The following is a 144,179-nucleotide window of genomic DNA, read 5'->3' on the forward strand; positions in this document are numbered from 1 at the left end:
GCGTGTGTCGTCCTACATCCACAGAGTGGGATTGAGAGTCTGTGGCATCCGAGAACACTTCACTAATCCATACAAGAGGTTGAGAGGGTAGACGCTGAGATGAGAGTACAGGGGAGGGATGAGTGTGCAGCACAGATTAGAAGAATGTAAATCTGTGGAGGCCCACTCTTGAACCCCTAAAAGAGAGAAATGAGAGAGGTAGAGATTATTTTGAGATGGTTGACATCTAATTGCCTTGTGCGTACTTGTTGCGGTTTTGCCTGTAAGGTCAGTCAATCAGGGATATGAGAAGTGCACTAGACAAAAGCATTTAGGAATCAATTATCTTATGGTTTGTTTATTGTGATACCTATTGGAGTAGTCGCTACAATAATTTGAAATAAACAGTACTAAGCACTATTAATTTTTTCACCTGTTTTATGAGACCATCATAACACAGATCTTCCACAACCCATTTGATGTATGGGATCTACCAGAACAGAGCATTGCTTTTAGGCCAGTAGAGTGACACAGCATTACTGCTCATTATTGAAGTGGTACTCAGGGGCAGTTACAATAGATAGTGTTAGTGCAAAGAGTAGATTGTAGATAGATAATTGCAGATTAATATGAGTGTCTATAGAGGAGGCTGGGGGAGAGAGAGAACAGAGAGAGAGAGAGAGAGAGACTGAAAGAGGCAGAGATGAGGAATGACAAAGAGTATAGCAGTAAATGAGAGATGGAGAGTGAAGAGGGGAGCGAGAAAATTGAAAGAGAGAGAGAGAGAGAGAGAGAGAGGGGACAGATAGAGAGAGAGAGAGAGAGGGGACAGATAGAGAGAGAGAGAGAGAGAGAGAGAGAGAGAGAGAGAGAGAGGACAGAGCCTCCCCCATGGTCCCTGCATCGACCAGTAATCCCTGAGTGCAGCATATGGACTCTAAAGCACAGAGACAGAGCGGGAGACACAGATACACTTAGGACTTAAAAATATGATTCATTTCTTTTTCCTCTAATCCCTGGCAAACACGCTGGCCACCGGGCTGTTCTGTAACTACTGTAATCATCCTCCAGTCGGCGGCCTGCAAGACCAGTCCAATTTCTTCTTAATCGATTCCTAATCCCTCCTCTCAACCACACACACAAACACACACACACACACACACACACACACACACACACACACACACACACACACACACACACACACACACACACACACACACACACATCACCAACACCCTTCATCATTCCCTGCATGGAAATCACATTTTCCAATTCAGTCTGTCTGAGGTATAGTTTGCAGAAATTAATGGTTTAATTTAAGATTTGAGCTGGGGACCCATTTTCTTGTGAGAACAGAACCACAGTCTCAGCTTCTCAGGCCTTTATCTGGAAAAGATTAAAGCATGGTATGACTTTCTTGGGGAGCAATTGGGTGTGCAGACTTTTGTTTCAGCTCTTCAGCAATAACACAACTGACTCAACTCATGATGGTTTAGACTGAGAAGCATAATTATATAAATTATTGAATAAGGTCTCTTATTGAACAGCATGTTAGGATTTACGTTAACAGAAAAAGCCAATCAAAGGATATTGTATCCCACACGTTGTTTTAAATCCAGGCTGAAATGACGATTAATAAATATGCTTGCGAATCAACATACTCTTGTAATTATTTTAATATTATTCGACTTACCACTTTTTATATAGTGCTACTCCTCCAACACATTTGATGCAGACAGGTCTAATTTAAAGGTGTAAGTACAGTACGCTTGGTTGAGCTCTAGAGAGGTAACAAGATCAGTATTATGGTTTTACTGGATCAACACTTGACTGAGAACCTTGGCATACACACTTCTCATTGCACCAGCTTAAAGTTTAACACCTAGTTATCATTGAAAGTAAAAGTCTTTGTTAGGGTCTAGGGATTAATGTTAATGTCTCGGATTGAGATTGTCTGGATTAGAGTTTATGAGAGAAATCAGATTTTGGCATACAGTCTTCTTTGGGTTAAAGTTTGAGCAGAACTGAGGAGGGGGCTTAATATATTTAGGTTGGATTCTCTCACTCACAATAGGGGCAGCAGTCTGGTCACAGGACCAGTAGGTGAACGTGAACTGTGTCTCTGTCCTCACTGTTCCATGTCCCCCACATCATCTCCTAGTCTCCCTATCTCCATGTTCCCTTCTTCCACCTCTCCTTGCAGTTTGTTATTTTTACTGACCTAATTTAGAGAATGTTCCCAATCCTCTTAGTGTCTTGCCCCCTCAGCGCTTCGCTAAGTGAATTAGTCAGGATTACTGTCTCCCTCTCTTCCTCCTCCTCTTCCTCCTCCTTCTATCTCTCTTTCTTTCTTCTCTGCACTAGCATCTCTCCATCTTTTTTTTCCTCTCTATCTCTATGTCCATCTTTCTATCAACAATTCTCTCTGCTTCCGGGATTGGGATTATCGTCATTCTCTGTCCAAATGATGAATTGGTTCCAACATTACCCATGATTACAGCTGTCTTATTTATTGCATCCTGGGGAAAAGTATATATTTTAGTTACATTTTGACCTGTTGCAAATTAGTAAAAAGAGAACTAAACAGAATATAGGAATGAGGGAGGAGTAAAAAGAAAATAAACAAAATTCTGTGGAATATTGGAATTAAATGAAAGTGCACTTCTCACCCAAAAATCTAGTGGTTTTTGTGTGTTTTTTTGTTGGTGTTATAATCTAGTCATAAAGTCAGATTACCAATTCATAACCAGGTTAAGACATCTTTTTCATGACCGCCTTAATGCGTCTGTGAAAGACATCATATTTTGGTTGTAATTTGGTTATCTGACCTCCGTACGAGATGCTGGTCATGACTCAGTCATGATTAAGACCACAATACAACCAGATTAAGAGACATTTGCATATATCCCATGAGCCTTTTTTGTGCAGCTCAGTTAGTGCCACCATTAGTATAATTGTTGTTTCATGTGTTTGGTTACTACAAAATATAAAAAAAATGTACATCTTGGAATTATGACATGAAAGCTGAAGATGCCATGGTCACTCCATAACCAGTACGTAACCATCAAGTTATAAGGTAGCTAAAACAGAACATAATTATTATTATTATTTTTTTTAAAAAGATGTCTAAAAAATCATCCTTCAATATTATTAAATTATTTGGGATTCATTGTATTAAATACCAGAAAGTAGCAATTGTTACTAAGCAGTTACCTAAGATTAAAGATAAATTCAAGTAAATACCAGAAGGTGCCAATTGTTTCTGAGTAAGATCATAGTAAATGCCAGATAAATATTTGTGGTAAGAGGACTGTAAAATAAATTTCCTCAGTTTCATCAACAGTATTCAGGTAAACCCTTAGTCTCCATGAATAGAGACTCCCTCATGCGTGGCTGCTGGGCCTTGTCTTGCCAGGGTGTGTGTCAGCCTATACCACACTGTGACAACCTATGACAGCCTGTAATCTGTGGAGTCTGGATCAAAAAGATTCACTGGGTCACACAAGGCCCTAGTCAGTTTACGATCTCTACCTCACCTAAATAAGGGCTCTTCAACAGGGCTGCTGGGTGTGCTTTTGTTCCAGCCCAGCACTAACATACACATATTTAGACCAATAAGAATCCTAACCCTAATTCTTCACATAAACATGACAAAAACCCAGACTGAGTGATCACAACACTTGTTATGCTTTACGTACAATAGTAATTCATGTAACATTGTATTGTAAAGTGTTACCATCCAATTTCTATGCAACTGTCTTTTTGAGATGGGGAATGATACGGTTCTGAACCTCTGAATGTTGTTCTAGATCAGAGGCTGCTGCTGCTATAAACTGACTGTTGATATAGACGGGTGGGAGCTGTTATGAACTGACTGTTGATATAGACGGGTGGGAACTGTTATGATCCGACTGTTGATATAGACGGGTGGGAGCTGTTATGAACTGACTGTTGATATAGACGGGTGGGAGCTGTTATGAACTGACTGTTGATATAGACGGGTGGGAGCTGTTATGAACTGACTGTTGATATAGACGGGTGGGAGCTGTTATGAACTGACTGTTGATATAGACGGGTGGGAGCTGTTATGATCCGACTGGTGTTACGGTAGCTGTAGCCTTTATGTCATCAATAGTCAACAACAACCACATCTCCAGGCATAAGCTTCAGGGAGAAAGGGAAAGAGACAGAGAGAGAGATGGAGGGATGAGAAGAGTGGGGTGAAAGGGAGACAAAACAAAACATGAGGAGGTGAGGGAGCATATGGCAGGGTAACATATCTATATAAGAATAAACAAGAGAGTAGTAAACAGAATGACAATAACAACATATAAAGAGAGAAATAGAAATACAGATGAGGAGTGAAAAAATGTAGAGAAAACAATCACTATTAACCATTCCGTAGTGTTACCCACTTACATCAGAAGAAGAACATTATACCAACACTCTCTTTGGTTCAGTTATTATCTATTGCTTAATAAATGATTGTAGCAAACATATTACTGTACTCTAATAAAGCCCCACTTTATGTCCACTCAAAAACTGCATTTAAACAAATACTCTACATTCAGAAATGGCACTCAAGACCCTTGCTTTGTTCAATCCCCTGCATCTTACTCTCTCTTAGTTCACTCCCCTCTGCCTCTCTTTCTTTCACTAATGCTTTCTCTCTCCTCTCTCTCTGTGTCTATGTCTCTCTATCTGTGTCCCCCATCCCACCCGCCATTACATTCAGTAATTCCAGCGCCCTCTTGCACAGCGTCCTAATCCAGCGCTGACCTCAATCCAGTGATGTAATGGGTCATGTGATGTGGGAAAGGAGAACAGGAGAGGTAAAGTGGGGAAACATGCCTTAATCTGGGCTGCCCGGACGGGGTGACCAATCAGAATTGGAAAGGGGGAGAAAAAGGGGAAGGGCTGGGACAGGGACGTTTCTATTACGATTCAAAATATCAGAGGAGACCCTTTTGAAACAACAAGTCAACATGTTTATTCATGATGACTCTTGCAATTACAGACCCAATGTGTCTGTCTTTGTTACCAATAACAAAGAGAACCAGCCTCATGGTTACACTTAGATACTGTACAGTATGTGTATACTTATTCAGAACCAAGGCCTACTGTCCATTTATACACAGCTAGAGAACAGGAAAGACTCATTAAACACATTTGAAAATGATCTTTACTTGCCATTGATATTTATTGCAATATAATTAACTAAACGTCCTATTTTATTGTATTGTATTGTATTGTATTGTATTGTATTGTATTGTATTGTATTGTATTGTATTGTACTGTACTGTAAGTAGCCTTGTGCCCCAGAACACATGAGTGAGCCCATAGGGCAGGAGCCTATCTCCTGTTTCTGTAGTATGAGACAGCTTGATGTACAAGTGCACGCCCTGGACAGGACATTAGTCTGTTGCAGAGCCTTACTGTACTGTATTATATTGTTTGTTATCTGTCAGAGTGCTTTTCTAGGTTATTAAAACAGCTGCCAGTAGGGGGAGTCCTATAGTGCAGTCTGTGACAGTGAGGTGGGCAGAAAGCATAGGACAGGGCAGCTCTGTACATGCTGCAGCTGAAAACTATTTTCTCCTGGTTCCCTCTTGCCACTCGTAGCACTGTGACCTGAGAAGCACATGGCTTGAGAGGCATAGAGAGGGACTTAAACAACGGATTCATCATTCTGTTACAGTACCCACATACCAACATCTTAAAGATGCATCTGTAACTTTGTTTCCTGTGTGGCCAGCATAAGCAAGCCATGCTCACACGCACAGGCACAGGCACAGGCACAGGCACAGGCACAGGCACAGGCACAGGCACAGGCACAGGCACAGGCACAGGCACACACACATACATGGTTAAACCTGTTGCTGGCAAAAACCTGTAGGCATTTACTCTGACCCCAGAAGCGTCTACACCAGGGATACCTGCTGTGTATATGGACTGTACTACACTATACTGTAGTTCACTCTAGTGTATCCTGGGTGCTGAGACATAGGGAATAATGAATGCAGTATAATGCTTAGTATCACTTATGTGGGCGTGCTTCCCAACGTGGTGTGTTGTGGGGCAGGTTGTGGTCGTGGCTGAACAAGGTTAATCCCCCCCCCCCCACAACCCATCTCTTTGTGCACTATGCTGTACTAATCTCTCTGCCTCTCTGTGCTGCACTAATCTGACCAACCCCCCCCCCCCCCCCCCCCCCCCACCACAACTACATAGCCCCCCTTCCCCCAGTCTCTGGCACTGCCCTATTAATCTCTACCATCCCTGCTCTCTCTCTCTACCCCCCCTCCCTCTCTGTTCAGTCCTTCCCTGAGCCCTTCTGGTATAGTGGGGACAGTGCAGCACTGCTCTGTGCTAATCTGGGGTCTGTCTGTCAGCACTTTGAGCAGCAGACAGACGGATTGGCTGTAATCCCCAGAGTGGCACAGATGGAGCGGCACTACGCAGACCTTGGGGAAGGTGAACACAAACACTGCGGCCTGTTCAGACGCACTACACACACACACACACACACACACACACTCACATAGATAAACATACACACAAACACACTGATGCACACAGACCCACACCCAGACACACACACACACACCCAGACACACACACACACACACACACAGGGATAAACACACACACACACACACAGATAAACACGCACACTATTGCACAACAACTACTCAAAGAGACACACATAGACATGAGACCACTCACATACTAGTTCAACAGAGGCAAACACAATATCACCAAACACACACGCACACAAGCCAAGCATCCAAACACACTATCCACTGAGTCTCACAATACTTGAAGTACAACATAAAGACAAACTGCATCACTCACTCTTTGCTGGACGTCATCTATGTAAAATTAAACAAGCCTATATACAGTGCCCTGCGTAGGTAATGGCTCTATACTCAAAAAGTTTGGATTTGAAATCAAGCAATTACTATAAGGTTAAAGTAGAGATTTCCAGCTTTTATTTGATGGTATTTGTGTACATATTGGTTTCACCATTAATACACAGTCCCCCTATTTCAAGGCACCAAAAGTAATGGGACAATTGGCTTGACAGGGGTTTTCTAGTTAGTCAGGTGGTTTCGTCACATCATTTATGCAGGCATAAGACAGCTGTCAATGACTAGTATTGATTCTAGGCTTTGCATTTGCCTTTGGAGTCTGCTATTGATGTCTGTCAACATGAGGACCAAAGAGGTGTCAATGAAAGTCAAGGAATCCGTTATTAGGCTGAAAAATCTGAAAATCTGAAAAGCTAAAACCTTGCCAAAATCAACAGTTTGGAACATCATTAAAAAGATAAAAAGCACTGGTGAGCTCAGCAATTGCAAATGGGCTGGTAGGCCAAGGAAGACTGAGGACACTCTCCAGGAGGTAGGTGTAAATGTGTCAAAGACTACCATCCACAGAATACGTCACCAGCCGAACTACCGAGGCTTCACTGCCTATGGCGTTATTTTTGTGCCAAAATTCTGTGCACGGGAAAGGGATATTTTTAGTGCATAAAGAGATGTTTTGCACACGCATAAACTTAATTTCACAAAGAAATGTATCGTCGTGCAAATAATTATTAATTTTAAGCAAAGGAAAATCTATTTTGTACTCTATAAAGGTTTATTTGCATGTCTGCTAAAGTCCATATATGCACGTACAACGCCTGACCTGCTCGCTCCACATCCTTGCTCTGTGCGCTCTTAAAGCTTTGCCTCTGCGCTCGCTCAAAAACATAAGAACAGCTTTAGATTTGGGCCAAAATTTCTGGACCAATGACGATTGGAGAATGTTCCTGATGAAAACGTGGGAATTTCAATGACCAAGATGTCAGACTCTAATCCACAGCGCCCAGTAAGTTATACTTTTGTAATCGTTTAGCTATTAAGATTATGGTGTTCATATCTTCCTATGGCTGTTGTTTTTGACCATTTTGATCCTCTGTACTGGACATTTAGTTTACATGCATCTCCTTTTACTCTTTTGAGCTACTATATCAATTGTATTGTAAAGAGGACATCCTGGGCTTTCCAGTGATATGTCATGTGATAGGCTGGGATTCTGGGAACCGCCTCTTCCTTTTCCTCCAAAATGCCCGGCATATCAGCAAGCACATTTTATGGAAAGAGGAGAGGTAAGTCAAATATTGTTTATCTGTAGTTTGTTTTGCTATGATAATCATATATGTTCTTGTTTATTAACATGTCAGGAATGATATATTTAGTTCTGATAGCAGTTAAATTATTTGTGTTTTGAAATAATAGCCCTATTATGAATGTCAATTATAGTGGACATCAAGACCATCTTAATGTACTTAATGAGTCAACATTGTTGGAGGAGACAGAACTGAAGCAGAGAGAATTCTTTACCAGATAGTTGAGGGAGATTCAGAGTTGGAGCTGTCAGATGATGAGAGAGATGAGGATGAGTTTGAACATGGGATAGAAGAAGATGGTGAACAAGAAGAGGAAGACGATGCAGGAAGCTCAGATAAGCAGACAGATACAGACACAGAGACAGACAGTGATGAGCAGGAAAGACGTCATCCTCTGTCGGCCAGTAGTAGCACGTATGTTTTATTTAGTTCAAGGATAATATATTCAGTTCCAGTAATTAGTCACAATTGATATTCATAATAACAAAATACACTAAATTATATTTTTTACGGTAAATAGGTGATTCCATGTAATGTAACACCAATAATGCAGACATATTGCTATGTATTAGTGATATTTATCAGTGATCCTTGAGGTTTGAAGATTTGTCATGAAATATATGTATACAGATTTGTGTAGATTTGTATTATTCCCTTTCATTTATTGGTGTTTTTTCCTTCATGATAGATTCACACCTGTGCTACCTGGGCTTCCTGACTGTCAAGATGACTCTACAACCCGTGCAAACTGGAGTCCAATTCAGTACTTTTCCCAGTACATTGACAACAAAGTCTTTGAAGATTTGGCAGCATTCACAAATCAAAGAGAGCTGCAAACTAGAGGAGTGTCTCTGAATACTAATCCGCAAGAAATTAAGATTTTCTTTGGTATATCAGTCCACATGGCCTGCCTTGGCTATCCCAGAATTAAAATGTTTTGGGCCAAAAAAACAAAAGTGCCAGTTATAAGCAGCAAAATGGCAAGAGATAGGTTCTTCAAGCTGAGAAGCTCACTTAAGATTGTTGATCCCTTTCACAGGCCGCTGTCCAGTCAGACAATATGTTCCAGGCAAGCCAAACCCTACTGGCCTAAAGGTCTTTGTCCTTGCTTCTCCAAATGGTCTGATGCTGGATTTTGAACTGTACCAAGGGAAGAATACATTCAGTGGCCAAAGATTGGGCGTTGGAGCAGCAGCAGTCCTACGCATGGTTAAATCTGTTCCCACAGGAAGTCACCTATTCTTCAACCGATACTTCACAACAATCGATCTCATGGATGCATTGCTGGCAAAGGGCCTTCCAACAACTGGAACCATAATGAAGAACCGAGTCCCAAAGCCGTGCCAGCTGCCAGGAGACAAGCAATTGTGAAAAGAGGGGAGAAGAGCATCAGTGTCGGTGGTCAGAAAGAGTCCTGAGCTGGCAATCACAAAATGGTTCGACAACAAACCAGTGCTGATGGCTTCCACTGTACATGGTAAAGATATCTGCACCAGATGGTCCAAAATGTAAAAAGTCCATGTCCAGGTGAGAAGACCAGCAGTGATCAGACAGGTGACCAGGTGAGAAGACCAGCAGTGATCAGACAGTACAATGACAACATGGGTGGCGTGGATCTATGTGACCGCATGCTGAGCTTTTATCGCAAACAGGACCAAGAAATGGACGTCGCGTGTGATTACTCACTTCTTTGATGTTGCCATCACAAACTCCTGGATCCAGTACAAGTCTGACAGCAAAGGGCTTAACCGACCAGCGAAGAACACCCAACAGTACCTGGACTTCAAATTGCACCTGGCCGAAGAGCTGTTGGATAGGCCAGAACTTGACGACAGCAGTGAAGACAGTGAAGAAGAGTATGAGCCACCAACCAAAATGAGGATCACACAACCAGAGCCATCTGTGCGCAGACTAGGAGCCACGCACATGCCAGAGATGGTGGATATCAAGCATGCAGAAAGATGCAGAAATAAGGGCTGGAAAAGCAAGACGTACATGAGGTGTACCAAATGCAAGATGTTTCTCTGCATTACCAAAAAGAGAAAATGCTTCCAGGATTATCACCGCTAAAAATTAAACATGCAAAAGAAGAATTGAATAGCAATGAAGAAAAAAAAACAGAAGAATGACAAATAACTAAATCACAATAAAAATAAATATATCTGTTTACTTTAGTTCTACAGTTCACTGTTCAAACACACTCAAAGTTCGAGGTACGGACACAGACACAAACACAACGACAATGCGTTCAGTTTTAATAGAAGATATACTACCGTCCTTGCAACCAACAAGCAAGTGAAACAATCCAGAATGATAAATAATTTTGTTTTTTAATCAAGTTGAATGTATTCTTGGTTTAATATCACTCTACAGCCATAATCTGTTAAATGTTTTATCTTCTAAGTTTGGCTGTCTTTTCACACTTAAATGGTCCTGTGGTCCACTACAGTGGACATTGTGTCAAATTAAAAATAAAAATAAATTTGAAAAAGACTAAATTGTAAGATGTTTTTTTTAACCCTAAATAAATAGGAAATCACACAAAAAAGAAATTGGAAGACACTTTTTTTCCTTGGTTCCCAGGAGGATATTTAGCCAGTGATTTGTTTACAGAGTCGCGTAACATTAAGAGCTAGCTAGATGGCTAACGGAGGCTCTGACCAGTTATGATGTCTAACTATAGCTAGCAATTTGAATTTGTAAATGTGTGCTTAAGTTAACTTGTTTAAATTGATTTAGGGGCATGGTGCAGCTGAGTCAGCAGCCAGGAACCTGGTGCCATTGCTGCTCGGTACCATGAGCACAAACAGTACATCAAGGCAGACTGAGACTGCCAGGCAGCAAGGCAACCGTGCAGCAAGACAGACTGATGCCGAGACTGAGAGACTAGGGCCAAGTCACGTTACTGTGCAGCAGGAGATCATGCTTCATGCTTACTCATTCATTCATATAGTTTCATTTGAGGTTTGTTTTATATGTTGTAGCATTTAGATATATGATCAGACTAGACATAGGTCTGAAACTTAACTGTTTTAGAAAATGTATGCATGATATTTAGATTTCTTCATGCAACGGTTTCTTATTATTAACCGATTTTTTAATCCACAGATCTTTTCCAGGATATTACAGGTCAAATTGCAAGTGTGGCAAAAACAGATGTTTAACTGCCACAAAACAATGTCTTAAGACAACCCTTCTTAATTTTTATCTGCTGGCAAAAAATACAACCAGGATACCTTTGCCAACAGGTCTGGGAAGATCTGGGACAGATCCTGTGGATAGAGAGGAATTGATTAAGGTGGTATGGAACAGAAGGAGGTCTTTGGAGATGGATTGGAGAAAGAGGGAAGGGATAGGATCGAGGGGGCAGGTGGTTGTCCACTTGGATGTGACCAGTTTTAGAACATCATCAGGGGAGAGGGGGGAAAAATCTGATAAACCAGAGACCGGGTGTAGCGCAGTAGGTTTGGGAGGAGAGGTAGCAGTGTTGGTGAGAAGTAGAGGGAAAGAGCTGCTAATGTCATCAACCTTCTTTTCAAAGTAGGTCACAAAGTCATCCGCAGACAGGGAGGAGGGAGGAGGGGGAGGAGGTGGGTTGAGGAGTGGGGAAAATGTGGAGAACAGTTTCCTTGGGTCAGAGGCAGAGGATTGAATTTTGGAATGGTAGTAAGCATCCAAGTACATAATCTACAATTACACCATGTGACATTTTACATCTCCTTTCAGCTATTGTAATCAATGTGTTTGACCCTATGCAGACTTTGAGGTCTCCACACAATGAAATATTAAGCTCTAATTAAGAATTCATGAATTTTAGCCAACCTACATTTAGCTGTTCTAATTTACCAACTACATTAACAAGTACAAATCAATTACCTTTCTTGAGTAGCCAACCACTCCACCAAAGACAACAATATTGTAGGAAAAAAAACAACAACATATAGTTTCCGTGTTTTTGGCCACGCAACTGCTCCTACACTGTTTAAGCTGGACACACCATTCAAACTTTAAATTGCTTTTTTTTTTAAACAGAATTTTAATATTGGCTATCATTTTGTAACTACAGGTGTTTAAGTTTTATCATTGTTGTGTCACTGTTGGAATGTTAAGAATTTGACCTTATCAGTTTGTGTATCAACGTGGACCAAGGAAAGGGGGCCTTGCACAGAAAAGCTCCTCCACACAACACATCCTAACTGCATGAGCCATGAAAAGATCCCTGATGCATCAACCCAATGCTGGATGTCATAATTCTAAACCACTGAACGCGTAGACCCATTGAAGCCAACTGTCCCCAAACCATGCGATACCCAGCGTTTGGCATATCAGTCTTGAAAGTCAAAATCACATTGTCACGCTCTTGGTCAGTCATTGTGCTGTATGATCCTCTCACAGACAAATCAAATTCTTGCATCCTTATGTAAACTGTCCTTCTAGAAACACCAAGGCATTTGGCAATGCAAGAGACAGACAGATGTGTGTCTAGTAAAGTTTTTTTCTCTCTATCACAATTTTGGGCAACCAGCACCTGGACCAACTTCTCCAGTTCTGCAATAGTCATAGAGCTGGCCTCAATCTCAGAACTGACCAGATGATTTAGGTTTCGTAGTCGTTCTATAATCTCTGGAGGAATGTCTATTTGTTCAGATCATGAGATCATCAAATGGCGTTTCTCCATTATACAGTATGGTAAGGCATGGGACGGGATAGGACGGCACGCATTTGTACCCTACCTGTAGCGTACTGCCTACTAGCGTTTCTCCATCTAAAAAACAGCACGGGTACTGCGGCCTAGTACGGGTCAGATCGTTACGGATTGATAGTGGAGAAATAAAAAAACATGCGAAAGCACAGATTCCGGTATGGTACGGCACGGTACTGGAAAAATGGCATAACCCTAACCCTAACCCTAACCTAAACCCTAACCCTAAGATCATGGCGGCTCAGGAACTCCAAGTAATCCAGGTTCAGTGGTTGCTGGTTTATGGCAGATTGTAGTTCTGTCATAAGTCTCTCCATAAACTGCTGTCTCAGCATATCCTGTTGGAAAGATAAGATCAAATTAAGTTCCCAAACAAAAAAGCACACTAATGGTTAAATATGTCTAAAGACTGTGCTGGCAATATTCTAGGTAGTGGAGAGATTTAATTAAATATCATTAGTGGACAACAGTATATGTGATGTGGATGTTAGTAGCTAAATGTAGGCTAATATTTAGATGGCCTGCTAGTAGTTACTATTTGCCATCTCGTACACACAATTACCATCCCATCACAGCCTAAGTATGCTTTAAAATGAGATGTTGTGCATTCTGTCCAAGTAAATCATATCTTAAATGTACAAAAGGATGTCACAGATGATACATGGCTACCATGTATAACAGAGCCATGCCAATCCCTGGCCATACCTTGATAGCTAGCGAGCAAGCTAGGTTAATTATGTACTACACACCAAAAAATGGATTTCATAAAGTTCATTTAAAGTAGCCTAGTTATGTAATCAAGGATTAATTACTCACACGTGGCTGTAGTGTGTTGTGTTGATGTGGCCGTTCAGACGACATTGTAGCTTGCTGACAGTTATCCGCTTCTTCTTCCTGTTCAAATTACTAGCTACGTTAGTTAGCTATAGTACAAATTCAAATTAGTATCTAGACATATTACTGGTCAGACAATGAGCCATAAATAAGAACACATTTTAATTTAAATTGCTATATGCTACTTAGACATGTCATCATAACTGGCCAGATACCGTAAATGAGCCTCAGTTTGCAAGCTAACGTTATCTAGCTAAATTAGCTATGCCTAGCTTTTAACGTTGTAAAATCAGCTAGCTAACTTGCTATTAACGTTACCCGACTCGGTAAAAAAAATAACTGGCTAAATACATGGTCAAAAACAACAGCCATAGGAAGATATGAACACCATAATCTTAATAGCTAAACGATTACAAAAGTATAACTTACTGGGCGCTGTGGATTAGAGTCTGACATCTTGGTCATTGAAATTCCCACGTTTTCATCAGGAACATTCTCCAATCGTCATTGGTCCAGAAATGTTGGCCCAAATCTAAAGCTGTTCTTATGTTTTTGAGCGAGCGCAGAGGCAAAGCTTTGAGAGCGCACAGAGCAAGGATGTGGAGCGAGCAGGTCAGGCGTTGTACGTGCATATATGGACTTTAGCAGACATGCAAATAAACCTTTATAGAGTACAAAATAGATTTTCCTTTGCTTAAAATTAATAATTATTTGACGACACATTTATTTGCGAAATTAAGTTTATGCGTGTGCAAAACATCTCTTTGTGCGCTCAAAATATCCCTTCACGCGCACGGAATTTTGGCACAAAAATAACGCCATAAGAAACATCTTGTCTGCTCGAGTACAAGCAAATTCTTCCAAATTCATTGGATGGCACTTCATCATACAGCAAGACAATGATCACAAACATATTGCCAAAGCAATTACAGAGTTTTTTAGGCCAAAAAAGGACATCTATATTAAAAATAGAGTAACTAACATGGAGAAACACACCTGAACAAAATATGTACCCAGAAATGGGACTATTCATCAAAAGGGAAGATATCTATATTATAGAACTTCATATATTTAACAACAAATAAACTTCAGTTCTTCGGCACACATTATAAAACATGTAACCACATCATTGGCAGGCAATAAAAAATACCCCTGTGGCCACTATTACTACATGTAATGTACTACACACCAACAACAGCATGTAGCAACATCGCCATCCCCTGGTTATCTGGGGCACTGTGAGATAGATATCTACCTAACTGCTATTACTCCTCTTAACTGATCTACTGTCCCAGTTAAGAGAAGTAATATCAACACAGTGGTGTTCAGAAGACAAGAGAGGGCAAAAAGGAGAGAGCAAGGTCAGAAGAGTTAATGTCCAGGTTGACATTTTGTGTGCAAGTTTGGATATTGGATATTGGAAAACAGATATGAAGTATGCATGTCTGTAATGTGTGTCCTTTTTTTGATACATTAAACAGATCAACTGAGTAAATTAAACAAATGTAAAAGGGGAAATCTGTAATTGGTACATCAATGTTGGGACTTTTAAATTAATTATATATTGCCATTGATCCTTGAAGAATATAACTTGTCTCATGAGCTTAGTTCAACTGTCTTACCCCATCAGAAACCACAATTGTAAACAACCACTGTCTCGCTTCAAACCATGGTTGAAACTATAATGTTGATCTCATGGATGGTCATTCCTTTTTGTTGTTTGAATTACAGATAGCACCTTTAAAGTGGAACTTAAACTCAAAATTGCAGAAAATGCAGAAATCCCTGAAAGTGCTTTTAAGTTGTATAGTACATGTTTGTATCAGGAGAAAAGAAGGCTGATTGGTGTTGCTTGGTTTGAGGTGTTTTATTCTGAATGACTGTTTCTCTGACAGAGTATGGGTGACATGGACTATGCCCTCTGGACAACCACATTTAAACCAAGAGTGCTGGCCATAAACTAGGGGGTTCAAATGGGATACAAGCAGTAGACATGATGGATGACACATTCAATACAACCACACCAATATAACAATTAAGGAGAACATTCTGGCTGTATCCTAAAAGCTTTGAAAGAACTTTCAAAAATGGAAATTACCATGGTATTGTCTAAGGCTGGACCTGTCTGATGGTTTACTGCATGTGGATACCAGCCCTGAGTCAAATACATTATGTCAAAAACCAGTCCTTGAAAATTATTTGAAGTGCCCTTTGATTTAGCTTGGAGTTTGCAGTTTTGGGACTAGTCCATTGGTTCTATAGTACCAGGCAAACTAAATCAAGCACCTCTCAAGTTATTGAAAGTATCTGAAATTCTGTATTTGACCCAGGACTGATGGTGCTCCTCTACTCCCTCTCTGCGATAGCTACCAAGTGAGCGTCGATTTCTGTCTCAGAGAGGTTCCTGTAAGGAGAGAGGAAGAGAGGGTGAGAAAGTTTTAGAGAGAGAGAGAGAGAGAGAGAGAGAGAGAGAGAGAGAGAGAGAGAGAGAAACAAAGAAAGATGTTCTCTGGCAATTTGACAATTACCATATCCATAGAAACACATAGAGTACACACTGTTGGGACTATCCAAATCCATTGTGACCGGTAAGCAAAATAAATTGTATCTAATAGTATCTGAATTAAAACAAACTCTATTTTGACCCAGGTCAGGACAAAAGTACCTGAACTTGGGGTTCTCTCTGGTGACCACACCCACTTCCAGCTCACTGGCCTTGAAGTCCATAGACAAAATGGAGGACAGGCAAGAGATGGCCAACTACAGGAGGAGAGAGAGGTAGAGAGAGTCCATTTTGATTATTACTAAAGTGCCATATAAATCCAATCATTATCATCATCATCATTATCATCATCATGAATAATCATCCCCATACCTCTACAGCCTTGTCATAGTGCAACTCTGGCCTTTTCTTCAGCTTCTTCTCCAGGTAGCTGTTAGCCTCTGTCTGCTTAGCCCCCACAGCCGTAGCCTTGAAGCCACAGTAGTAGCCCGCAGGATCACACTTATACAGTACAGGAGGACCCTGGTGGGGATCCATGGCAATGAGGATCATACCTAAAGCAATGGGACAGAGAGGATTATTGAGGAATAGTCCTCAGGGCAGGACTATACTGCGTTATTACTGCACTGTTAAAATAAAGTGTTGCGAAACCCAAGAACTGGTGGCAACTAAGCTGCCACCAATTGAAAGCGTTCAAAACCTTTCTTTTGCTGGTGTTTGCAGACCATACATAAAGTGCTGAAATACATTTTTGTGAAGGTTTTGAGACATGTTTTAGGATGTATGAAACACTCATGAGAAGTTTTGAAACATGACATGGTGTGTTGCAACATTAATAAATCAAGCTTTATGAAGCACATCTAAGAGATTCAAAACTCTAATCTAGAGGTGTTTGAGCACCCATACCCATGGTGTTTCGACATGTGCAGAATTGTAATGCCTCTTTTTTTGGAGCTCCAAGACACTCTTCCCAAACACACGTAATGATATGTTGATACACTCCACATCGGGAGTCCCCTCTACTAGGGGATTTTAATATCTATCAGGATTCCCTTCTCTGATAGGTTGAGATTATAAACTCCTCATAGGAAGTACCTAAAGTTCCACTCACCTTACTTATTTTTTTTTTTAAATGAAAGATACATTACAGAAGTTTAATTGCAAATTGTTTACCTCAAATTTTATGTGAGTTTTGAGTGTATGGTTATCATATTCCTATCATGAAATGTTGATACATTTTTTTTTTTACTATACAATGAATAGTTTTAGGGCTACAAACTCAAAAATAAGCTTATGCTCATGGACATTGGGAGGTGTGCCCTAATAAGAACATTTCTGGGCATTATTTATGAGTATTTATAGGACCCCTTTTGGCTGAAGAGCACCACCAGGGGCAAAGTCCTCCATAGTGTAACTTTAAGATACTACAGGTACATTATAATATGTTAGCAGTTAAAAAATGGAAGCAGTACATAAAGAGACAATGGGGTTAAACCAACGCTGCCAAGGAGCAATATCAGTTTTAAGACATCAGTACTAACCCACAGCGCCACAATCCAGCTCACATTATTGTACAGTACCTGTGTGTCATGATAAACAGTATTTATCTTGCATCATGAACAATCAAATGTATTTTCTTTTTTTCTACTTGAAATTTAGTAAAACTATTATTTGAAAAAAATGTATATCTGTAGTAGTGGATAGGGTGGTTGCCTGAAGAAATAATTATCAGTGTTCAAGCCCTATTTTTGAAGATTGTTTTACTTTAATTTAATCTTTATTTCTTTATGATGCAAATATTATGATGCTATACATCATAGACTGTCACTTAAGGTATTTGATTGTAGCCTATGAATGACACAGCTTGTTCTTAAATCAAACCTTTGATGTAGAGATTGTGGAACATCAAAACACTAAAACAAGCAACATCCAAACACTAAAGCAAGGTTTGTTTCAATGTTTGTTTTAGTATTTTGTTTCCAACCTTGTTTTAGTGTTGGGATGTGCCAAAGTCTCTCTACACCAACATTCTGATTTCGGTGTACTGTAATGGTGCGTTCAATCACATTCAGTGTATCATAACACTTATATTGGGTTTACATTCAAAAACCATTAAGACATCAGATTTTAGCTGAGGTACACTATTTTTTTCATGGTTTCACAACACAATATGAATGTTTTGAGTCACTTTCTTCTAACCGTGTGGACATATCCACGGAGGGAGTGGGATAGGAGAGACAAGTTTGCCCCACTTCTTGCGATACCTTCCCCCGATAGGCCAAATGGCCATAGTGAACTCTTACTTTGAAGATGATTGAAATCTTTGGGAATGTTTGAATACTGAGTGTAATTTGACAGTAACTGATAAGATAAGGTATTGGTCTTGCCTTACATCAGCCCTGATTTGAATGATGAATGATAGGTGGGTATAAAACAGGGAGCAGTTATTTCTTTTTGTCTTGCTGTTGTGGATCCAGCTGTGGTCTGTGAGTATGCAGGCCGTGTGCTCTGTTCTCTCTCTCTCTCTCTCTCTCTCTCTCTCTGCTCTTTCTCTCATTTACCATGAGGGTAGAATGTAACATTTCTTTATGATGTAAAGATTCTTTTACAATGTTATTAAAGCCTTATTTAATTTATTCTCACTTGACCATTCTTGCTCTAGTGAACCCAAACTGAACAATTCTTGACACATAGTGTTAATTAAATGAAATTAAGATGATTAATATTAACATATGCTTTGTTTGTAACAGTTCAGAGCCAAACTTCCTTGCCAATCCTTCTTATTGTAACTGCCTACCTATAAGGCTCAATAGGTTCTCAAAATGGTTCAAAATAGAACCATGTATGGTGCCATTTATGAATCATGGTATAGAACCTTTTTTATGTCTAAAGAACCATAAGGAACCTTCAAGGGTTGTATTTTGTGAATATTTTATTTTTGAACTAGTGGAAGTAGTAGCCTCGCTTCAGAAAGGGACATTTCACATTGGCAGACCACAACATATCTCTAAGATGAAAACTATAAGACACTTCAGAGGTGAATGGTCATGACAGTGTGAGTTATTAGAAGTGGAGGGCTGGCCTGATAGACCTGCACACACTTCACGCCAATGGGTGCCGGACGACCTACCCCCAACAAAACACATGCATGAACATGAGCACAGATGTAATACAGTGAGAATCAACCAAGAACCAACATCACAGGTGCATTGGTTAGTGAGATAACGCAACACAAATAATGGAAATTCACAACTGTGCACAATTCCCTAGCAATAGGAGGGAGCAGTTTAATTCTGGGGAATTGTGAATTTTGGATCTTTAGGTTGTAATATCTTACTAACTAATGTTCCTGTGATGTTGGTTCTTGTTTGATTCTATTACATCTGTGCTCATATTCATGTGACAACTTTAAACAGGTGCATTCCGTAGAATGAGATACAGTGCATTCGAAAAGTATTCAGAACCCTTAACTTTTTCCACATTTTATTATGTTACAGCCTTATTCTAAAATGGATTCAATAAAAAATGTTCCCTCATCAATCTACACACAATACCCCATAATGACAAAGCCAAAACAGGTTTTTAGAAATGTTTGCTAATTTATTAAAAATAAAAAACTGAAATCACATTTACATAAGTATTCAGATCCTTTACTCAGTACTTTGTTGAAGCACCTTTGACAGTGATTACAGCCTCAAGTCTTCTAGTATGACGCTACAAGCTTGGCACATCTGTATTTAGGGAGCTTCTCTCATTCTTCTCTGCAGATCCTTTCAAGCTCTGTCAGCTTGGATGAGGAGCATTGGTGCACAGCTATTTTCAGGTCTCTCCAGAGATGTTGGATCGGGTTCAAGTCCGGGCTCTGGCTGGGCCACTCAAGGACATTCAGAGACTTGTCCCGAAGCCACTCCTGAGTTGTCTTGGATGTGTACTTAAGGTTGTTGTCTTGTTGGAAGGTGAACCTTCGCCCCAGTCTGAGATCCTGAGCACTCTGGAGCAGGTTTTCATCAAGGATCTCTCTGTACTTTGCTCTGTTCATCTTTCCCTCGATTCTGACTAGTCTCCCAGTCCCTGCCACTGAAAAACACAGCATGATGCTGCCACCACCATGCTTCACTGTAGGGATGGTCCTCTGTGGCTCAGTTGGTAGAGCATGGCACTAACAATGCTTAGGTTGTGGGTTTGATTCTATTTGCAAGCAATGGTTAGCCCCCAAACCCTTGCACGATCACTCCGCTCTTCCACCTTGGGTGCCCGCCTGGCACCGCCACCTCTACGTGGATGCAGCGGCCGTGCCACTCGGTCATGGCTTTTCACTGTCCTGGCGCTCGGTGGTGGAATGAGCTTCCTCCCACTGTCAAGACTGCAGAGTCACTACCGATCTTCCACCGTAGATTGAAAACCCATCTCTTCAGGCTACATTTTAACAGTCCTTCCTAAGACCTCAATTGAATTTAATACAGGTGGACTCCAATCAAGTCGTAGAAACATCTCAAGGATGATCAATGGAAACAGGATGCACCTGAGCTCAATTTCGCGTAACTGTAAATGTGAAATTTCAGTTTTCTATTTTTAATTAATTAGCAAACATTTCTAAAAACCTGTTTTGGCTTGTCATTATAGGATATTGTGTGTCGATTAATGAGGGAAAAAAAATAATTTAATCCATTTTAGTATAAGGCTGTAACATAACAAAATGTGGAAAAAGTTGAAGGGTCTGAATACTTTCTGAATGCACTGCAGGTAAAAAGGTTTAAAAAAGCACCTCTTCAATGAAAGGGTTCTATTAATGACTTTGTCACACCTCAATGGTGTTATAAGAGTGTACAGTAGAGGAGGACAGAGGAAAAGAAAGCAACTCACAGCAGCCAAGAGGTCTCATCTCGGCATTCTGTGTATAGACCTGTGAGATGTCCGCCATTCTCCGACACAACATGTCCGCAGTGATGTCATAGCCAAACTTGTACTTCCACTCGCCAGCCTCCATTCGTGCCCTGTGGACCTGGGATCGGCTGTCCGCTGCAGAGGAAACAGAGGGTAAACAATAAACAATCCTGTGTGTGTGTGTGTGTGTGTGTGTGTGTGTGTGTGTGTGTGTGTGTGTGTGTGTGTATGTGTTATGTGACGCTGAAAGCAGGAATACAAACCATTGTTTCCGGTCATCACACAGCCAATGCGTGGGGTAAGCTTGTACATGTTGGTCAGAGTGGATGAGTCCAACAGCTTGTCCTGTGTGTTTATATTGACAGGGTCACATCACCACTAAACAAAAATAAATATGAAAGAGCTCATTCATACCTTGGACCACATCACAGCCATGCTATGATCCCCATAACGCTCATCCTTTATATTGCTTTTATGTCCATTGAGTTGATTCCCTAAGGCTAAGGTAATGTAATCTTTTTTTGTAAAAGATACAACAAATCAGTTGTGTGTGCCTTGTCAGCAAAATGCTTTTAAAACCCTACCTCTCTGTCATGCGTCATTACAAGTACATTATTTGTGACTGACAGGGACTCTTTCCCTTGTCTGATGATGAAAAACATTGAGCTTCATTTTGAGAAGGGGGGTGAACCAAAGACAACCAAGACAGAAGCCAGAAGCAGCAATTCCTGATGCATTGACCAAATCTCTGTTAATGTTATCATATGTCAAGACCAGCTCCCATATTAAGCCAGTAGCCTATAATAGAACTGCAAAAAGTCATTGTCGACATATTTAGCCAGCTGAAAACAGGGAAATATCAGTAACTTTGGTGACTCTTACTGGCACTTTCTTCTGTGTGACCACCACAGCGCTGTCCGTCCCCCGGATCCCGACTGACGTCAGCCCACTCTGAGCTATGGCTTTGAAGGCATACTCTACGGGACAACAAATAAGTAAATCATAGCCATATTCAAACCGCACATGGAAAACTCTGGAGGCTGAACACATGTAGACCCTATGGCTAGCCTTTGTTATTTTGGACTATTTATTATCATGATCGTTATTATTATGGGTTATCATGGAAAACGGTATGAAACACTGGATTGTCTTCAGCTGAAATAAAAGCACATTTAATTACCAAATAGGCATGTTGTCACTTATTTCATCTGTCGGACAATGAAACCTATGAATAAACCTATAATGATTTCCGATTATTTTACATATTGAAAACAACATTCCATGTGCTGAGTAAGTTTCATGACTGACATTCAAAACACCTTATGAAAGTCTAAGTAGAGTAATTATAATACAAACCACTATTTTACATCCCTGATATGTTCTCTTTTTTGTGATACAATATTTTTCAAGGATGCCAACGTGATGTGAAATACATCATCATGTATGTAGGCCTACACACCGCAATAATGATATTACACTTAGGCCCACTGCACATATTCATCAGATAGTTTAACCTAAACATTTCAATTCAACAATAGAATGACTTGATTAAAGTTGCACAATTTCAAATAAAACTGGAGGATTAAGGACATAAAGTCTTACCGACTTGATAGAGGCGGCCTTCCGGAGAGAAGATTGTAATGTGTCGGTCGAAACCTGCGTTCGTTCCACGGGACATTGCTGAGCGTCAAAAACTATCCTGACCTGGTGTGAATTTAGGTAAATTACCAGTTTTTTGTAGGCTACAACAATCGTCTTTATCGTTGCAGCAAAAAGTAGACAAGACAATTGAGAGACGACGATGAATAAGGAAATGGGGAACTTGGTGAATGGTGAACTTCCCAGTGCTTTTTACTTTCTCTTTCTTTTTTCAATGAACCATGTGATGGCTAGCTGTTGATCGCAATAAGGAATTTAAATGAATATATAAACGAGAAAAAAATAAAATAATCATAATAATCATAATAATAATAAAATAATCGAAAACTATGTCAACACATATCGTTTATTATGTCAGAGCTGTAGGTTTTAATTAATGTGATGATATTTAGAGTGAAAGGCTCTCTGTCCGTCCCTCTTTCTCTCTCTCTCCCTCCCTCCCTCCCTCCACCCTACCCCCCCTCTCTCTTTCTCTCTCTCTCTTTCTCTCTCTCTCTCTCTCTCTCTCTCTCTCTCTCTCTCTCTCTCTCTCTCTCTCTCTCTCTCTCTCTCTAGAGTAGTTCATATCCCCCTCTGACTGTCCAAATGTCTGGGCGCAGGGTGGGCTTCTGTCTGAGCGATAAGAAACGGAGAAGAATGAATCTGGTTGCCTTTTCTGAGCTCTGTGCGTAAGTTGCAACCTTACTGTGTACTTTATTCCTAATACAGTGTGACTGTTGGGCACATGCATGCACACTCATCAGAACGATCAGTAATTACTGTAACTATTCAATCCCTAGGAGCCATGGTGTTGAGGTGGTTGAGGTAAGTTTATTTTCAAGCAGTAGTAATGTGTTAATACTAATTGAGCTGTGTTTAGACTGGCATTCGAAGTGATGGGTGCAATTAAATCATTATGTGTGTGTTTGCATGTGTGTGTGTTTGCACTTTGCAAAAAACCTCATCAGTGGCACTACTGTACACAAAGTAGCCTGAATATCAGTTACCTTTTCCTCTGCTCTAAGTACTTTTTTCTTGACATGTTTTATTTCAATATTCCATCAACTCAGCATCTGATGTCACAGTGTCAGTTGCACATGTCTGACATCCCAGTCATTTCTGTCACTGCCACCTGCAGTCACCTGTGTTGTTCTGTCAAAACAAGACAGCTAATAATAACATGGGGCTTTGGTCCTAGAAGTGCTCATTGCATTACATTTGAATGTCAGTACTCTCTACTGTTCCAGATAGATCTCAGTCAGCCATTGGCGTCTCAAGGACCCTTTGATATCATTGTGCACAAGCTCTCTGATGTCATTGTCGAAGCCGAGCATGACAGCCAATCACAGCAGCTTCTCACCAACTTCGAAGTATGTGATTAACAAAGTGTATGTGTTAGTAACAGAGCGATATTGCCACTGCTTGTGTGTGTATGTGTGTGTGTGTGTGTGTGTGTGTGTGTGTGTGTGTGTGAGAGAGAGAGAGAGAGAGAGAGAGAGAGAGAGAGAGTATATAGTGTATATAGAGCTCTGGTTTGTGTGTTTCAGAGCTATGTGTCTGCACATCCCCGTATGGTTCTTCTGGACCCCCTCCCAGCTATGACCCAGCTACTGGATCGTTTTGCCTCCTATCGCATCATGAACAAGCTTAACAATTCCCTTAGAGGTAGCTTTGTTATTCCCTTCCTCAAAACCAAGCTCTCATTCTCTCCCCAGACCATGGTTGATATAGTATTTTTCTTTCAATAACTTAAGTCCGACACTTGACGGACTAATCCATTGGTTCAATAATTACTCGAAGCAAGCTAAATCAAGTGCACCTGAAGCAGTTGAAAGACAATTAATACTGTGTGTTGACCCCAGTCTACCCTCCCCCACCCCTCCTGTAGACTGGTGCATCTGCAGCCCGCCCTACCTGGAGATCAGCACCAGTGACCTGTCAGCCATCCAGGGGGCAGTAGAGAGCAGGGGCCTCAGCTTCCCTCTGAGTCAGTGAGACACTGAATAATGTGCTATTATTTGATATGTTCTATGAATAGGGCGGCTGTTAGCAGGCGTTATAGCAGTGTATCCCAATCCATATCTAGGGGACCCACAGGGTGTGCACATTTTTGTTCCAGCTAGGCACTTACATGCCTGATTTAACTAATCAAAGGCTTTATTTGTTGAAATATGTGTGTTGTTGCCATTCCCCAGTAATCAATTGTAGGGTACTTCCTCTTTGTCATAAAGAGGAATTTAATCAGCTAATTTAATAAATCAAATGCACCTTCTATTGGTTGCTATGGGTATGCTATGGGTATTCAGTCTAAACTGTCATGTCTGACAGTCTTTATTAAAGTCTTTTATTCTGCCATTTATGATACAAATTAATGGAAAATGACTTACACTTGGGTGATGATATCTTTAACTGACACTGCCAAAATATGATTTGATTAGATGGAAATCACAATTTTGACTGGGTTGGGCCTTAAGGTTGCATTTTACTTTGCTCTTTTCCATCCACTCACCTTTATTCCTCTTGCTCCACAGTCTGTAAAACTAGGGTGGCTCATGGATCGCGCTCCCATGAGGTGAGAGGACGTCAGTATACCTAATTACCATTTCTCCCTCTTTCCCCAAGAGTGCATTCTTATTCACTTCTCCTCAGGGACTCAATGGCATTGGATTTGTGTCTCAAACCAGTTGTTTCTTATTCAGTTCATAAGGCAGAGTGAAATTGCACATTTAGGGCAGGAGGAGGGAAAACAGAATTGGGTGTTTGGTGTGTGTTTCTCAGCATTCCTATTCCCTCTCTTTCTATACTGTAGCTCAAGTTCATCTGTTGTGTTTTTTTTTGTATAGTTGGTGCACAATGTCCCTGTGTTTGTGGCTCTATATAAAGTGACACTGCTCTTTATGAAGATGTCTTTGGTTTTCACTTAGTCGTCCATCGCTCTGTCCCGTTTGGCCATTAGTGATTAGTCAATCAATCAATCAATCAATCAATCAATCAATCAATCAATCAATAAGATTGGATTTCTTTTATACAGAACAGATGCTTTATACAGAACAGATGCAGTGACCCAAACACCTAAACCTTCAAGCAGTAGTTTTGCATCCCTGCTCTCTCTCCGTAGATGTCTCTGATCTTCAGTGCATCTGGACTGTTTGACGCACAGCCCCCCTGTGTACTACAGAGTTTCGTCAACCATGGTGCAGTGCTGCACAAGGTGTTTGTGGTGGGAGAAGCCCACTTCACTGTGGAGAGACCCTCGCTGAAGAACTTCCCCTCAGGGCCTTGTGGTAAGTTGTTGTGGACACACCCTCATCTCCTCTCTAGTCTAGGGCAAGACAGGAAATTAGTTTTACCCACTAAAAATCAGTCGCAAACTGCTCCAATAGAGAGAAGCATCTTCACCCCCTCTCCCCTGGTTGCTCTCTTTCATCAAGACATTGATACTGTAGAAGGTTTTTGCTGTTGGTGTTATTTCAGGTGCATTCTTGCTTTCCCGATATGCCAGATGGGAAGAGCTTGCACTTTTAAGACTATTCCCAGAAAAGCTAAATCCAGCACACTAAGTGAAATACTATTTGACCCAGGTCTGATTCCTGTTTGTATATCATGTACCTGTTGCAGTCAGAGTTCTTCCTGATGTCTGTGGTGTTTTGTGTGACTCCAGACAGGGAGACAATCTTCTTCAACAGCCATGAGGTGTCAAAGCCAGAGTCCTGCTCCCACCTGACTGCGGTTAGTATAGTCCAATCATGTCAATGTTATCATGGTGTTTCCACTCTGATACTTAATTCAGCTCAATCGGACATTAATTCACTGAGAGGAATTTCTAACTGATACAGTGTACTATGCCCTGCACTAAGCACAGTAATACCGACAGTAATATAAAGGGTGACCCAATGCTGCTCCCCAGTTGGATGAGAAGATGCCCTGGCTGCCACCGCCCAGTGCTGAAGCTATGATGGCGCTTGTGAGGGAGCTGAGAGCAGAGCTGGGCATGGCTCTGTTTGGGGTTGACGTCATCGTAAATATCCACACACACACCCTCACCATCATAGACATCAACATCTTTCCAGGTCAGTGGTTATTTTGTCTCCATCCATACAGTACTTACAATACAGTACTTACTAAGTTTGCTTCTGTCTTTTTCTCATCTCCACTTGCTTTCTCTCTTTTTAACAGTATGTCTTACTGTCTCACTCTTTTTCCTATCTAATATCAACCATCCCTCTTGTTATTCCCCAGGCTACGAGGGAGTGCCCCAGTTCTTGTCCTCACTCCTCAGTCATATCGAGTCAGTGTTGGCAACCTGACAGGTGACATGTTACCCTGCCCCCTCAGTCCCCCAGGCAGCAACTTACCCTGCTCCCTCAGTCCCCCAGGCAGCAACTTACCCTGCTCCCTCAGTCCCCCAGGCAGCAACTTACCCTGCTCCCTCAGTCCCCCAGGCAGCAACTTACCCTGCTCCCTCAGTCCCCCAGGCAGCAACTTACCCTGCCCCCTCAGCCCCCCAGGCAGCAACTTACCCTGCTCCCTCAGTCCCCCAGGCAGCAACTTACCCTGCCCCCTCAGCCCTCTAGGCAGAATCAACAGCAAATCTCCTTGCAGTTGAATACATGTTGGAATTTCTTCCATATAAACATGCACTGTAGTCAATTAAAGTAATGAATTATTCAAGAGCTTACTAAAAACAGACAGACAGGGATTGAGTAGTATCGTACACCGTGCTGTTATTGATTGACAGGCAGCATTGAAGAGACACCAGGCACAAGTATAGGACTCTGATTGGCCAGTATAAATGTTGTTGTCCCTTCATTTGTCACACCTTGAAGGTCCTGTTATAATATCCCCCCTTTGACATTTTATCCAACCCCTTGCTGGTTAATATATGTATGTAAATATATGAAAATGTTTGAATGTTGTAAAGTTATACATTCTTCGGTAAAGTAAACACTAGTGAGGACCTATCTCCTTACATAGTGCAGATAAGTGTTTAAATGGGTAAATACACTACCTCTGTTACCAGTGTTCACATCTTCCCTAAATCAGTCTTAGATAGAAAAACTGTGATTATACTTAAAACTGCATTTTTATATTAAAATACATAATTCTGACGCATACATAATACATACTTGCCAATTATTGAGAAGCTAGGTAATAACAGGGGATATGAACGAAAGGGATGACAGAGCAGAATGCTGGACCCGGGAGGCAAACCTGGGACCTCTGAAGGGAGAGTACATATGTGTATTTGACAGTAGTGTTAAAGCTAAGCCTAGACGCCAATACAGTAGCAACTTCCTTATTTACAAGTAGAAATAACATTAACTCTTTTCAAATTAAAAAGTTTCAGAACAGTCTTCATTATTATCATTAACAAATACAATAAATGGCTTAGTATCTTCTCCTCTCTCACTCTTGTCTTCCATGGCTGGTTAAGAATAGAGTGCAAAGCTGGGTGAAAACCTAGGGTGCCACAGCAGTAAGGTGTAACAACCTGTAGAAACTACATAAACATGCCAAACTGACTCTTTTGTCACAAACCTAGGAACAGCCCCTGCTTGTCTTATTACTAGGACCCACAGCTCTGGACCCTAGTTATAGCAAAGTTATAGCCTAGTTCCTAGCTGTAGGCTATTACAAGAGCCAGAAGTTTTTCATTTTAAGGAAAACCTCCTGGCCCTTCTTGTTATCATTGACCAGTGTTAAAGTTTGCATGGCCACAACCCCTTTCTGTGTGTCACCCCAGTTTTCATTTAACAGTCTGATATTAACAGTGCATGAGCCAGATACACAATCCTCACATTTTGATGAACATATGGAAATAATACAAATAAAAAATGTCATAATATCAGCAATACATTCCTTGCAGTAACAGTCTCAATAACAAGTAACAGGTTACACACTTTAGTAACAATAACATATTTTTGATTATTGCACAATAATACCCTTTTTCCCACCTGGAAATATCTTATATCATCATGGGATGTATTGTATGGTTTACTGCATTAAAAAGAGCAAAAGGGGCAAAACAAATGATCTCTATATTGCACACAAGATTCTATTTCTGTCACCATGGCAAGCACATTTTTCTAAAATTAAATCAATGAAAATGCTTTGGATCCAAATTAATTAATGTTATATATTGGAATCAGACCTGGGTAATAATAATGTAAAATACTTTCAAACTGAGCTGCGCTTGGTTTGCCTGGTGCAATGGAATAGTCCCAAAAGTGCAAACTCCAAGTTATCAAGCACACCTCAATACAAGCACGAAAGGTTGTTTCAGGAATTGAACAATGGTATTAAACCCAGATCTGATTGGTGTCATTTGTTCCCCTTGAACACTTAAACTGTAAAGCCTGACATCTGAGTCTGACATATGAAGAGCTTTTTATCTCTGAACATAGGAAGAAGGGTTAGAAGAGTGCATATGTATTCCAAAAAGCTATATATCCATTTGCAGTTTGTTTTGACGGTACATTTATAATACCAAATCTACATAATCAAGATTGATCACAGCTTCAAGAATATATTTTTTATGTAAGCAAAGAATAGCTATTGCTTTCAAATGTATAAAGGGTTTTTATGTCATGACAGCAATCATGACAGCAAGAGAAAGTTAATTTTTTTTAATGGTGGATATAGCGTTTTGCAACAAAACTCTTCATATACTCTATGTCTGTGCCAAATTGCAATTACAGGAACATATATCCCATGAAAAACAGAAGGATTACACCATGAGTGTTTGTGCATAGTGTGTGTGTATGTGTGTGTGTGTGTGTGTGTGTGTGTGTGTGTGTGTGTTTAGGGTCAGTGTGGACCTTATCCCCTTCGTAGCTCCCGAAGCTCTGCAGCCACTCTGCGCAGTTCTGCCTCAATCTCCAGAAGTTCCTGTAAACAGTTCAGATACAGTAATGACTGTGTGTGACGCACACACACACACACACACACACACACACACACACACACACACACACACGCACGCACGCACGCACACCTCCAACTATTATCACATCCCCAGTTGAAACCTCACCCACTTACCTCTCCTTCGTCCTCCTCAGCATCATCTTCCTCATTGTCCTCATCCTCCTCTTCATCGTCATCCTCCTCGTCCGCATTCTCCCCTTCCCTGTACCTCTCCCTCTTAAACTGATGGGTTGCCTCATCACTTGCTTTCTCTAACACTCTCTTCTGCTCCTTCACTTCCCCCTCCTCCTTCTTATTTCCTCCCTCCCTTCTCCCCTTCTCCAATTCGTTTCTACTTTCTCCATCATTCTCGCTCTCTCTCTCCACTTTCCCCTCGTCTCCAGGGTTCTCTCTCTTCCTCTCCTCCTCGTCCTCCTCCTCCTCCTCTTGCACACGTTTCATCTTTTTGAGGAGCTCTTCCAGTTCCTCTTCTTTTTCCTCTCTCTCTTTTTCCTTCTCTTGTGTCTTCATGCTGTCCTGTTCCTCCAGGAGTTCCTTGAGCTCCCGCTCCACTTTTTCTTTCTCCACCAGCAGCTCTACCTCGTTCTTCTTCCTCTCCTCGCTGCGCTTCCTCTCCAAGTCCTCAAGCATCTCTAGCCGCTCCCTCTCTCCCTTTTTCTCATTTTCTTCGTCCTCCTTTTTCCTGTCCTCCTCTGCCGTGGACCCTTGCTGGAGCTCTCTTTCCTTTGCAGACTCATACCTTTTCTTCTTCAGCTCCTTGAGAAGTTCCTCCAACTCCCTGTCATTCTTTTCCTCCTTCCCTTTCTTCCTGATCTCCTCTGCGAGGAGCTCTTCTAGCTCTTTGGCACGCTCCTCCTCATCCCCCATTTTGCTCTCCTCCTCCTCCAGTCTGGGCTCCTCCATCATTGTTCTCTCCGTCTCCACCTTCTCATCCTCTTTTCCCTGTATCTTGCCGTCTGTTTTTATGACCTTCGTCTCTTCCTGCTCCTCATTTCTCACCTCTCTATTGCTCTCTCCATCGGCCTGGTTAATCTCGTATCGTTCTTTCTCCCTCTCATAATCTCTCTGTCTTTCTCTCTCTGCAAGAGTGAAATGGAAGTTGTTAGTCAGTATTGACTGTCTTTAGGGCAAGCATATAACTAAATGATGCTTGAGTCCAGCACTAAAACACCTGATTAAAAAAATCAAGTAATTTCATTTAAATCGAGTCATTGAGAGAATTTGAGATGATTTGTGCATGGAATTTCAAACAAGCTAAATTAGTGTCCATTGACTTCCATTAGTTTCTGGTTAAAAATGCTATCAATTAGTGGTTAGTGGCAGTGCCCAGATAAACACACCCAAGGTGTTGATTAAAGTGTGGCATTGTCTATAGACTCATTTCAGGGTAAGGAACCAAATATGTAAGCGCTATAAAAATACATTTGATTGATTGATTAATTAACTGATTAATTAATTGAACACATTAACATTGGACTGACCTTCCTGAGCCAGCTCCTGTAGTTCCCTCAGAAGCCCTTGGTGTCTCTGTAGTGCATCCAGTGTCTCATCTATACAATACAAAACAACATTGAACAACATGGACATTGAATACATGACATTGAGTACATACAGTACAGGGCATGACTGACTATGTTTTCTGTCGGCAGCAATATAAGACATGTCACCTGTTAGCCGTCTGTCGCAGCCAAGTTGTGGCCCACCTCCATTACTCTGTAGAGAGTCCTGAACACAGTCAGCCACCTGAGGGCACACACACACAATTGGTTAGCAGCAGAAACATTCTCAAAAAACATATGATAATAATGATATGACAAATGCCCTCTTGCTGACCTTGGCATCTTGTAGAGATGAGGATACAGGCAGGCATCCCACTAGAATAGAAGGACAGAGAGAGAGAGAGAGAGAAAATACATCTGTATATTGTGTGTTTCAACAGAAACAACACATACTTCTACCTACATTGAATAGATGAATGCTTCAAAGGTGAGCCTGATAATTGTTTAACTGTAATTGTCAGTGATTTAATTTAAATGTGGGTGGATCTATTTCCTTATTGAGCACAACAGAGTCACATGTCAGGTGGCACAGGAAAGGAGCTTAAACTCTCTCCTCCCGTCCAGGAAATCTCCATGGCATTAGTTTGTGTGTGTGTGTGGGGGGGGGGGGGGGGGGGGACTGCCAAATCAGTCACTGAATCCCTGCCTATACCTCATTAAAACCCTTCCTTCTGTATCAACACATAACCAGACCACTGGTGCACATTGCATGCACAGATGCATTAGTTGTCAATAACAGGGGGTCATTAGGCCTATAGTGGCATATGAGAGCAGCAGAATGTTGAAGGCAGTGTCAGTGGGCTGTGCTTTTTCCTAAGCTGGGACAATGCGGCCCTAAATCTGCAATCCCATGTTTATTGGCTTGGCCGTCCTCTCATCACCCTTTGTGTGCACATGCATAGCAAGTTGACAGGACAACTCCATAGGCTATGCATACTCGGGCCTATACTTATACCATAAAGAATAAATGTACAAAATATAACTTACCTGCACAACACACATATTTTCCTGCATACACAACACGTAGCCTTTTAAGATACCACATATTTTGACCAAAACAATTTCTTTTCAGCCTGTTAATTCAGAAAATATGAAGAATGGGCCACCAACAAAAATATAAACAATTGGAGCATAGCATACACTGGATTGATATGCCATATATGTAGTGCTCAAGGAATTACATAACACGATTTTAAAACATTATATAATGTTTCTGCTATAAAACCTAGGTAAACGTGGTGTATTATGTACCCCGTGAATGGTGTGACAGAAGCGCATGTGCGCAGTCTCGATCACCTGTGCTGGGTCACATAATTCGCAAACGATTAGTTTGGGTGTTGTATTTTTAGACATGTCAGCTGTCAGCATAGGCCTACTCTATTTTTCAAAAGCGTCTCAAGCTTTTTCCTATTGTGAAAATAATAATCCATTAAACCAGAAAATGTGTATCCTGCCGAGCCGCCTGCCTGCATACGCACAATTCTGTAGTGACCGACCGGAGGGAGAGCCCAAACAAGACTAAATTTTTTTCCACACAATCTTTTCCTATGGCTGTTTTATTTCGGCTAGCCTACTGATGAAACATGGCATATCAAATGAACATAATCATTTTAACTATAACCAAACACAATGTGGCATGAAGAGCTACAGAGTTTATACCGATATCTCATATTGAATACGCTCATATTTATCAGTGATTTCATCATCACAGCGTCCCAATTTTGTTTCCGATTTTCAACCTTACCTCCAACGAAGGTCCAAAGCAACACCGTCAAAATTAAAACCCCCATAGGATCTGAGGAAATAACCTTGGAATATAACGGTCTGAACCTTATTATCACGTCGAGCGAGGACCGGGTCGGAGCAGGCGACAAAACGTGAGCGTGCTCCTGCAACGGCTCAGAGCTATGTGATGCAGAACAGACCGGATGATGCTCCGTCTAGGCGTCAAAAATAACGCTCTGAGTCAACGAGAGGATTGCCCCCTCCACATTGAATCGGCGCTATAATAGACAATGCCAGTTACCTATTACTCAGCTATACTCAATACAGTAACCTACTAACGGCTGCCTGTTGCCCTGTCTGTGTCTGAGAGAGAGAGAAAGAGAGAAATAGAAAGAGAGAGAAGTTGGTCTGTTGTTCTTTTTGTTGCCACAATCACCTATGGCAGATTAATAACACATCTATTATTGATGCCACCTGACAGTTGGTAATTCATGCGCGCGCGCGCACACACACACACACACACACACACACACACACACACACACACACACAGAGAGAGACACAGACACACACACACACAGTCTCCAACAGTCTGGGGGTACATTTTTATTTTCTCTTATGTAAACTTGACTTATCCAGGAAGTCCCATTGAGGTCAAAATACCTAAGGGAGACCTGGCTAAAAAGGCAGCACAAGCTCAAAGAGACAATATAAATATAGCTACAATGAAATGTGTTCCTTGTGAAGAGACAGACGTATGCACCAAATTTCAGAATTCTTGGTCATACAGGGTGAGGATGAGGGTGATGGCGTTTCCAAATGTGCATTGTAAATAACAGGGTATTGCACCATCTTGTGGCCAGATAGCATGAGAATGTGTAACCTACTTGAGATGGTAAACTCACTCCTCAAGTTCAAATACGCCCACCCGCGCTGTCGTATTATATTAGCTTTTCGACGGCATCACTGGTTAACATCGGGTATTTGATGAAACGGTCGGAGGTCGACGCGGTCGGAGCAGATCGAACTGCAAAGTTACTGTTTGCGACAACTTCACGTCTGCTTTATGACTGTTATAGTTTCTTGTGACCAGAGAATTTACTTATATTGTGGTATAACAGACAACTTGAAGACTTGACTTTAGATACAATCTAATAATATTTACTTAAGGAGCATCACAAATTCACAACAAGACTTGTTACAAGCCAAAAACAAGAACACCTCAATACATCAGAGTATAATTACTTCTAATTTCGCTGTAAAGGCAGCCTCGATTGGAGCGACTCTACAAATCTACGTTATTTTGTTGTTATTTGTTACCTATTGCGTGCAGAACGTCTCTGCTAGCATTTTCTATGACCGACAAACACTCCTGGAGTTTAGAACAATCACCACTCAACGCAACGTTGTCCCTCCGTTACTGGACCCCGCTGTACTGTTTGTTTACCCGCTCGGGTTCTGAGAGGAGAGTGACTAGAGCAGGGATTCTGGTAAGACTAAGACACCGAGTGAACCGTCCCCCCTCCCGTGTATACTCATCGCCAATGTTCAGTCCCTGGACAACAAACTGAATTAACTAAGAAGAAGGATTACTTTCCAGCGGGATATTAAAACATGCAGTGCCCTCATCTTTACCGAGACCTGGCTTACTCCAGCGGTTTCCAACACCGCCATTGTTATAGATGGCTACTCGCTACATCGGCAGGACAGGACTTTGGACTCCGGTATGGAGAAGGGAGGCGGTGTATGGTTTATGATTAATAACAACTGGTGCACGGACATTGAGACTTTGTCTACCTTCTGTTCCGCCGACCTGGAATACTTGATAATAAAATGCAGACCCTTCTACCTGCCACGAGAATTCGAATTAACGGGCAGGAAACGGTACAGCCTGACGCAGCTTTTTTGTGACAGGGTGCTTCAATTAGGCTAAACTGTCTAATCTCCTACCTAGCTATCAACAACACATCTCATCCCCCACGCGTGGCAGTAACATTTCTGACCATTGTTATACTCCTTGCCGTTATAGTTACAGAACGCAGATTCGCCCTGCCTTTGGCAAATCTGACCACGCTTCTGTTCTGCTCCTGCCGACCTACAGAGGCTTAAGCAAGCGTCACTAGTGTCGCGTGTTGCGCAGTGCTGGAGTGTGCTAACTGAGGACACGCTTCAGGGATGTTTTGATTGTGTGGATTGGAATGATTTCAAAACCTCACAACATCAACGTTTTCACTGACTCTGTCAATGGGTTCATCAAGCATTGTATAGGGAACATTGTTCCTACTGTCACGGTATGGTCATTTACCCACCAAAAACCATAGATCAACGGTGACATCTGTGCCTTGCTGAAAGCATGGACCCCCACATTCAACTTCGGGGACTCAAATGTCTACAAGAAGTCCAGATCCAACCTCTGAAAAGCCATCAGAGGTGTTCGCCAATTTACAGGTGCACCATTGAGAGCATCCTGTCTGTCTGCATCACTGCCTGGTATGGCAGCTGTACTGCTCATGACCGTAAAGCCCTGCAGAGAGTGGTGAAAAGGCCCAGTCCATCACGGGCCGTGAGCTCCCTGCCGTCCACACCATCTACTCTGAGAGACTTCACAGTGGAAAGCCAGGAAGATCATCAAGGACCATCCCAGTCACACCCTGTTCCCTCTGCTTCTATCGGGCAGATGGTACCGAAGCATCCAGTACTGGACCAACAGGTTTCAGAATAGCTTCTACCCTCAGGCCATTAGACTGTTGAACTGACACCCCCCCTCCTGCTCAGTGACATTGCACTCTGAACTCCACACTTTACTACCTTTACTGCTGCTACTACAATTCTGTACATTTTATTTTATATTTACTGTATTGAATGTTATTACTGTTGATGTTTATATTTGATCTATTATCCTTGTTACATTCTATTGTTGATGATGGTTGATGTTGTAGAGCTGCTCTGCCTCCGTTGCATTGTATACTTCAATGTAATGACAAATAAACAAGACTTGATTTGACTTGACCTCACAGCTTGCGAATGGAATATGGTCACACACTAGGTCTTTTGGATGCCATTTCCTGCAAACACTGATTTAATTTTACTGATGACTGTATGTGCCGTTTTGTCTTTCATGTTCAATACCTCTGGGTATTTTGACATGTAGTCTACAATGAGGAGGTTGGTCATTTTGAAGAGCTGAAAGTGGCAGCTGACATTAATTATTGTCCTGTCACCTGAAAGCATAACTCTGTTTCTTACTGTGACTGTGTGTCTGATTACTTCCTGTAACCGTAGTATGTCGTCTTTCAATGTTGCCTCTCTGAGCTGCTCTAGCACTTCAGCTCTCAGGGCGTCTGTGAGCTCCATGGCATAGATTACCTTCTCAATGTTGAGGTCATCTATCTCTGTGTGTTGATCCTGTATGATAGCTTGAGACAGTGTGTCAGCGAAAAGCATCTATTTTCCAGGTGTGTAGCCCACATTGAGATCATACCGCTGCAGCTGTAGGAGCATTCTCTGAAGTCTGGATTTCACCAGTGGCTTTCTCAGAATACTCTCAAGAGGCTTTTTATCTGACTGTACATTAAATTTCACACCATATACATACTTTTGGAACTTCTTTACAGAGAACACTATGGCTAAGAGCTCCTTCTTTATTTGGGCATAGATCTGTTCTGTCCGTGTCAGTGCTCTTGACACGTAGGCTATTGGGCGATACTCTTGTAGGAGACATGCTCCTAGCCCATTTTTAGAAGCGTCGGCCTGTATGACGAGCTGTTTTTTGGATCGAAGAACATGGGCACAGGTGCATTTATCAGGGCTGCTTTAAGTTTCCTCATGCTCATGTTGCCATTGCTGCGCAGCACTCTCAGTGGTGCTTTTAGTGATGCTTCACCAGGGATATACTGGACCAGGCATCTTGTCATGCCTAGCAGTCATTGTAGTGCTGCCTAGTCAGCAGGTGGCGGCATTTCTGTAACTGCTTGGATCGTTCCTTCATCTGTCTTCACTCCTTCTGGTGTGATCACATGACCCATGAACTTGACAGTGCTCACCTTCTATTGTATCTTCTCCTTGTTGAATTTTATGTTGACCTCTTTTGCTCTGGCCATCACCTTCTGCAGTATCTCTGCATGGTCCTGCTCTGTAGTGGCAGCGATTATCATGTCTTCAGCAATAATATGCACATCTTCAACATCACTGAATGTCTCACAGTTGCGCTGCTGGAAAACTTTGCTGGCTGACTTGATACCAAAAGGTAGGCGCTTCAACCTGTATCAGTAATGGCATTTTCCTACAGCCATGTATGATAGGTCTTACCTCTGGGTTCACATGGATGTGGTGCTCTCCAGGAAACATCCCCAGACCCTGAGGGGTGTTGAGCTACCAGTTCTTCTTTTGTAGCTGGAGACTTTACACTTAGTGATTCAACTCTCATTGCCAGTTTTATCTTCTCACACGCTTCTCTTCCTATGATAGGTGTTAATGAGTGCTTGGTTATGTAGAACGGTAGACTGACCTTAGTTTTGGCTGTCCAACACTGCAGTGTGGCTATGCTTTCTGTCTTCAGTCTCGTTACTCCATAAGGTACCAGTATTGTGTTTGTGGGCTACATTTGTGTTTTACCTTGCAGTGTCTTGAATGTTTCCAGTGGCAGGACGTTGGCCTCGGCACCTGTATCCAACTTGAACTTCAGTTACATTGTCAACGTTCATCTCTGTGTACCAGGATGTGTCTTCATTAGTGACTAGCAGGTCTACATTCACTGTCCCAATGAACAATGTGTCTATATCAGGATTTATGTCATGTATTGTCCTTCCATGATGTGCTTTATCTGACCCACACACTTTTGCATAGTGGTTTTGTTTACTACACTTCTGGCAGGTGAGTCCATATGCTGGACTCCATTGATGTGGCTGGTAAGATTTTCCACACTTCTTGCATGTGTTCCCTTGTGAAGTGCTCTCCCTCTGAAATGTCTGTTTATGTCTTATTTTCCAGTACTGATTGTTCTGCTTTGTTTTTTTCCTGTATGCTGCATGAACTTGGTCCTGACCAGCTGCACCCATTGCTTGAATCTGTGTTTTTTCTGTCTCTGCAGCTCTGTAGATGTCTATGGCTTTCTCAAGTTTGAGTTCTGATTCCCTTAAAAGTCTCTACTTAAGGCGCTGGTCATTTATGCTGAACACAATCTTGTCTCTGATCATGTCACTCTCCAATCTGTCAAATTCACAGGCTTTGCTTTTCTGCCTTAGCTCTGTCACATATTTGTCTATTTTAACAGATTCAGTCGTTGTATGAGCCGGAAACTGATGCCTTTCAAATACTACATAATCCTTACGCAAACAAAACTCTTTAAAACAGAATTTCCTCAACTGTTTCTCCATCCACATATTCAATAGGGAGTGTATTATACACTTCTAGAGCGTCCTCTCCTAGCGCGTGCAACAGAACGTCTACTTTCACCTTTTGTTCCTTACCATCTGCGCCGCTTGCCGTTAAATATATCCCATCTTCTCCAGTTTTCTCCCAAATTGCCTGTCAGCACTACCGGTGGTGGTAACTTGAATTCATCCAGTAAGTACAGACCAGAAGATTTGACGTATTGCTGCCTGGTACGTTAGCTGTCTCACTCAATGCAAGCTGATCTGGCTCCCGCTCTTTGTGGAGAATTCTGTTAGTTACGTTACTCACTAGCTGTTAGCTGCTATCTTTATGGCTAACATTTCTTCGACTTGGACTCAAATATATTTGCTAACTGGTATACCATAGCTTAATATAATAATGTAAACAAATATTAAATAAATATACATAGGAGATGCATTCCATACACTCCTTATGGACAATATATTTGCTAACTGGTATACCATAGCCTAATATAATAATATAAACAAATAGAATAATTGAACAATCATTGAGTGATTTTGCCCCATAAAATTCTCACAGTTTTTTAGTACTTCAGGTTCATCATCATTATTGACAGGTGCAGGACATTCCATTCCATGTAATAACACACAATATGACTTAATATATTTACAGTATACTGTTGTAAACATCATATTGATGGAAATGGCTTCTGTTGAGTAGTGATGGGGCTGGATCTGTGCATGTCATCTCGTTTTGTGGCAGGCCGCAGTATACGACTTGGCTGGTTTGGCCCAATGTATTTCAGAGGAGTGCATTTAGGCTTGTCAATCACCTCCAAACCCAGGTAGGGCTGCAAAGCATGTGGCACGCACACTGTCCCCTCCTGGAAATGGGCAAGGGAAAGGTAAGAGAGAGAAAGAGATAGAAAAGAGATCAATATCTGACTGCATTGTGTGTGTGTGTGTGTGTGCTCTCAGCTATTGGAGGAGTTCCTGTCCCTTCAGAAGGAAATCTTCTCCTCTCTTGAACTCCACTACAATTAAGAGCACCTCTGGCTCTCAATATGCTTTGATAGATGGTGGATGTATGATTAGATAGATAGATAAGATTTGTAGTCTGGAAGTCTGGTTCTCCAGCTCTTGATTTTAATACTATGGTTGGAAGATGGGTATAAAACAGAATGTTGAAGGACATAGTCTTTCTCTTAGGGTTAGGGTTTCTGGTCTGTGGTCCAAGCCTGTTGTCTTTGAGTACAGAAACAGACCACACGGTCTGTCTTTTTTTATGTACCTGCTCTCTCTCCCTCACTCTCTATCTATCTTCTCCATCTCTCTCTCATTTACCCTGGCAGAATGTAACATTTCTCTTTGATCTGTTTGCCAGGTAGCAGTTGTATAAGTTTACAGTGTATTACAGTTTATTCTCACTTGATCATTCTTGCTCTAATCAACCCAAACACAACAATTCTCTGCACAGAGTGTTAATTAAATTACTTGGAGTCAGATTATTCACATTATGATATGCTTTGTCATGAACAATACATAGCCACATTTCCTTGCCAAACCTTCATATTGTACCTGGCAACCTATAAGACCCTACACGAGCATCGCTCTGCATACTGTTTTGTATACACACTATGGTTATGCAAATACTGTTCTCCCACAGTGTCTACGTTACTTATAATGCACTGTTTTCAACTCAAGGCACCAACTCAGCCAGAGTTATGGTTAGGATTAGATGTGTGTGTACTTGTCAAAGTGTTGTCAGAAGAGAGTTCTCTCTTACCTTGGTCTGGTGAGTCTCCAGAATAGCAATGATCGTACGGGGGATAGCACATGCTGTGGCATTCACCTGGAGCAGGAGAAAAATCATGGTTATTATACCTTGAATTGCTGAATTCCAAATACACCTCTAGCCCGGACAACTTACCAGTGTGCATACAGGGGTCATACAAAGGTTTGATAAATCACACATTTCTTTTGTATATGAGTATTATGAAATTTGTGCTTATTAGGATATTCAATCACAACATATGCAATTTAGCAGATTATCACTTATCGAAAGCGACTTACAATACAATGAGTACATACATTTGTTGCATATATGGTCCCAGCGGGTATCAAATCCACAACCTTAGCGTTGCTAACACCATGGTCTACCAATTGAACCACACAGGACCAAATCACAGTACAGTATACAGTGCTAATTGAAAGTATGTGAACCCCTTGTGCAATTAGAGATTTTTTTTTATTTTTTACCATGAAATCTTTATTTAATCAGAACCAGTCTTTTTTATCTGACATAACAGGTTTATATTTACCAATTTCATATGTTGGTTTAGAGGAAATCATGCGTGTAGTAGAAAAACTAAATCGTAAAGAAATTAGTACAGGTGCAAAAATAAGTGAACCCCAAGTTGGGACTTTGATAAATAGAGATAAGAAACCTGGTCAGTTTTGTGTTACACATACAGGAAGAGGGTAGTGAGAGCACACCAGTCTGGGGAAGGCTATAAAATCATCAACAAGATTTGAGCACCATCAGTCCACTGTGAGGCAAATTATTTACAAATGGAGAGCATTTAACATGACAGCAACTCGGCCTAGAAGTGGATGCACTTCCAAAATATCCCCAAGAGCCACAAGAAAAATAATAAATCAGGTAAAAGCCAACCCAAACATAACCTCTAGAGATTTGCAGACCTCCCTTGCTGCATCTCGGGTAACTATGCATGCTTCAACAATAAGAAGAACACTGAATCAAAATGGCATTCATGGGAGGGTTGCTAGGAAGAAGCCTGTGCTGTCAAAAAATAACCAAACTGCACGTGTTAACTTTGCCAGAGACCACCTGGACAAGCCTGAAGGTTTGTGGAAGACCGTTCTCTGGACAGATGAGTCCAAATTGACCTTTTTGGTCACAATCAAAACCACTATGTTTCACGAAAACCGAACACTGCCTACCACCAAAAGAACCTTATCCCAACAGTCAAGCATGGTGGTGGGAATGTCAAGATCTGGGGCTGCTTTTCCTCTTTTTTTCCCCCTCTGGACCTGGACGACTCCACATCATTCAGGGAACCATGAATTCTGAGGTATACCATATACCATTCTTAAACAGAACATCAAACCATCAGTCAAGGAGAAGCTGGGCTGAAAATGGGTCTTCCAACAAGATTGGCCAAGTCAAAGTTCTGACCTAAATCCAATCGAGATGCTGTGGCAGGACCTGAAGCAGGCAGTTCATGCCAGACACCCCTCAAACCTCACTCAATTGAGTTTGTAAGGAGGAGTGGGCAAAAATCCCTCAAAACAGATGTCAGAGACTGATTAGTGGTTATACGAGACGTTTACTCCAAGTTATCACTGCTAATGGAGGTACCACAAGCTATTGACTGACGAGGTTCACATATTTTTGCACACATGAAATATGAGTTTTTGTTAAATCAACCTCTTTTGTTAAATAAATGTTTGTGTCCTTTATTTGGAATGTCTTTATTACAAATTGGGGTTTAGATAAATATTTTATAAGTTCATTTAAATATTTTATACAAAAATATTGACCATCCCTGTAGGATTCACAAACTTTCAAGCAGCACTGTATGTCAATAGATACATCTATTACTATTAGCTATTGTATCAGAGGCAATTCACCGTCCTCTCTCACCGTATGAGCGTAGTGTAGGTTACCATCCTCTCCCTCATAGAGGATGTTTAGTCTGCGGCTTTGGTAGTCAGTGCAGTTGGATCCGCTGGAGATCTGTTGTAAACAAGGGAGGAAGCACAACAAACTATGAAACCTCAGGACAACAGACGCTAGCGCTCTGTCTAATTAATTGGTTTTATGCTCTTTTACTGAAGTGGTGGGTTTGCATCTTTTTGTTCCCAGCACTAACACACCTGATCTAACTAACGGTCCTAAATCAATACTTTGATTAGTTGAATCCAGTGTTTAAAAAAAAAAAATGCCCTCCAGGAAAACAAGACAAACAAGAGTCCACCTATGAAGGGTATAATTGGTCATTGATGACTTTGTGCTCACCTCTCCAAAGCTGTCCCGCCCTGGCATCCAGGCTTCGATGTCATACTTCCTGTGAGCTGGAGGGCCTAGTTCCTGTGTGGGCATGTCCAGTACTCTAGAGAACAAACAGCACAGAGCCACTTTAAGCAACGGGACTTCGTACAAAAAATTCATACAAAAAGCAGAACACCAAATCGAGTGGTTAAGGTTAGGATTAGTTGTCAGGAGAAGGCATTAGCAAACATAAGCAGAAGCAACAAGAATTACCGAACAAACAAAAATGTGTATCAATCACAATTCGAACCAGCAATGTTGAAATTGCAAGTCAGGGTGCTAATGCCTCAACCACCCCACCAACCTCTTAATGAGGCATTCTGCCTTTCTTATTCAACTGCAGGTTCTGCCGTTTGTATTAAACTGCCAGTATAAATGGTCTCTTTCACGTCTGCTCGGTCACATTCAGAGCTTTTCAGATGACCTGGGTCATAAGATTTCATATGAATTTGGTGTTCTGATCTATTTTTAAATTTTTTAAATTTTGTATGAATTAATATGAATTAAGTGTGAGATCCCATTGTGAGATCCCGTTACCTAAGATGCAATTGGGAAAATGTAGTCAATATGTACTGCATGTAGTAATGCACTATTGATATATAGAGTTGGTGCCTTGAGTTGAAAACAGCGCATTATAAGTAACGTAGACACTGTGAGAGAACAGTATTTGCATAACCATAGATAACCATACATTTGGAATTGAGTGTTCTCCAGTCTGAGTAAGTTAGTTTAATCTTGTTCTAATCAAAGTGCTGTTTAGTTGTTTGTTTTATTGAGGCTATCCTGCGTTAAGCCTGTTCTCCAGTGTGAGGAAGTTAGCTGAATCTTGTTGTAATCAAAGAGCTGTTTAGTTGTTTGTTTTGTTGTGGCTATCCTGCCTTATGCTCTGATAAGTAGTTTCTATTGAAAGCCACCTGTTTGAAGTCAATAGCTGTGAAGTGCTGTCAATCTCCAATGGGAGGGCCTAAACACTATCCTGCCAGGTATTTAACTCCTGCTCACCCTGGACCAGGATTAATACATTTGGGATTGAGTGAGTGGCGAAACCTGTCTGGTCGTTCACTGATCGTCAGGTGGGAGGGGTTGCTACTCTGCTAGTCATCAGAAATCACAGAATCTGCATTTATATTGTGACGATTGCAGAGCAACAGCCTCCTGAAACGAAGACTCCAGACACTAAGACGAAGGAGTCTATCTGTGGAGTCCATCGAGGAAGGCCATACTACTAAGTATTCTTATTCTATTTTGATAATTTTTTCATTACCCTGAGTGTATTGAGCCTACCTATATCCTACATTTCCCACTAACCCTTTCCCTCTATACCGGCAAAAAATCACAATGAGCTTTCTCCCCATTCCTGTTATTTCATCCATCAGGAGGACACATTGACGCTACACCTCCGCCCGCAACCCTTCCAATCTAATCTACCCACCATCCTCAACTGACCACGACCTCACTGTCACGGGAGGACTTTGAACTGCCAGTCAGCGGACGGGAAAGCAGAGGCTATCTCAGCCTATGCCTGCTTCATGTCTCTCCACTTCCTTGCTCTCACAGAGACATGGATTACACCGGATAACACAGCTACTCCGGCAGCCCACTCTGATGTCTACTCCTTTACTCATTCCCCTAGACTCTCTGGTCGAGGAGGAGGAACAGGACTCCTCATCTCGCCTAAGTGGTCACATAATGTCCTTCCCCTGTCACACCTGTCCATTTCCACCTTTGAATTCCATGCTGTTTCTATCACCTCCCCAGTCAAACTTCACATTGTTGTTATCTATCGTCCTCCAGGTCAGCTTGGCCACTTCTTAGATGAGATGGATGTCCTTCTCAGCTTCTTCCCTGAAGACGGCACACCACTCACAATACTGGGTGACTTCAACATCCAGTCGGAGAAGCTTCACTCGTCTGGAGCACTTGACCTTCTCTCCTCCTTCGGCCTCACCCTGTCCCACTCTCCTCCCACTCATAAGGCGGGCAATCACCTCGACCGTCACAAGATCCTCCCATACCTCAAACCTCACTGTTACCCCTCTTCCGGTTTCTATTCATCATTTCGTATCCTTCTCCCTCCCTCCCAGCCAGTCTCTATCCACACTCTATCCTCTCGTCGCAACCTGCGCACCCTCTCACTCACCGCTCTCTCTTCCTCTGTCTTATCCGCCCTACCCTCTGTTGAATCCTTCTCTCTTCTTTCCACTGACGCAGCTTCCTCCACCCTCCTGTCCTCTCTCTCCTCATCCTTCGACTCTCTCTGTCCACAGATCTCAAGGCCGGCACCATCCACTCCTCGCGCTCCCTGGCTTGTAGAATAGGGCTCCGGGCAGCTGAGAGGAAATGGAGAAAATCTGGCCTTCCTGATGATTTAGACCCTTATCTCTCTCTCCTCCTCAACTACACCTCATCTGCATCAGCTGCTAAAGCTTTATACTACCATTCCAGAATTCAAACCTCTGTCTCTAACCCAAGGAAACTGTTCTCCACATTTTCCTCACTACTCAACCCTCCTCCTCTCCATCTGCCGATGACTTTGTCACCTACTTTGAAAAGAAGGTTGATGACATTAGCACCTACTTCCCGCTATCTCTCACCAACAATGCTACCTTTCCTCCCAAACCCACTGTGCAACACCCAGTCTCTGGTTTATCAGATTTCTCCCCCCTCTCCCCTGACGATGTTCTAAAACTGGTCACATCCCTGCCCCCTTGATCCGAGGAAGGCCATACTATCCCCTCCCCCCTTCTCCAATCCATCTCCAAAGACCTCCTTCCGTTCCTTACCACTTTAATCAATTCCTCTCTATCTACAGGATCTGTCCCAGCTGCCTTCAAGACAGCCAGAGTCAAGCCTCTTCTCAAGAACTCTTGACCCGTCTGCTATCCATAACTACAGACCGGTATCCCTTCTCTCCTTCTTATCTAAAACCCTTGAACGTGCTGTCTCTAACCAACTGTCTAACTACCTCCTTCAGAACAACTTCCTCGACCCTCACCAATACGGCTTCAAAGATGGGCACTCTACTGAAACTGCTCTCCTCGCTGTCACGGAGGCCCTCCCCTCCGCTCGAGCTTCCTCCCTCTCCTCTGTTCTCATTCTTCTGGACCTGTCCGCTGCTTTTGACACAATAAACCACCCGATCCTTCTCTCCACCCTCTCAGAATTGGGCATCTCTGGCTCTGCACTCTCCTGGTTTGCATCCTACCTGGCCGGTTGCTCCTACCAGGTGACGTGGAGAGGATCGCTGTCCTCTCCATGAGCCCTAACCACTGGGGTCCCCCAGGGCTCTGTTCTTGGGCCTTTACTGTTCTCTCTCTATACCAAATCTCTCAGCTCAGTAATTTCTTCACATGGTTTCTCCTACCACACCTACGCTGATGACACTCAACTTTTTCTTTCTTTCCCCTCTTCTGACTCACAGGTGGCAACACATGTCTCCGCATGTCTTGCTGACAGTTCTGCTTGGATGTCAGCCCACCACCTCAAGCTCAACATTGACAAGACTGAGCTGCTCTTCCTCCCAGGGAAAGCCTGCCCTCTCCAAGACTTCTCCATCACAGTAGAGAACTCTACTGTGACCTCCTCCCATACAGCCAAGAACCTTGGGGTGATCGTTGACAACCACTTATCTTGTGCGGCGAACATCACAGCGACAGCTTGCTCCTGTAAATTCTTCCTCTATAACATCAGAAGGATACGTCCATTCCTCACCAGAGAAGCAGCACAACTTTTGGTCCAAACATTTGTAATCTCTCGCCTTGACTACTGCAACGCACTCTTGGCCGGACTCCCTGCCTCCGCCATCAGACCTCTGCAGCTCATCCAGACCGCTGCCGCTCGTCTGGTGTTCAACCTCCCCAAATTCTCCCATGTCACCCCCCTCCTCGGCACCGTCCACTGGCTCCCAGTAGCAGCTTGCATCAAATTCAAGACCCTGGTGCTCGCCTACCGGGCGGCAAAGGGAACAGCCCCTCCCTACTTGCAAGCAATGGCTAGCCCCCAAACCCCTGCATGATCACTCCGCTCTTCCACCTCGGCTGCCCGCCTGGCACCGCCACCTCTACGTGGATGCAGCGGCCGTGCCACTCGGTCACGGCTTTTCACTGTCCTGGCGCCCCAAGCTTCCCCCCACTGTCAGAACTGCAGAGTCACTACCGATCTTCCGCCGTAGATTGAAAACCCATCTCTTCAGGCTACATCTTAACAGTCCTTCCTAAGACCTCTTCACCCCCACTATCCTCCCTATACTAACCTTAACCCCAACCTTGAAACCTCTTCACCTCTACTTCCCCCCTGTACAAGTTCTCTCCTGTTAATAAATAATAATAATTAAAAAATTGGCTTCTGGCATTATGACTGCCAATGGCCCCTGGTGTGAGCATTGATTACTTTGTCTTATGATGACTGTTGGATAGATGATTCACTTACTTAAACAAATGTATTTGTTGTAAGTCGCTTTGGATAAAGGCGTCTGCTAAATGCCATAAATGTAATAGTGTGTATACAAAACAGTATGCAGAGCGATGCTAAAAACCATAAAAATCATACCATAAAATGATGATTTATTTATAAAATAAATGTGACCATAAAAGCCACACATTTATCCGAATATTATCTATCTATCTATCCATTCATCCATCCATCATCTATTAAAGCATATTGAGAGGTGCTGTTACCTGTAGTGGAGTTCAAGAGAGGAAAAGATTTCCTTCTGAAGGGACAGGAACTCCTCCAACAGCTGAGAGCTCTCCTCTCCCGTCTCATCTGCAGTCACACCAAACATCTCCACCTATGCAATCAGTCACACACACACACACACACACACACACACACACACACACACACACACACACACACACACACACACACACACGGTAAGTACTTACATACTTCCATGCATATCATACAACAGGGTCGCTACATGGTCAGCTAAATGTGGTGAATGCATGATTTTGTCCCGGCCCAGCATTAAGGCAGATGACTCCTGGAAGCAGGGTCCAGACTGAAGATTATTATAAGACTATTATTAGACTGCATGTGTAATTCATGGGAGGGGAATCCAGAAACAGGATTTAGGATCTTCCTTGGTATGAAATTGTTGTATGTGTTTCTACCTTGTTGAAGTGATGTACTCTGTAGAGGCCCCAGGTCTCTCTGCCAGTGTCTGTCTCAGCTCTGTAACACGTGCTACTGCACACTGACCTGCAACGGAAATACCAGACTATGACTTCACATTACAGCTTGGAATAAGTAGGTAATAACAATGGTAATTACCAGTAATTACTGATAGTTACTGGTAACAAGAAATACAATGACCTTGTTATTACAAGGTAAGACAGACTGTAGTTTCCACTTAATTATTCTGCATGAAAGATGCTTGTTTCCATATTATTGTTACACCGTTTCCATATTGTTCTTCAATCATTGAAACTGATGAGCACATATTTAATTAGATTTATAACCAAGAAACAGAGACTTACTTTTGAAATATTATTAGAACTAGGAAATGTTATATTACTGATGCATTTTGTTCTCAGGTATGACTGTATTATCACCAACTGACTATCAGTATGCATGCATCAACTGCATGCATCAACTTCACCATTAACAGCAATAAGCTACACAATAGATGCAATACATAGGCCTACATGAGGGGTTTATGGATAATTCCATACAGTTATTTTCCCTTATTAACACATTGAGACTTTGACATTTGTAATAATAAGTCCAGTAGGTAATGTTGCTCTGTAATGTAATTGTTTGTGGGTGGAGAATGAATGGAGGCAACACCTTCAAAACCTTTGTATCACACTTGTTGTTGGACGGAGTTGGCTCTTCTATTGGACTGAATACATTCAATTGAGGCTAATGTTAGCTTATTGCTATCAAACTTCAAAAAATGTTTCATGTAACACAGCTACAGAATCTTTACTTAATGTAGCAAGACTCTGTAACTCTTAACTTTGAAAATAATCCTTGGTGACCTTTAAACAAAAGTTAAAGTTCTTTAATTACGTGTTTTGTATCAAGGTTGTTCAGTGAGTTGGCTGTTCTTCTATTGAAAGAAATAATTGCAGATGAGCCCCTTAAAAAGCTACAGTAGCTCCTAGTGAAGAGCAGAAAACCTTTACATTAACTGCAAGGAATCATCCATAAAAATGTAATGTATCAGACCCATTGGGTAACTTATTACTGTGTTACATTCAGTGGATGCATGCACCACTGACTGAGAAACCATGGTCTTAGTTTTGAGATTAAGACAGGGTACATGGATAGCACAAAATGGAAACGTAGCCATTGGTATGGTAATAAAAGCATTTTTCAGCTCTTATACCACCTTATTTCTGGTAATTACCATGGTTATTAACATGTTAACACACACTTATTCCAAGATATAATGAAAAGTGCTATCAAATACATTATTAGGCAAAAACACACTTGTCCACACACAAACAAACAAACACGCACACAGAACATCTAAGTACTATATACAGCAAAAATGTAAAACTCGACTTCACTGTACTTCTAGAGGGCACCTTCCATTGCATTCTCCATATTGGATATCCAGGAAATAATAATAATTAAAAAAAGAAAACAGAGGAAGTGCCTTTCACCTGGCAGGAAGGTCCCTCCAGTTAACAGCATGGTCCATAAAATAACCTGGAGGACAGAACGACATATCCTGCTTTTACCTCAAGTGCATACACCTGCATCAGTCAAGCTAATCAAGAAGTAGCTAACATTCTGTGCAATAGGAAGGACAGTGGATACTGGTGGTCTGGTGTATGTAACATGGGGTCCAGTCTCACCTGCTACACCCACCTCCCCTGTGCCAGCCAGGTTGAGGTCAGGAAAGTGGGCGGGGTCCAGAGAGTACACTTGAGATTGGTGGGCGTGGGGCTGCATGCCACAACCCTCCTGGGGGGGTCAGGATGCATGGATAAGTGCTCTGACTTTTAATTAGAAAAGTCATGTATATATGTGTTCACAGTACAGATGGACAGGACAGTTATGCTTAGATACTCACAAATACAGCCCCCTTCAGCATGTCTGGCACAACCATGGGGATAAACCCCTGAGAGAATCAGAAAAAAAGAAGAATTAGACTTATATTAAAAGTAGAGAGAAATGATATCACCCATGACTCACAGGCTCATTCTCAGGTCTCACCTGCCGCTGCAGGGTATCCAGGGCAAAGTTCTGTAGGGCAGACTGGAGTCTGGCACCTGCTCCCCTTAGATAGTATGACCTTTGGCCTGAGACATGAGCAAGACGCCTGCCAGGCAGAAGATAGGAACAAACCAAAGGAGAGAGGTTATATAAATTAAAAGAAATTCACAGTGAATATCACACTACACAAAGACATGGGGTACAGAACATGTACAATGAACAGAGGGTAAATGAACAGAGGGTAAATATTAAAACACAAACACTGATCATAAAAATTAAGTGAGTGACTCCAAAACAGGAATCCAAAACAAAAGATGTTTAATCTGAAGCCCCTTCACCCTGGCAACCAGCTGGAGCCACCATCCAGACAAATATAGAATTCAACTAATATTTAACTGCCATTTACTAATGACATCCCCTCAGGCTGCATGTAACACCTACATGTACTGTAGGAACAAAGTTCCTGTTTTGTTTAGCTGCAGTGTTGATGCAGTGTGTGCTTAGGCCTTTGGTAGACAGGGATGACTCTAATTAATGTTTAGGTTATTTATGAGAGAGAGAGAGAGAGAGACAGAGAAAAGCCATTTAGGACTACTGTGTCTGACCTCTGTCTGATAATACCAAGCTCCTCCCCAAGCTGTAGGTGTCCTCTGGGTTTGAAATCAAACTCTGAATTGTAAGAGGAAAGAGACAGCAAGGCATCAAATACTACACTGAACATGTTATGTTTATGAAGTTACAGATCATTTCAACCAATAAATTAATCCATCACATTGTCTTTGTATAGTGCTTTTTATAGAACAGTTTTGTGTTACAAAGTGATTAACATGTTATAATTTATAACACTCTACTGTATATTTCCCTTTATTACACTACATATGTAATATACTCTTCCCCACCTGGCTTCTGTCCAACCACCTCGACCACTCTTGCCTGGCTCTCATCTCCAATTGGCTGAAGGGAGGAAGGGGAAGTGCGAGGATGAAACTGTAGTTCGAAAAGATTTACTTTTCCAGATACACAGGAATTGTCTAGATATAGTGTGTGTGTGTGTGTGTGTGTGTGTGTGTGTGTGTGTGTGTGTGTGTGTGTGTGCGTGCGTAGCCCTGTCTCAAGTGTATTCTCACCACATCTGGGTGTGTGGTGTTAGGCAGCCTGAGCACTCGGCTGTAGTGCTTCTGCTCCAGCTCACTCTCTCTGGGGTAGAGCTGGCGTAGCCTGTGGCGAATGTCCCGCCCCTCCTCCTTTGCTAGCTTGAACTCCAGAAGCTGAGGAAGAAACAAGGCCACTTAGTATCACACAAGGGTCTTCTTTCTGGCCTTGACTTGATATTAAGTTAAAATATTAGGAAGGTAGGTTCTACAGACACAGCAGAGAAGGGGAAACATACATTAGCCAAGGCTTTCTTGTCATTCTGATCCTGTAAAAATGGGAAAGACGTAGATTATTATAACCATATCTAATTCAAAATGCACACTTAACAAAGGCATTATGTTCAAAAGCACACGTATGGTCTGGCCGCATCTGTTCTCATCTTCCTCACAGCTCCAACGGGAACAGATGGGGCTACGGTATAGTCATCAACATATGCAGACTGACCACAAGAGCTCGAACTCTCTCACTGATCTTTGTCTTCTGCTCCTCCAGCTGAGAGATGTCTTTTCGCACTGTCTGTAGTTGCTGCCAAACACACACCTGGAACACACACACACACACACACACCTCTGACGTCTTTGACATAGTGTCCCTAGATCACCTCCGTTAAAAAATACTAAAAACATGACAGTCGGTAGCTACATCCGATGACATTATAAAAAATGACATGTCAGTGTCAGAAACAATTGCCACTAGTGTACTCTCCTAATCTACAATGTGTTGTCATGCATGAGCGTATCCAAAGTGATGGACGGTCAGCTACACTACAACTTGTATGTATAATTTTAATACATAGAAAGCTTACAATCTCCCTGACATCTGCTCCCCGTAGATCCCCTTTCCGATTGTTCACATTCGCTATGACTTTGTCGGACTCCTCGCATAATACTCGCATGTCAAGGTCCGGCTTGTCACTGTAGCCCTCGCGTACATGTTCGTACAGACTGCTTCTCACGCCATGAGCCAGGCGACGTGGGGTGAGTTTTGTTCCCCGCTTGGCATAGTTTCTAGCGATCGGTTTCAAAACATTCAATGCACTAAACATTGTGGCTATGCCAATGCAGGTCGCCATGTTTCAATGAGAAAGTGGAGGGGAAGTGACAAAACAGAAAGCCAATGAAATGACGGGATTTGACAATAGGCTGAGCCGAAGAAGAAAATCAGTTGGCAAAATATGTACTTTTGAAATATTTGAACATGAATCTATTTCAATGTGATTATATTGAATACACTAAACCCCCCGCCCATACACACACTTGTTTCAAGAATAAAATAAAGATCACGAGTGAGTCCAAAACAAAACGTCATAACCGTTTAACGGTCAAAGGGTAGCCAATCAGACAAACGGAAATATTATACTGCGGCCGACTCTTGTCGGCATCGTCTCTAAAATGAGTCTTTTAACATCACTGCGTTATTTGTAAATTAATAAGCGATTTATATATTTGTGTTTTGTGCCATGGTTGACCATTACTCGTGATAAGAAAGAAGGGGGCGTTTTGGTGGATGTTTTTATAGAGGAGATTGCCAGCAAGTCCCAGGGCGTTCAGTGTTGATATCCCGCATGGGTGTAGATGTGATTGTACACCATGAGCCGTGATGCACCCCTCACTGGAGGCCGGGATCACTCACAGGCAATGCGGGCTCACAGGCAATGCGCACCGAGGGGATCGGAGGACAAGACACACGAATGGCAACTATTTTAGTTATACACTTCTGGCCTGACCATAGACAATCGGGCTCATAGCTGTTCTAGCTAACTGAAAAGGCCCTTGTCTAAATCCACACATTCTGAGGGTAGATTGGACCAATTAGGCCGGGTTAGTTTGTCAAGGTAATGTTAACTTTGGGAGGTTGCATGTTGTGTCCGCATTTGCTAATTGGGGTGCCCGTGTCCTCCTCATATTCTAACACTTTTTGTAGCTAGTTCACAGTGCAGTCGTCATGAATCCTATGATCTCCCTCTCTTTCAGATGAGCTCCGTGCGTGGGGGAACAGTGACCTGGCGGCCGCAGCCCTGGCAGGATGGGGATAGTGGGGGAGGGGAGCCCCTCTCTGACAGCGACTCAGAGGAGGAAGATTTCCCAGATGACAGCACCACCCCACTGGGGGACTATGTCACACATGGTAAGAAGGGGACTGGGAGATGGGTGAAGTTTACTTTATATTCCATATGGGCAGGTGGTTGGTCGGTTGGATGTCACAAGTCACAGGATATCATCTGGGGGGAAAGAGAGGTTAAGACAGAGACTGATATCAAGAGGTTGAGTGGAGCTGTGGATGTCATCAACCTTATTCTCAATAGGTGACAAAGTAATCTGCATAGAAGGAGGAGCGAGGGGGAGGAGGAGATAGAAAACAGTTTTCTTGATTAAAAACAGAAGAATTTGAGAATGGTAGAAGGTAGCTTTAGCAGCAGACAAAGAGGATGAGAAGTTGGAGAAGAGGGAGTGATAAGAGGTTAGGTCATCAGGAAGGCCAGTTTTCCTCCATTTCTTCTCAGCTAAATGTAAATGTAGCTGCCTGAAGCCCTGTTCTATAAGATTATAGAGATTCAGACAGCCAAGGAATGGGTAGAGATGGTTGACAGAGCTGGCCTGAAGTTAGTGGGCAAAAAAGATAGAGAGAGCCGAGGGTACAAAGTGATCGTCAGAAACATAAAGAGGTGGTGATGAGGTTAAACCGCTTCTGGTGAAGCTTTGTTCAACACTAATGGTAGGGTTTGTAGTGTTATGTATGTAGTGTTACAACTAAATGTTTTTTATCATGTGATCTCATTCATTGATCACTACCAATTTATCATGGCCATTTAGTACATTTCTAAAGCTCAAATGTTTTAAAGTTAAAATTTATTTATTTATTTATTTATTGTATTCCAACCTCTATCTGCCTTGACTCAGTCTCCCTTTCTGTTTTTCTCAGGATTAAAGCAGCTCCTGGATGCTCAGCAGCTGTGTGATGTAACTCTGCTAGTGGAGGGAAAGAGGTTTATGTGTCACAGGTAGGCCAATGATTCATCTCTCATTTGTAGTATAACCACTGTGCAGGCATCCAATGGTGCACATTAGCAAGCTGAAATGTCATACATATATATATATATATATATATATATATAGAGAGAGAGAGAGAGAGAGAGAGATCAGCAGCAATTTTATTTCTACTAAAGATAGGCTTGAATACTGACGTACTTGAATGGATGTGTTAGTGTACTCAATCACTAAAATAGTACTTGACATTTTAAAATACAACGATTAGTGGTATAAATTGACAAAAAGAACTGGCAAAGATGCAACTGTAAGTATTTGTACTATTTGAGGTTGGCAGCCCAGCTCAGCATGTGATGATTATGTTTTCTAGCTCTACAAGTTCTGAAAAGGGTTCTGAGAAATGTGATCTGAACTGCGTTCCAAGCCATGCATTAATCTCTGTTATAAAACGGGTTGATGAAAACAAGCATTGTGACTGGCCAAGAGCTGTTCGAAGCCGTGATTTAATAACAATAATGTCATGGTCACATAATAATATATTTCTACGCCGCAGTAGATCAGGTTCCCTTGACAATGTTTGTCGGTTCCCTTGACAATGTTTGTAGTTTTGGGAACTATATTTCTCAGCCCAGGGCAGAAACCACCACAATATATCACAAAATAAATATTTAAAGTATTTCCTTGTCACAATTTTCTGATTTGTTGTGCAACTGTTGTATAAAAGCATTATTGGCATTAATGCTAAAACACACAGCTGAGAAAGGGGTGCCAGGCGGTTAAGGGTTAACATATACATGCGTCCAACCCGATGGCTTTTCAAAACAAATAACATCTGGAGTCATTGATCCAACCTGGTGAATGGCTGCTTGAAGAAGGAGCACTTGTGCCATCGCTAATTTATTTAATATTTCGGTACAAAGCAGTTTTGTTTCATCACTTGAGAGCTTTCTAAACAATAGACTAAGTTGAAGATGTCTGAACAGGCGAATAAAGACTCAACAAAACTCCGTACGAGGAAGAATCACGATTCTAACCTCGAGGCTAACGGTTCCATTGCTGGCAGCGAGGCTATGCAATGAAGACAATGAAGACAAACTGACTAAAGAAGTTGTGAGCATCCAAGTGCTCAGGCAGATTCAAGCGTACATGGAGGTCAACAGGGCTATCAAGAGATCTACTTCAGCGATAGACAAACATTATTGAAAGACTTGACAATGCTGAGGGCCACCTGTCTTTCTGGAGGAAAACCCTCCCCGCGCCACAGTCTGGGGTGGAAAAGCTACAAAATAAGATTGATGATCTAAATGGGAGAAGCAGGAGAAACAACTTAGACTTCAGAGGCTTTCCAGAATTATGCGAGGGAGATGCTACCACTTTTCTGGACACGGTCATTCCTGAGCTGCTTGGCATTGATTTCCCGAGAGGCTTGATCATTGAACGGACAATGGGTCCTCGCATCGGGACCATTGACAGCTCCGCTCCACCGCCACGAGCCATCATTGCTAAGTTCCTGTGCTTCCAAGATGTTCTATGCATACAGAGAACAGCAAGAGCAAAGAAGGATCTAAACTGGCTGGGGAGCAGAATCGGCATTTACCAGGACTACTCTAAAGCGGTTGAGGCCCAGTGAAATAAATTAAAGAAATGTAACGAAAACCAAGAAGGCTCGACAGTTCACCAACACCATGTGAATATCACCAGTGGACACATGCCATTTCCCAGCACCCGGAGAACTGAATTAACTGACTTTTATTTTATGGATTAGGCTATAACTTTATTTGACTGTAATGAAGGCTACCGGAGGAGAGCGGTTTTGTATGTGGCCAGTGCACGGAGATGGACTTCGACAACAACAAGGCTAATGTAGCTTAACTAACATCTTTCACTGCTGTCCCATAACGTTATCCAGACCTTCAAGTAAGTTGATGTTTTAGTAGATAATGGGAATGGACTATTTTATTCTTGCTGAGTTCACGGTCTATAGATACCCACAGGAGCTGGCTGCAAAATATAGCCTGATACTTTTTTTCTATTTATTTACCATTCTGATAAATTTTGCCTAATTTCGATAGCTCCTGCACTGGGTTAATACATCCACTCGGGTGATTGATTACTTACAGCGAGTTCATAATTCTGTTATGAATTTGTATAATTAATTTGTATAATAATTAATTCATGTCATATGCGATGGTGCCACCTTTTTTATGCGGCTCTAATTTGAGATTCATGGTCAGAATCAGCGGTGTGTGCCACATTTTGAGTTTCATCAGTTTTTCTTTTGTTTGCTGTATTTGTTCATGTCCCCCCCTTTCCCTCTATTTGAAGCTGTGTCACACTGGTTATTTTGTCTGAAGTTGTACTATGAGTTCTAATAGTAGTAGGGGGCTGAGCTTTTTTACTTTTAATCTAAAGGGAATGAGTGAGTTGATAAAGATTTTTTTTTTCTTAAACCAAGGAAATATGGAGACAGGAGACACACCTCACAGAAACAAGTCCAAGATGCTATGCAGAGATTGGGTGCGACACACTTTTTATTCTGTTGGCTCAAGTAGAAGCAAAGGTGTGGCTATTTTAATAAGCATTTGCAATTTAAGAGTGACAGCGTTTATAAGGACAGCAATGGGCGTGTGGTTATTATTCAGGCTGAGATTCGGGGTAGCCCTTTGATCTTGGCCAATATCTATACTCGCATTATAGACGACCCCGCCTTTTTTGGCGAGTTAGAGTGTACACTGAGAGAGATGGGAAATGATTATCCAATATTGATGGGAGGGGACGTCAATCAGGTTCCAGATCATATACTAGACTATAGTAGCCCCTCTACCTCCCGCCCACGTAGAATAGTGAATATTGAATAGCACATGTAAGGATTTGGGAAATATTTGGACAGCAACACAATTTTCATAATTTTGGCTCTGTACACCACCACAATGGATTGGAAATGAAACAATCGAGATGCAATTGAAGTGCAGACTTTCAGCTTTAATTCAAGGGGTTGAACAAAAATAGCGTATGAAACGTTTAGGAATTGCAACAATTTTTATACAGTCCCATATTTTCAGGGGCTCAAATGTAATTGGAGAAATTAACGATCATAAATACATTTTTATCATTTTTAATACTTTTTTTCTTTTAATACTGTGTTGAGAATCCTTTGCAGGCAATGACTGCCTGAAGTCTGGAACCCATGGACATCACCAAATGCTGGGTTTTCTCCTTTGTGATGCTTTGCCAGGCCTTTACTGCAGCTGTCTTTAATTGTTGTTTGTTCGTGGGTCTTTCTGCTTTTAGTTTTGTCTTTGGACCATGAGCAGTTCCAAGCCTTCTCCATACTTTTTTCTTCCCATCATGCTGGTACAGGTTGATCTTAGTTTCATCTGTCCAAAGAATGCTGTTCCAGAACTGGGCTGGCTTTTTTAGATGTTTTTTGGCAAAGTCTAATCTGGCCTTTCTATTCTTGAGGCTTATGAATGGTTTGCACCTTGTGGTGAACCCTCTGTATTTGCTCTCGTGAAGTCTTCATTTTATGGTAGACTTGGATAATGATATGCCTACCTCCTGGAGAGTGTTCTTCACTTGGCTAGATGTTGCGAAGGGGTTTTTCTTTACCATATGAAGGATCCTGCGATCATCCACCACTGTTGTCTTCCGTGGACATTCAGGCCTTTTTGTGTTGCCGAGCTCACCAGTGCGTTCTTTTTCTCTCAGAATGTATCAAACTGTTGATTTGGCCACTCCTAATGTTGCCGCTATCTCTCTGATGGATGCTTTTGTTTTTGCAGCGTAAGGATGGCCTGTTTCACTTGCATTGACAGCTCCTTTGACCGCATGTTGTGCGTTCACAGCAACAGCTTCCAAATGCAAATGCCACACTTGGAATCAACTCAGACCTTTTACCTGCTTAATTGATAAAGAAATAACAAAGGAATAGCCCACATCTGTCCATGAAACTGCTTTTGATTCAGTTGTCCAATTACTTTTGGTCCTTTAAAAAAGAGGCTACATATTAAAGAGCTGTAATTCCTAAACCCTTCCTCCAATTTGGATGTGAATACCCTCAAATTAAAGCTGAGAGTCTGCACTTTAAGCCCATTATATAACTAACTTGAATATGTTTTGGTAAATAGCTAAAATAGCAAAAATTGTGTCAGACTCCAAATATATATGGACCACAAGGAGGCACTGTTAACCAGCACAACATATCAACAAAGATGTTTTTTACTTTTACACAAGGCTTTCTAAGTTTGAATATAATGCGGTGAGGGTGGATATTGAGTCCTTTCTGGCCAGGTTAGACCTACCAGTGCTGTCTGATGAGCAGAAGGAATCACTCAACACCAATATTATGTGGTACGTACGGGATAACAACTCTCCCACAGCTGCCCTTTCCCTTGATGCTGAAAAAGCATTTGATAGAGACGAGGTACTTATTTTTTATGTTAGAAGCTTTTGGGTTTGACAAAGTATTTATTGACTGGCTTCACCTTATATATAGAGAACCAATGACAGCAGTGGTCACCAATGGTTTTGTAATGTTCTGGGTACAAAATTAACTGGTCTAAGTGTGAGGCTCTCCCGTTGCCCCTTATTGCCCCAAAACTATGTTTCAGGCTGGAAACCTTCGCTGGCTGGAGGAGGGTATCACTTATCTAGGGATAACATTTCCCCCTCAACTGCAAGACCTTAGCAGAGTTAATATGGAGACCCTTCTTGACAAATTCAGGTCTGATATTGATAGATGGTTGCCCCTATATCTCTCACTTTTGGGAAAGGCGAACATGCTTAAGATGAATGTTGTACCCAAGTTTAATTACATTTTACAATCTCTCCCAATCTCTATCGGTTCCTGTAAAATGATTTCCATGAGTTCCATAGACTCTAATGTTTTCTTATGCAATGGTAAACGTCCTGAAGTCCACTTGAAAAGACTTCAGAAACGGGTGGACTAGGGATACCAAACCTCTTGCTCCATCAGTATGCTTTCTGTCTGAGGCACTTAGCTCAAAGGTGTCTCCCCCCCACCGGGAGCTCCCCCTTGGTATGATATAGAAGAACACCTCTGCTCTCCTCTCCGCCTTATTAGTTGTATTACTGCCTCCTTGTCACCTCACACTTGATCCCACCCCGTTATACCACATCTTAAATGGATCTGGCAAAGGGTGGCAAAGATGTTTAATTTTGACCCTTTTCGGAATGTGAGTTCTTGTCTGCCAGAATGGTCCTCTATCTTGAGTAACATAGGATGTATTGGACACCTTCTAAACTCTACAGGGTTAAATTCATAATTAACCCAGATTGCTGGAGATGCTCGTCAGAGGGTATACTAGTACATGTCCTCTGGGGCTGTTCCAAAGTTCTGGTCACTCATACATTGTTATTGAGAGGATCATTGGTCTACAAATTCAATTCTGTCCATGACTATTCATTCTGGGGGACCCGTCCTCCTTGGACGACCTCTCTTCTAGGATACAAATGGTGGTTATGCTGGGCAGAAGGTTGTTTATCAACAATGGAAATCAACAGACTCTCCTTCTTTTGGGGAGTGGCAGCAGGATTGCTGCATATGAGAGGCTGTCCTTTAGACTAATTCATAAACTAGATACCTTTCCCACTTACCTTTAAGCTCAGCTGTGACACAGTCTTCAACCACACTCCATTTTTATTTTATATGCTATTGCTTTTAATTTGAGAGAGAGAGAGACTCTTGAATGTATATTCTTTATTTGTTTTTGTTATTGTGGTTATTATTGTTTGTATCCCTTGATTGAGTCGACTTATCTGGAAACATATGTGAAACTGGGACTTGTTCAGATGTTAAGATTTGGCTGTGTGCGTATTTGTGTGTGTACTTGTCTAAAAGTGTCTGTTTGTATGATTGTAGTATACAGGCAGGCCTATGTATAATTGTTTTTGCATATATTTGTCATCTGAATACATGTACTTTTGTGATTTGTCTTGTTCCATTTCCCCATAATAAAATACCTATCATAAAATCAAATCAAAAACATCTGGCCTCGAATTATGTTACCCCTGAATGGGGCGTATCTCAAACCTAAAATAGTATCTAACAATCTGGAAATATGTATGGACTGCTTGGCTTCTAGACATTACCCCTGGGAAAGTTTGTAACAAGTGACAATAGCCGAATATGCCTGTCACAAAGTTACATGTGACAGACTACGTGCGGGAGCATTTTGAGGGAACTATAATTACATGGCGTATTAACACTATAGAAGACCTACGGTCTCGTAGACTTGTCACAACCACCAGAAATGTGCGGATTTCATGCTTACATCAATGCTTACGTACGTTTTACCATCAAACACATGTTTAACATTTTAAGCACTGTCCATGTGAAAAAATGGGGCCTGAAGTAGTTTTTTGACCACAATAATGCATTATTTTTCCTCCCCTCAAGAGTCCTCTTGGCAGCCGTGAGCCCGTATTTCCGTGCCATGTTTACCAGCCCCCTGGTGGAGTCCCGCCTCAATGAGATCCGATTGGAGGAGGTAACGCCGTCCGTCATGGAAACTGTCATCCAGTTTGTCTACACTGGGGAGGCGGGGCTCTGCCTGGACACCGCTGAGGACCTGTTTGTGGCAGCCAATAGGCTTCAAGTGATGCCTCTGCAGGACCGTTGTTCTAGGTAACCATAGTCATAGTTACTGGTTGTGTTCTACCTCGTGTTTATTGCAGTCGCTCCGCGCATATGGTAAGATCTCTTGTGGCTCTAATAATCGCTGTAATAAGCCGAGCGACTGCAGCTAAGACGGGCTGGAACGTATATAGTGCCCTGCGACAGTGAAGCATTTTTTCTTCTTTTGGCTTTATACTCCAAACGTTTGGATTTGAAATCAAATGAGGTACTATGAGGTTGAAGTAGAGATACTCATCTTTTATTTAAGGGTATTTGTGTACATATTTTACCATTTAGAAATGACAACACTTTTTAATACATAGTCCCCCCTATTTCAAGGCAAAGTAATGGGACAATTGGCTTGACAGGTGTTTCTGGTAAGCCAGGTGGGTTCCATCACATAATTTGTGCAGGCATAAGAGAGCTGTCAATGCCTAGTATTGATTCTAGGTTTTGGAGTTAGCTATTGATGTCTGTCAACATGAGGACCAAAGAGGTGTCAATGAAAGTCAAGGAAGCCATTATTAGGCTGAAAAATAAGAAAAAGCCTATCAGAAAGATAGCCAAAACTTTAGGCCTGCCAACAGGAACATCATTAAAAAGAAAAAAAGCACTGGTGAGCTCAGTAATCACAAACGGGCTGGTAGGCCAAGGAAGACTTCTACTGTGGATGACCGAAGAATGCTCACCATAATTAAGAAAGAAAAAAACAACAACTGTCCCACAGATCAGGAACACTCCAGGAGGTGGAAGAATATGTCACCATCCGCAGAATACTTCACCAGCCGAACTACAGAGGCATCACTGCAAGGTGCAAACCACTAGTTATCCTCAAAAGGGATGGTCAGGTTACAGTACTGGTAAAAGTACCTAAAAAGCCTGCAGCATTGTGGACAGATAATATTAATCTTATGTACCAGAGTGATTGCAAGTGGAAAAAGGATCTGCCCAAGATTTACAGCACACCACCTCATCTGTGAAACATGGTGGAGGGGGTGTTATTTTTTGGGCATGTATAGCTGCCACTGAATATATTCTGAAGTATACAGAAACATCTCTGATCGAGTACAAGCAAATGCCTACAAATTCATTAGATTGTGCTTCAACAGTAAGACAATGACCCAAAACATACTGCCGTAGTTTTTCAGGGCCAAAAAGTGGAATGTTCATGACTAGTCAAGTCTAACTTCAGATTTAAATCCAATTGAACATGCATTTTATGCAATTCGTGCTTAATTTGGACATTATGTGAATCTGTCCCATTATTTTTGGTGCCCTGAAAAAGGGGGACAATGTATAAAAAGTGTAATTTCTAAATGGTGAAACCAATATGTACACAAATACCATCAAATACAAGCTGTGTTTTAACCTTGTAGTAATTGTTTGATTTCAAATCCAATATTTGATAGAGCCAAAATAAGAAAAAATGCTTCACTGTCCCATTACTAGGGCACTATAGGTTTCTGATTCTGCTGAATTCTGTATCAATCACTTGGGCATTCCAGATGGGAGAGCATTACAATGGTCACGCCTTTTAGTAATCAAAGTGTGTATAGTATCTTCGTATTAGCCTGACAGAAAAACCACCGCACTCTGGCACAATATTCCTGCGTATTTTGGAATTTCTACAAAATACAGTTGACACTGTAGACCAATTTCCAAAACCCCAAAATTATTTTACTCAGGAAATGTGTGTGTGCGTGTGTGCGTGCGTGCGTGTGTAGGTTCCTGTTTGAACACCTTTCTGTGGACAACTGCCTGGGTATGTACTCCTTGGCCCGCTCCCACCATGACCAGCTCCTGCTACGGGCGTCCCTGAGACTGGTTGCCCAACACTTCCCCCGTGTGGCCCGCCAGAAGGACTTCCTCCTCCTGGACCCAGGCACCCTGGGAAGCCTGCTGGGCTCAGACCGGCTGGGCGTGGACTCAGAGGCGGAGGTGTACGACGCTGCGCGGCGCTGGGCCGAGCACCGCCCACTGGAGCGCTACACCCACATGCCGGCCCTGCTGCACCACCTCCGCCCTGGCCTGCTGTCTATGGAGGAGAGCCGACGGCTAAGCCAGGAACTGGGGCCGGCAGCAGCCAGTGAGGGCCTTGGGGGACCGCTGAGGCCCCGCGAAGGCATGTTTGAGAAGAAAATAGTGTGCGTGGACCTGAAACCGCGGGAGGATGAGTCGCTGACAGAGAGGGACTTCACGGTGGACTGCTTCGACCCGCGCACAGGCAAGTGGGAGAAACTAGCAGCACTGGGGTCGCTGCTGTGTCCCGGCTGCACAGCAGTTGGGGGCCGCCTCTTCGTAGCTGGGGGCATTCTGCGGGGCGGTTCAGTGTCGTCCTTGGTGCATGAGTATGATGCTGTGTTGGACCGCTGGCTCCAGCGGCCGCCAATGGTGCAGCCTCGGGCCATGCTGGGTCTCCTGGGCTGCGGGGAGTCTCTCTACGCCCTAGGAGGCTGTAACAGAGCGGCGCTGCTCGACTCTTGTGAGACCCTGGACCTGACCTCGCTGCGCTGGAGCCCTGGACCCAGGCTGCCCCTGCCCCTGCGCTCCTTTGCCTGTGCTGCCCTGCGTGGCCGCCTCTACCTGCTTGGTGGGACAACACTGGAGCAGAACCGCACGGTGGTGCATGCAGGCGTGCTGGTCTACCACACGGCCACTGAGTCCTGGAGCCATGTGGCCTTGGATTCTGGCGCCACCTGCTTAGCGGGAGGAGTGGCGGTGCGAGGCGGGGTGTGTGCCATCGGGGGTTACATGAGAGACGCTACTAAGTTTATAGACGGGAACTACACACACTTGGAGCCTCTGGATGCCACTGGTCGTGTGCTGTTTTTCCGGGAGGGGCGGGGCTCTGTGGCAGAGCGGGAGGTGATGGGGGCTGTAGTGGCAGAGAGGGGAGGAGCCGGCGGGGGAAGCGATCGTGCCCCCAGTCCTGTGGTGTTCCCGGGGCTGCCCCGGCGGATTGCAGCTGGGGGCGTGGCCAGGTGGAAGCGCAGAATCTATGTGCTTGGCGGAGAGAATGGCTCACGTTTCTACGACAGCGTGTACTGTTGGAAGCCTGGCTGGAGAAGCTGGGTCCAGAGACGGGAGAAACTACCGGGCGACACAGGGGGGGTCAGCCAGTTTGGCTGTACCACTCTAAAGTTCCCCAAAAAACACATCCTGTCACGGCTGAGACTAGCCCGGGAGGACTGTAAACCTGAGGATGAGTAGCCTGTGGAAGACCAATGGGATTTGACAGGACAGTAACACATTAAGGGGTTTTCAAATTAAATGTTATGACATTGTTACACTTGAGACAGTCAGTGGGGAATAGGAGACTTGCATCTGAATGTAACCACTGTATGCCACAACACTCAGTCCTTTACAAACATGAGTTGAAAGAAATCTCTTATGTCCTTTATGACTTTTTTAATATTTGGAGTTAATCACTGTCAACCATTTTGTTTGATGTTAAATTTGATGTTTTTAACGGCTGAATTGAATAAATAAATCTAAATTTTAAGTAGTCATTGTCCATGTCCATCATCTATGTCTATTGGATTGGTTTTAAACCTGTTTGATTCACACATATCCTCAGTCTCCTAAAGGAACAGACTGTTGTGATTGACTCAACAATTTAGCTTATTTATTGATGTTATGAGGCATGAGTGTTCTGGAATTTTGCCTTTCTATCCTGAATCCAGTGATGAAATCCACCAAAGGATTCCGTAGCTGCTTTCTAAAATTTCACCAAGGCCCTGTCCAGAAGCAATTTGTACATTACATTACCCACCCAGTCCTTTCAGATGGGCATGGCTCAGATGATTTACTTGTTTTTTTTGGTCAAGGTTTCTTTTTATCCCTATACACCTTGTCAATCCTCATATCAAATTCAAGAATATTAAAGGAGATAATGTTGTTTTATCATGACTGATACCATGTCCCAATAAAAAACAAATGAAGGTTTAATAAACTATTTTTGTTGTTCTGTTGCTAGGATTGCAAACTCTGGTCAGATTTTTATCTCTAGATAATGTATGGGTAACTAACCCCAAGATCAAGAACAGGCATATCACAGAATATCTGACATGCGAATAGGTGTTTTACACAACTTGCTCTTAAATGCCATGAGATTTTAGTTGAACATGCCCCTCCCCTACATTGAGTTCTGTGTCGATATTCTGAGATGTGTAATGACTGTATGTGTTGGGGAGTAAGCATTGGAAAATTCTATAATGTGTAACAGAGAGTTGAGTCCCCCCCGGCCCACACCCACCCAACCCCCCATTCTCGCAAAAAAAAGAAATATCACCTCACAGATTTAATCTGATTTTATGTGTTTGAACTGAAGGGCAACATGCTATTTTGATGACAGCTATGCTATCAAATGAATAAAGGAATATTTGCTTAAGGTCTTCTGATTATTCCATTGACACTTAACATCAACCTTAACCTCTCTGGGCAACATCAGCAGACCTGTATGTCTGTGTCAGTTTGTCTTTCTGGCACTGTAAGTAACCAAGACACAAAAATCATTAACCTGGGCTGCACATACCCACATTGACCAATGTGTTAAATGGCAAATGGAAATGTCCAGGGAACAAATCATGTCATCCCTTTTCATAATACTTCTATTATGACGTTGCACCCTCCTTTGATTAACTCATCCATACATAACCTTATTTTACTACACTGTCTCTCAACATATCCCCAGTAGTGTATTTGTTATGGTGGAGTTCAGATCATAGATCAGAGACAGTGAGAAGAATATGGACCATATGTCTTAGACACTTGTGTAGGCCTTTATTTAAAAGGGTTAGATAGGTACAACAAGACAGCCAGACAACTTGCCTGTACTGTACCTATCCATTATTTTTAGATTGAAAGAAGTGTCTGGGGACTAGGGGGCTGACTAACCTCAAATCAAGTGTGTAGGCCAGAGGTTAGATGTTAATTATTAGTGTCATTAAGTCTAGAATCAGCGTATTTTCTAAGGACCAAAGGTCTTACTGAGCATCCAAACTTCCCACTATCTCCTCTCACTCACTTGGACTTCCTCTTATGTTATATCTGCCTGTGCGAGGTCTTTTGGATTGTTTTCCTTTCATCCTAGTTTTTGAATTGGAGTCATTCATTGGAACAGTATTTAGGTAGTTCATACTGTAAAGGTCTTGTTCACACCTGTTGAAAAATGGAGGGGCCCTCGTCCGAAACCACATCAACACAGTTGACCATAAACAATCCGGCTGATATCATCGTCATCATTGGTTACTTCATAATGGTCATTGGAGTCGGCATCTGGGTAAGTCCTCTTTGTGTGTGTGTGTGTGTGTGTGTGTGTGTGTATGATTTGTCAATGTCTTTTTTTAAGGGGTAGATCAGCTTCAACTTACTGTACAGCTATTTATCATTCCGTGGTAAAGTACATAATACACATACACACATTTAGACACATATAATTTCCCATCACTGTCTGTATTGGGTGTATCAGTGAATCGGTTGACCAATTATTTATTCAAATTTTAATTCCAGACTTCAGATGTCCATAGGTTAACCCATCTTTCCCAGTGTGTAACCATTTTACTATTTCCTTTTGCAATACATTTTACAGTGATATTTTATGAAGGTCTTGAACCTCTCTATTAGAATAATCTCTCTTAGAATAAAAATATTTTACCTAAGACTTTCATAATTTTCCCCAATGAATGTGCCTGGTCCCTCAGACCCCCCACACAATACAGATTGCAGGTCTATCTGCACACTGCTGTTATGCCTTAACAACCATTCCTGGACCTAAATCCAATGGACCAAGAAGTACCAAAATAGATTATCTATTGATTATGTTTCCTCGTGGCAGAATCTGCACAAGGCTGACTGTTTAATGTCCCATATATTGAGCATTCTTTTTGTAGCAATAATTTCATATATGTTTAAATTGATAAGAATGCATTGCTGTTTTAATTGTTGTTTTGTATATTAAATCATAAACCCGATACCATTGGGACATCAAAAATCTGTTCTGAACTATCTTGAATTTTATATGGTATAGTTGTCAAACCTTTTGACCTTAAGTGAAACTGATATACTTTACGATTTATATGAATCATTTAAAGCCATTTGTGTTTTTTAATGTGTGGCAGACAGACAAATTCATTCCCTTCTCTTTTAGGTATTTGTTAGTTCGTTATACATTAGTATTGAGCATACACCTCCATACACTTTTGTTAGTTGTTTGTGTGACATGATTTTACCGTCCTCGCTCACAATGTTATTTATAAAAAGAATACCCTACTTATACAATTTAGACAATTTCCAAGAAAATTGGCTTTCACTATCAGTGCATCAGAGTTTTGCCATATTATTTGCTGTAATATTTGTTCTCTCTTTTCTGGAGGAGGAAATTAGAATTGTAGCCAAATCTATGTGGCTTCATTCAAAAAGGAGGATCTTTAAAACAGTGTATATATGTATATATATATACACACGTTCCACTTTTTCTGGTTTGATTTTTGATTTCCTCAAGCTATTTTGTTTTGTTTATTCAGTACTTCTGTAGAACATCACTGAACAACACACAATTTGTAATGTTAGTTTTTGTAAGTATGTCTCTTGACTGTTTTTGTTTTTGGGATGAAATTGAATTGCATGGCCTCTAAAGGTACATTTAAAGGCATCCCATATAATAAGTGAGTCTGCTGAACCTATGTTATGCAAATGCTTTGTTTTTGTTAAGTATGTACTGCCAGTCTGTAAGCTCCGGTTACATTTCCAATATCCCAGTCTTGTCATAGTCTGTCATAGTTACCTAGAAGGCTATACGTTGAAGGTCCAATCACATTCGATCCTCTATAAATAAATAAATAAATAAACCATCTGACTAGCTTGATTAAGCCTCCTCTAAGTGTATCTTACCAGGTCAGGATTTTAAGCCCCCATATATCCATCCACCAGTTATAATATTTTTTATCTCTTTAAGTGGCTGCGGGTGATAGTTGTTAGTATGATTGCCTTCACGGTCTATTGATGTGTTGGAGACTCAATACATTATTCTAAATACTGAGCCACATCTGTTTATCGTCAATTAGCATATTTACGATAATCCATCTTCCTTGAGGATCTATTTTAACAGATTGCACTTCAAGATCTAAATAGTTTTAAGTAGTATCAAAACACCTTTTTAATTTTTTCGTCCATGACAGAAATACATTTTTCTGCCACACTATTTTGCCCAGTTAGAAGATGCTAAATGTGTTTCCTGTAGAAAGTAAATATGGTAATCTTTAGCCACATGAAAACTCTTTTCCTGTTCCATTTGCATTATAGCTAGCTATTCACCAATAACCATGATGAGATACCAGAATCAATAATATTTTGAAATACTTACTCATACTTGCCAATACTATTCAAAAATCAATGCCATTCCTTGCATCTTTACCATGATAGATGCACTAAACAGCAACTGACACTAGTATCTAATTGTCCTCCATTATCTATCCCACAAAAATCTCCATATGAAAAGACTTATCTTGATGTGCCTTTACCACCCTAAGCTCACCTCCAACTGCTGATTGGCTTGGCCCAAAAATAAAAAGGTACTTTCCCATGCCACATGATTCAATGCTGCCAACCTCAAGCGCCCAGCCAAAAACCTTGTAAGTCTATGGTGTGGCCATAAGGGGCACATCCTATTTGGAAATTCACCACATAAAAACAAATAAATAAACCAAAAAGAAAAGAGAAAAAATTAATAATTATTGAGTAAACAAAATCAAGTAGTAATTACAACAATACAATACAAAAAGAACCCCAGGTTACAGCAGAACCTAGAACACAAATACCACGAATAACTAATAATATCAATATATAGTACTAATTATAATCAGTCAATAGTAATAGTCAATACAATTATAATAATCAGAAGCACTATAATGATAATAGCTATTATAATAATAATAATAATAATAATAATAATAATAATAACAAGTGTACAGTAAACATGTTGTCCCCCACGAATGATGTAACACTCCTCTATAAAAGGAGAGTGATGGAGAAACTTTTGAATGAAGCAAGGTGTTTATTCATAAACCTTTTACGATGACACTCTGGTTGTCCGTTTTACAGTGCAGTATCCCCTTTGCGCACAGAGGGACTTTCCTCTTGGTCCGATCACCTTCTGTGACCAAATAGAAAAATCATTGGGGCACCATTAGGCTATTATCGTACTAACTGTTATTGATATAAGACGCCTTTACTTCAAACACACATTTCATCAATAGGCTAAGACAAAATATTTGCAAAGCCAATATTTCAATCAGTCTTGCTTCTTACAGCTTCGCGTTGATTTCTCATGCCGAGGGGGAGTGGTGTTGCTATGACAACTATGAACTCTGATGGCTCAGATTGCACACACAAAGGGCAAAGCAAAGCAAGTAAAAGTTGCCCACCTATTATTTCTACCAGCCCACCCTAATATATCAGGCTAAAACCGGCCCTGATTCACCCAAGTTTCATCTAAATTGTCCCAGTGGTGTCGGAGAAAAAGCTTGTGACATACGAATGGACGGAGATAATTTCATAGTCCCCCCTCCGATTTAATCGGTGGAGGAATATAATTAATAATAATAATAATAATAATGATAATAACTGTCAAACTCCAACTGAGTGTGTCTGTATACAGCTCATATAATTTGCATGTACAATACTTGGCATATGTCATGTGAGTTATTAGCCATTATTTCACACACTGTGACTATGCTGTCTTTCAGTCCATGTTTCGGACCAATCGGAGCACCGTGGGAGGGTACTTCCTGGCAGGACGGACCATGACATGGTGGCCAGTTAGTACAACTTCTTACCTTACTTACTTTGAATCTCAATGGTCTTTTTTCCATTTCAGTTTTCTGACAAGATTGTGTAAAATCTCAAGTGAATAGACTGATCAGTTCTGTCTTTGTTAAAACTAAATCCACATAAATGGCCAACAAGGGTCGTTCACAGTGTGGTGCTGACCTGGTGTGAGTATGGCATGCTATAGGGTTAGCCTAACAAAAAGCTTACCCCCTATCTCTGTCTCTTAGGTTGGTGCGTCACTGTTTGCCAGTAATATTGGTAGTGGTCACTTTGTTGGCCTGGCTGGTACTGGAGCTGCCAGTGGCATCGCTGTGGGGGGGTTTGAGTGGAACGTGAGTACTATGTGTGACCCCTTTCAGTGTTCTCAAACTCAGTTCCTGAGGGCCAGTGTGTATGAATGTTTTTGTTCTAATCCAACACTAACTAAGCAGTTACTAATCAAAATACGGATTGAAGACAATGATTCATTGATTACTAGAATCAGGTGTTACTGCTAAGCTAGAATGAGAGAATGAATGCCTACACCAACACCAGTCGTCTGTGGATACGACTGCCTTACAAAGTGTTTCTCCTCTCCTTTTGTATGAGGCGAGGATAGTGCCTTAAATGATCCGCAGTCACCCAGACACTGATACTGCTCACCAAGTCACCTAACGTTTGACTGAAAGCCTTTTCAATGGATGAGTGTTTTTTCTCCAGGCGTCATGTAGCCATACTATTCACGTCGCGTAGGTGTGATGTCATACATTGTGTTGTATGAGATACATACACTCACCAGCCACTTTATTAGGTACACCTTGCTAGTACCGGGTTGGACCCCCTTCTGTCATTTGTCATGTGCTGCAACCTACAGTAGCAGGCGACCTACTGTATGTCACCGCGTACCACCTTGCATTTTAGCTATTTGTCCTGATTCCGCCATCCCACAGCGCGCTCACAAAGCAAAGAGCGTTTAACACTTTAACACTAACATTAACACTTACTCACTCCCACTCTGCTCAAATACTTGGGGGAAGGGACGTACTATAGGAAATCTGTTTCGCGAGAAGGAATAATACAACGACTCATGCAGTATGGGTTAGCTGTAATCAGTAATGGTTTAAATATCAGGTTATTTTAACGAGGACCAAGCAATGGGACCAAGTCTACTCTCAATCTACTCTCATACCGTTATCAAGCATTCTCTCACAGCGCAGAGAAGCGGGGGAAATGTTTTAGCGCAATTATATTTCGTGGGGGGGTGCTGCCTAAAATGCTTTGAGGGGCAGGTGATGATGTCTTTTGATGAAACTTAATTTAGAAATACACTTCATAAAATGATGTCAGACATGGAATATACACTCACCGGCCACTTTATTAGGTACACCTTGCTAGTACCGGGTTGGAACCCCTTTTGCCTTCAGAACTGCCTTAATTCCTTGTGGCATAGATTCAACAAGGTGCTGGAAACATTCCTCAGAGATTTTGGTCCATATTGACATGATAGCATCACGCAGTTGCTGCAGATTTGTCGGCTGCACATCCATGATGCGAATCTGCCCTTCCACCACATCCCAAAGGTGCTCTATTGGATTGAGATCTGGTGACTGTGGAAGCCATTGGAGTACAGTGAACTCATTGTCATGTTCAAGAAACTAGTTTTAGATGATTTGAGTTTTGTGACATGGCGCGTTATCCTGCTGGAAGTATCCATCAGAAGATGGGTACACTGTGGTCATAAAGGGGTGGACATGGTCAGCAACAATACTCAGGTAGGCTGTGGCGTTTAAACGATGCTCAATTGGTACTAAGGGGCCCAAAGTGTGCCAAGAAAATATCCCCCACACCATTACACCACCACCAGCCTGAACCGTTGATACAAGGCAGGATGGATCCATGCTTTCATGTTGTTTACGCCAAATTCTGACCCTACCATCTGAATGTCGCAGCAGAAATCAAGACTCATCAGACCAGGCAATGTTTTTCCAATCTATTGTCCAATTTTGGTGAGCCCGTGCGAATTGTAGCCTCAGTTTCCTGTTCCTAGCTGACAGTGGCACCCGGTGTGGTCTTCTGCTGCTGTAGCCCAACTACTTCAAGGTTCAACATGTTGTGCGTTCAGAGATGGTCTTCTGCATACCTTGGTCGTAACGAGTGGTTATTTGAGTTACTGTTGCCTTTCTATCATCTCGAACCGGTCTGGCCATTCTCCTCTGACCTCTGGCATCAACTAGGCATTTTCAGACCGAGAACTGCCGCTCACTGGATATTTTCTCTTTTTCTGACCATTCTCTGTAAACCGTAGAGATGGTTACGCGTGAAAATCCCAGTAGATCAGCAGTTTCTGAAATACTCAGACAAAGACCATCTGGCACCAACAACCATACCACGTTCAAAGTCACTTAAATCACCTTTCTTCCCCATTCTGATGCTCGGTTTGAACTTCAGCAGGTGGTCTTGATCATGTCTACATGCCTAAATGTATTGAGTTGCTGCCATGTGATTGGCTGATTAGATATTTGCGTTAACGAGCAGTTGCACAGGTGTACCTAATAAAGTGGCCGGTGAGTGTAAATCCCCATTGAAAAACAATGCCGCAGTCTGTGTGTATGAGGCTTAATACCAGGTTTCAACCTGATACATAATGCGTTTGATGTATGTTATTTTTGCTAGATATCTAGCCCCCTCTAGTTCTGTAATATTTGTTGTTGGTTCGACTTCCATTTATACCCCTGCACGGTAAAGCAACGTACAAGTTGATGGACTGTTCCATTGACAATGAATGGCTTCCGTCGGATCAAATCAAATCATATTTTTCCTCCATCATAGTGCCCTTAATAACTTCGTAATAATCGTATGTATTTCTATCATTTGTATTACATGGCTCCCTTAAAAAGAGACTCCGGTGACTCAGTGTGACTCCCTGTTAAAATTAAGGTTAAAGAAAAAAGATATCCTCTGTCATGGTCACAGTGTTAGTAAGGCATTCATGCTCTTGCTTCTCTTTATTAGAGACAGCATACTACCCTCATACTTTTGAGTGAGTTTGTTTGTTTCGTAACACTTTACATTAAGGTCCCCATTGTAAAGGGTTTATCAATGGCTAATAATTTGTTTACAAATCACTTATAACCAGTTTATTGCAATGGTTGCACAGTTGGGAAAGTTATTTCCTTAATTGTGGGGATGATTCGGCTGTCACCAAACCAATTCAGCACATGTTTACATAGAGTACATTGTGAAGATCTAGCAAATACAGTACACCTGTCCATGTATTTTGCCCCATGGCCCATACTGTACTTGAAATCCTAATGTCCTTAACAACACGTTCCTCATTTAAACATGTCCACCGTGGTGGTTCCCAGATTTTATTTGTTGATATATCTATCCACTACTTACCCCTTCTCTGTGTTCACCGATGTGTGGTTAGTTAAAGCCTCTACAATCTCTGGGTTAGTGCTCTGAGCTGGTTTGGGTTAATGAATGACTAGACCGCATTGATAGTTAAGTCATGTGAGTTCTCTTCTATCCTCTGTACTTATGGAGAAAACCTCTGACTATTTATTAGCGAGTTACTAAGATTTATAACTGATGAAATGTTGCACTGTTAACCATTTATAAATGAGTTACCAACATTCATTACTGAGTTATCAATATTTGTAACTGAGCATAATTAATGTGTTTAACATCTCAAATAAGGCACGCCAAGCAAAGTTGACTCACCTTTCATAAGTAATTATGAACAGTAATGAAAGTTCATATGGGACATCAAGTAAAATGCTGCCTTAATGTAAAGTGTAACACCGTTAATCATTTATTACCAACATTTATTAATGGGTTACACATATTTCTGGTATATGGTATATATACCAGATGGTATATTCTTATATTAATGACTTACTAACATTAATTAATAATGTTACAGTTAAAAACATTTGTATCTAAAATAAGGCACTCCCAAGTAAAGTAGCCTCCCCTTTGATAAGAAATGTATAAATTAATTGCATCAAGTAAAGTGACCCAACATTGCATCATTCATAATAAGTAGTCATAAATAAATAATTAACATCAATTGTTTATTCATGCTTACCTATACTATAGTAATGACAGAGATGGCACTTTTAACAAAACATAACCCAATAACAAACTGCAGCAAGGCTACTGGCCAGCTGCCGAAAGAAAATAGATACATAAATAAAAAGGTGATATTGGCCAACTAGCTACGACCTACTAGCCTCATTTAGCATTGATTTTAGCTAGCTAGTGAGCAACACCAATGCTATAGCTAAGGTGTCCCTCTAGCTAACTGTGTGTTATCGTGTTTAAATTACAAGCTGTTTTAAGCTCACGGAAAAGCCACACTGGTGTGGAGCTAGCTAGCCATCTTCAGTTGTTGTTTGTTTTGACATTTTGCCTTAAGTCTCCTCTTCAGCAAATGAAATGTATGTTCAATATGATTTAAACCTGGAGTTTGACTTGGCCAGTCAACAACTTTCCACTTTTTAACCCTGAAAAACTCCCTAGTTGCTATGGTAGTACGTTTTGGGTCATTAACCTGCTGTGTGATGAAGCGCCGTCCAATGACTTTGGAGGCATTTGCTTGTACTGGGGCTGACAAGATGTCTCTGTACACTTCAGAATTCATCCTGCTGCTGCCGTCAGCAGTTACATCATGGATGTAAACAAATGAGCCAGTTCCAGTGGAAGCCATATATGCCCAAGCCGTAACACCCCCCTTCACCATATTTCACAGATGAGGTGGTAAGCTGTGGATATTGGGCAGTTCCTTTTTTTCTCACACAAGGGGGTGGCAGAGACCGCCCCAAGGTCTTATTAGCACTCAGGTGCATTCTATTATTAATCAAGGCCTCTCCTTATAAGTTGTGTGTTTGTGTGTCCTCTGTTCGTCATCATAGCTTGATTCTTGCCATGTGCCATCTCTCGTGCGGACCTAAGTTAATATACTTGACTATTCTCTTGCATCCAGTGTTCTTGAGTTTGAGATTATTATGTTATTTTTTCAGAAGTGGCCGATTGCCTTTCATCATCATTCCCTCGTCTGGTCTCCTCTCTGCTCCTGGGTACTACACCACACATCCTTACAACCGTAACCAGACCATCCTGTTTTCTGCGAATGGTAGTTAGGGTTAGCGTTAGGGCTATGAACATTCATGTTCTTGATCTGTGGGACAGTTGCTTTAGGGTTTTTCTTAATCATGGTGAGCATTCTTCGGTCAGCCACTGTAGAAGTCTTCCTTGGCTTAGGAGGCCATTTGTGAAACTAGTAGGTTTAAGGTTTTGGCTTTGTTTCTGATAGATTTCTTTCAGATATTTCAGCCTCATAATGGCTTCTCAGACTTTCATTGACGTTCCACTGACATCTTTCTTTGATGTTTAATTGACGTCCCTTTGTTTAACAGACACCAACAGCAGACTCCAAAGGCAAATGCAAAGCCTAGAATCAATAGATATTGAGATCTCTCTTATGACTGCACAAATGATGTGATGGAACACACCTGACGAAAAAGAAACACCAGCAAATCAAGCCAGTTTTCCCATCACTTTTGGTTACCCTGAAATAGGGGGACTATGCATAAAAAGTGTTTTAATTAATGAATGGTGAAACCAATATGTACACAAATACCATCAAATAAAAGCTGAGAATCTGTACTGTAACCTGTACTGTAAGTGTAGGAGTGTAGACCCAAAAGAAAAAAATAATGCTTTACTGTCCCATTACTTCCACAGGGCACTGTGTTTTTCAATTATTACAGTATTAGACAATTATGAAATGTTTTCATTGTTGTTAATAAATACATTTTCTAAATGTTTTAAATTATTATAAAACTGTACCTAAAGAGGCTTGGTGAACCTGCACTGTCTATTGCGTATTTGGGAAAACTTTGTGGTGCTCCTATTGAAAAGCAAGTTGTCTGATCAGTTCTTGCCATACCTGGAATAAATCAATAAATGGAGGGTCTCATCTCAACCATATCTGATGAGGGTAGTCATACTGAATATTCCTCAAAGCAATTTGGCACGTCGACTCGAGTGATGACAGATAACATATAGGACAATTATCAGAAAGATCCGTTCAGTCGTTTTCATTAAAACATTGTGCAAAAAATGTACCATTTTTATAGCAAATGTTTTGCACCACAAAAACTAAAAAAGTGTATTGAAAAGTCGAGAAGTTTAAATGTGCAGCGGTTTTCATTAAATCCATCTTTTGCAATTTTGCCTTACAATGTTAAGTCAATGGATAAAATGTCTGTACTAATGCATGCTTAATATACAGTATGGGACAGATACAAATCTAGTGAAAGCTAATTACGACATTTCTATGACAAATCCCTTCACAGGTTACAACATTAGTGAACCTACTAATTTAGATGTCAGCAAAATGATGGTGACTTTTGGCAGCTATACGTTTTCCTCATGCCATGGCTTATGTCCCAATATAATGACCATAGCAGCAGACGGACCGACATAAGTGTAGTTAGCTCATCAAACGATTCCACAGCGGGATAAATGTGATAATTGCAAGAGGAAAGAAGGATCTGCCCAAGAGAGTGAAACATGGTGGAGGGGGTATTATGGTTTGGTCATGTATAACTGCCACAAGAACTGGCTAACTTGTCTTAATTGATGATGTCACTGCAGACAGCAGCAGCAGAATGTATTCTGAAGTTGACAGAAACATCTTCTCTGCTTGAGTACAAGCAAATGCCTCCAAATTCATTGGATGAGGCTTCATCATACAGTAAGACAATGACCCCAAACATACAGCCATAGCAACTACGGAAGTTTTCAGGGCCAAACAAGTGGAAAGTTCTTGACTGACCAAGTCAATGTTTAGATTTAAATCCAGTTGAACATGCATTTCATTTTCTGATGATAAGATTTTAGACAAAAAGACCTCAAAACAAACAACAACTGAATATGGCTGCAGTACAGACTTGGCAGAGCATCACCAGAGAAGATACCCAATGTCTGGTGGCGTCAACTGTGCCCAATATGAAATTCATGGAAGACAGGTACTCAGAGTAGACTATAGCAGGTGTTGTGTAATCTAAGCCTACAAGTGAACATCTTTACTTTGCAATGCAAATGGTAATGTTACCTTTAGAATGCACAACCTACACTCACCAGCCACTTTATTAGGTACACCTGTTCAACTGCTTGGTAACGCAAATATCTAATCAGCCAATCACATGGCAGCAACTCAATGCATTTAGGCATGTAGACATGGTCAAGACGACCTGCTAAAGTTCAAACCGAGCATCAGAATGGAGAAGAAAGGTGATTTAAGTGACTTTGAACGTGGCATGGTTGTTGGTGCCAGACGGGCTGGTCTGAGTATTTCAGAAACTGCTGATCTACAGGGATTTTCACACACAACCATCTCTAGGGTTTACAGAGAATGGTCAGAAAAAGAGAAAATATCCAGTGAGTGGCAGTTCTCTGGGCGAAAATGCCTTGTTGATGCATGTCAGAGGAGAATGGCCAGACTGGTTCGAGATGATAAAAACGCAACAGTGGTGGAACAGGAGATTCGCATCATGGATGTGTAGCCGACAAATCTGCAGCAACTGCGTGATGGTATCATGTCAATATGGACCAAAATCTCAGAGGAATGTTTCCAGCACCTCCTTTCCAGAATCTATGCCACAAAGAATTAAGGCAGTTCTGAAGGCAAAAGGGGGCACAACCCAGTACTAGCAAGGTGTACCTAATAAAGTGGCTAGTGAGTGTATATCAACCAAATGCAAACCTAGATATTCTTCTGAAAACAGTCCACTATAAGGTCCATTACCTCTCTGAAGTGTAAGTATTTGGCTCCATGCAAACAACATGCCCAGTGCTGAGTACAGTAGCCCAACTAAGCTATTGTAGCAGGAATCAAAACTGAGTGTGCTGGAAAACCTGTCAATGCATAGGTCAGATTTAGATTTATGGTGCTCAATCGAATATCCTGTCCTCTATGCTTTTGACAACTCTGTATTTAAGTTAATGAGAACATTAAATAAGAGTAATCACACCCATAATTACACAACTCCAGTATAAAAACTAGCAAGTACAATTTCCCAACTGTGAAACCACTGTGCAACCATTGCAAATAATGTTGCATGATTTTACATCAGGGTTAGTTTTTGAAGCATTTAGAAGTGTATTTATAAAGTATCAATAACTTGCTCCTGATTACCAGCTTCCTATTTGGCAAGCACCAAGTGAATATGGAACAATCTAAACTAATGTATTATATCTGTTTGTAAATGATTTATAATTGAATAATAAACTGGTTATAAATCATTTATTAACTAATTATAAACCATTTATAAACTCTACTCCTTACTCTAAGACTTAGAGTCTAAGTGTTACCTGCAGAGAAATGGGACTCTAAAACTGTTGTCCTCATGTGACCTAACCCTAGGCTTTGTTTATCGTGCTACTGTTGGGCTGGCTGTTTGTGCCTGTCTATCTCACTGCAGGGGTAAGTTGCACATGTACCTTAAAATGCAAGCTAATATAACATACTACAATGGAGATTTTTATTAGTTAACCCTTAACATTTCTTACCTTAACTAACCCCCTCTAGGAGACTATCCAAATAATGTGAGGCCATTTTAATTGTATTTAAAAATGTGGATGTAATTTCTGCCTCTTTATTATAAAGGGCATTTATGTGTACAGTATTCTATGTACAGTATTCCTGTTATCTCTTGACTCCTAGGTGATTACAATGCCACAGTACCTGAAGAAGCGGTTTGGGGGAAACAGAATCAGTTTGTACCTGTCTGTAATTTCTCTCTTCCTCTACATCTTTACCAAGATATCTGTGAGTCTAGTCTCCTTACAAGTCTTTTGTTGTTAGGTTGTGTTCAGCGGTGATAGTTACTGTGACTTTATTAGGACTACTGAGTTCTGTGAGCTTCACATAGTCTACATACAGTGCTCTGTGTAATGGGACAGTGAAACATTTTTTCTTCTTTTGGCTCTACACTGCAGAAATTCTCAGCTTTTATTTAATTACGTATTGGTTTCACCATTCAGAAATGACAATACTTGTTATGTATAGTCCCCCTATTTCAGGGTACCCAAAAGTAATGGGCAATTGGCTTGACAGGTCGTCTGGTTCGTCAGATGTGTTCCGTCACATAATTTGTGCAGTTATAAGAGAACTCCCAATGTCTGGTATCGATTCTAGGCTTTGCGTTTGTCTTTGGAGTTTACTATTGGTGTCTGTCAACATGAGGACCAAAGAGGTGTAAATGAAAGTCAGGAAAGCCATTATAAGGCTGACATATCAGAAAAAATCTATCAAAAACATAGCCAAAACCTTAAACCTACCAAAATCAACAGTTTGGAACATCATTCAAAAGAAAAAAAGCACTGGTGAGCTCAGCAATCACCAACGGCTGGTAGGCCAAGGAATTCTATAGTGGATGACCAATGAATGCTCACCATAATTAAGAAACCCTCCAAAACAACTGTCCCACAGATCAGGAACACTCTAGGAGGAAGGTGTGAATGTGTCAGAGAGTACCATATGCAGAATACGTCACCAGCCGAACTACAGAGGCTTCACTGCAGGGTGCAAACCACTAGTTATGCTCAAAAAGGATGGTCAGGTTACAGTTTGCAGAGGTCTGGAAAAATGTCTTGGACAGATAAGGTGAATATTATCATGTATCAGAGTGATTGCAAGTGGAAATTTTAGAGAAAAAAGCACCACCTAATCTGTGAAACATTGTGGAGAGGGGTGTTATGGTATGGGCATGTATAGCTGCCACTTGAACTAACTTTAAGTAACTCTTAATTGATGATGTAACTGCTGACGGCAGTACAGAAACATCTTGTCTGCTTAAATGCAAGCAAATGGCTCCAAATGCATTGATTGGTGCTTCATCATACAGTAAGACAATGACGCAAAACATACTGCCATAGCAACTAGCATGTTTTTCAGGGCCAAAAAGTGGAATGTTGTTGACTGGCCAAGTAAATCTCCAGACTTCATTTGTTGAAATGGAGACTTAAGACTGAACATTCTCAAAACAAACAACAACTGAAGATGGCTGCAGTACAGGCCTGGCAGAGCATCACCAGAGAAAATACCCAGCGTCTGGTGGGGTTAATGGGTCGCAGACTTCAGGCAGTTATTGCATACAAATGATTGTTGATTGAATACTAAACATGAGTGCTTAATTTGGACATTTGATAAATCTGTCCCATCACTTTGGCGGTGGCCTAAAATAGGGGGACTATGTTTAAAAAGTGTTGTAATTTCTGAATGGTGAAACCAATATGCACACAAATACCATCAAATAAAAGCTAAGAATGTCTATGTTAACCTCATAATAATTTATAATAATGTTTGATTTCAAATCCTAACTTTTGCAGCCAAAAGAAGAAACAATGTATCACTGTCCCATTACTTATGCAGGGCACTGTACATGCAAGTTAGACCAGGGTTGAAAATAGTACTTTCGATTACTTTCCAGTAGGTGTGCTTGATTTAGCTTACTCAACGTAATTGAACCAATGGAATAATCCCAAAAGTTCCAGCCCTGCCCATCTGACATACCTGGCAATCCTAATGCAATGCTGCACACAAAAAGTATATTGTGAGGACAAAAATACATGTAGCCTGACGGTGATTGAAGTGGACCACTCCGACTGTTTCCTTGTCTCTCTCCAGGTGGACATGTTCTCAGGGGCTGTGTTTATACAGCAGGCTCTGGGTTGGAACATCTATGTGGCTATCATTGCCCTTCTCTCTATCACAGCTCTCTATACAGTCACAGGTAAAATCTGTTGGCTATAATGATCATGAGCACACTAAACACTCTCCTTACTTGTTGTAGAAAATTCTATTAGTGAGATGTCAATTGGGACTGATATATAATTGAAAATAAAGAAGGTCCATTGACGAAATTTAGCTTTATGATTTATTCGATAATTGTGAAAAATAAAATAATGCCTATGTGCTGGAGTTTTTTCATTTATATTTTAAAAGTATAGACTTTTATAGCGGGTGTATCTGAACACCTGGAGTAACCAAGGTATGCAAAACGAGTGTTTGGGTCAATTAGAATTTCAGATAACTCAATGACTCAATGCACTCAAGTGTATTACAACAAATTGGAAATTGTTTTCCATCAGGATTTGTCAAAATTGAATTTCCATTCACTTTAGGGTCTACTCTCATTTCCTAGCGCACCACCTTACATCCATGGATCTGTGCTTTACGCACCAAAGGTGCGTGCGGAGCTCCAGCGTGGATTATAATGTCAGCCCAGTACACACCATTGTGCCAACTACGTGTTTGGGGCGCAGAAAGTCACATTTGAGGAGTGTGTCTCATGAATATCATAGATGTGCACATTCTCATCTGATATTTTATGCGCAAAATCTCCATCGCTGGATAGGCTGCATTAAGTCCACCAACACTATTGGCAGGGTTCGAAAATACATATTTTGCTTTGAGAATTTTATGATGACGGTTGATTCAACAGTAATCAGGTAATGTAACATTTGTCATGGTAATTTGTTGCACTTCAACACTGAAAACAATTGAAAAACATATAGCCTATGTAGCAGCATTGAAAAAGCACTGCAACCCATATCTGTGGTAGAAATGTAACTTGTTAGTGGTCTTGTCATCTAGCCTACCTTGATAGGATCAGTTGCTCATAAATTGCCTAAATGTATAACATTTAAAATGTATAGTCATTATTGCTTACCAATTAGGCTAGAAAGAATGGCCGCACTGATGGAGATAATTTGCTCCAAGTATAATAGAATACATATAATTATTATATACCGTATACACTATACACTATATATAGTGAACAAAGGGAGTCTATTCTGATTTCCTTACACTCTGCGCCTTTTTTACGCCAAGTTTGTCAAATCTAATGTGAGGATTACTTGTGCTTCAGGGGGATCTTCAAAGCAGTGCAATATGTTTGTGTCTTCTCTATATGTTTTCAATAAGCCATAGGATCACATCCATTTCAATGAAATTATCTAAACCGCAAGCACAGAAAGATGTATAGTACCAGTCAAAGGTTTGGACACACCTTCTCATTCAATGGTTTTTCTTTAGTTTTTATTATTTTCTACATTGTAGATTAATACTGAATACATCAAAACTAAGAAAGAACACATATGGAATTATGTAGTAAACTAAAAAGTGTTAAACAAACCAGAATATGTTTTATATTTTAGATTCTTCAAAGTAGCCACCTTTTTCTTTGATGACAGCTTTGCACACTTCTGGCATTCTCTCAATCAAATTCATGAGGCAGTCACCTGGAGACCGAAACCACTAACAAGTGAAACTAAGGGTTGCAGTGCTATTTGCTATTTCAATGCTGCTACATGTGTTTCTCAATTACTTTCAGTGTCACTTCAACAAATGGACGTGGCATGAGCAATGTTACATTACCTGATTGGCCAAATAGCGATCCGTGCATATAGTGTTGCGAGACTTAATGCAGTCTCTCCAGTGCAGACGGAACTTGGAGATTTTTTGATTTTTTAAAAATATCAGATGTAGGACGGATTTTGGTGGTGCCAGCCTTGTTTTAAATGTGTATACCTATTTACAGTTTTGAAGAAATCACACCCTCACCACCCTCGAATTCGCAATTCCTTTGCAATTGTAATGTGTCTCACACCTTGTCCTTTGTTGGGAATGATACTTAAGGAGAGGGACAGCAAGATGTACTTTGAGTTACTCTGGTTAGGCCACCGGATGTTTGTTCTGTTCACCAGGTGGCCTGGCAGCTCTCATGTACACAGACACTGTCCAAACCTTTGTCATCATCGCTGGGGCCTTCGTCCTCACAGGGTTCGGTAAGTTCAGAGTTCTCCAACAGCCAGACCGAATAGTCATACAATAAAAACAACTTGAGTGTGCTTCAATGTGACACACTGTATACTCCCTGATAGCCTTTCCCCCTTTTATCTTTTCAGCCTTTTTTGAGGTGGGGGGTTACAATGCTCTTCTGGAGAAGTACAGGTCAGCGCTACCCTCTGAGTATAAGTCTCTAGACCCGCAGCGCTACAACATCTCCCCCCAGTGTTACACCCCCCGCGAGGATGCCTTCCATCTGCTGAGAAACCCTGTGGATGGGGACCTGCCCTGGCCTGGAGTGCTCTTCGGTATTGCCATTGTGGGAGGCTGGTACTGGTGCACTGATCAGGTAAACAGAGTTTACATGTAGATCAAAACTCATAGGCTGAGGTTCGATTCTCTCCCACTCTTTCCAAATATGAGCTCAAGACTCTAGAGTGCACCTGTTCACTCCCCCCTAGATTTAAAAGCATGAATTGGTGTCAATGCATAAAACTAGGTAGAGAATCTGACTGATACCCATAGAAACAGAGTTTTCATACAGATCAAAACTCATGTGGAGTGCACTGTACATTAGGTTGGCACATTGTTGTTGATTTTTCATGAGAAACTTTACATTAACTCATTAAATGCTGATGTATATTCAGCTCATCCTATTGCTATGGTGAGTCAAACTCAAATACTGACAAATGTGAATCAGATGGGAACAGCATTATGTGTTTAGTTGCCATGATGGGTTAGGGACAAGAAATCTGTTGCAACAGATGATAAAGAAAATCAAACGTAATCTATAATCTATCTCTTAATCTATAGGTGATCGTGCAGCGCTGCCTTGCAGCCCGTAGTCTGACCCATGTGAAGGCAGGATGTATCATGTGTGGATATCTCAAACTGCTGCCCATGTTCCTTATGGTCTTCCCTGGTATGATCAGTCGAGTGCTTTTCCCCGGTGAGAAACTGAACTGGCCCGTGTGTGTGTGTGTGTGTGTGTGTGTGTGTGTGTGTGTGTGTGTGTGTGTGTGTGTGTGTGTGTGTGTGTGTGTGTGTGTGTGTGTGTGTGTGTGTGTGTGTGTGTGTGTGTGTGTGTGTGTGTGTGTGTGTGTGTGTGTGTGTGTGTGTGTGTGTGTGTGTGTGTGTGTGTGTGTGTGTGTGTGTGTGTGTTTATTTGTTTATTTGTTTATTTGTTTGTGTATGAGCAGTGTGTGTTTTTGTGTGTGTTTGGGCTATATTATTTTGTCTATTCCTTTTTATATGAGCTATACGGATACAGAGCCTTCACTCTCTGTTGACAGATGAGGTGGGCTGTGTGGTACCAGAGGTCTGTAAACAGGTGTGTGGGACGGAGGTTGGCTGCTCCAACATCGCCTACCCCAAACTGGTTGTCTCTATCATGCCCAATGGTAAGAAAAGACTACAATCTGTCAGCATTTATACCTCCCTATTCCTACCTCCCCTTTGTTTCACTCATCTTCCCCTGTCTCCCTTACTTGCCAATCTCCTCTCTCTCCTGCCCTGCCTCCCTTTTTTCTCCCCTCCTCCCACCTACATGTTGACCCTCTTCTCTCCCCCCTCTACCTCTCTCTGCCTCCCTCAGGGCTAAGAGGCCTAATGCTGGCCGTCATGCTGGCGGCCCTAATGAGCTCTCTGGCGTCCATCTTTAACAGCAGCAGCACCCTGTTCACCATGGACATCTGGACCCGACTCCGCCCGCAAGCCTGCGAGAGCGAGCTCATGATTGTTGGCAGGTCAGGTTATAAGTGTGTGTTTGCATGTTTTTGTTACAGCTCAGTAGCAACACATCTGATCAAATAAATCAAGGTCTTGATCGAGGACCATGATCGGGCACAACGACTAGTTGATGTGTTAATGCTCTAGGTGTTAATGCTCTGCTGGGCTGGAATACAAACATGCACACAAACAGGCATCTAGGATTTGCGTTTGAGACCACTGATGTACTGTAGTTGTTTAAAAGGATATACTCCATAATCTAACTTTTTCAGTCATTTTCATTTCTATGCTTTGTAGCTGAAAAGTTTTCTTTGTGTTTTTATTTTATTATATATTTGTATTCAAAGAAAATATCACAGGACGAAAATATCAGGTATTGTTCATATTTCCCTTTCCCCCGAAAACAACAGCATCCCCCCTCCCTAACCCAACACATTCACAGCTTATTCCAACAACATGCCTTCAAAAAATTTAAAAGAAAAGAAAAGGAAAATTCAAAAGTCACATACAAAAAAACGAAGAGAAAATGACACACAATCACGTTACTCCGGTACAAAGCAAACATAAAATAGCCTCTCATTTTCTGGTGAGTTAGTGATTCTTTATACAGCAGCAATCTCAAGGCTGTTTTGAGTTTTTCAAAATAGGATAACAGCATGTGTAACATGGTATAAGAAGAAAGGCCAAGCGCATGGCCAAGCGCAGAAAGCAGGCAGGACTCAGAGTTGCAAAATCGAACATAATCTTTACTTGTTGACTCACAGGAAATGTACAGTGAGTGACAACTCAAGACGGCTGGAAACAAGTCATAGTTGGGGCCAATAAACTAAATAGAAGCAATAAGAAAAACAACAAAAGAGTGTATGGTGGTCCCTGGCGACTAGTAGAGGAAACAGCAGGCTCGGGAGCATGTCCCAGGTGGAGTAGATGTTATTGGTTGATGTCCCAGGTGGAGTAGATGTTATTGGTTGATGTCCCAGGTGGAGTAGATGTTATTGGTTGATGTCCCAGGTGGAGTAGATGTTATTGGTTGGTATGTCCCAGGTGGAGTAGATGTTATTGGTTGGTATGTCCCAGGTGGAGTAGATGTTATTGGTTGGTATGTCCCAGGTGGAGTAGATGTTATTGGTTGGTATCTCCCAGGTGGAGTAGATGTTATTGGTTGATGTCCCAGGTGGAGTAGATGTTATTGGTTGATGTCCCAGGTGGAGTAGATGTTATTTGTTGGTATGTCCCAGGTGGAGTAGATGTTATTTGTTGGTATGTCCCAGGTGGAGTCGCTGTTATTGGTTGGTATGTCCCAGGTGGAGTAGATGTTATTGGTTGATGTCCCAGGTGGAGTAGATGTTATTTGTTGGTATGTCCCAGGTGGAGTAGATGTTATTGGTTGGTATGTCCCAGGTGGAGTAGATGTGATTGGTTGGTATGTCCCAGGTGGAGTAGATGTTATTGGTTGGTATGTCCCAGGTGGAGTAGATGTTATTGGTTGATGTCCCAGGTGGAGTAGATGTTATTGGTTGGTATGTCCCAGGTGGAGTAGATGTTATTGGTTGGTATGTCCCAGGTGGAGTAGATATTATTGGTTGATGTCCCAGGTGGAGTAGATGTTATTGGTTGATGTCCCAGGTGGAGTAGATGTTATTGGTTGGTATGTCCCAGGTGGAGTCGGTGTTATTGGTTGGTATGTCCCAGGTGGAGTAGATGTTATTGGTTGGTGTGTCCCAGGTGGAGTAGATGTTATTGGTTGGTATGTCCCAGGTGGAGTAGATGTTATTGGTTGGTATGTCCCAGGTGGAGTAGATGTTATTGGTTGACCCTCTAATAGTGTATTTTATTTGTTCTAGTTTTAGGACAAGCATCAGAGTTCTCATTTATCATTCATGCATGGAAATCATTCTAAAATCCTTCTTACACAAAATGTAGAATGTCTGTATGCACACAAGTATATCTATACAGTCTCAAGTTGGACATTGAAGTGCAATTCTGACTGCATCCAGCATATAGGGCTTTTCCTGATTCAGGTACACGTGTCAAGAAAATATTCATGATCGGTGCCTTCAAGTGCCTTCCACAACAGAGGCGCTTGCTGCTTTATGTAGCCTGTGAGAAGTGATTGCAGGGCTCCACAGCGCCTCACTCTAAAAACTGAGTGAGCTTCGGTCTCACAACTTTCATAAATCTCATGAAAAATTATTGAGCAATTCGGACAAATTGTATCCCCATCATGCAACAGGTATTGAAAGGCGCTGATCAGCAAATGTTGGCAACTGCTCAAAATGTATACTCTCACATACAGTCAAAGTTGATAAATACCATGTTTCCATGATTATGCACGGTCCTGGCTATCTGCATTTGGAAAGACTTCCAGTTGACTATGTATGGTGAATGACATCCATTTACGACTAATTAATCCCACCTGTCTTTCAAACTAAGCCATTTGTCAAAGTCAGTTCTAATTTCTCTCCTTACAGTTTTTTTTCGATGGTCCATCTGTGTCATTTGATTTCATGAGTGTCTTTCTTTTAAAAAATGACATCAATGGCTTAGAAAGATGTGTGCACATATCTAAATTAAAATGACATGCTAGAGCTGTAAAATAACCTTGTTTAGACCAGGCTTTCCTAGTTCAGAAAGCCTGGTGAAATCTTTTGCAGAAAATAGGTACAAAGAGGTTGAAACCCATTTGAAATGAGTGACACCTCGCCACACATCAAACCAATCACGCCTAATGCCTTCATCGAAGAATAGAATTCAGTTTTTACCTGGAACAATGGAACATGAACATGGAATGTAACATCCAATGAAAATGCGAGCATATTCTCCCATCGCTCAATTCCAAGTGCAATTCAAGATAGATCAGCTAATCTAAAATTCTCCAGACCTCCAATTTTCTTTATGTTCCATTAATGGTGCTCCATTAAATGGTTTTGATTTGATTTTCATTTTATGATGAGAAGCATGAGATGTGGATTAAACACTCCCACACCAGTGTTTTCTCCATAATAAAAGCCTTTACAGGAAAATGATCTCAGTTAAATATCACACGAACATGCAGTAATGAGGTATGGTATCAAAATGCATACACAATTATGTATGGAATTAATGAAATTCCATCAAATGTGTTTCTCTAAAACCGTTCCTATGGTATAGAATGAATCATTAAAAAACATTATTTACTAAGTTAAAAATAATTTAAATATGAGCGATTTTTACATATTTCAAACATTTGTTTTGTTACTTCTCTTGCTCCTTGTTTGCTTCTGACAAGCATTTCCCTCATTCAACCGCTTGGCATTGTACATACGCATGGTTATGGGTGTGCGTCCATTTATACACAATCTCAAGCAATCTCAAGCAAACTAACCCTAACCCGAAAACAAAACATTTTGTTTTGAAATAACCTCCCCCCCAGGCTATTGCGCACAACACATATAAGCCTGGAATAACAATGACTCAAACCTGGCCTTACTGGGGGTGAATTTACTTGGTAAAGTATTTGTTATTATTTGATTTCAGCAAATCACATGGCTGCGAGGCGTAGCTCAGAGTCAGAAACGTGTGGTGTGCAAGCACTGAGAGGAAGTGCTGTGGGAGATGAGTGATGCGAGGCAAAGCCAATGGCTATACTTAATGAAAGTTTGATGCATTGGTCCACCAGACCTTTCACGCATTTGGGCGTGTGTGTCTGGGAACGAGGCTATCTTTGAAATGATCATACGCATGGTTTACGCCAGGGTAGGAATTCAACAGGCGCTCAGGGAGGAATATGCGGCATTGATAGATGAGGACCCAGGTATTTGAGCCAAAGAGAGGCTAAAGGAAGATTAGCAGATTTCCAATCCAATAAAATCCTCCTGTGGGCTAACAATGAGGCAAAGGCAATGGCATCAAGTTGCTTCCTAGACAGGGAATGAATAACTATTTCTGCGCTAGGTTGTAGATTTATATCAAATGCTTCAGAAAAGTGCCCCAAGTAATTTGCTAAACGGGGGCAGGACCAAAACATAGGGGTCAGGCTTTGGGTAGAATTTGGATAATCATGCTTTACTGAAATGGATGCGATGAAGAACCTGACTGAATAAGGCTGAGCACAAGGTTTTCCATTTAACTTGAGTAAGGCACCATTCCAAACCTCGTCAGAGATCGCTGTAGTTGAACTGTGAAGATGTTTCATAGCACACACAGTTCCCTGCGTAAGTAATGGGACAGTGACACATGTTCCGTCACATCATTTGTGCAGTCATAAGAGAGCTCTGTGTCTAGTATTGATTCTAGGCTTTGTATTTGCCTTTGGAGTCTGCTATTGGTGTCTGTGAACATGAGGACCAGAGACATCAATGAAAATCAGAGAAGCCATTATGAGGCTGAAATATCACAAAAAAATCTATCAGAAACATAAAACCTTAAACCTACCAACATCAACAGTTTGGAACATCATTAAAAGGAAAGAAAGCACTTGTGAGCTCAGAAATCACAAACAGGCTGGTAGGCCATGGAAGACTGCTACAGTATATGACCAAAGAATGCTCACCATAATTAAGAAAAAAAAAAAACAACTGTCCCACAGATCATGAACACTCTCCAGGAGGTGGGTGTGAATGTGTCAGATACTATCATCCGCAGAAGAATTTACCAGCAGAACTACAGTGGCTACACCGCAAGGTGCAAACCACTATTTAGCCACAAATGACCAGGTTACTGTTTGCTAAAAAGTTTCTAAACGAGCCTGCAGAGTTCTGGAAAAAAGTCAGATGAGACAAAGATGAACAGGAACTGCCCAATATGCACAGCATACCATCTCATCTGTGAAATATGGTGGAGAGGGTGTTATGGCTTGGGGATGTAGTTTACAGAAACATCTTGTCAGCTCAAGTACAAGCAAATGCCTCCAATCTCATTGGACGGCGTTTCATCATGCAGCAGGACAATGACCCAAAACATATTGCCATAGCAACCAGGGAGGTTTTTAGGCTCAAAAGGTGGAAAGTTGTTGATTGGCCAAGTCAATCTCCAGATTTAATTGTGTTGAACATGTATTTCATTTGTTTAAGAGGAGACTTAAGGCAAAATGTCCTCAACACAAACAACAACTGAAGATGGCTGCAGTACAGGCCTGGCAGACCATCACCAGAGAAGATACCCAGCGTCTGATGGGGTCAATGGCTCGCAGGCTCGCAGACTTCAGGCAGTTATTGCATGCGAAGGATTGAATAAAAGCCTCGTCCCCAGGATAGAAAAAAAGACCAAATACTAAACATGAGTGCTTAATTTGGACATTTGAGAAATCTGTCCCATCACTTTTGGGTACGCGGAAATAAGGGGACTATGCATAAAAAGTGTTGTCATTTCTGAATGGTTAAACCAATATGTATACAAATAATAAAATAAAAGCTGAGCATCTCCAAACTTTTGGAGTGTAGAAACAAAAGAAGAAAAAATGCTTCACTGCATTACTTACGCAGGGCACTGTATATCCATTAACCACAAAAAGGCAAACCATATGGAGATAAATTACTGACAATATTATTGTAAATAAAAGGAGTACAACTCACAAATGTGTACCATGATCCGTAAACAAAAAAACACAATGCACAAATATTATTTACTATCTACACACAAACACCTCTTCCCTTGTATTTGTAACCCATTATGTTAATACATTCAAAATGATTTGTAAATATGGATAAAGATTTGTGAGTAAATGCTCACACATTTGCAAACAACCGTCACAATGTGTGAATAAAAACAAAAGTAGTGAAAAACATATTTTCAAAGTTATAAATAAAAGCATTGCAGTTGTGTAGGTATCCAATAATAACAAAAAAAGGTTAAAATACAACACTTCAAACATCACATTGTCAAATCTGCATTTGCGGATCAAATTACGTCTGTGGATTTGTTTTCATTTGTTTAGAGAATTTTGACTGACACTGGTTGAGACCACAACCTGTTATTAGCCCGGGAGCGTAATTTGAACCAATCCCTTATAATACAGGTTGAAAATCCAGTTAATGAGGAACAGAGAGGACTTCGGCTCTCGAAAGTAAATCTGGCTTTACTAAATCAAGCATTTGTTAAGTAGTCATCATTTCAACTGACAAGCTATTAGCCATTTTGCTAGCAATGCTGTGTAGTCAGAGCTAGCAATGGAAACTGTTATAATTTCAAAAGAAAAGCAAAAGAATGCCAGCTAGATAAAATTCCTTTTTGATCAATTATTTTTTGTTGATAAACAGGGATAAGCATCCTCATCAGCTAAATTCATGCCTGAGATATTAATACATTGTGCTGCATGTTTAGGTAAATGGTTGGGTTAGGGCAAGGAACATTCCTTGGGTTAGGGTAGTATCATCTCAACCAAGCTTTATTCTGTTGAAAGGACGTTTTGCAGAACTACTGAGAAAAAAACAACTTCTGCAAAGAACAAATCCACAGACGTAATTTGATCCGCAAATGCAGATTTGACAGTTCTAATGTTTCAGTATTGTATTAAAAATATTTTTTTATTCACACATCTTGATGTTTGTTTGCAAATGTGAGAGTATTTACTCATATATATTTTTATAAATAATTTAGCATTTATTGAAATCATTTTTACAAATCAAGAGGTATTTGTTTGTGGATAGCAAATTATATTTGCTTTGTGTTTTTTGTTTACGAATCATGTGAGTTGTACTCCTTTTATTTACAATAATATTGTCAGTAATCTATCTCCATAAAAATCACTAAAGGAAAGGAAACGACTGGCACCATTATGTATCTCCAAATCCAGGAATTGTCCGTTGATGTACACTTGTTAAAAAATAAGATCCCTAAGCAAACGATACGATGCCTAGTTGTCCATTTACAACTCAGTACTACGTCCTATGACTTTATAGCATTGTTTAATTAAGTTGTTAGGCCATTGACTGGTGTGTTAACATGATCAAGTGAACCTCATAAGGTAATGTGATGACTTGGCGGACTGATACTTGCTAAGAAGGGTCATGTTGAGTTCACCAATTCAATAATGTAATATTATGTAACAGTTGTGAATGGACAAGGCATGAATTGTTTGCTTAGGGTATCTCCTTTTTGAACTATTATATGTCAACAGACAATTTAATGAGCTAACTTATCTATGACAGAGATAGTGGAACTAGTCATGACAGTCCTTCTTGCATGTTTATTTTTCCTCTTTACGTTCGTCCTGTATATGGAATATTCTGTGAAACATCTTCACAGCTGACTACAGGACACCTCTAAGGTATGACAATTACTGAGAAAGATTGATTTTGGAGTGTCCCTCTAAGTGTGTTTTTACAAATGCATGCCTTTCTCTCTTTCGTCAACCCTTTCTCTTTCTCATTCTCTACCCCAGGGTGTGGGTTCTCTGTATTGTGTCCATTAGTATCTGCTGGATCCCAGTGGTCCAGGCCGCACAGAGCGGTCAACTGTTTGACTACATCCAATCGGTAACCAGCTACCTTGCCCCGCCCATTGCTGCGGTTTTCTTCCTGGCTGTGTTTGTGAAGAGAGTCAATGAGCAGGTAAGTTAAACAGTGTTTATGTACAAATTAAACATATCATGAAAGTACCTTTTTAAAACATGTTTTCCAATCTTTTTAACAATGGGAGAGCAATTCCAGTCAGACTTATCTTTCAGATTTTTTACACATGAAACCAGTTTTTGCAACTTTTTTAAGACTTTTGCTTTCTGACATGGTGCATTATCATGCTGGAAGTAGCCATTAGAAGATGGGTAAATTGTGGCCATGAAGGGATGCACATGGTCAGCAACAATACTCAAATAGGCGGTGGCATTCAAGTGGTGATTGATTGGTATTAACGGGCCCAAAGTGTGCCAAGAAAACATTCCCCACACCATTACACCACCTCCACCATGAGAAGGTGTACAGGTATTCTTAATAAAGTGCTCGGTGAGTGTATGTGATCTCATCCTTTATGGTGGTGATTTATTCCTCTGTCATTTTTTCTTATCCTGAAATAACATACATTTCCTCTAGGGGGCATTCTGGGGCCTGATGGGTGGTCTGGCTATGGGTTTGTGTCGTATGGTGCCAGAGTTTTGGTTTGGGTCGGGCAGCTGCCTGTTCCCTTCAAACTGCCCCCTGTTGGTGTGTGGAGTTCATTACCTCTACTTCGCAATGCTGCTATTCTTCTGCACCTCAGTACTGGTGCTGCTTGTGAGTCTCTGCACGCCGACCATATTGGACAAACACGTGAGTGTCCTCGTTCATTGGCACATTGGACACAATCCCTGCGCCTCGATCGTCTCTCCTCGCATCATCTCTCCTCGCTTCCTTCTCAAAGGACATTGGAAGAGAATATCAAAGGGGAGAAACCTTGGATGTTCTCCTCCAATGAGTTGAGAATTACAGTGCTTTCAGAAAGTATTCAGACCCCTTCACTTTTTCCACATTTTGTTGTGTTATAGACTCAATTTAAAATGGATTAAATTAAAAGAATTTGCCATCAATCCACACACAATACCCCAGAATGACAAAACGAAAACAGGTTTTTAGAAATGTCAGTAAATTTATTAAAATTGAAATACAGAAATACCTCATGTAGATAAGTATTCAGACCCTTTGCTATGACACAAAATGTTATCAACAAATCACTCAATAAGTTGAATTGAGTCCATATCAATGCAAGGATAATAGTTCATGTAATTTTGGAAAAATATCGTTGTTTTTATCTGGTCTCTTATTTGCATAGGAATCAATTACACTCTGTGTGGATCAGGGTGTCATTACAAACTGAGCAAATGGAGAGGAACAAAACTGCTCAAGAATGCGACCCTGAGGCCTGGAGGGACTTACAAAAATCTACAGAGTTGAATGGTGGAGAGGAAAAAACAGTCAATGGGACAACATCATCTCAGTCACTCTACAAAATTGGTCTATAACCAAGTGGCCAAAAAGAATCCCTTAATGGAAAAAATTCTATCTCATATCCATAATTGTGTTTGCAACAATGAATTCAAGTGATACAGCAAACAAAGTGGCTGGAAATGTGTTTATTTGGTTTTACTACAAAGCATTAAGTTTGGTGCAAATCCAGCACACGCAATGCAGTTTCTTTGTGTGAAGAATAGTGGTAGCTGCATCAAGTTATGGGTATGTTTGTCACTGGCAGGGACTGGGGAGTTTGTCAGGATCAAGAGAAAATTATGACATTTGCTGAGTTGGTAGTGACATCCTAATCTACAGTGTGTAATTGATTCCTATACAAATCAGAGACCATATAAAAACAAAGACATTTCTAAAAATCTTTTTTCGCTTTGTCTTTCTGGGGTATTGTGTGTGGATTGATGGCAAATTCTTTTAATTTAATCCATTTTAAATTGAGTTTATAACACAACAAAATGTGGAAAAAGTGAAGGGGTCTGAATACTTTGCGAAGGCACTGAAGATGCTGGGAATAGAGGAGAGACTATTGGGACACAGTCATTGATGCAACATTGTCTGTTTCCTCCATTGAGGTACAGTATATGGTTTCCTCCATTGAGGTACAGTATATGGTTTCCTCCTCCAGCTCCACCGTCTTGTGTTCAGCCTCCGTCACTCCAAGGAAGAGAGGGACGATCTAGACTGGGAAGAGGAGGAGAGAGGGAGGAGAGCTCGTAGAGAGGCAGAAGAGATGAGCAGGTCTGAGGACAACCAAGGTGAGAGAGAAAATCGAAAATAGAATTTTTAGCATCCATCTCTATCAAACAAGTAATTCAAGCTGTATCATGATTATGATTTGCTTGTCAGGGGGAGGCAAAGAAGGACTTATGGAAACTAAGCTTGCTCAGATGGTATCATGTTGGTGTCTTCTGTTTAGTTTGTATATTTGTTTGTGATATGTGATATCCCTTCCTTAGCAAGTCTTGAAATCTTTAGTTTCAATTTCTTTCCCTTTTCAGTGGATGGTGAACCCAAGTCTAGTAGCTGCCGACTGATTGGCTGGTTCTGTGGCATCAGTGCCTCTCCAGCCCCAGAGCCCGAGCAGGAGATCACTGAGGCATCCAAACAGCTGCCTGACATTACTGAGAACCCAGTCTGGAAAAACTGTGTTGATGTCAATGCCCTTGTAATGATGACTTTGGCAGTCTTTCTGTGGGGTTACTATACATGACTGGTGTGTAGTATAACAGTGATCCAAATTGACCCCTAAAGCTACTCATGTAGATCTGAGAGGACTGTAGAATCTAGGATCTGTAGAATCTAGGAATGTAACTATTACTAAATTGCTTCCACCAATCCAGTCCTCTCATCTGTAACATGAGTGGCTAGGGGTCAACTTGGAATACAGCATCGGATGTCACCATTTACATGTGTAGCACTGAAAATCAATTGCAACACTGTCTTTCACTGTATTAACCAAAAGCGTGTAGAAGCAGAATCTTTAGAAATGTGTTGGTGTATTGTATGTATGAACACACTATTGAATAATGAACAATAAAGCACATGCAGGGTTAATAAAAGTGTTTCTTTCTCATTTGTCCATTCTTAAAGTGCAATATTAGTCCTGGGGCCTGTTATAGAGAGCAGGACCACTTAAGTGGCCCACTAACTTACAAATATCTCTTCATGTTCTGGTGGTCAATAACACCAACTATTGTTCTTTATGTAGTCCCCCCATTTGAGGATGTCAAGTATTTGGACACATATATTAAAGTAGCATATGGGACAGAGACACAGATTAAGCCTCGTCCTGGACTAAATAAAATGTGAATGTGCATTTTAGTCTAGGTGTAGGAAAAGGACTTCATCTGTGTCCAGGAAACAAGCCCTAATTGTCCATGGCATGCAATAAGTGCATCAAGTCGATTCAAGTGAGGTGCGATGTTTTGGAACACCTCTGAATCCTGTTTGTGGTGCTGATGAGAGGTTAGCATCTTTTGCTTTAGCCTCCAACTTTCTCACTCATCATTGTTCATGATTTATTTACTTCATAACCATGGCAGCATCAGAATCAATTCAGAAGTGTTCAGAAACATATTTTCTGCTCACTTACAGAAAATTGACCGCAGACATCATTCACTTACCATCGAGCAAGACATGCCTCAATTGCATGTGCCATAACCCTAAACTCAATTCACAGGAGTGTAGAGACAAAATCTAAATCTTTGGCTATCCTAATCTAGTGATGAAGAGATGACACTGGATCTCCAAGCAATCATTATTTTGTCAAAGCGCTGTGTTGCATGAGCTTGTGGGAATTAAGGAACAGTTAGCACATATGTGTTTTCAAATATGGCAAAACATACTCATGTTAATCAATATCCAATTAAAACATATGATATCAGTTATCCTTATCCATGGATCTCCTATCCATGGAGAACCAGAAGCACACAAACACACAAGCTGAGTGTCAGATACCAGTTTTAATCACCTCTGTTTATTTGAGAAGCAGATATTCCCATTAGCATTGTACAAGTCTGAAACCTACAGTGGTCTCCCATACCCAGTGAAAAGGGCTCATCATAGTTCTCAATATTTGTCAGATTAAGGGTGTATGTGAGCAGGACCAGTGGTGGGGGGGTTAAGGCTGGAAGCTGGTGTACAAGAGTTCTATCGTCCGTGGCTATCTTTCACCCGTAGTGAAGCAAATGACGGCTTTGGCAAAGACTGCCCTCTGCCAAAGACTGCCCTCTGCCAGCTAGCAGGGAGTAGGGAACAAGGTGGAGAGGGACCAGGCAAAAAAAAAAAAAAGATGGACAAAAATAATCAGGGAGGTGGTGAAGGGGGAGAACACAGTCCTCAAGAATACATGTAACATTCTCTCGCAAACAGACAAAAAACAAAAAAAATAGATAAACAAGCAGTCAAACTCAATACAAAGTGACATCAGGCCTCTGCAAAGTGACATCAAATTTCTCTTTTGCCCAACTGTTTCTGAGTTCCATTCATTAAACTTTTCCCAGAACTAACAGTGTGACTAGGTCGGAACTGTCAGTGACCAATTGGCAGAAACATAAGCATTGCGTCCCATGCAGCACACTCACAAGCGCCATTCCACTAGCGAGTCCACTCATCATATTAACCAGTGTTCATGTGGACTAAGAACTGAGTATGGATCAACTCAATTGCTATGAATCAGAACAATATGATAGCCAGCAGAGAGAGCTGACACACAGAAGGAGAGGACCCCAATCCTGGTTGTTAGTGTGCCACCAGGGGGAGGCAAAGAGGGTGTAAGAGGAATGCAGGTGAGTGATTCCCCCTCTACCTCCCGTCCTCCCTTTTGGCGCGAGTCTGCACCAGCTCGCAGGGCTGCACCCAGTTGTTGTCGTGCAGCCCTACCCGGCAACCAGGTGTATCCTTGTCCGTGCGCCGGCAGCACATCCAATAGGAGCGTCCATAAGGCAGGTCGTGGTGGTAAGGTTTGGGGTGCCAGCGGCAGAGCGACACGTCACCCCGCTCATACTGCCGCTTGCACTGCTTGCAGGGGTCATCGCGGTACAGTGGGTCCTGGTTCCAGCGTGAGTCGATGGCGCGCACGCCGTACAACTCAATCAGGGCCTTGAAGTCATGGCAGGTGCACTTGAGGGCGGCCAGTGAGCACGTGGGCAGGTAGCTGAAGATGTTGACCATGATGTGGTCGGGCAGTAGCAGCATGTACTGCCGCGGCTCCAGTAGACGCTGGATCTGGAAACGGATCTCCAGGAAGTCGTGGGAGACGTGGCGATAGAGGCGGCACAGAGAGGGGTCCGAGCAGTCCTCCATGCCAGCCAGGGGGGAGTCGGGCCGCTCGGTGGACCCCCCTGTAGGGCCATTGTTATTAGCGCAATCCAAAGAGCACATTCCACTACTGCTGACGGTGCTGCTGTCTTCCTCGGGCCGGGCAGGCTGCAGGAAAAAGAGCTGGCCCGGAGGGGGGTCCTCTGAGGTGTCAGCAGGGCTGGCCCCACTGGGCATGGCAAAGCATACAGTCTCCTCCTGTACATTCTCTGTGCTGTCCTTGCCATAGAACACACACTGGTCCACAGCGCCTGTAACCACCACCTCCACGTGGAAGCCAGTCACTCTCTCCCGGCCCACAGTCTTCTGCTCCCCAGAGCTGAGCTCCTGGCTGGGGTCAGGGGTGCTGGAGGCTGGCCTGTCTACATGGCCCTCCCCGTGGTGGGGGTCTGCCTTGGGAGAGGCAGCTAGCAGGAGGCTGGGGTCCCGTGAGGAGGGGCTGACCAGCTGGTAGAGGTCACAGGTGATCTTCTCTTTGGCCCTTGCCCCTGTTTGGCCCCCTCCTCCTCCACAGCTCATGAACATGCAGCGGGGTCGCCCGGCGGGCTCAGACTGAGAGCGAGGGTCCAGGCTGGACACCCGGAAGGCAATCCTCACTTCACCTCGCCCATGTGTGGGCCCACCACCACCGCTGCTGCTCCCAGAGTCCCCACCACAGCACTCCATCTCCCTGCTGGAAGCGTCCAGCCCCAGTCCCGATCCTGGCCTCAGCGTGTTCTCCAGGTGCTGTTGCTGGGACTCAAAGTGGGCTACAGCCTGGGCTACACGCCGCGACTCCTGCTGCTCATCCAGAGTGGCCTGTGAGGGGGGAGGCTGCGGGGGCACAGGGCTCTCAGAGAGGAACATGATGGGGCTGGGATCAGAGACAGTACCCCGCAGGACAGTGTGCTGGGGGTGGATGGAGCCATGAGCGGGCTGTCCCTGGGCGACCATGCCCTGCAGGGCCATGGCTGTCCGCTGCTCCACCAGGGCCACCATCTCAGCCACGGACAGCAGGTCCGTCTCGCTCAACCCCTGGGTAACGTCCTCTTGGGTGGAGGCCTCTGGCGGCAGCAGGGACTCAGGGGTGACAGAGACGTCATTCTGAGTCCTGGTGGGGGGGTCGTAGGAGGAACAGCGGCGCCGGCGCTTGGCCTTAGTGCAGTCAGTGGCCCAGTTCCCTTTCACCTTCATGGCGCTGGGACGAGGCATACCCGCCCCGCTGAATTGGTGTGCCACAAAGAAGGCAATCTTCTCTTTGGTGTTGCCAGGCTTGATGACATACCAGGTGTCCAGCAGCACTCTCCCATCCTCCATCTGGGTACCATTTGAGGAAGGTGTGGGGGTGGTGGAGGTAGGGGGCTGCGGCACTGAGGTGGGGTCAGGGTCTGGGGGAGTGTTCTCAGAGCCTGCGTCCTCCTCCTGCCCCTCCACGCCTCCCCCAGCCTCCAGAGACGTGCACCCCCCGCGGACTTCAGCCTTGCCCCCTGTTCCAGCGCTGCGGGGCTTGTTCTGGGAGTAGGTGCCGAAGGGGCGCGGGCACCACAGCCGGATGTGAGAGAAGGTGTCTCGGTCCATCACGGGCCGGAGTGGAGCATATCCGCATCTAGGCTGGCCAGCTGCTGTGCACCACACTACTCATTCTCTCTGTGCCAGCCTGCAAGGACCACTATAGGAAGAGGGCATGCAATCTGGAGAGAGAGAGAGAGAGAGCGAGCGAAAGAGAGAGAGAGAGAGAGATGTTAGAGCAGTCGGCCAAACCTAAAACTGTCATTACAACATTCAATATCATTAAATCTTGTAACTGTTGAGTCAATTTAATGAAAAGTCTTTTTGGGAATTTAATTCATATTGAAATTTCCACATTTTCTGCATTCTACATATCTCTCTCTTGCTGATATCTGAGCAACCACTATGGAAAAACTGTATCCTAAATTGCAAGCACATCACATGAATAATGACTACGAGCCTTTAATTTCAGAGAAGAAGAAAAAGATTTCCGCAAAGCCTTTTTCAATGCATTAGAAATCAACCCAGAGCACAACATAAGAGAGACTCCAGCTTTCAGACAGCCCTCAACAGCTTAACTTAATTAGTACATATTGCTCACTGTACTATCTTTGAATCTAATTAAAGGCTTCCATTTCAGGACCTGTGTCTGGGCAGATGAAGGGGAGAAATGTAACACGCCAAATGGATTCTCAGCGCTTCAAATAGGACTTGCCTAATAGAAGGCAACGCAGAACAAGGTGGCATGCCAGCCCTAATTTTAGAAAGGGACTGAAGTATTGAAATTGATGTAGCCTGCCAGTGTCTAAATTAGTTTTACCTAGACTGCGGTGCGGGGAAAGCCGTTTAGCCAGTGTGCTGTTCCATGTCAACCTGCCAAGACTGGCAGCCAGAAATTGTAAAAGAGATTTCATCTCAATGAGACTAACCTGACTAACCTAAAATAAAGGATAAATAAAAAACAAAACAAGTAGTGCAACGACGAGCTCAATGTATAGCCTAGCCGAATTAGAAACTTGACCACAACCTGAAAGTACACAAACCAATAATAATGTATTTAGCACTTTCTTAAAAACCCAAAGGTTTTTACTTATGCAGTAATGCCAAAGAAGTTGTGATTTATTGTAAATATTTTCATGGGTAGGGGGAGTTGTTAGGCACGACGTGCAGCACACTGACAATATTTATGATAAATCACGGCTTTGAAAATTGTAAAAAGAAACCAATTTTAGTATTTTGTGGTAGATTGTGCTGTTTTCTCAGAAATATACTTCCCAAAAAGACAAATGTTGCCAAGGGAACGTGAAAAACAAATCTACTGCTGCGTATGAATATCGTAACAGAAGATTTAACCGTGACATTAGCGTTATTAAATCACGGCTTTGAACACCTCTCGGCTAATCACAATGCTTGATTCTAATTTAATAATTCTAATTATTATAATTCTAATTATATTATAAAGAAGCATTCTAGCCGTTACAATATCCACGAAATCAGCACAGCTACTTCAAAGTTTTCACTTGTTGCCTTGTGCCACACACACACACATTTATATTTATTTATTTATATATTTATTTAATGCCCCATACCCATTTCACAGCCTCTTGGCTCATTGCCTCTTAGGCTCGCATAGCCTACATAAGTTATTGTTCTATTTTGTAACTTTTTTTTTTGCTATTATGTACATTTTTTGTTAATATTTTGCTTATATGTGGTTGTTTTTTATGTCCCATGCACCAACCTCACCAAGTCAAATTCCCGTATGTGCAAATATACTTGGCCAAATAAAATAATTCTGATTCTGATTGGCTCCACTATACTTTTCCCTCTCTATTGACCAGCATGTTCAGTCACAGCCCACCAATGGTGATTCATAAGATGGATTGCCCACTACCATTCATCAGAGCCCTGAACTGGACACGTGAACGCTACACTCAAGTCAATGCATACTGTAGTTGCCAATGCTCATCCCATATTTAAGGCCTATTACTTTACTACACTTCTTCAAAACGGCTGAAACAGAGCATAGTTTACTTTTTAGGGAGAAACACAACAGCTTTTGATCAAAGACATCCATTTGACATTCACTTCTATGAGCTAGGAGCATAAGGGACTTTGAAAAAAAACATAGGGAAAGTAAAACAATAATAGGCCATGAGTGAGAGGACAACAGTTGAGTTGAGTGTCTATTTCAGATTAATTCTGAGTGGTAGGATGGACAAAAACACAGTTTAGGCATTGCTTCAAATCTGTGTCCATTCAGACGTCATTCCCTGACAGCTGATGAAACCTTTGCAATGATAATGCAGTTTTATCCTTTCTTATTTGAAACAATTCCTGAAAATTAAGGTTTGGTTTTAAGCTTTTTGCATAATCTCTCAAATCCTGTCCAAGCCCAGCAGCAAGCTATCCCAGAGCACACAAGGCCAGGAACTAGTCTCAATGGCTCCACAAGATGTTCAACTGCTGAACTACACCAATGCAGAGTTCCTCTGTTTCCTCCATCACTGTAATCTCAGTCAAAAGGCTTTCTCTGTTGTAGCCTCAGGCTCACGGTATAATATGTATTAAAGTATGGAGTGGACAACTTTATGCGGTATTGTCCTGAAATAAAAAAAATCTAATGCAAACCAAAAATAATTACATTTTCACTCAAACTAGCTTAACAAGGCCAGACCATGGGCAAATTACTCTAAATAAGGGAAATTAAATGAGCCTGCTAAGACTGAAAGGTGATGAACCTACAATGAGTAGGCTGTTCACATGACACTCTAGGATAAATCATTCTATTTCAATTTGGCTATGGCCTGGGAGCATTCGGTAACATGGTACCCACTGGGCTTAGATATCCTGCACAAAATTGAAAATAATAGCCTAGAAGATACAGCTAAGGCACACTAATTAGGACTAAAAATCACTTGTTAAAAACCCTAATTCCAGGCTAAAATCATTCAGAGAGGGCCTTTGCTCATCCACCTCCAGCTCTCTCCTCCCTCTCCCTTTTAGTGGCATTCAGGCTGGTGGACTGCGCAGGGTGGTGATAAATTACTCCAGTCGGCCCTCTCCCTCACAGCACCTGCTGGGACAATACAGCAGTGGCTGGGCTGCAGACAAGGCTCACCATAATCATCTACTGGAACAATGGACTGACTGCATCACTTATCCCGCCCATCCGAGAGAAAATAAACCCATAGTGCCTTTTGTCATGAATAGCAGTTAAGTTAAGACATAGCCTAGGGTCATTTGGGCCTCAATAGCCGTGAACAGCACTGCGCGGGACTACTAGGATGGATACATGCACTGAATTGAACCTATAATAACTCTTCATCAGGTTGGTTCAACTTGTGATCTTCACCTCAAAGGAGTTCATCAACATGTGTAATCCTCACTATCTTTACTTGACTATTAACAGACTTTTCTACAGGGATCATAGGGAGGGAGTAGGGAAATAGGCCTACAGCACAGAAAAACTGTGTTTTTAAATCTGTTCATTGCACATTCCAAACAAAAAATATATAAATAAATATGATGGACGAGTGCCTTGGTCCTCCTTTGGTTTTTACTGGAACATGTTTGTTACTAATCCATTCAATTCGACCTTCTAAAGTTATTTTCAAAACATCCTTGTTGTAATTGGGGTGGGGAATTAATATCAAGTCTAAATCAACTTTGTTCCAAATGATGAATGGGGCAGTTAACTCACATTGTGAATTCAATAGGACCTGAGATAAAACAGCAGTTGAGTAACAGCGATACCAGCCCAACATAAGACAGTGTAGGTAGCCAATCCGGTACAAAGTTTGATTACTCATTTGGGGATCGACTTTTTGCGTAAACAGATAGTGAAATAGCCTAGGCCTGCCCAGGTATTTGGTTGTCAGTGACCGAGAGAGATGAGTAAATTAAATGTACAATACTAGATCCTGAAAAGATCTGACAACTTCGAGAAAGTGCAATGAGAAAATACAGGCGACTAGGGATGTCAACAATGCACCTCTCATGATGTAGCTAGCTAACATCCAATGTGTCCAACATGACATGCGGTCATGAAATACGAATCGACATGCGTTATTTTGACATAACACACCGGTGTTTAAGTGTAGTACTGCATTCTAGATGATGTAGAGGAGAGAGTTAGCAAGCTAATTCAGAAATTGCGCAACCAATGCGCCATAGACTACTAGTAGTAGAACAGAGGCACGCTTGAATCCTACAATTTAATAACACTAGTAGCTAACGTTAATTGGAACGAACTAGTAGAGGGCTGAGAATCTGATTCATTAAACAATGATAGCCAAGCTTCCAATGACCCCAGAGTCCTGTTGACAAATAGCTACACCCACATTTTGCTAATCCACATCTCCAAACTGTTGTCTAAATCAAATCTTAAGAGTAAGCGTACTCTGCAGGCCCATAGAACCTTCATACATTACTAATGTCATTAGCTACAATACCGCTGCCATTACTAGCTTCATTACGAAGTTAACTAGGTAGCTACCGCTAGCCCGTTGTGGGAAGACGAAGTGGTCCTTACTACTATCTTCATCATGGCTGACTTTCAATACTGGTCGCTGACAGACATCACGAACCATTATACGGCTAAATGTGCCCGGCGTTCGCAATAAAAACAAAATCACATTTCAAATGAGCCAGAGCAGGTTTAGTCGATATTCAGCTAGCTAGCTAAGTTACTATCGTTAGCCAAATAGCAAGGGAAGCTAGCTAGATACCTTTGACCAGACATGCACTGAAGCTAGGGTAACTTAAGCTATTGTATACACTGGTTAAAGCTAGCTAGGTAGCGGATACCCAATTATGTTTTACCTAGGCTAGCTGTCATCTTACCTCAGTTGTAGGTCAGCTTCGGGAGCTCTATGACCTGCAAGATTGCCGACGATAGCTGACTTACTCGCGGTTCCCTGGCTCGTAGGCCTGTTTTCCTCACAACAACTGAGGAATCAGACTCAAGGATTGGGGTGCAACTGGTTCGGGTTATCTACGTGTCCACGTAGTAGTAGGTACAGTACTTTCTAATATCACCCGAGTGTTAATACCGAGGCCTGTTGTCACTTTACTAGATTGTACACAAAGTGTATGTACTGATCTAACTCCTATTTCACAATCTTCTTCGTCCCCTTTTAGAAATGACAGGGAGCTTTACGTTCTCTGATTCACAACCAAAATAATCGGTGTCAGAACAGCAGTAGGGAGGATGGCCATCTTGTTGACAGGCAGTTGCACAAGGCCCACAGCCAATAGCAAACGAGAGTTGATGGTGTGCCCATATATGGCTGCCCCATGACTCCCACCCCCATCTCTCTTTTCTTCCAATATCTTATTGACAATATTACAATTTAACACAGCAAACTGCACACAATGAGACATCAACAAAATATTGTCTCATATTAATCACACATTTAGCAAAGAAAAAGACAAAAAAGGTCTTTCTCTCTCACACACATCAAATAGATTGTTGAAATGCACTTTCAATAAACATTTAGCAATTAGTCATATTGTGCAGATTCCACAGAACAACTGTAAGCATCATGCAATGCACCTTTCTAACCAAACAACATCAAATGACTAGTAGCTATGTCAACTAAAAATTACTCTGCATTTGAGGAATGCAGAGTATGAATTACTCTGTTAGACCTTTATCATATCAATGGATTCCTCAATAAACAGTTATTTAGATGTTACATTTATATACTGCCTCCTCTTCCAATGCATTGGCATAGGCTACAGTATATGCAAATGGTGGAACAGAGAGGGTTTGTGCATGCACTAAGAAGAGCTTAGTGCTGAAACAATGTTTCAAACCATCTGAGGGCCAGACGGAGTCTGAGTGTTGTGGTGCGCCCATAAACACACACACACACACACACACACACACACACACACACACACACACACACACACACACACACACACACACACACACACACACACACACACACACACACACACACACACACACACACACACACACACCTCTCTAAGCAGTCTTATTTGAATATATATGGATTTTATGTTTTTTTATGGTAGTTGGTTTGGCTTTGAAATGTAAAGTTTGAAGCCCATTTTATTTCATAGCTTCTTATATTGCGGACTGGAGAATGTGCGTTCTTTACATCAGCAATATAGTTAAGATGCTATATAGCCTAGCCTTTTACTATGAGGTTATTAATAACAAAAGCATGACAATGTTTTTTGGAGTAACTAATGTCAATCTACAGTTGTTAAGAAGCCATAACACTGCACTGATTCAATGCACCAACACAGTGTCATGCATTGCACCTGGCACTTTCTCTAACCAGACAACACCAAAAGATTTGGGAATACAGAAAATAAAATCATTTAATTGTCACATATATATACTATTTTGGTTAAACATGATGTAGATATAAATACAATGCCTCTTCTACTGCATGCAAATGGTGGCACTGGAAAGTTTCTGTGCATTGTGCACTGCAGAAAAGCAGCTTAGAGGTGAAACAATGTTTCAATCCAGCAGCAGATCAGACTGGCCTGCACCCGCACCCGCACCCACACCCTTAGCCCTCTATTGAATAGGCCCATCTACTGTAGCCTATATTTATTTCGGTCATCAAATCAAATCATCTTATAGGATTGAGTGGAGTGGCCAATTTTGATGCAGTAATTAATTACTGCACAACAATTAATAGTTTTGCAACATTTTGTAATGCATTTTTATGGCACGTAATCTGCACTATCAATAGACTAAAGGAATGCAGCTGGTTGAACATGGGGTTGTAAGCAGTCACCTAGGGAGCTGGCAAACTAATACTATGTATGTTTCAGCCCAGACGGACATCTTAAGTTCTAGGCTCATTATGCAGCTGACAACAACAAATAAGATTTCACACACATTGACTTTTAAACAATTTCATTTAAACCCATGAATCACTCTTCTTCTTTAAACCATCCCCTTTAAACCGATACATCACACCTCTTTTAATCTACTAGTAACATGCTAAAACATAATTACTAATTACATCTGACACAGATCAGGAGTTTGCTTAAATAATAATTTACCAATATCTCGCATGTTTGTGAAAATCATATGCACAATGTTTTTAATCACATACAAACATGAAAACAATGCACGAAAACAATATCAACATACTTTACATGAATTACAATTAACATTGATAGGTACCAATCACACAACCTCAACCACAAATAAATGTATGAATACAAAAGGACACTGGTGAAACAAAACTTGATGTTTCATCATCATATCAAATTATGCTGGTTCACAAGGTTTAATGTATGATTAATACTATAGGACACTGCAGAACGCTACAATTGAAAGAGAGGGTAGAGAACAAACACAATGACCTTGAAAACCTTTATCCAAGTAATTTCTTCATAAATCAGCTAGAACACAGTGGTTGGTTTTAAGCAACACTTTATAATATGCAAGAGGAGGTACTGTATACATGTGTTTTGGTATTTAACTTGGCAATGCATTGACAAGTATCAAGTATTTTAAATTAAGCACTAGATACAAGGTCCATCTCTCAATGTTGCACTTGGAGCAATGAGCTGCAAAAGAAGATAAACAAATACATTTTAAAAAAACACGAAGCAACGTGTACACTAGCGCCAGTCCATCAATCAGGTTGATAAGTGACCACCTCTGGTACGCGGCCTTCTCAGACAGACAAGCTACGATGTTTCAATTTTGCGGCAGCCAGCCAGATATAAATATCTGGGGGTATTTAACGCATCGCAGAGGAGAGCAATCTTGATCTGATTAATCACTTCGACACGTGGCACGACTATATGAAGATCATCTGGGGAGCCTGCTGGAGCAACTGTGCGGTGTGCACTTGATAGGAGAGGCCACCTGTCCGCAGAGGCAGCGCGTGCCGGGGGACCAGACGCGCGAGACCCATCACCAGGACCACGAGAACCTGTTCTGTAAATCGAAGTCTGTTGAGACTTTAAGCCTGAGCCCTACTGCCAGTAGCAATTCGGACACGACCCCAGCCTGACTTCGGATGACAACGGTGGCTTCTTTTAGCAGAACGGCGAAACGCCGGAGATCTACCGGACCCAAAACTGAAGTCAAGGAACGTAAAGGCCATCTGTATGAGGGGTGGATTGTGACACGGAGAATCTAGCGAAGGGAGCTATCATGTCCCCGTGCATGTACTTTGCATCTGGATAAGCCGTCGCCGCCCGGTCTTTAGTTTTCTGACGCCTGTCTGATTAGGAGCTCCAGTCATGAGTATCATCGCCTTTGGAGAAATAACTACATTTGCTTACATTATAGTGGTTTAGAGAATGCCAACATCACATTTTCTGCATGTACTGTATTATGTCTTCTCATTAATTCTGTAGATAATGTGACTACATATACCATTTCACATGATTCCCATAATTGTTGATTTAACAAGTTAAACTAATAATGGTAGGTTGCAGCATTTTCTGTAATTGAAGAAAAAGGTCAGTTTTAGTACAGTAAGCGCACATTCTCACTGTCATAAACAAAACTAACATTTGCGCAATTCAATTGACTTTTGCTCACAATTATCTGTGTTGTCTCTCCTCTCAAACACACAAAAAAAGCTAGATATTGTGTTGAAGCTTTCCTATTATGATAGGCTAAGGCCCATGTGTTTTGCCTTGCAGGGCCATTAACTCTGCCAGTATGCCCTTCTGCAAGACTCATCTAGAGGTATTGTGTAGCAACCTGGCATCAGAGGACAGCCAATGTGTATAATAATAGTGTATTTTATTTTTCCAGTTAACATTAAGTAGATTAATTGATTGTATCATACTTTTGGAAATGGCCAATTAGTAAGATGGATATATACACCGTGCTAAACTTTACATCTTGGTAAAGTAGATGTGTCCAAAAATGTATATATCCCTCTAACCACATGTTAAGTTTGGTTTTGCATTCTCCAATCATATTATTAACATTGAGTTCTCCTTAGTGATATGGATGCCAATTAATTTGACCACAGACTCATTATTGTATAATACTGGATTATTATGAACAGCCTTTTGAGGGCATTCATGTATCACCATAAATTCACATTTCCTCAAGTTCAAACATAAGCCTGAACTAACAACACATACATACAAGCCACACTATTCTATCTTGGACTTTCATCTTCATCAAAGTATAAGGAACATTATCTCACAAAAGTTACCACAAAAGAAGAACAGTCCTTTGCTCAGGTACGATATACACACTTGACACCACAACCCTAACCCTAAACCCTAACCCTAACAATACAAAACAAGCTGCCATCTAAGATTGTTACCTGTTTTTATTTGTTGTGTAGTGTAATATTTAGTAATAGTGGCAATGTCATTTAGAGCAGCCAACTAAATAACATGTAATCAAACTCCACTGTTCTGATACAAACCACTTTTCATCCACACCTTAAACTGAAATCTTGTAACCCAAATCCTGTTATTTCAGATTTTCCATGTTGTCTTCACTCATCTTTGCCAATTGTGACCCCCCTCACATCACTATCTTTCTGAGCTATTTACTTCTACTGCCCTAGGAGAAATTGCTGATATGTATGTAATTGCTGTGGTGGACTGTAATTGTATAAAATAAAAAATTAAAATAAAACAGAACAGGCGCAGACTCTAGTACTTAACTCATCTATTTATCTTCTCTGCATCTCATACATCAGACAGGAATCAATCAGGTATTTCTGACCAGCGCCCTCTTGTGTGTCTACACAGTAATAGTATTTAAAAGGACAGAATTGTAGCTATGTTTAATAGAAATAGAGGCTGTGCTGTGCTGGCCTAAAACTCACTTCAAGGACCTGACAGGCTTGAGATGGGCAGCCCTTTCACTCACACACATTACCACAATTTAATTGTGACCTTGTGATTGCATCTTCCTTCACTTGTTATTACTGTTGTCTAACACATTGACCTTTCCTTCTCTGTTACAGAAACCAATGAACACTATTCACCATCATTCTCTGTGTGTCGGGTAATGAAGTTAATGAAGTTCATCTCTCTGTGAGGTCACTGACTGAGGCTGGGTCAGGGGTCACACACCAGCTGAAGGGAGGGTCTCCTTCACAATGATGGGTGTAAACAAGGTTGATGATGATGATAAGAGATGTTGTCCTGGGCTGACAGTTCACAAAACAACCCTGAAGGGAAAATGTCAACACAAAAATAACAATTTGATCTGTATTAGACAAATAATTTGTAGGGGGGTCCCTTAGTCAAATTGTGACTGCACAAACACAGCATACAGTCCAATTTTGGTAAAATTATATGCAACTGCAAATTTGTTTTGTTATATTCATCATTAAAACAAAACAAAACAATCATGCTAATATGAGGAAGACCTAGTGACTGATTGGGATCACCAAGCGACAAACATCTGTGTAACCATGTACAATAACGTCAGGTTTTAAACATGTTCAATATGAATTTTTAGATGTCATAACACATGTTAAAGTACATTTATTAAGCAAATCCAGCTTGCTCACAAAGGACCAAGTCCTGACTCAGGGGTTCTAATTGAACAACAATACATTAAATCATACAATTTCAATTTATGAACATAAGAGAAACCTGAATATCATGTAGGTTTTTTACCAAGCTGCTCAGGTTCTCAATGGTAGAACATAGTTGTCAATTGCCCCATCATGGGAAATTCAGAGAACAGAGAATCATTATATAATTTTGCTCATGTTTATAGCCATCTTGTAACCCAGCACAGCTAATGAGAAGTTGTACTCATTTAATCACGTTTTATTAAGTGAATGTCTCAGCAAGGGGAATTGACTGGGATGGACCAGTTGCTGCACCTGATTCAGAGCAACCTGTTGAAGTTCCTGCGGCTCCACCTGCCCTGCAAGACACCACTGAGGCTCAGCTGAGGGGGACCATCGACCGTTTTCTGACTTTGGTGTAGACATATACATTGAGGCCTTGCATATCGCACAAACCTTCTTGGCCACCAATGTATAAAGTAATTTGGGTCTATTGAAACGTGCATATTGGATGATAAACTGTGTGTTAAACTGTGAGTTTGCCTTACCCCTCTAACCACCTATCAGTGGTAACAGATTAGCAGACGAAGGACCTTACTAGTAATGTTTGTTTTATGTTCTTTGCCATTATAGATAATGAGTGAGGGAGATTAATATTCCAGACAATGTTGGGGGTTGGTAATTTACTTTGGATGATGATATCAAGTGGATCACTGTACACATCGTGGGTGAAGGTACTTTACTGTCATCTTGCGATCGATATGCTTTGGATCAAACAGTTAATTCATTTCTCAAATCATTACCATTTGAGTCAACTTTGAATGCAGTACACAAGTTTCTTGAAACCATTTTTTTTTACCTAATTCCTAAACCTTTTTGATTAGCCTACATCGAGAATAAAAGACAGTTAGTAGGCTAGATGGGTTTGACAATAAATTGGTTGATGAAATATCGTGGCCATATTGAAACTAATCACTTGGTTAATTTTGAACACCTAGGCAGATTAGGAGCCAGAATCAGTGGATTCCCTTCTATCCACTGATGCAGCGTCCTCCACCCTACTGTCCACTCTTTCCTCATCCTTCGACTCTCTCTGTCCACTGACCTCAAGGTCAGCACGATCCTCTTCACACGCTCCTTGGCTGTCTGAGACCCTGCAAGGTTGTAGAATAGGCCTCCGGGTTGCTGAGAAGAAATGGAGTAAAACCAGCCTCCCTGATGACCTAAAACCTTCTCTCTCTCTCTCTCCTCTCCAACTGTCTCACTCTCTCCTTCGGAACAACCTCCTTGACCCTCACCAATCCGGCTTTAAGGCTGGGCACTACTGAGACTGCTCTCCTTGCTGTCACAGAGGCCCTCCACTCTGCTCGAGCTTCCTCCCTCTCCTCTGTTCTCATTCTTCTGGACCTGTCTGCTGCATTCAACACAATAAACCACCTGATCTTTCTCTCCACCCTCTCAGAACCGGGCATCTCTGGCTCTACACTCTCCTGGTTTGCATCCTACCTGGCCGATCGCTCTTACCAGGTGACGTGGAGAGGATCGCTGTCCTCTCCACAAGCCCTCACCACTGGGGTCCCCCCAGGGCTATATCCTAGGGCCCTTACTGTTCTCCCTCTATACCAAATCTTTTGGTTCGGTAATTTCCTCACAAGGTTTCTCCTACCACTGTTACACAGATGACACCCAACTCTTTCTCTCAAGACATTTCTGCAAGCTCAACCTTAACAAGACTGAGCTGCTCTTCCTACCTGGGAAAGCCTGCCCTCTCCAAAACATCTCCATCACAGTAGAGAACTCTACTGTGACCTCCTCCCAGACAGCCAAGAATCTTGGGGTGATACTTGACGACCACTTATCCTGTGCGGCAAACATCGTAGATTCTTTCTCTACAGTATAAGAAGGATACGTCCATTCCTCACAAGAGAAGCAGCACAACTCTTGGTCCAGACTCTTTTGATCTCCCGCCTTGACTACTGCAACACACTCTTGGCCAGGCTCCCCGCCTCCGCCATCAGACCTCTGCTGCCCATCCAGAATGCTGTCACCAGTCTGGTGTTCAATCTCCCCAAATTCTCCCATGTCACGCCCCTCCTTCGCACCCTTCACTGGCTCCCGGTAGCAGCTTGCATCAGATTCAAGACCCTGGCGCTCACCTACCAGGTGGCAAAGGGAACAGCCCCTCCCTACTTGCAAGCAATGGCCAGCCCCCAAACCCCTGCCCGATCACTCCGCTCTGCCACCTCGGCTGGCCGTCTGGCACTGTCGCCTCTATGTGGATGCAGCAGTCGCGCTATTCGGTCACGGCCTTTCACTGTCATGGCACCCCAGTGGAACGAGCTTCCCACTGCTGTAGAGTCACTACCTATCTTCCGCTGTAGACTGAAGACCCATCTCTTCAGGCTACATCTTGACTGTCTCTCCTAAAGACCACTTCATCCCCACTACCCCCATGTACAGTTTCTCTACTGTAAATAATAATAATGATAAGAAAAGAAAAAAGTAATTCTTCCTTCTTCTAGCATTGTGACTGCCAATAGCTCCTGGTCCTAGCATAGATTTGTTTTTCTTATGATGATTGATGTATAGATGATTCACTTACTTAGACAAACGTACTGGTTGTAAGTCGCTTTGAATAAAGGCGTCTGCTAAATGTCTAAAATGTAATGTAAAATGTAAATAGTCTCCACCAAAGAGATCTGCAATGCTCTTCGGGTTGAATTTATCCTGTCTAGCTGAGCATAGAGAGCAATATATCATTATTCTTGTGCCAAATATGATTCTACCCTACAACTAATTCAGTTTAGTTTGCAGTGCTACAGGGGTAGGCCTAAATACAAAGGGAGGTAGGCCTATTAAATAGTCAAAAGCCTGGCCTCACTGCTAGAAGATAGATGGTATTCAGGTAATAACTAAACATTAGAGGCAACTCGAGATAGCTAGGCTAGGCTACCTAGCTCTATCCAGAGTCCTAAATATGAATTACTCTGGCTCTATCTGGACTGATTAAAAAGCTTTGGGAAAAAAACCCTGACTTGGTCTTCAATTGACGGCGGTGGCGGCGTTAGACAAGCGTTGTTTACAGAGGGATCGTGACGGCGGCGTTAGACACGTCTTGGTGATTGTACAGACGTTAGTAAATTATGAAGAGTACTAACCTGCCGTCGCCGTCGCCATGACGTGACTGTGCATCTGAACGTCCATATTAAATCCATTCAAAAAGCAAACGTTTTGAGACGCTCAGACGAACGGTCGACCGCAGAGTTATCCATAACCATCGGTAGCTTCTCCCTCCCCTGACACAATCCACCCCTCATAGACTTTCACTTGCCACTATGACTTGGTGCTGCTCCAATATTGTACGCCTTTACATAAATGTGATTGGCCATCGAACTGACGTAGCCGCACCTTCCACACCTTCTAAAACCATAACAACGTGTCTAATATCTCATATGAGTGGTTAATTGAAATGTCAAATGTTAAAGAGTAAATGTAACCCGCCCATGCCTGTATCTTGGACTGCGGTTGGACAATAGTCACGTCTGTCAAACTGTAGTTTCCGGTGCCGTCAGCGGTTGAAAAACAATCCCCGTCCACAAACTGCATGGGTTGAAGGACACCTTCATATTCTAGAGAAAACACTATTTCTTCAGGAGTAAGTGACTTTATAAATGTCATATTATCTGTTACATTTAGTGTTTCATTCGCTTGAGGATCAACGCACAATGCTGAGGCATATCATCATGTGAAGTGTTAGCTGTGGAATAATCAATGATGTACACCGTATGATATGGCATATGTTCGAAAACTTTATTTTGGCATTTTCTCGATTGATGTTTCTGTAGATACTGTACTTGAAGTCAGTTCAAGTTGTGTAATCAAACGTCTGTGAGTTGATAATTCGTCAACTGCGGAAGTGTGTAGATCACGTGTGTGCATTGCATGTCATCTAGGGATGGCTCCGATTCAAGTTTTTGGGTTTAATTGATGGTTACAAGGGTCGATTAATACGTTTTCACCACAATTTTGCTAGTTTGTTGTTATTATGACTGCACAGTTCTTGTTTGACCAGCCCGCCAGTAATGATTTGATAGTGACAGTGAGTGAAAGAGCAGGGTCTGCTTCTGTTGGATAAAATGAGACAAATCCGACCCACAATCTCACAAAGTGGATTGCTTCAGTTGTGCCACTGAAAGTGAGGGAAAGTGGTATTTTTCGATTAATCGATTACCTATTTTAAAATTGGTTTGAATGCCAGTGATTGACTAATCGAATAATCTGTTAACCCATCCCTAATGTCATCAACATAGCCTACACAGCCAACCTACTATAAGGTTAAACCCTGCTGAGTATAAATGTATAGATCAATCTAAAGCATCAGTAGTGGATTCCTACAAGATTCAAGGATTGCACTGAATTTGTGTTATCCATATATATATGTGTGTGTGTGTGTGTGCGCGCGCACATACATGCTTGCATGCATGTGTGTGTGCGTTTACATGTGTGTACATGTGCATGCATGTACACATGCACCAGTGGCCGTGTGTGATGTGTAAATGTATGTGTCTTTGTGTCCCTACAGTGATGTTAGCTGAGGTACTCCAGGTGCTTCGTGGGGCAGGGAGGGTGGGTACTGCCTTTGTCACCAACCAGGGGGAACAGCTGAGGCTCATGGCCTGTAACTCCACACTGGGCAATGGGGTCAAAGCTGCTCAGGAGATGGTGGAGGGAGTCTTGGGCACGGTCATGGGTGGTGTCAAGGTAAGCACTGTATGAAGGATAGGAGACATGGGTGTTTGGCAGTCACTTAAACATTGTCTCTGAATGTCAGTGTTTGCTACCTGCAACATGACTGGACACTGATGAGAAAAACAGCCATAACTCTGACCTGCTCCCAGCCGTTTTATGTGTTAAGTCATCTCCACAATTGTAAAATTGCATTAGGCAAATTGCAAAAGATAACTAGAAAAATAAGTTCCAGAAGAAACTTTGAGGGCTTACAAAGTCCTATTTTGGTAGTAGAAAAAGTTTAAAGATGGTTTGGATGATAGATACATTTGATGGGTAGTTCAAAGAAAGCGAGAGTCTTGTTATGGTCGGTGATGAAGTTAAAGATGTTTGATTGGTGGGTTGGAGGGGTGAATTGATAGATGACAGATAGTAGATCTAGTGAAGGATAGAGAGAAGGTTAGATAGGCAGGTAGATTGATAGACAGATAAGAGAACGTTTGATAGATGATGGAATATAGATAAATGACAGAAGGTTAGATAGATAGATGAGGTGTTACAGTAGATACAGTGCCCCGTGTAAGTAATAGAACAGTGAAGCATTTCTTCTTCTTTTGGCTCTACACTCCAAAAGGTTTGGATTTACAATGAGGTTAAAGTGGAATGTAATTTTTTCTTTAAGTATTATCAGACAAATGTTCATCAATCGTATAGTGGTGGGTGGTGGTAACGATGATAGTTGTAGTAATGCAGTCTTTGCGTTGTGTGAGAGAGATGGTAGAAGGCTGTATACAGTTGACCACAAACAGATAAGGCACACAATGTCTCCGATGCATCACAAGTTCTGGCAGATTTATATTTCATTTATCATTGTCATATTTAGCCTCTACATTGAAAAACATAAATATTTATGTGGTGACTGCTATACCGTCTTTTTTCTATACTGCACTTGTCTCACTTGATTACTATTCAGCATTTAACAGTTCACAATTTCTCTTGCAGACTTTCACAACTAACACATCTCCTGTAAATCTTATTGATTTAGATTGATTTTGATATGATTGCTCTCATCATTCTGCAACAAAGAACAGGCTTACAATACTTATTTATCAACAAGCATTTTGGGAAACTTCTCCGCTGTTCAAACATGAGAATCTGTCAGTAAAAGACACTTTATATGATTAAAAGAATTGTATTAACTGATGAATGTCACACACGGAATGACAATTTTTACATTTAAAACACTAAGTGTAACAACAAACACAGAAACAAACTTGGAGTGCAAATAATTTGCCATGGCAAACAAATAGGTCTACATAAAAAAACAGGCCTACTGCAATTTAGGCTTAGCTGCAGCAGATGCTTTATTCCCCAGGAGACTGCCCAAAAGTATTTTTTCTCTTTGGGGGCTGTGCATCCCCCTCCTCTCCCTCCTCTAGCCTGATGGTCAGTTGACTTGCTGCTTGAGGTTGCCTCTCCAATGTGACCATATCTGCCTCTATGTTACGCTTTGTCTCATTGAAAGAGCTGTCATGGTCCCCATGGTAGCGAGGATCCAGGAAGGTGCACTTGCACATTCATTCTCATACCACATCATTGTTATATTTAGCCTCCAGCTTGGCCAGTATTCCAGCTTTTATGACAGCCGTTAGCTGAATGTCGTCTGACTCGGCCAAATCACCTTTCCTGATTAGATGGAGAATGGGGAGAGGGAGGAGGGAAGAGCTGGTGACTTTCACCTGTCAGGATACCTGTGAAGTCATTGACTGGTTTTAGTGCTTTGTTTATTGCTTGCAAGACATCAGTGTCTTGCCATGTCAGGGAGAGTTGTGTTCTTCTGTCATCTGACAGGACATGGATGGCTTGTGCCTGCTCAATCATGTGTTGTTTAGAACCCTGACGGTCCTGCTGATCAAAAAATTACATTTACATTTGACTGCCAGTATGTAGAATTCTCTCTCTCTGTAGCCACACTGGATAAGTAAGTTAAAACCATAAACTAAACATTGTGAATCAACCCTTTTTCAATTCAGCAACAGTCCATCAAGGAGGACGTTTTCCCTGATGCTGAGGGATGGGAGGAGATGGACCCAGATGAGGCTGCCAAGTGGGCGGTGGGCTCAGAGTTTCCACCTGACGTAGCCACCAAGGCAGAGGCCCCTGACATGCCCACAGGAGTTCCCCCGAGCCCAGCTTTGGGCCTAGGGGGGGCGGGCTGGCCCGGCCAGAGTGCAAGGTTCCTCCACATTACCCCTTCACTACGCCATGCCAGGTTTGTCCACGATTCTGTCGTAGCCAGACTCACCCCAGAGGACATTAAGAAGGCCAGGGAGGCTAGGCAGGTTCCCTACAGGCCAGTCAAGCAGAAGGTTGGTCAACTCTGCTTACCTCATTATTTCTTTGATTTCATGATTAGAGGTTTTTTAAAGAGATGCTACATTTTTTGCATATTTTTCAGCCACTATTACTTAAATGAACACTTACACGCCAAAAATGGGCCCCTGAAATAGAAAAAAGTGTGTCAAGAAATTACCTAATTGGACAGAGAAGGGCACACCTTCCAGGTACCAGGTACCATCAAGTTGGTTGTCCTTAAACTAAGTGTCTAATGAGATAAGAAATTGATTAACACTTAAGCCAAAATTTGAGATGATTTTCTATTTTCAAAAGCAGACAGCTATACAGTATTCAGACTGCAATATATGTTTTAATATGAACATTAAGTGAATGTTGAGCACTTACAAAATGTATCACGCCCTACATGCGTGTCATTTTATGTGTCACCTCTGAATCCACTTTTCTGCTGAAGGATATCTTTGTTACACACAAATAAAATGATTTGACAAACTTAAATGTCCTTGCATCTATAGCACAAGTGTTTTTGCATGTCCTAGTATGTAGGTCTGCTGTTACTTCAGGCATGTGCTATAGATGGATAACATTGACATGTGGCATTTGATCTCTCTGGCCCTTGCTGTGGGTAGACACATGTTATACATGTTATGTAACATATGTTGTATATGTGGAAGTCCATTGCATGATATAAGTCAAGGTGATAGAACAGTTTGGAGTCTTGTTGCCTGAAAGGTTATACATGTTGTCGGTTTTGACTATGGTTTGGCAAAGATTTGTGTAATTCTTCTTTTTCTTCTTCTTTTTTTCCTTACAGCTTAGTGATTATGCGAGAGAGAGGAAGGTTCCTGCCACAAGAATCAGCAGGCTGGTAAACTTTGGGGGTAGGAATTTAATTGCAACCACAAGCACAAGATGTAGAGCACACCCAATATAGCGTGATTCCATCATGATACAGACCTGTCCCTACGACCTTGAGGCTAGAATATGTACATAATCACTTATACCAAACATGTCCTTACCTTTCTCATGTGGTAAATGTTGCAGTGTATGATCATGAGAAGAGAGGACAACTCTATGTGCCCGTTTCCCAGACATGCCTTCTCCTGGTCGAAAGTGCTCAATGGAGAATCTCCATTGAAAGTGCTTTCTAGTCCAGCAATAGGCTTAATCTTTATCTGGGTAACCGGCATAATGATGAAAGAGTGTAATTATACCACATGTAATAAAGCTCATGATTGGCCATCCTCTTTTTGTCTCTGAAGGTCTGGCAGTAGGGCTGGGCATTGGTGCCATTGCAGAGGTGGCCAAGCAGTCTTTGGGTGGCAAGCGCTCAGGTACAGTCGGCTCATCTATGCTTTGCTCTCTACTCTACTCTCTGCTCCAGAGCTCACCAGACCACAATATATTTCCACAAATCTAACAACGTAGATTGATGATATTCCATCTAAACTGTCTCTATGCAAATGTTTATATACAGTGCCCTGCGTAATTAATGGGACAGTGCAGCACTTTTTTCATTTTTTTTTCTTTTGGCTCTATACTCCAAAAGTTTGGATTTGAAATCAAGTAATTACTGAAGTGCCCACCATTAGTATTGGAAAGAGGAAGCGATTAGTCTTCTTTTAGCTCTATAACCCAACAGTTAGGATTTGAAATCAAACAATTACTATGCGGCTAAAGTAGAGATTCTCAGCTTTAATTCAATATTTTCTTTTTTCAGATTGATTTCACCATTTAGAAATTACAACCCTTTTAAACATAGTCCTCTTATTTCAGAGCTCCAGAAGTATTGGAAAATAATATGGAAATACTCATGTTTTAGTATTTGGTCGATAATCCTTTGCCATGCAATAACTGCCTGAAGTCTGCGATCCATTGACCCCTCCAGACACTGGGTATATTCTCTGGTGATGCTCTGCCGGGCCTGTACTGCAGCCATTATCAGTTTATGATAAAACCTCATCATCAGGAATGAAATGCATGTTCAATTGGATTTAAATCTGAATATTGACCTGGCCAGTCTCAAACTTCCCACTTTTTGGCCCTGAAAAACTCCCTAGTTGCTATAGCAGTATGTTTGTGGTCATGGTCTTACTGTATGATGAAGCACCATCCAATGAATTTGGTGGCATTTGCTTGTACTCAAGTAGATGTGAGTAGATGTTTCTGTGCACTTCAGAATACAATTCTGCTGCTGCTGTCAACAGTAACATCATAAATTAAGATATCCAGTTCTTGTCTATACATGTCCAAACCATATCACCCTCCACCATGTTTCAAAGATGAGGTGGTATGCTGTAAATTTTGGGCAGATGCTTTTTTCTCCAAACTTTCTTCTTCTAATCACTCTCGTACATGATAATATTCATCTTATCTGCCCACAATACCATTTTCCAGACCTCTGCAGACTTTTTAGGTACTTTTTAGCAAACTATAACCTGACCATTTTCTGGGATAACTAGTGGTTTGCACCTTGCAGTGAAGCTTCTGTAGTTCTGCTGGTGAAGTTTTCTGCAGATGCTGGTCTCTGAGACATTTACACCTCTTGGACAGTTTTTTTTTTTTTTTCCTTAATTATTCCTTAATTCCTTAATTAATTTTTCGGTCATCCTCTGTCCTACCAGGTCGTTCCAATACTTGTGGTGCCCTGAAATAAGGGGACTATGTATAAAAAGGGTTGTCATTTCTAAATGGTAGTTGTTTTATTTCAAATCCAAAGAAAATCCTTCCTCTTTCCAATACTTATGGAGGGCACTGTGTGTGTGTGTGTGTGTGTGTGTGTGTGTGTGTGTGTGTGTGTGTGTGTGTGTGTATGTGTATATATATATATATATATATATATTACACACACACACACACACACATACCTATTTTTTTTCGCAATTTAACAATTTACATTATTGGTTTTGAACAGGTTATGAAGACGGAGTTTTGGTGGCGCCAGGCTTGATTTCAATGTGTATAACTATTTAAAGTTGAATGAGCCTGGCGGACATCCTGAAGGAGTCGCACCCTCACCATTTGTCAATTCCTTTGCGATTGTAATGTATCTCACACCTTGTCCTTTGTTGGAAATTATATTTAAGGAGAGGGACGGCGGGATATTCTTGGGGTTTAGAGTTACGGGCACCATTCTCCCGCGTTGTCCTTGACGCACGTATGGTTAAAACTTACAGTCATGTGTTGCTTTGAAACTGTTAAATTGGTTATTTTGTTGATACTCTATTCTCATTCTTCCTATGTGCATTAATGTGATGTTGTTCGCTAGATAAAGGTTCAGTTAATACAGCATGACATAATCGGGACCAGGTTCTCCCATTTAATGTCTAATGTTCACATGCATCGTTAACGACATCATCAACGAGTCATCAGCTTCAGATATTGTCCTGAGCGTAAACTCCTCCAATCCGATTTATTTTAACTTGTGGGCATGGTAAAAATAGCATTTTGGGTATTCTTAATGAAATCTAGGATCCAATATGATCGATTGTCTGTCACACAGGGATGAGCAAAGAATTATCAATTATCATTATTAACCATGAAATATCTTTTTGAGTCAGATTTAACGTAATGTTAACTTGTGCCAGTTGGTCATGTGACCACTTGTGTTGAGTTCGTTCGATCATGTCCATAACTGTTATAAGTAATCATTGGGAATAAATGTATGTGTTATTTTTGACCCTTCATCTATTCTTCAGTGTTTCATTTTCATATTCTATAGTTACAGGCGTTTCATGTGGATGATGTGCACACAGAGTGCATGCTGTAGCCTGAGGGAGGGAAGGGGGCTTGTTTCGCAGACTGGTTTGTTTGCAGTGAAGAGACCATGGCTACGGTCTTACCTTTCAACTTAGCTGAGTTGTACCTATTTTGTAAAAGCTGAGTTTCCTTCAGTATTACCAGATCTTCTAGGGCGCTGCTAACTATTAGCCTGGCTGCCGGTGTTGTAATTTTGGATGTGGCTGAAATAACTTGTTACAGCCAAACAACTATATGTAGTCTATGTCACCGTGGAGGTTGGAATGAAAAAGAAATGTACTCAACTGTTACAGACACACTGATTATTTGTGTGTCTATATGAGTCAAATGTTGTACTGCAAAAGAATAGTTTCACTGTTAAGAAAAAAACGAATAATAATTGCATCTGAGGTGGGACTTCAAAACCTTCTTGTGGCATACCAAACACATAACAGCTACTCTTTCGTTTCTCAATATTCAATATGTATTTTATCATATAGGACACATTGCAAATCATTGAGACACCCCATAATAAGTTATGATCTGTCTGCTTGGCTGTAATCATTGCTATAACCTCTTGCAGTTTTCAGAGGTGCACACTGACATTCAGAACATTTAGTTGATGCAGATGAACGTAATGCGATGCTCATGTAAACAATATGTACATGTCCAAGTGTTCAAGACATTTCAGTTACCCTTCGATGTATGACATTTGACTTGTACAGACACACACATGATCTTACAGTTCAAGTGTATTTCTTTGTTCGGCATTTCAACATCCACGGTGGTACACAGACCGATGTTTGGCTGTAGCACAAGTTATATCAGCCACATCCAAAAACCAAGAGAAATCGCTTAAAAAGAGTACCTTACTTGTACCTTTCTTTAACAAGCTATGTACATAAAAAATATTGATTTGGTAAAAAAATAAATAATAATCAAAACCCACCCTTGAAGCTAAACACACCAGTCAGGCTTTAAAATGTCACAATACTGTACAATGTGTGGCTTTAAAGGGGAAATCTGGGATTGGAACATACTTTTTTGGAATTAATGTTATATAATGTTATATTATATATTGATTCTTGAAGAATATAACTTAATAAGTAATGCCTCATGAGCTTAGTTTGTCTTATTCCATCAGAACCCAAAATATGTAAGCTTGCTTTACTCCATTGTTTCTAAACAATCTAATTATAAACCAACGGTGTATACAGTATCTTAAAAACATGGTTTTGATCTCATATGGTTAGTGCTTGCAGCCATAGCTCCATCTATGAATTTGAGAGTGGTTACATTTCTCCAGCCCCATCCCTCAGCTATTTACTCCAAAAAGTGGCAGTTTGCCCTTTTAATTTAATGTGTTGTATTTGTGTCTCTCTCAGACTTTGGGGCCCTGTTAGACTCCCCACTCCTGTCAGAGGCTAACGCTGAGAGGATTGTCAACACCTTGTGCAAAGTTCGAGGGGCAGCGCTCAAAATAGGACAGATGCTCAGCATACAAGGTATAAACTACATCACCCTCCCCTCTACTATCTTCTGTGTTACCTGTGATGACAACATGAAAGACAGAGAACATATGCATACTTTATCCAGTGACTTTGGCCTGGTGCTGGCCTGGTAATTCATGCTCTCCAGTGCATTTATTGAACAAACAATGTTTCGGCCCAACAGAGACCTACGGTTATAAACGTTGTTTGTTCAATAGATGCACAACCTAAGGGCCAAAATATTGTCTGCTTGATTAATGCCGCTGGGAGCATGAATTACCTGTGATGACTTTAAACACTTCTGTGTAGGTGTCCTCACAGAAAACTACTTGACATCAAAATGGGTTAAAAGTCTTTCCAAATGTTCTTCCTTTCTAGATAACACCTTCATCAATCCCCAACTCCAGAAGATCTTTGAAAGGGTCAGACAGAGTGCAGACTTCATGCCAGCCTGGCAGATGAATGTGAGTGACACTGATGATGTAATTATCTCAAGAATTGGAAATAAAAACACTGAAGAATAGAGGACGGGTTAAGAATAAGACATACATTTATTCTCAAGTACAACTTCAAACAGTTATGGACATGATGAAGTAAACTCAAAGCAACTGGTCACATGACCAACCAACACAAGTTAACATTACGTTATATCTGACTCCAAAAGATATTTCATCATTAATAATGATTGATTATTCTTTGCTCATCCCTGTGTTACAGCCAATCAATCATATTGGATCCTAGATTCCATTAAGAATACACAAATGCTATTTTACCATGCCCTCAAGTTATTCGAGGAATTTACACTCAGGCCAATATCTGAAGCTGATGACTCAGTCTACGTGTCATTAACGATGCATGTGAACATTAGAGAACCTGGTCATGATTATGTCATGCTGTATTAACAGAACCTTTATCTAGCGCACAACATCACATTAATGCACCTAGGAAGAATGAGGATAGCCAAAATAACCAATTTAACAGTTCAAAGTAACATATAACTGTAGCAAACAAATGGAAGTTTAATCATACATTTAACGCTGTGTTGTGTCAAGTACAACACAGGAGACCGGTGCACATAGGCCTAATCCGAGAAACTCAAAGTACATCTTGCTGTCCTTCTCCTTAAATACAATTCCCAACAATAGGACATAGGTGTGACACACATTACAATCGCAAAGGAATTGACAAATGGTGCGACTACGGTTGCGTGTTTCTCAGTCAAAATGTAACGGAACATTGATGTCTTCTGGCAATTCATAAACACATATTAGGCAATCATTTGTAGCTTATAAGTGTTGCTTTCTACCTAGCCCCTCAAGACACCCCCCCCCCACACACACACAAACACACACATCCACACAACAATGTTATTGGGGGCAAGGTTAGACTTGAGGTTAGGGAGTCTAGCCAGTAACCCAAGGTCGCTGGTTCAATCACCGGATGTGAGCCGGTGATTGGAGGGTAGCTGAAATGACATCTAACTGGCCAGCTACTACATGATTTATAACATGAGAACAAGAACACCCTGAATAAAGACCTAATAAATGGCTAATAATACCCAAACATTGCCTAATTAGCTACTTTTTAAACACATATAAGCTACAAATGAGTGCCTTATAAGTGTTACCCATAATTTATAAATTCATAAAGTATGGTTATACATTCTGTAATATTACTACATATTGTGTTGTTTTGATCCTTGCTGTTTTTCTTCCACAAATTGTAAATTGTGTTGAGACTCTTGTGAAATGTGCAAAAACACAAACTCTTTCACAAATTCCATGCCCATACCTTTGAGCCAGTCCCAGATGGGAATTGAATGTAATGTGTGTGTGTTGTGTGTGTTGTGTGTGTGTGTGTGTGTGTGTGTGTGTGTGTGTGTGTGTGTGTGTGTGTGTGTGTGTGTGTGTGTGTGTGTGTGTGTGTGTGTGTGAGACACTATAGAAGGTTTTGGAGGAGGAGCTTGGTGCGGGCTGGAGGGAGAAGCTGTCTTCATTTGAGGACAAGCCCTTTGCTGCCGCCTCGATAGGTCAGGTCCATCACGGGGTCCTGCAGGACGGCAGAGAGATCGCCATGAAGATCCAGGTCAGTTGGAGCAGAGTCGATAGCAGCCTCCCTCTCTGACCCCAGCCCCCTATGCCAGGGTTGATAGTGGTAGTATCAACCACTGACCTATTAGTTTTGATCTCCAGTCTAATACGAGATTATAGCGCATGGCAATGCGACATGGGATGATGCACTATGGAACACTGGATGCACTGCTAAACCATTGCGTCATGCCTCGCTTTTAAAAAAAAAAAATTAGAAGCACTGCTCAGGATGCCAAATTTACGAATACTCAAAAATATTTTAGTACTCCTCTGTGATGTGCTGTTCTTTTATTTGCAACAACAACAAAATAAAGTGACAACAGAATAGAATAATAGAATAAAATAGACATCTGGAAACATTGTATACAGTAAGAACAGTCCAGTATGATTTAACATCCCCCAGCCGCACTCTGATAACCCCGATCGAGCCAGCCAGAGGAGGAGCTGTACATTCTTATTGCGGCAGGCAGAAAAGATCTCCTATAGCTCTCCTTAGTGCAACGTGGTTGTAGTAGTCTGTTGCTAAAGGAGCTTCTCTGCATGTCATGTAGGGGATGGGAGGGATTGTCCATGATGGCCAGGAGTTTGGTCCTCATCCTCCTATTTGCCACCTCCTCCACAGTGTCCAGGGTGACACCGAGGACAGAACCAGCTTTCCTAATAAGCTTGTTCAGCCACTTGGTGTCACCTTCCTTGATGCTGCCCCCCCAGCATACCACCGCATACATCACTGCGCTGGCCACCACTGGCTGCTAGAACATGTTCAGCTGAGTCCTGCACACACCAAAGGACCTGAGCTTTTCAGGAAATAAAGGCGGCTCTGGCCCCTCTTGTACAGGACATCTGTGTTACCAGTCCAGTCCAGATTATTGTCCAGGTGCACCTCCAGGTATTTGTAGCTCTGGACCACCTCCATGTTTGTTCCCTGGATGGAAACAGGAGACAGGGGGATCCTATTCCTCCTAATGTCCACCACCATCTCCTTTGTCTTGATGATATTGAGTAGCAGGTGGTTCTGCTCACACCACTCAACAAAACTGTCCACCAGTTCTCTGTACTCGGTTTCCTGGCCTCCACTGACACATCCCACAATAGCAGAATCGTCCAAGAACTTCTGCAGATAGCAAGTATCTGTGTTGTGCCTGAAGTCCGAGGTATAGAGGGTGAATAGTAAGGGAGCCAGAACTGTCCCCTGGGGGGCGCCAGTGTTGCTCACCACCCAGTCTGACACACATCCCTGCAGCCTTACAAACTGTGGCCTGTTGGTCAGGTAGTTCTTAAGCAGCTTATCCGCATTTGTAAGGACTATATGGTGTTAAATGCACTGGAGAAGTCAAAGAACATGACCCTCACAGTGCTGCTAGCCTTATCTAAATGGGAGAGCTCAACCACTGGAATATGCTCAACCACAGTTGAGCATATTCTATTGGTAATGAGATTATATTTTGTCATTGAAACTCTGGGATTATGTACATGATATTCTTAATCACTGATTTATGAATTGTATTCTGTATTCTCCTCATTGTAGTACCCAGGAGTAGCAGAGAGCATACACAGTGACATCAACAACATGATGTTAGTGTTGAAGATGAGTGTTGTTTTACCTGAAGGTAAGGGTTTTTCAGAGTTAACTAATGCCCAATCCCAAACTGACCCCAAACTCCTACTCCCTTTCCCCTATGCACTTGTGGAGATTGGAGAAGAAGTGGAGTTATTGCCATATGAATCCTCTCAGATCTACACAAGTGCATAGCAGAGGTTAATTTGGGATTGTAGGTGTGTATGGAGTATTGGCATCATGTTTTTTTTTCAGGCTTGTTTGCGGACAGTAGTCTTGAGGTTCTTCAAAGAGAGCTGGCATGGGAGTGTGACTACAAGAGAGAAGCAGAGAGTGCTAAGCATTTCAGGTAAGCCTATGTTTTCAGGTGTAGCATTAATTCCATAAAAATTTTCATTTAATGTTCAAAGGTGACATTTCAGCAACATCTATTGACAAGCAAAAAGTCAGTCAGTGTATAGCTGTTACATTTTAAGAGATTTTTCTGTCTGGCCTTAGGTCCTTGTTGGCGGACGACCCATTTTTTCATGTGCCTGAGTTGGTTGAGGAACTGTCAGGGAGGAGGGTTCTGGCCATGGAGCTGGTGTCAGGAGTACCACTGGACAAATGTGTAGATCTGAACCAGGAGACACGAAACCAGGTATGACTGCTGACCCACACTTTAATGGGATGGCAAAAATAAAGTCTTTCTTTTTTTTTAAGGAGAGTGGATTATGTTTTCTTTTTCATTTTATACTAGGACTGGGGAGGGATGTAGACAGAGAGGGATTACAGGACAGAAGTTGACTCAGGCCAGTTTTTTGTGAGCTCGGGATGGCAGTCAACAAGCTGGGCCACACTCCGGTTCACGTCATTTTGATTTTATCCAGAAAACCTATGTACTTAGTTTTAGTCATGATCCAGTAACTGTGTCATCACAATGTAATGAAGTGTGCATTTCAATAATCTACACTGGGTTTCTCTCCTTGTCTCATTTCCTCCCTCTGGACTGACATTGATGGTTTGGACAGATGCAATCAAATAGTCTGAGGACCTCCTCTGTTACTTTAACCAGTCCTATTTTCAGATCAGAGTAGATGAGGAAGAGGAGACAATACATGGAATTAATTTTAGACTATTGAGATGGCCCAAGGACTACGCAAAATTGCGCTATTGAACAAATGTTCAGGTTCTAAACTAAAATTGCCAATGCAACACTGCATGTGGCTGTCATCTAACCACCAGAGGCAGTAACTCAATGTTAATGTGTCACCTATTTTATGACTGTGCTCTAGGGTGATGTTACCCCTAGCCACAGATCTAGGGTCTAGGGTCACCCTAAATCCTATCTCTCTGGGAATGGTAAACTAACTGGTCCATCATATCCCCACAGATCTGCTTCAACATCCTACAGCTGTGTCTGAGAGAAGTCTTTGAGTTCCGCTTCATGCAGACGGACCCCAACTGGGCCAACTTCTTGTACAACGCAGAGCAGAACAAGGTAAAGGAACGCATGGGACAAGATGACTCATCATGAATGGAAATGTAACATAATACACACACTCAATTAAACACACACTCAATTAACAATTAAAACATTTTTAAGCTATGTGTTATCATTATACCTCTTGTGTTAAAGTATGATATATGATGTTGCTTTTTTGTTTTAAAATATATGATAATCTGAATTAATGAAAATCAAGTTACGTTTTTTCTTTTTCACAAAATATTATTCAATACATATCCAGTAGAGTATACAGCTTTATTCATCATAGTTATACATCTGTATGATGGTGAAATGGAGACTTGCTCCTCTGCTTACTCTGTGTTTTCAGATTATTCTGTTAGACTTTGGCGCCTGTCGGGATTACCCTGAGGCCTTTACAGATGATTACGTACAGGTAAATGATAAATGATTTACAAGAGATTACACTGCTATACCTTAGCTATCACAGCATCTTACAAAATGGAAGTTTTCTGCCAATTATTATTAATAGAAAGACATATAATACCTCATGGTTCCTACTGATAATGATATAAAATAAAATACAAAAATAAATAATAAAAAACATGTTGGATAGGGTAACAGGAATGAATGGACCCCAGCGAGGGTTTAGGATTAGGAGGACAAACCCAATTGAGTGTCAAAGAGATCCTAATAAACAGTTAAATATATGACGGGTCCTGTGAATATGTAATACCCAGGTACACAGATCATCACAATGAGAAAGCCTGGCTTGCTTTGTATGATATGTAGCATTATGGTAATGTCAGTTGGCTCTTTGTGCAGGTGGTCCACGCAGCCTCAGTTGGTGACAGGGCCACTGTGCTGGAGAAGTCTAAGGATCTGAAGTTCCTGACAGGGTTTGAAACCAAAGTAAGAGTTCTTGCAGTGACTAACAACCATGGCATTATGATCCTCAGTCATATTGAATGGTTTACTGTGTGGTTTATAATATCCCCCATAACCTTTTACCTGTGAGCAAAGTCTCTTCATTATCTGAGTTGTGGTTACATTAATTGCATAGTGTTTTCCACTTCTGCAGGCGTTCCAGGACGCCCATGTGGAAGCGGTGATGATCCTGGGTGAGGCTTTCGCCTCCTCAGAGCCCTTTGACTTTAGTACCCAGAGCACCACACAGCGCATCAAGAGCCTGATCCCTGTCATGCTGCGCCATCGCCTCACCCCGCCACCCGAGGAGACCTACTCTCTCCACCGCAAGATGGCCGGATCCTTCCTTATCTGCTCCAAGCTAGGTGCCCGCATCTCATGCAAGGACATGTTCCTAGATATATATAATGCATACAACCAGCGGCATCTGGAGAAGGCTGCACATGCCCAGGCTTAGTGGCTCCCAACAGGAAGGGGTGAAGGGTCAACACCCCTTGACAGCTACTAAAGAGGGATGAACTGAACCAATGCTGTGGACTACCCTGACATACGACCAAGGATGACCTACTGGCTTTCAGAACTTAGACTTGGGGAGGGATTGAAACATTTGCGCTTGAGATGCACACTGTGATTTTTACGTGGTAGCTATTTTACAAACAATCACAAAAAAGCCTACTGACTGTAAAAACATACTATTCTACCAGAGACCTTCCTCACACATGAATGCCTCCCGTTTTCGAAGCGTGAGTAGTTGTTTACAAACAAAGATAGTGTGTAAACATTGCTACCACTGATTCTGTTTCAATTCAATCCGCAAATCACTGCATCTCTGAATAAAGTGGGCTTTCGTGACAGACGGGAGGGTTAGGACGTGACAGCATGGGAGTGGGGGAGCAGAGCATTGCTTGTGTAACAGAACGGTAGCACTTTACATTACAGCTCGGAATAAGTGGGTAGTGGCATGGTAATAACCATGGTAATTACCAGTGATTACTGATAGTTACCAGTAACAAGAAAGACAATTACCTTGTTACAAGGTAAGGCGGACAGTAGTTTCCACTTAATTATTTTGCATGAAAGATTCTTGTTTCCGTTTAATTGTTACACCGTTTCCATGTTGTTCTTGAAGCATGAGCACAAATGTAATTTATAATCAAGAAACAGAGAAGGTTGTTACTATTGAAATAGTATCAAAACTGGAAAATGCTATCCTTGTGTCCTGTCTTAACTTCACAACTTAACCTACAACTAAGACCCAAAAACAGCTGTCTGCACAGAGACCAAACCCTGGCAGAGTGCACAATTTTCCTCTGTCTCAAACTCTCTCAGATAAGGTGTTTTCGAGCAACCATTTTATAGGGACAGCAACACATGCACAGTTAAATAACGAGGCCGCCCTTTAGGTCAGGGTGGCCTTGCACCTAACTCATCATGTCCCCACCAACAGATAGAACTCGGTATGACTGAACAAAATATAATCATCATGACATAGTCATACTGATTGAAATAGATTGTTGTATGGATATATTGATTATAAGAATATAATAAAGGACAGATGAGTAACTGTCTCCCCTCACAGTAATACAGTCATACATACCTATCAGTATGCATGGAGTACCGCTACCCAGTGGGTCTGACACACAGGTCTATCATTTCACTGCCCTTCACTTTTACTTTATTTCTTTCCATGTTCCTCAGTTTCTTCTTTTTTGGTTCCATTTATCCAAAAACTAGCCTAAGGTAAACAGCTGCCTGGATGAGAACCAAAGATATTTGAATTGTACCGGAACTATACAACGCAACTTTTGACTCATGGGCTCTGTCTTTAGTTAACATGCTCTATTAGCTGGTCTGTTTCATCTCCGTTTTTTAAAGTCTCTGGCTGCATTGCCCCGCTCGTTTTTGCTAAGATGTCATATCTCTGAGTATACCTTTAATGGAGCAAAAAAGTAGTTATTAAAGTTACATGAAAAAAAAAAACTAAAGTTAAACAGTACTTTAATTAGGTGTTTTGTGTCACGGTTTTTGAGTGAGTTGGCTTTTCTTTTATTGAAAGAAACTGCACATGACCCCCTGACAGGAAGTGACCTCCTATTGAAGGCCAGAGTGCCTTCATATTAACTGCATGGAAATCATCGTTAAAAACTGAATGTATCAGACCCATTGGGTAGCTGTGTTACATTCAGTGGATGCATGCATACTGTAGGTAGCCTACGTATTACCACTGACAGAGCCATGGTCTTAATTGTGAGGTTAAAATGGGGTTTCATGGCTAGAACAAAATGGAAACAGGTAATATAGCATTTTCCAGATCTGATACCACCTTATTTCATAGTAACTACCTGTTCAAGCATCTTTCATGCAAAATAATTACATAGAAACTACAGTCCAACTTGCCTTGTAATAACAAGGTAACTGCCTTTCTTGTTACTGGTAACTACAGGTAATTACTAATTACTATGGTTATTACCATGTTACACTTATTCCGAGCTTTAATGTCAAGTGCTACCAAAAAGACTTAGTATTATGATATTGGTCTGACTGAATGACTTGAGATTGATCTTAAGTGTTTTTTATACAACGGGTTGATCATGTAGACGGATTTGGTGGAGACAGTCATGTGCTTGAGTGTGGGAACAGAACTTTACCACTATCTTACCATTTATATGTGTTTACATGTGGCTGATACAATGACAGTGCTCTTTGATATTCTGTTTGTGAATGGCGATAAATACTCCCTTCCTCAGCCCGGAATCCTTTTTTTACAGTTGAATGAGCATGTCTGGTGGACATTCTAAGGATACCACGCCTCGCCTGTTAAAAACACTTGATTGTAAATTATAATAACAATAATAATAATAATAATAATAATAATAATAATAATAGGAAGGTCCAACTATTGTTCTTTGACATAGATATTATGGTCCATGGTCCAAGCTATGGAGATAGATTACTGCCAATCATTGTCATTATCGTAAATAAATAGTGTACAATTCACAAACGCGTACCATGATCTGTAAACAAAAAACAAAAAACACAAATAGAATTCACTTTCCAAACATTGACAAACATATTTTCAAAGTTATAACAAAATAATAGAACTGTTGAATTTGCATTTGCGGATCACATTACGTTTGTGTATCTGTTTACAGAATTTTGGCACTAACATTCCGCTTGTACATGCAAAACTGACCCACAAATGGGCCTGCAGAACTCATTCTTAGAATGATTACACAACAATGCACTCTCTTGGCTACCAGTTCTACCCCACTGAAACCACTATCAACCACGTTACCAACCAACTCTACCACTCTCAACCACTAACCAACCAACTAACTCTCTACCCACTCCACTGAACTACCCCAGGCTCATCATATCTATCTATCTATCTATCTATCTATCTATCTATCTATCTATCTATCTATCTATCTATCTAACCTTCTATCTATGACATTCTCATTGTCTTACATCAGGTATCATAAAAGACAATAAAGACCTTCTAACATACTATCTATCTAACCTTCTAACTGTCTATCTAACACTTCAACTTTACAACTAACTAGCCATCATCCTTTCACCAGTCACTACTGCTTTACTCAGTCGTGACTGGTGAAAGGAAAGAAATATACCATCAAAATGGTTTAAAAGTATTTAATGGACGTGTCTAGTGGGAACTACTTACCAACATGCTTGGTGCTTTTTAAGTTCCTGTCAGGTGGCGCAACTTTGCTGAAGAGTGTTGTTGTTATGAAAAATAAACACGTGACACTGGCATCTTTCAAATTTGAAGCACAGCGAAAGCGGTACTGTATACGATTGTCTTACTGCTTTCTGATAGAATGTTGGAAATACCATCAAATAAAAGCTGAGAATCCATACATTAACCTCACAGTAATTGTTTGATTTCAAATCCAAACTTTTGGAGTATAGAGCCAGTCAATACAGCTTCACTGAGTAACCCCATACTTATTAACTTCTTCAACCAGTAATGATTTAAGGGTAATGTTATCTATCTATCTATCTATCTATCTATCTATCTATCTATCTACCTACCTACCTACCTACCTACCTACCTATCTAGGTGAGAGACACTTTGTTATTGTTGAGAAACGATATGTCAATCGACACAGCCTATTAAAAGCATAAATCAACCTTAAGAGGCTTGATAACTATTGGCCCAGGTTTGCAACATTTTCTTTTCTAAATTTGCGTTGTCCACATCTGCACTTAAATTGTTCAGTGGAATAGAATATAATGTAATTGGACTCGGCTGATGTCCAACAAAAAAGCGAGACACTTCCATTGAAAGTAACATACATTCTGTATGGTGTCATGCAATTAGTCTATGCAGATTAGAATAATTAGAATCTTGTCTTCATTTAAAAAAAATAAAAATAAAATACACTTAAAATAACAAACGGATTGTTCACTGCCTACATGGGAATAATGCGGCTCGCCATTACCAACTGATTGCGAGGCCTAAATCTGATGTTAAAATAAAAATAAATATATTTTGAGGAAGGCTAGCATACATGAGTGCCGCACATTGCAAACCAATTTCAAAGGATGGTTATTATTACTGTGGTTACCACAGCGGCTGATAACACTTGCGTCCCACAGGACACTAGACTATGTTTACTGCACAAAACACACTAAGAAAAGACACAAATCAAACATTTGATTTGAACGCACAGAAACAATTACCAAAATGTTTTTATAGGGTCTCTGATTTGCATAGGAATCAATTACACACTGTGTAAATTAGGATCTACATGACAAAGGCACTGTACATCTGAAATCATGTTCCTTTTTGTTTTTTCCTTTCTTTTGCTCTATATGTTTTTTTGTTGTTGTGTTAAGTAGTTTTTTGTATGTACCTTGCACTGTGCCAGAGTCTCACTGTAAACAATAAATGTTATTCTCCAGCTTTAGGGTGAGTGGGGTAGGGGAGTGGTTGAGTGGGGAATGGGTTATGGGCGGAAGGGAGAGGGAGGGTGAGGGATTATGTGGATGGGTGTTTGGTTGGGGGCATTGTCAAAATAACTGGATAAAATGTGTGATTTAAATTGTGAAATAGCTGAAAAACAAGTACAAGTACATCCAGTTATGTCCTCTATCCCAGACTCAGCCAGTGTGTCTAACCAGTGGGAATAGTCCTGTAGACACAGACCACTAATGCCATGGCCAAATAATTCCATTTCACTAGTTTTAGCTATGTCCGTTGCTGTCAAGAATGATCAAATCTGGATAAATTATGAATATAATTAAATTAGCCTACTTGCTGCAATAGCCGGTAGACAAGAAGACTATTCAACAGTATAATTGAATATGGAGATATAGATAACAGCATAATTGCATATGGAGATATAGATAACAATACCTTACTTACTATACTTCTATTGCTCGTTGCCAACGAAGGTCTCAGGCAAGCCAAACGCTATCCTGAAGTCTCCAGTTGCAATTTGACTATCCTGGTGTTCGTCTCTGCCAGTGATCGCAGCAAGTATCCCTTTATCTTGGAACATCTTGGCTTGATTCTCCATGATCGACAGCAGGCCATTGCTGGTGGTGTTTTTAAAGGTCCAGTATGTAACATTCAAGCTTTCTAAAAGCATCCAAATGGTTGTAATGAATGAACAAATGAATGTTGTTTACTTAGTCAGGGAATGAGATCCCTTAAAAGAAATATTTCATTTCCGAATGCTGTTTTGGTCTGGAAAAAGAGCTACCCGACACTTGGTTTGCATGTAAACATGTAAAATTTCGCCCTCCATGCCTGGTTGATTAAGTGTTTGCCATAACATGTTGGCTAGCAAGCAAAAACATCTATTTTGAGACTAGTACTCTGTGCATCCTTTATTGATGTCACTGCATGCAGTTTGCCCACAGTTTGACAGAACTGCATCAAAAACGTCTTCTTAAATGTCCATGTTGCAGAGTAGGCACCGAGTGGTCTGGGCGAGTGCATGCTGGGGGAATGTAAACAAGGGGGAAAGTGTTGCTGGAGATTATTGGTTGATAGATTAAGACAATCAAGCCAATGACTATGCGTTTTCAACAGTCTTTCTATTGGCTTAATGAAGGCCAAGTTTAACATGTCGGTCCACCAGAACTTTCACGCATTTAGGTGGAAGTGTATGGGAACGAAACAAGACAATGGCAGATCTGGACTTTTTCAGATTATTTTTTTGTATGGTATGGTATGGTGATAATACTAGGAGTTCACTTGCACAGTCAAATATTAACATGTCATGGAATTCAACCTATCAATATGTCAATACTAGTATGAGACTAGCTGTTGTATTGCTGTATCCCTCCCAGAGAATCACTTCCAGTACTTGTCTCAGCTGAATAGTGCAGACTCAGACCTTTTGTTCAAGGTTTATTTCGGCACAACTTTGATAAAGTATCTTTCCATTCCAATCGATGGCAATGTGATTAACTGGAAACCATATTTAGTCTCTGCCCCATCCACCATCCTGTCCTTGTAATCAGACATCAGATTTCCAAGCTGGAATAATGGCTAAGACTGCTGTTTGGCCTTGAAGCTTTAGCAATGTTTTACAGAATCCACTGTTTATTTTGCACCTTATGAATTGCAACCCAATAATAATGAGACATATCAGTCTCTTCGTATGAAGACCATTATCATTATTATTATTATTATTATAGCATAGTGTGTGTGGTCCTTTGTCACATACTTTTTAGTTACACCATTATGTATTAATGACCAAACTTGCTCTGCAAGTATTATTTACATTTCTCAAGGAAGGCATTTACCTAAATAAGATTTAATGACATGCACACATCATTGGAAAATAACACTCAGTGGTGTTACTTTTGCACAATGGAAAGTTGGATTGCAACCCTGCTAGTAATGTACAGCTGGCCTTAGTTTATATGAATACAATTGTATATTCGGTCCATTATAAGACATTCCATTAGGCAGCACATTTGACTGGGGATCTTACTGAAATCATTAAAACTAAGTTGTTGGAGAAAATAATTAATTTATCAGAGAACCACAATATGAAGATGAAGAATGTCCATACCACACCAGCCATCTATATCGCCTGTATGATCTGTCAGGGTATGTAAGGTAGAAAAGTATATTTTCATCAAACCAAATTATGAGACCGGAGTAAATTCATTCAATTTAGAAGAGAATGGCTAAGTGAAATATCTGTTCATGTTTACGTTGTTGCAGTGAAATCACCACACGATGACGCTACAGCGACTGCATTTATGCTTTCTCAGTGTTTTTATAAAACATCAATGGGGAAAGTAAATTTGCATGTCCGGGCGTCTGTGCCAATGAGCTCGCTCAGAAGGCTGGGCCTGCGGGTGGAGCTGGAAGAGAGAAACCCAATCTGTGCGACAGTAACTGCAGTCAACAACTAAAACATTAAGATCACGAGCTAAAATTGATCGAAATAGTAAAATATTCCTCATCTTGTTTTTTTATTTTGTTTCATTTTGAGTAGGCTATTTTTCCGCATAAAGTCCAGTTGCGCACACCGCCTCATCGCTCCTCCAATGTTCATGAAGAAATTCTGAAATTACATATTCTTCCATATTTTGTAGGGATTGGATTACACAAAAGGCGGCACGGAATAAACAACCCACTGTTCTCTTCGGTGAGTTCGCTCTATCATTTATTCTTAGAGCGTTATTCAAGATGACTTTATATTTAATTATGTTTTAGTGGTTAATAATGAATGAATCTCCGCGAGTGGCAGTCAAGCCAAGATTTTGTATTGGGCTTCAACAGCATGAATTCCAGTAAACATATGGGACAGATTTATTGGAATGACAGAAAACACAATGCAATAGATGTAATAGAACAACTATAGACATTTCATAGATGTGTATGATGAAATTAATTGCACCATATTATATGATATATTATGCTATATCATGGTCTGCAGTATGTTTAAGACCACCTTTGATGGTGGATGTGTTCTCCCCCATGCAATGTGAAGTGTTTGGGTGACTAATCTGATCGATTACTAGCCTATTATTATTGTTATTGTTATTGTTATTATTTGTGTACCCTTGTAAGCCCTTCCCACTGTTGGTACTGTCCACAGTCCAGTTCCTGTGGCTGAAATAATGTAGGTGCAGCACGAAGGACGTGTTGTATGGTTGCTTGACCTAAAGCAGGAATTTCCCATGGACTGATGAATACATTGCTATGCATTATTTTTTATTGGAAGTCTAACTTCTACTGTAGGAGCACTTCAGCTTAATTCCTGGCTGGCATGTGGGAATGAGACCAGAATCCCATCAGTTGGGGGATGAAGACTAATGGAGAATGGAAGATGCAGAATAATAGGTCTTGCAAGGGGTGAAATCCAATGTAGTTTAGGCATCCCTCTGTTAGTTTTGACTGAACACTCACTGGTTGAAGGCATAGTGTTACATGATGGTATAATACTCTATGACGCTACTATAACACAATGACTCCACTAAGGATTCTTGTTAGATGGCTTGGATTTGGGGCCAGATGTTCAGGCTTTGATTCCAGATGCTCATATAAGGCACCCCACATTAACCCTTTACTACCCCCTTGTCAGTCATATTACAAACTATGTCCAGTACATCTCTGGTGAGGAACGAAATCCCCATAAACATGCACTGTATGTGGTTGTCACCAATAGACAAAAATCTGATATGACTGGCTGTCCACCTGTTGTCTGACAGGGATCAATGACCCTATTGAGTTGACAGGTGGCACTTATTGTATCTCTCACTCTGTGACATAACGTAAAGGACTCCTTTAGGTCAAGTGATGCCAAATCAATGGCTTGAAGTCAAGAGCTTTACTTACAAGCCGTCTTTGTTGGAGACATTGAATTTCCATACAGGTTCTCAGTTTTTAAATGTTTGACTAAATTGCTGTGTACTGTAGTACATTTAACTACTGTACACATGCTATATACATTGCCATGCGTAAGTAATGGGACAGTGAACCATTATTTCTTCTTTTAGCTCTGCTCTTGGATTTGAAATCAAACAATTATTATGAGGTTAAAGTAGAGATTCTCAGCATGATGGTATTTGTGTACATATTGGTTTCACCATTCAGAAATTACAACACATTTTATGCACAGTCCCCGTATTTCAGGGTACCCAAAAGTGATGGGACAAATTTATCAAATGTCCAAATTAAACACTCATGTTTAATATTTGGTCGACAATCCTTTGCATGCAATAACTGCCTGAAGTCTGCAACTCATTGACCCCACCAGATGTTGAATGTCTTTTCTGGTGATGCTCTGCCAGGCCTGTACTGCAGCCATCTTCAGAAATTGCTTGTTTTGAGGACGTTCTGCCTTAAGTCTCTGGATAGGGTATCCAAAATCTGGATAGGGTTAGGGTTAGGGATTGATTTGGCCAGTCAAAGAAAGCTCCCAATTTGCTATGGCAGTATGTTGTGGGTCATTGCAGTGTAGCCTCTCTGTAGTTCTGCTGGTGAAGTCTTCTGCAGATGGTAGTCTCTGACACATTCAGAGACTACCATCTGGAGAGTGTTCCTGATTTGTGGGACAGTTGTTTTGGGGTTTTTCTTAATCATGGTGAGCATTCTTCAGTGATCCACTGTAGAAGTCTTCCTTGGCCTATCAAGCCATTTGTGATTTCTGAGTTCACTAGTGCTTTCTTTGTTCCAAACTGATGAGTAGTAGGTTTAAGGTTTTGGCTATGTTTCTGATTGATTTTTTCTGACATTTCAGCCTCATAATGGCTTCCCTGACTTTTATTGACATCTCTTTGGTCCTCATGTTGACAGACACCAATGGCAGACTCCAAAGGCAAACGCAAGGCCCAGAATCAATACTAGACATTGAGAGCTATCTTATGAAAAAAATTAATCTGAAAATCTCCACTTTAACCTCATAATAATTATTTGATTTCAAATAGCCAAAAGAAGAAAAAATGCTTCACTGTCCCATTACTTCAGCAGGGCACTGTACATCCATAGAACAATGCTATTCTATTGTGTATAATTTTTTAATGGCATGCCATTCCTGGGCACAGTCCCATTCCTGGGCACAGTCAGAGCAAGTAATGTTATTTAGGGTGGTCTCTGAGCTATGTGCAGGGTATTAACACCAGGGACAGGGCACAGGGTGGCTCAGGGACCACCTGCCTGAACAGCTGCATAGGCAGGGTTGGGTCTACTAGACTAGGACTGACTGCTATTAGTCTTTAATTTGGGGTTAAGGTTAGGCTTGGGTTGTAAAATTCAAGTTAGGACTAGCGGCTCAAATCATATTTTTTGGAGAGAAGGCTCTATACTCTTGTCCTAAGCATGACAAGATAATGGCGACTGGGTCTATGACATGTCTGGATCCAATGACTCTTGAATCATATCTGCTCCACTCAATGTAATCCAGTAGAACCAAGTGACTACCTTATGTTGTAATTGACACTAGTGTACACTCAAAAAAGCGTAAACTGATCAACTTGCAGTCGCAACCTCTCCCGCAAAACCATTTCCTTTTCCCCTGGTCTGATTGTAGTATTTCAAATTGGTACCCTTCTGTTAGCCAGACGGACACACAGAGGGACAGACCAGCTGGGCCCACAATAGGAGGGGGGCAGAGGTCAACCAATCAGCTTTGAGTTGAGCCGAGCCGACAGAGGAGGGGCGTTGCTCCCTTTGTGATAATCTGGGTGGGGACCGCTAAACAACCGGCTGAACTTCCACCCTAACCCGACTTCCGCAGGAGTTTGAAAACCTTGTTTTGGCCATGTCATTTCCAGTTGAGTTTGATAATTTGGGAGATGCCTTTTTGGTCCATACATCCAGTCCTATGATATAGATTTATAAAGGATTGTTGTGTGCAGCAATGCGCCTGACTGTTGCGCACTGTACTTTCCCCCAAAGGCCTGGGTTCACCGCCCAGGTCTCTGTCATCCCTCTTTCTCCATCTGCTATTCCTTTGTTTTATAAGTGTCAAAAAAACATGACCACTCTCCTTAAAAAAAATAGAGAAAGTTACATTGGAAAGTCTTATGTTTGTTGGATTTTGCCTCTTGACAATCTTGTTTGTGTTCTGTATGTGTGTGTCTGAGTGAATGGGGCTAGGCTCCACTAGTAACCTAGAATTTATCAAAGGAGTCTATTTCTGGAGGCTGAATTAATCTCATAAGAAAGAGGGAAAGATAATGAGATAAGAGAGAGAGAGAGAGAGGCGGGGAATTATTTGTCCCCAGGTTATGTTCTCTCTCAGCAGAAAATCCTGCGGTCATTTGAAATGATCACATAGCTTTCTGACAGAAAATGCACTTGTCTACCTCAATTTCGTTTTATGTCATCCACTGGTCTTACATCTGTACACAGTTAGTTGTAGATTAGAACATTCTGATGGTTAAGTGCATATATGAGTTAAGTTGTTTGATTTCTGCCTAGTTAATTCCATTCAGCACATTTTCTCATCTCCCTTACTGGTCCCAGTGGCTGTCCACTTAGCAGATATCAGAATGCGTGTGCGTGCACATCTGCATGGATAGATAGCTGTGTGTCTGTGTCTGTGTCTGTAACCCGTATTTGTGACCCGCATAGCTAATAGGATTCCTGATTCATCCTCTAATCTGTGTGTGTGTGTGTGTGTGTGTTTATTGTGAGGGTATGGATGTTTGTGTTTGAGTGTACACGCATGTGCATGTACATTTATGTCTGCCTATTTCCCCTTGTGAGCGGTGATGTGGAGCGGTGGTTCTCTGCTTCAAGGAAGGAGCCTAAAATGCTATTTTTTTTATTAAGGCTAATTTGGGTTTGGTCAGTGTGATGGCCATAGTAAGTTTTATCACTTTTTTTTATATCACATTTTACCCCCCTCTCTGAAGTATGCTTATAATGCATTCGGCTGGACTTGATAATGGAATACCCTTTTGAATCAATGTATATTATGTGTATCGCGATATGATACTATTGTCATTTGTCCTGAGTGGCATTATTATGTTTTACAATGTGTTATGTACTTATAACACTTAAGTTAATTAACATCAATCAATGTGTTACCAAAATTATTTTCCCAAAGGCAAATAAGAGACGATTAAGGGTAGACAGTGCCAATGCTGTTGGTTTTTGTCACAATGCTGTCAAGTTGCATTGATGCCCGTATGCCTATAGAATTGCTTATGAGTGAAATGGCTTGCAATGTAATGCAATTTTCCAGTATTTACAAGTAACTGAATACAATGAATACTATTTTGATACAGGTACTATGTTAGGCAGCGGTGAATATTTGTGCTGTTTAATAGAGAGCTCCAGCTCTCTCTGGCTGTCCTAGTCCTATGACTGGAGAGAAGTGGAGCCCACAGAGACACTGAACTGAAGCACAATCCTGCATGAAGCACAGAGAGCACCATTCATCTGGCTCTGTCAAGAGTGGAGTGGAGATAGAGCAGTGGTGGGCTGGGGGTGTAGAGGTGGGGGTGGTGGGGCTCAATGCTTTGGGGTTTTTCCGATGGGGATGGGGTTGAATGACTAATATTCATGAATGAATAACTGGTAGGTAATGTGTGTGTGTGTGCGTGCGTGCGTGCGTGCGTGCGTGCGTGCGTGCGTGCGTGTGCATGCAGTAGAGGACATTATAACAGATGCTAATTTGATGCTAAGATGTCTTCCCTGGCTCAAGATCCAGAGTCAGACAATAATACATGAGGGATTTTGTCATACTGTAGCTGCTTGACCAAAAAGGTTACTATTGAGACATGCAGCTTTGCTCTGTCTTCGTCTGTGGTGGAAGTTGTGATGGCTATATCTCAGAATCTACCATTAAATGTCTTGTTTTAGTGACTGGTGGTTGTAAATGTGCAAACACGGCATGCACACACATTTTCTGCTGATGACTCACTGTTGCTGTCGTGGCTGATCACGACCAATTTGGCACATCTGGGTTGACACAAGATCTTCGGCCGGCAGCTCTCACTCTCACTTCACCTCCCTCTGGCCCTGTCTACCCCTCCGCCTCCTCTCCGCCCTCCCTATCCCCTCTTTGCCCCACCTCCACTCCCCCCAGTATGCCTGACTGCAGCCCCCAGCTGATGCCCAGATGTGGCCAAGTCATCCAGCTGTTATCAAGAGGACTGAGAGAGGAGAGGGGATGGTTGGAGGAAAAGTATCAAGGGAGGGATAGAGGTATCTTATTTCAGCAACGCAGATCCTTCTTCAGCTGCAGAGACGGCCAGATCCTTGTTGTTTGTTCATAGCAGGAGCATCTTAGAATGTGCTACTCCTGACCTCTAGTCTACTGGGTGGTTCCTTTTCAAGATGGCTGACCCCATTAGCCTCCACTGAGAAAGTGGAGCCTGGAACTAAGTTTTTGTGGATAGAATGGAGGTCCTCACTGCTGTCCAGAATCATACATAAGCTAGTTCAAAAGTCCTTGGATTGCATGGATTCACACTGTATTCCTTCATACTACATATTATTGATGTATTACAAAGACAGTCATCTGCCTGTTGCATTATTGGAAGGGAGGGAAATAGTGGTCCATAGATGTGCATCTGCACTCGCAGACGAACAGGCCAGCCATTGTCTGACTGCACTGGGGCCATCCAGGGTCTCTCTCCAGTCAGTAGGTCAGTCCACACTCCGGTCTCCCCGGCCTGAGAGACAGAAATAGAACCAGAGAAAGAGAGAGAGAGAACCATAGAGAGAGAGAGAGAGATGGGGGGAACCAGGCATAGAGAGAAAGGAAGAGGATAAAAAGAGAGATAGAGAGATAGAGAATGAGGGCACTATGCTGGCTCGGCTTAGGACTGTATGGTCACCATTGCTACATGGGAATCAGATAACACCAGCAGTGCCATTCAGAGTCCTATGCTCACATCCCAGTGTACTCAGTGTACTCTGCTATAAGGCTGAAGAGGATCTGATCTAGAAGGAAGAGAAGAAGGGGAGGAATAGAGAGATCTGGAGGAGATGAGCAAGTCCATGGAAGAAGAATTGATGTTAACCTGTTTGCCTCATTGTGCCAGTTCAATGTGTCTGGTGAGAATTCCACCTCTGCATTTACCATTCCCCTTATCTCTCTTTTGTCCTGTAGCAGAGGTGATATGGAATCATGTTCTCACGTTGAGTAGCCCTGTCAATGTTGCATTCAAACTACAAGGATGTCTTCCTGGTCTTATGGTATACGCTCAGGCTTGGCGTGTGGGAGACTGGGGATCAAACCCCACCTGTTACTCTCTGTCACTCTCTCACTTTGCCTTTCTCACTGTCTTCAAATGGGTTTGAGAATTATGGTATTAAATTCCAGGAAGGAGCCAAGGGCAGAACCGATTGGAAATTGAGCAGATAATGAAAGGTTGGGTGTCAACTGAGGATCTGGCTACAGACAAAGGGGAGGGGAATGATAAGAATGGGGGATTGCTGTAGGAATCAGGGTGGGAGTGGGGGTGGGGGTGGAGGGTGGATGGTCTCATTCCTCATGACTATCCTATCCTCTCCATCTTCCACAACCTGCCTGTGCCCTACTTAGTACACTGTCTCCATCAAGAATGTAGTGGGGGGGAAGTGGGTACCCTGGACTGGTTGTCAATGTAAATGTGAATGTTAACAATGCTAGCCAAATACATGGGTAAACGATATTCGCCATATAAAAAGGAGCACAAATAGCGGAACTCCTGACACTTTGTTTACAAATATGTGTTCCGCTGTTCCATATGGGTAATGTGTTATTGGCATTCCAGAAACCCAGAGGAAAATCCTAACCCTGACTGCCCCCCTCCTCTTCAGATGGAAGGCTTTAAACCCTTGCTGCCACATTGCTCCTTTCACAAGGACTCTGTTTACATCCTAGGATCCTAGGTTCCCAGAAGTCTCTGCTCCGCAGATAGAGAGAAAGTTGAAAGGTGTTTTGTCAATTTCTGTGTATAAAAAGACACCCTATTTCACATAGAGTGCACTACCTTTGCCCAGGCTCTAAATGCATAGGGTAGGGTGTCATCTGGGACATAGCCCATGTCTCTGTCTCTACTGCTGGACATTTGGCTTGGTGTGGTTAGCTGTTCAGCTTCTCTGACTCTTTAGACATACATGGCAGAGGAACTTTGGCATGCTGGCCCTTTACCCATCCACTGTCTGCATCCATTTCCAAAGAGAAAGGATTTGACAGACAGCACAGCATAGTTTCAATCCCCAGCAGTGGCACAAACACACATGATGGCATTCAGAATGTTTGCTGGACTATAGCAGCTGTAGCTCATTTGCTGTGGTTGCACTGCCACTGACTCAGAGGAAAGTCTTAGTTTGTGATTCATGACAGCATTTCATTCTCCTCCCGTAGAGAAATCTGCTGTTCCCCTTTGTACTGTAGCCATTTGTTATGCAGCTACATAGATATCAAAATAGTTCAGTTAGAAAGTGATTTTCATCGTAAGCTTTTTTTTTGCTCTGCATGAGCTCTTTTTGGGAATCCCATGGAGAGGAGTCCAGAATTTCCAGACATCTCAAATATACATAGTAAAGTGGAAGCCTGGGGCCAGTTGCTTTAGAAAGTAAAGTTACAGTGCTACACTTCGACTCCATCACAGTCGAAGGCCTCATTTCCATCTCTGAGTGGTTTATGTTACTGTGTGGGCTACTCAGTAATGAAACAGGGATATCTCTGCCATGCTATAGGGTTAGGTACTTTAGACCTATTTACAGCTATCCCACAGTTATAGTGTCTAATCACAGCTGAAATTAATGTGTGCAGTTAGGAGCTATACATGTTGATATATACGCTTTCTTGTTCTTAGATACGCTTTCATCGTTTTCTCTAACTTTACCCACAAGATCTCCTTCAGAAGGTTGTGTTCAAGCATCCCTCCCTCTCCTGTGACTGAGTGGTGTGTGTTCTTCCCTGAGTCATGCTACTTGTATCTGGGTCCTGGGTTTTTATCTAATGCAATCTGTCTCTATTTAATATTCAGCTAGCCTAGCCCCCAGAGAGATGGTGTGGCTATATGGGCTGCCATTGATTGGAGCCAAGAGGAGAGTGGTAAACTGGAGACTTTCCTGGAAGTTGATGCTCAATGCTCAGTCAATGCTTTAGTAGGAAAGCCTGCCAAGCAAAGAGATTTACAGCCGGAGACACAGACATACAGACTGGTAGATATTCAGGTATGAAGGTATTCAGGAGTAGAGCTATATATTGCAGAGGGAATAGATATGCAGAAAGGGTTGACATGGTGGGTGGATGTGGGGAGTCTTATGTTTGTTGGTTTGGTTGGTCCTTTAGGAGACAATATAGACACATAGGAATATGAACACATAGATGGATGCGTAACCAGGCCAGCACAGTACAGCTCAGCTTAGCATAGCTCATTTCGGCACTGTAGAGTTATTAGAGTACTTGTCTCTCAAGCCAGACTCCATGTCTCGCACTGGCTCAGCCCTCAGCCTATAAGTCTAACCCTCAAGACTAAACTAATCCCTCCATAACACAGTAACTTGCTCCTTTGTGCAGTGAAGTCCCTCTATCCACCCATTCACCATAGCACTCAATAGAACCCGCCAATTTATTGCTCCTCCATACTCTGCCTGTCTGTGTACAACTCTGCTTATTCTCTGGCAGCGTGATTCAGTATTTTGTCTGGTCGTCTCTTTTCCCCCTTGTTTCCTTCTCTCTTCCTATATCTCATCTCTCATTAGCAGTCTTTCCACACTTTACACTGTGCGTGCCAGTGCGTGCCAAGGCCAATTGCTTTTCCATAGTCACTCCCGGGCTTCAACAGGACTCCAGGCCCATTCAATGCCTACAACTCAGGTTTTAAGCCTCTACCCCCCTGGTCCTTATGAGGCCAAACTGGGCTAGGGCAGCGGTTTAGAGCAATGTTTTTATCATCAAAGTGCTTTAATTGGCTAGCAAACTTGGTGGGTGGCAAGCATAATCCAAGTTAGCTCACTGTAACTACACAATCAAATGGACTTTAATAGTGCTTTTTACAAATACAATTGTCATGAAGTGCTTTAATTTAGGAAGTGCTTAAGTTACCAGAACCTGTTGAGAAACCGGAGGATTTGATATGTTGCCAGTGTCTCCATAGTTCGCCACTTTATGAACTAGCAGAATGTAAACAAACTGGAGGGGCGGGACTAGAAAGCCTAACTGTGAAAATGTAAACAATCTTGTTCACTAGGCTCAATGCCTGGTGCATGGCATGGTATTGAAAAGTTAGCTTTTTACAGTTTGGTCAAGGTGGGAGCTGAAATTAAATATTACCACTACCGAGTGGGCACCTGTAAATGGGTTAGTTTTTTAGTTAAAAGCATGCTTTTAACAACCCCCGAACTGTGCTGAACAATGCAATGTGAAAGGAAAATATCTGTACCTGATAGTCTGAAACAGCTTTTGTCTGTCTGTCTGTCTATCTCTCTCTCTCTCTCTCTCTCTCTCTCTCTCTCTCTCTC

The 144,179-nt window shown here is 41.6% G+C and overlaps 8 protein-coding genes across 8 annotated transcripts; 4 read left to right on the forward strand and 4 right to left on the reverse strand.

The window, feature by feature from the left end:
* Window positions 1-15,546: 15,546 nt before the first annotated feature.
* On the reverse strand, window positions 15,547-22,953 carry psma6l (proteasome 20S subunit alpha 6, like). The gene is made up of 7 exons (XM_083695321.1): window positions 22,684-22,953; window positions 21,964-22,058; window positions 21,345-21,426; window positions 21,061-21,216; window positions 16,570-16,751; window positions 16,360-16,454; window positions 15,547-16,098 (listed from the first exon to the last, which is right to left on the reverse strand). Exons 1-7 carry the CDS (start codon window positions 22,757-22,759, stop codon window positions 16,041-16,043), a joined length of 744 nt encoding a protein of 247 aa, XP_083551447.1. The 5' UTR covers window positions 22,760-22,953; the 3' UTR covers window positions 15,547-16,040.
* A 372-nt stretch (window positions 22,954-23,325) lies between these two features.
* Window positions 23,326-28,012, forward strand: LOC310823564 (inositol-tetrakisphosphate 1-kinase-like; the record flags this gene model as incomplete). The annotated part of the gene is made up of 10 exons (XM_083696441.1): window positions 23,326-23,408; window positions 23,520-23,544; window positions 23,967-24,089; window positions 24,267-24,384; window positions 24,608-24,706; window positions 25,251-25,291; window positions 25,838-26,003; window positions 26,381-26,448; window positions 26,627-26,789; window positions 26,959-28,012. The coding sequence occupies 10 exons, from the start codon at window positions 23,326-23,328 to the stop codon at window positions 27,024-27,026; spliced, it is 954 nt and encodes a 317-aa protein (XP_083552567.1). The 3' UTR covers window positions 27,027-28,012.
* Window positions 28,013-29,538: 1,526 nt separating this feature from the next.
* On the reverse strand, window positions 29,539-33,040 carry LOC310822263 (uncharacterized protein; the record flags this gene model as incomplete). The annotated part of the gene is made up of 6 exons (XM_083694610.1): window positions 32,947-33,040; window positions 31,477-31,517; window positions 31,311-31,386; window positions 31,125-31,193; window positions 29,758-30,722; window positions 29,539-29,607 (listed from the first exon to the last, which is right to left on the reverse strand). Exons 1-6 carry the CDS (start codon window positions 32,990-32,992, stop codon window positions 29,539-29,541), a joined length of 1,266 nt encoding a protein of 421 aa, XP_083550736.1. The 5' UTR covers window positions 32,993-33,040.
* A 5,807-nt stretch (window positions 33,041-38,847) lies between these two features.
* Window positions 38,848-51,838, reverse strand: sars2 (seryl-tRNA synthetase 2, mitochondrial). The gene is made up of 16 exons (XM_083695173.1): window positions 51,487-51,838; window positions 51,126-51,221; window positions 50,917-50,946; window positions 50,654-50,794; window positions 50,426-50,480; window positions 50,132-50,195; window positions 49,527-49,632; window positions 49,384-49,431; window positions 49,166-49,274; window positions 48,971-49,016; window positions 47,471-47,558; window positions 47,033-47,145; window positions 42,324-42,417; window positions 41,949-42,041; window positions 40,068-40,133; window positions 38,848-39,165 (listed from the first exon to the last, which is right to left on the reverse strand). Exons 1-16 carry the CDS (start codon window positions 51,751-51,753, stop codon window positions 38,971-38,973), a joined length of 1,611 nt encoding a protein of 536 aa, XP_083551299.1. The 5' UTR covers window positions 51,754-51,838; the 3' UTR covers window positions 38,848-38,970.
* A 215-nt stretch (window positions 51,839-52,053) lies between these two features.
* LOC310823125 (kelch repeat and BTB domain-containing protein 8) lies at window positions 52,054-64,639 on the forward strand. Its single transcript, XM_083695871.1, has 5 exons — window positions 52,054-52,515; window positions 52,655-52,808; window positions 53,604-53,682; window positions 60,087-60,314; window positions 62,030-64,639. Exons 2-5 carry the CDS (start codon window positions 52,655-52,657, stop codon window positions 63,513-63,515), a joined length of 1,947 nt encoding a protein of 648 aa, XP_083551997.1. The 5' UTR covers window positions 52,054-52,515; the 3' UTR covers window positions 63,516-64,639.
* An 836-nt stretch (window positions 64,640-65,475) lies between these two features.
* slc5a2 (solute carrier family 5 member 2) lies at window positions 65,476-94,059 on the forward strand (the record flags this gene model as incomplete). Its single annotated transcript, XM_083696386.1, has 15 exons — window positions 65,476-65,586; window positions 69,050-69,121; window positions 69,362-69,466; window positions 77,548-77,607; window positions 77,848-77,952; window positions 79,813-79,918; window positions 81,894-81,974; window positions 82,095-82,324; window positions 82,789-82,924; window positions 83,268-83,375; window positions 83,570-83,720; window positions 91,064-91,232; window positions 91,710-91,925; window positions 93,244-93,373; window positions 93,617-94,059. 15 exons carry the CDS (start codon window positions 65,476-65,478, stop codon window positions 93,826-93,828), a joined length of 1,992 nt encoding a protein of 663 aa, XP_083552512.1. The 3' UTR covers window positions 93,829-94,059.
* Window positions 94,060-95,098: 1,039 nt separating this feature from the next.
* On the reverse strand, window positions 95,099-103,111 carry fbxo46 (F-box protein 46). The gene is made up of 2 exons (XM_083694502.1): window positions 102,771-103,111; window positions 95,099-98,107 (listed from the first exon to the last, which is right to left on the reverse strand). The coding sequence occupies exon 2, from the start codon at window positions 97,992-97,994 to the stop codon at window positions 95,922-95,924; it is 2,073 nt and encodes a 690-aa protein (XP_083550628.1). The 5' UTR covers window positions 97,995-98,107; window positions 102,771-103,111; the 3' UTR covers window positions 95,099-95,921.
* An 8,855-nt stretch (window positions 103,112-111,966) lies between these two features.
* On the forward strand, window positions 111,967-127,978 carry coq8b (coenzyme Q8B). The gene is made up of 15 exons (XM_083695090.1): window positions 111,967-112,094; window positions 113,022-113,200; window positions 115,201-115,536; window positions 116,337-116,403; window positions 116,785-116,856; window positions 120,646-120,765; window positions 121,129-121,214; window positions 122,695-122,835; window positions 124,369-124,450; window positions 124,654-124,747; window positions 124,897-125,038; window positions 125,771-125,878; window positions 126,213-126,278; window positions 126,668-126,754; window positions 126,924-127,978. Coding segments are annotated over exons 1-15 (1,884 nt in total). The 5' UTR covers window positions 111,967-112,093; the 3' UTR covers window positions 127,227-127,978.
* Window positions 127,979-144,179: the final 16,201 nt, after the last annotated feature.

This window comes from Argentina silus (assembly GCF_951799395.1).
Source record: "Argentina silus genome assembly, chromosome: X".
Taxonomy (NCBI): Eukaryota; Metazoa; Chordata; class Actinopteri; order Argentiniformes; family Argentinidae; genus Argentina; species Argentina silus.

Bases quoted from the DNA above. Each gene is read 5' to 3' on its own strand.
- psma6l (XM_083695321.1), bottom strand. From the start codon at position 22,759: ATGTCCCGTGGAACGAACGCAGGTTTCGACCGACACATTACAATCTTC. The intron at 21,217-21,344 runs GTTTGTATTCCT...TTTCCTCTGCAG, and splicing joins TGTGATGACCGGAAACAATG to CGGACAGCCGATCCCAGGTC. The intron at 16,752-21,060 runs GTGAGTTGCTTT...CCATTGCTTTAG, and splicing joins GATGAGACCTCTTGGCTGCT to GTATGATCCTCATTGCCATG.
- sars2 (XM_083695173.1), bottom strand. From the start codon at position 51,753: ATGGCGACCTGCATTGGCATAGCCACAATGTTTAGTGCATTGAATGTT. The intron at 50,196-50,425 runs GTGGGGAAGAGT...CTTACAATTCAG, and splicing joins GGTGGTTGGACAGAAGCCAG to AGTTTGATTTCAAACCCAGA. The intron at 49,432-49,526 runs GTGAGACCTGAG...TGATTCTCTCAG, and splicing joins TGGATACCCTGCAGCGGCAG to GGGTTTATCCCCATGGTTGT.
- LOC310823125 (XM_083695871.1), top strand. From the start codon at position 52,655: ATGAGCTCCGTGCGTGGGGGAACAGTGACCTGGCGGCCGCAGCCCTGG. The intron at 53,683-60,086 runs GTAGGCCAATGA...CCTCCCCTCAAG, and splicing joins AAGAGGTTTATGTGTCACAG to AGTCCTCTTGGCAGCCGTGA. The intron at 60,315-62,029 runs GTAACCATAGTC...GTGCGTGTGTAG, and splicing joins CTGCAGGACCGTTGTTCTAG to GTTCCTGTTTGAACACCTTT.
- fbxo46 (XM_083694502.1), bottom strand. From the start codon at position 97,994: ATGGACCGAGACACCTTCTCTCACATCCGGCTGTGGTGCCCGCGCCCC.
- coq8b (XM_083695090.1), top strand. The intron at 121,215-122,694 runs GTGAGTGACACT...GAGACACTATAG, and splicing joins TGCCAGCCTGGCAGATGAAT to AAGGTTTTGGAGGAGGAGCT. The intron at 126,755-126,923 runs GTAAGAGTTCTT...CCACTTCTGCAG, and splicing joins TGACAGGGTTTGAAACCAAA to GCGTTCCAGGACGCCCATGT.